Genomic DNA, 144,179 nt, shown 5'->3' on the forward strand with positions numbered 1-144,179 from the left:
TCTAATTAAGTCTCAGAAATGAAAGAGACAGACATATATCATAACCATGCAATTTGACCATCACACTTCTAAAGTTTCAAATCATCAAGAATCAAGATATACGCATGAGAATTGCATCATCTACAAAATCATTCTGTTTATGTGTCTATGTTAGCTTGATTTTTAACGAAAAGTGATCTATGGCAGCATAAACAAGATAATTATGCAAAAAGAAAGATAATTATAGAACTTACGAGATACTGGAAAACAATTTACTCCATAAGCCGGACAACCAAAAGAGAGACAGAACCAAAGCACATAAGGATAATGATGGTAAAATTCCCTAGCCTGATAAGAGTAATTACTACAAGCCACAAGATTGAGTCACTGAAAATAATTCACATATCTCAGAATGTGAACACAAACTACAAATTTTTAAAACCAACAAGGCAAAGACACGGGGATTACTCTAATGACCCACTAACACTCAAACCCAGGTAATTGGATTGGAATATTTATATCAAAAAAATTCTAAAAAGAAAAGAACTAAAAGAAGCATCAGGTTAAAAGCAGAGGAAAAACATATATTTTATCATGAAATTTGTTTATCCGTTCTAGCACTCCTTTTCCTTCTCGTACCGTTTACTCAGAATCAGTTCTCAGTTAGTAGCTCCACGAGATCTCCCTTCTTCATTTTGGAGAACCCTTTCATGCCACGAGACTTTGCAAGTGCCCTTAATTCAGACATCTTCAGTGCATTCAAATCCTCATTTTGAACCACTACATGCTCATCCACACCCTCATTATTATAGGTTTGTTCAGAGTCATCAGAATCATCATCTGAAAATTCAGGGACGGACGTCTCATCCTTTGTATCAAGATCAATGTCAGACTCAAATTTAGGTTCTGGCTCGTCATCAAGTTTCGAATCTAATTGATCATGAATGTTCTCATTATCTTCAGTACCTATTGGTACTGCATTAGTATCAGCCACGTTATTAGAGACAGGCTGGTACCTAACACGTGGAACAGGAGACTTTCTTTGGAAAACTGACCGAGGCCGAGCCGAAGAAGCAACGTCGGCTTCTCGAGACTCGCCCTTTGGAGCACCTGAATCAGAAAATTTAGAGTTTTGTCTTCCATTGTATTGGTTACTTTCTTGCGATTGGTCAGAGTTAAGGTCTTTTCCATTGTCCTCTCCATTACTTCTCTTTCCTTGCTCAACAGAGTGTTTCTTCAATAGGTTGAGGAGGGAATCTACAGCACTTTGCTCTTTAACATGCCCTCGGCGTGTTTCAACTTTGTTTTCTTCTTTAACAGCGGCCCTCTCACGCAACCGAGCTTGAACTTTCCTAAATAATTCAACAATCTCCTTCTCTCTGGGGCCAGGGGATGAAGTGGCCTGGAATTTCCCTGAATTATACGATACTAATGGTCCATTTTTTGAAGATAACATATCTTCTTCTTCAAAATTCTCAAAGATATCTCTCCCATCATCGTTCCTATTTCTGCCTCTTGACGACCCATGCCTATTGTTTTGCCTTGAGAAATCTGAGTTCCTCCTTGCTTCACATACAAAAGATGCAGCCGTTGAACCATACTTTAGTCCTCCAATTTTGGCATGAGAATGAATTCTACGACGACCTAGAGAAGTGCATGAATATGCAACAGTTGTTCTTCCAAAACCACGTGAACACGGGAAACACTTGTCTTCTGGCATTCCACAACCTGAAATATATCAAACCAACTCAACAACCAGAGATAATCGTGTAAGGACGAAAAAAGTAAAGGAAGACATCAAATTATACAAAACATGGTGCCCTATGGTAGCAAACTATCAACCTGTAGGTTTAGTTATGATAAACATCAAGATAGTTTATAGGGAGCAAACTGAATCTACAAGCAGCTTATAGATTAACATGCTAATTTAAATTGGTTCAATCATCCAAGAAAAAAAAATCCAGCTTGGTAAGGTTCCCTCTAAGGGTCATAAAAAACATATGCAGTATCCATACAAAAAACATATTTTAAATTTACATGCTGAACTTTGAGTATCTACTTTTTACTGTTAAAATGTGTTACAAAAAGAAGGCTCAATCTAAAATGCACTCCATCGTAAAGGGCACACCGGTTATCCTCTTTTATCACCATTGATTTATTATTTAAAATAAATGAATGGTAGAGACTTATTTAACTAAAAAGGGTAAACCACCATTTTGGTCCTAGAATATGTGATGCACTATTAGTTTGTTTGGGAGTTTGGAGGGGAGGGGAAGGCTTCGGAAGGTTCGAAATATACGGAAAAATGGTAAAATCTTTTACATTTTTTGAAAGAATAATTTTTTAGAGAATGATAAATTAATACTTATGATTAATATATTTTTAATTTTAAGAATATCATAACTATATAGATTAAATTTGAAGAATTCATGTAAACCCTCCAAAACCCTCCAGCAATACAATTTTTGAGTTCCCCCACATGAGGAAGATTTTGTATTATGAAGAAATTTTTTTCTCAATGTCGTCTATTTCTTCTACTTGTTCCTTTCTTTTTTTTCCAAACCCCTCCTCTCCCTTACCCTCCAAACAAAGCCTAAATGTCCTGTAATTACAAACAATCTCTGATGCCTCTTTTGTAAGTAAGTTTAGGGACTAAAATGAACAATGAAAAATATATTTGAGAACTAAATTGGCTACCCAGAAACATGCAACAATAAAAGAGACGTTTGTGGATGTGTTTGCAATTTCGATAGATTCATAGACTATACTATAGTGACAAAGCCTCACACATTCAGGGACCCAAGTGTTGGTTTACCCAAATTTTAATCATAATCATCCACAATGTTCTGACTTTTAACATGTAACATATAAGAATTCCATGCTTCAGAAAACTTAAAACAACATAGTCAAAACTCAAAACAAAGTGAAAAACCTAAACTAGAGAAAAGGGCATTTCTAATAACAAGTAATGTTGCACCTACATCTTAAAATTCTACACCAAGGATACAATTGGTCATTGATATGTCAAATATTGGTCACAGAAAAAAAAAAAAAAACTTCAACCCACTAAGATAACATGATTTACCCAGAAAATAATAGCCAATAAAGTTTGAAGCTTTTCTATGAGAAAGCCACAGCTAATTGAAAAAACAAAGAAAATAAACCCAATTGAACATACGGTTTTTAAAACCCTAGTGTGAAATTTGTATTTCAAACCAATCAAATAAAAGGGGTTTTAGAATTTGAAGGGGTTTTTCCAAAACTAATATGAGAACAGTTTTGATCAAAGAGGAGAAGAGAGATACTAACCAACGTTGTTGGCGACGACGAGATGAACGGTTTGCGACATTGTTTTGTTTTGTTTTGTTGTGTTGGGAGACGGATACACAGAACACTCTCACAGTTTCTCTTCTTTTCTTGTAGGTTTTAGTTCGCTTGATAAGGGGTGTTCTCGGTAATATGTTCTTATGTTAGGGGCAAAACTGTCATCATCTTATTTTTAATTTTTTTTTTTTTTTTTACAAAAACAAAAATAATATGTATTCATTCAAATTGATAAAGTACATCAAATATAATATCGTATTTTACTTCATTTATAAACATAAAAAATGCATACAAATAATATGATACAAATCTATAGAAGGACTTATAAACATACGAAAAAACATCGTATTATTTGTATTATTTTTTATGTTTATAAATGAAGTATATCATCTAATTTGAAATGAATGATGAGTCTATCACCTAATTTCTAAGTTGGTGTTATATGGTCAATACAACATCGTATTATACTTTATTTTATAAACAAGATTTTTCCATACAAATTTATAGAGCAACTTATAATTTGAGGACAAAACATTTTTTTTTAAATGATCTTATAATTAGGGATGATATAAAATAATACACTTCCCTTCAAACTAAATTTGGTAGAATTCAAGCTTTAATTTATTTTTATTTTTTTACAAGAAGCTTTAATTTATATGACTATATGTACCTTGTGATTGTAATATTATAAGATAACATTAGCTTGGGCTCTAGGAAATGGCAGGGAAAGGAAAATGGTAGCTATCATTCTGCATTCACCCCCACTACCCTACAGAATCAAGAACAACTTTCACAGGTACAGAGAGAATGGTTTATTTAAGGTATCTATCAAATTACAAGTGTTCAACATGTTGATAAGATCGTATTAGTAGAATGCTGCCTATTGTTATTTTTTTATACTTGTTTTGGAGTGTTGAATCTTGAGAAAATGTTATGTTGCTTAAGACTTTGAAAGACCTTTCTCTTGAAGGAAATAAGACACATGAGCTTGGATCCTTGTGGAAATGGATCCTCTCAATTTTGTCTGTCTCATGTTTTCTCTATTTTCACATCTCAACTCTTATGGGGCTTGATAAGTGAGGAAAAGGGCTATGATGCGGCCTTTCGACAGATGGGACTGTGCACGTTGCTGACGAAATTGTTTTCAGATGATTTTATTGTCAGTTTACACTGCACTAAGCTGCAGTCAGACAGTTAATTGGTAGGGCATCATCCTTTGTTGACAGAAAAGAGAGATTATAACACAGTAGCAAAATATGCACTGATTTCCATGAAAGAATGAACTGCCTTGCCCCTAGATAAGAACAAATAAGAGGAAAAACTCTTGCACAATGTTATTGTTGTAATCTGTGTTTGCAAATAGTATGTTTCTTTAGTACTAGGTTTCATTAGTACTCTCTGCTATTGTTGTGATCTAAGTTTCATTAGTGCTCTCTAATTCTTTCATGATTTTAAATGGTTTGTTTTTATCGAGCTTACGTTGCAGGAGGAGTTGCCGACATTAATGGCTTATTGGAGGGAATTAATTTTTTCTCGGGAGTGGTTTAGCAATGTTAGCCATTTGTACTCTAGTTGTCAATGTAATCAGTAGCAACAATTTTCTGACACAATGTTGAACTCAAGAATAATTACAAAGCCACAATTTAAAAATCATATGTTTATTCTTCATTCTTGCTTCAGGTAAAATACATAAAAAGAAATAGAGGGACAGGTAAACTCAAGAAGTTGGTGCTTCTCAGAACTGAATTTCAGAGGCTTTGTGACTTTTTGCCATCTCATCAACATCATGTTCCATTTCCAACACTGGCGAATCAAAGAACATGCTCTCCTTACTGGCAAGAGTAAAATATATCAATAATCAAAAGAACCAGTTCCATTTGTGCACAATGTATTAATCTCAGAAATGTGGTTACCTGTTCAGTACACGGTTGTGGTCTACAGCACTTCGCATGCAGTATAGGACTCTGCCAACGATTTTGTTCATGTGAATTGGACCAAATGTTCGACTATCAATTGCTTCCTGCCATTTGAATTGGGAGCACTGAATGTTAGAAGAAATTAAGGAGTCGAGAAACATAACCAATATACGACGGAAGATCATAATATCTCTTGTGGAAACTTTCACTTAATGCTGTGATAAAGTTTGGTTACAATATTTCGAAGCTGTAAAAACTAAAAATACATCGAAGGACAAAAAAAAAAAATAGCATGATGAGAATTAACCAAACTTTTGCAGCTTAAGAGCTTGCCGCTAAAATCATTAACCTAAGTTCGGGTTACTATTCCATTAAAGAATTCCTTTCGGAAAAAATTAGAGCTCTCATCATGTTTGAATTTTGCAGGACATCCTTTCTCGATCTTTTTAATTTCCTATTTATATATAGATTCCAACAAACCATAACTAACTTAGCAATAAATATGAATAATTACCATACAAATACGATCAAAGCGAATAAATACACAAAATGTTATAGAACTTTTAATGTAAAATTGAAAAGAGGGGAAAGGAAGGTTGCTTCTACATTGAGGTGTATCGGTACTCTCGCTCTATAAATTTATAAATTAAAGATCATTTTATGAAATAAAAAGTTATTAGTCAATATTTATATTTTAGAAAACATCATTTCATATAAAAAAAAATCATTTTATTATTTATAAGAATCATATTGAATTTTTAACATTTTTTTCATAAAAAATTATCAATATTCTTTATTATAAGTAATAAAAATTCAAAAAAAAAAAAAATTATTTCGTCGAAGCTTTTGTTAAATAAGATTTAATTATTATAATTGTTAATAATAAAAAATAATTCTTTTTCTTAAAAACAACAACTCATTTGATCATTAATTATCGATTTGGTGTACCGGTACATTCAAATTTTTGGGTGTACCATAGAATTTGCCGGAAAGGAAAAGAAAAGAGAGAAAGAGAGAGAGAGAGCTTAACGGTGAGATCGAGGGTGTAACAAGCTTTGGCCATAAGGTACCGAATCTGCGTCCGCCTCGAAACCATTGTTGGAACAAAACTCTTTTCTTATTCCTTTTTATTTACTCGCTCAGCATGTGAATGCATTGTGTTTATGAAATGAGAAATGATATTTGTACGATCAATTTATGATAATTTTTATACAACTTTCTCTCTCATACTCATGGTCTTATCCTCTCTCTTCCGTTTTCTCTCTCCGTTGTTTTTTACTAACAAGAAGAAAGAAAAACAAGGTTGTGACTAAAGTTATCATGGAATGAATGTTCAAATATGATTGCTCTTATGAAATGTAGATGTGTAATAACCGATTGAAATATCAATCCTCAATTTATTCACTTTATCTAATTCAAGTAGTGGCCGGGAGGAGAAAATGAGAGAGAAATAAGGCAAATTCTCCTGAACACCAACCCTTCAATTTTATAGGTAAATGAGTTGTTTTTTTGAAGAAAAATATTAATTTTTATCATTTATAATTATAATGATTAAATCTTATTCATCAAAATTAGTGTAAACGAAATAATTTTTTTAAATTTTTATCGTTCATAATAGAGAACTTTGATTATTTTATACGATAATATGTAAAAAAAAAATACTATGATTCTTATAAACAATGAATGATGCGTTTTTCTTCTGAAATCATATTTTCTAAAATATAAATGTCGACAAATAACTATTTATTTCATAAAATTGATCGTTAGTTTATAGATTTATGAAGCAAGAGTACCTGTACACCTCAATTTACGAGTGTACCGTAGAAGTTCTCGAGAAATAAAGCAAAATAGCAAAAGAGTTAATTTTTTGTGTTCGATTAAGCTATAATGTTTTTTTTGGTAGTGGCGGGTTTGAACCCGAACCTTGCATATATTATGCATTGTCCTTACCAACTAAGTTAAGCTCATGAAGACTGATTAAACTATAATTTACTTAAAACTAATTGGTGACTAATAGAAAAAAAATCATAAATCATAAGAATTATGAGCTTAATTTTTTTTTTAACAAGCAAAGATAATTATATTAAGGTTTAAACATTATAAATAAATAATCATTTTTTAAAATTGACAAACTTTTCAATTTCCAATACACTGATTACACTAACTTTCATAAAAGTTTACCATTTAAGGTCTTAACTAGTGCTCACGCGGGCACTAGTTAACATTTCCCTTATAGTAACAACACACCCACAAAGTATTAGGAATGCTTTCAGGGACAAAAGAATACAAGCAAATATTATAATTTTGGCTTAATACATGCTTTGGTCCCTTAACTTATTTTTGGATTTCATTTTCGTCCCCTAATTAAAAAACGTCTCAAATTGGACCTTTATGAAGTAGATAAAATAGTCACAAGGAATGGGGGGTTTGAATTGTGACCCTTTAAAATTTATCCTGAAACTTAAGAGTGATTCTCAAGTAGATTACTTGGAATAGTTAGTTAACTTTCTGACTTCAGAACGTTATGAAGTTCAGACACAAGAAACAGTTTAATAAATTAAATGTGCAGGTGTGTGTTGTGTATACTATAATTAAAGAGTATAGGGAAGAAGGAAAGAACACACAGAGAATTATAGTGGTTCACCCAACGTGGGCTAGTCCACTCCTCACAATCTTGTAAGAGTTTCCACTATGGTGCTTGAGATAACCTCTCAAGTCCTGCACATTACAATCTTTGTTCACCTGAACAATTACAACTCTGTATTCTCTAAGCCTCGGCAGGCTTGCACCTTGTTGCTAAGTTAACCACTTAGACTTTTACAACCTTTGCTCAAACTAACACTTTAGTACCCCTAAAGCTAGATGAGACTTTGTTTCAATTTGTATGGAGGTTGGATGTTTGTGAATCAAACAGAAGAGAAGAGAAGAAAGAAGTTATCTTTCAGATAACAGAGAGTATTAATTTGCACTAAGTAAACGAAAGCCTTAGTAATTGATCAATTTCAGTTTTGCAAGAGCTTCAAACAATCTTTGTTGTTTTCTTGTATGCTTTGCAATTGTGCAAGTTTTGCTAAGGCCTTGATCTCTATTTATAGAGTCTTTGGGCTCATATAGCCGTTGTAGGATGTCCAATGGTGTTATGCCATGTGTCCTAGGTCCCACAAGCTTTAACTTGAAATTTTGGGCAAACATTCTGATCTCTGATGAACATCAGAATGTTGTTGTGTTCATGATGATCTTCATCTGGGTTCATCATGTATGAATGAACACATGAATTTCTGGGCGTGCCATATGCTTTTCATATGAATTTCTGGGCAACAATCAAGGTATGAGCTTTTCCACATACATCAGAATGTTCCTTCCCCATATTTGCCTTGGGACCGGTGTAGGAAAGATCTAGTGGGATTCTGCATCTTCATGCCCATGCTTTGAGGGATTGTGTGGTCTATGTACTGTACCAACTCCCATACGTGTCTATCTTTTGTTGATCAAGACAGATTTGCTTTGCTTTTTCTTTTTGCTTTCCACCTACTGTACTGTTCATAAAGTAAGCATGTGCAGAGCTTGAACATTCTGATCATCAGAATGTTCCATCTGTTTCACTTAAGATGATTTGTAAGACTACCATTTGATGTAATCAAATCCTAATAGTGAAACAATAATGAAGAGCAGTGATTTTAACATCTAGCATGATATTCCCTTGTGGAATATTCCTAGTACATCAATGTTCATAGTCTTAAATGAACATTGAATACCTTCTTTGACATAATCCTTGTATATGCCTTTATTGCTTGATTGATCCATGCAAATGTACTTTCCTGGACATATTCCCATGTCACATGTGCCTTGCATGATCTTGATCTAAGTTCTTGAGACTCTTGGCTTGTATAAGAACAACCTTCTGATCTCTGCTTGAACATTCTGATCTTCGAGCAACATTCTGATCTAACTTTCTGACCTCAGTGTTAGATCATGAATTCAAATGTCCTTTGATTTCTTGATTCTTGGCATGATTTAAACATTGTTCCTGTCTTAGTAAAACACTCAAGAGCACAAGTTAAATACCAAGGAATTAATCAAAGTCCATTAATTCTTTAATCATATTTGTTTATTATCTTTAAAATTAATTAAGGGATTTTGCCTCAACACTTTATGTATTCTATCGTTATCTATTTTGGTCCTCGCAGTTAGTTTTTTTATTCTTAATATTTGTAATATGATTATAACCGTTCAATTGCAGATCCATAGTATGTTATAGTGGACCACCTGTATCCAATTTGTTCTTCCTATTCTTCTTCTCCTTCCAAGTTCTTCCTCTGGTTATCAAACTTCAAACCCATTTCAATTTCTTCCTCCTTACAACAACCAACAACACACAAATAATACAAATAAATCACCATAAACACCTAATTTTTCTTCATCTTCTTCCCCCTTCTTCAACATCATTCTCAAGAACAAAAATCCAACACCCCATAAACTGAACACAAACGAAAGCATATACAACCTAATCATAAATCCAAGATAAATCAGACCTGAAAATCGAAATCGAAAACTGAACAGAAGCAGAAAATCGAAGACGAAACTTGTATCAACGTCCATTCTGCTGTTAACCGTGTGGTTGTTCACACTTCAAAAAATTGGACTTCCATCAGATATTGATGTATCCTCTAAAGAGAAACTCTCAACCTGATATTTATGTTTTGGTCTAAGCATATCTAACTGAAAACCCTGTGATTTTCTTTTCTTGCTCCATTCAATAATGTCGATGTCATGCATTTCATCCACATGAAATTTGGAAACAGTTTTCGAAAATTTTTAGTTGAAAAGAAGAAAAAAGAAAATCATGACAATAATATAACAAATAATGGAATGAACCTCACACACAGAAAAATGAGGAACTTAAAAAGGGTTGAAATTCATTATTTTTTTTTTTTAAATTCATGATGTGTTGATGATGATGAGAATTTGAAGATTTTATTTTTAATTCATGATAAGGAATTTAAAAAGGGGTTGAATCTGGATTCTTGAAGAATGAATGAATAAGAATGAGAATTAAGATGATTATTTTAGGTTGTTGTTGTTGGTGTTGAGGAACAAACAATGAGTTTTGATGATGAAGAATGAATGAATAAGAACAAAGATGATGATGATTTTGGGTGTCCAAGTTTATTTCTTTCTTTCTTTTTGGATTAATGGAAGATTGATGAAGATGAGAGGAGAAGAGGAAGAAAAATCTGAAAAATATTAGGTGTTAGTGGTTCACACTAAAATACAATAGACCCTACATGATCCAACAATCCTCTTTTAAAGAAAAAATCAAAAGGTTAAAATTAAAAAATTTACTAAGGTCCATGGTGCACCACCTTTTAATATGGTTCACTTTAGACATTTGATGCTAAAAACTAACGGAGATGACCAAAAGAGGTAACGATAGAAAACATAAGGGACCAAATTGAAATGTTTTTTAGTTAAGGGACCATTTTGAAAAAAAGAATTAAATTAAGGGACTAAATGATGTATTAAGCCTATAATTTTTGAGGAATTTAATAGCAAAACTACATGCCTTAACACAACAAGCACAAAAATCTTGAGCGAATTCCGATGTAATGCTTTCACGTACACGGAGTTCGAGAAATGGTCCCACCATTTTTATACAGGAGACAGTTTTCAGGATTTAAACCCGTGATATTTCAATCATGTGACAACAACTTTACATATGCGCCAAGACTTCCCTTTCAACTTTAGCGAAACAAAGGATAAATAATTACAAACCGAAATTTGCTACTTATAGTGTGTTCAGAAAAGAGTTTGGAAGCCCAATATCACTTCCCAATGCACTTTCACCGTGAAAATTCTAAAGTTAATATACTAAGCTTCTGCCCTGCCGTGATTCTCAACCCTTATTTTGGATTAATTGACTCCATTCCAAACACACACTTAGTCAAACACCAAACCACACGAGTTCGGATATGCTCCATTTAGGGTCTTAGATGCATGACATGTGGCAAAATAACATTCAAGGGTCAAAATCTAAAATTAAAATCACAGACCATGCCCTCTTCCAATTTACACCCGTCTTCCTTTCATCCAGATTCACGTTCTCTTCTCTCTTCTGTTGGCACGTTTCTCTTCTCTCTTCTGTTGGCACGTTTCTCTTCTCTGTTGGCAATTAATTGATGTCGATCAAGAAGATGTTCATGGCATAATTATATATTGATAGATAAATTCCCCAAATTAATTGTATTGAATTTATTGTTTAATAATATGAAATCATGAATATTGAATTGAATTGCATCGGTGATGGATATTGAATATTGAATGTTGCAGGTTTTTTTTCTTCTTTCAAAATAAACAAATCACATGTGAGGAAGAGTGATGATTGTGAGCAGAGGAAGATGAGATGTGAGGAAGGAAGCGTGCTGTGTGCAGAGGAAGACGAGATGTGAGGGAGATGAGATGATACAAGATTTAGTTTTTTTTTTTAATAAACAATTAGTTTTTTTTTTTTAAATCTTAACCCTTGAATATTCTTTTGCCACGTGTCCTGCATCCATAACTTAAATGGACTAAATGGAGCATTATGTAAATGAAACATACCTGAACTCAAACAACACCTATACCAGAATTAAAACCATTCCCAAATAAAACATAATCACCGAAACAATTGGATGATATTTACACACCTATGCTCACAATTTGAATCAGGCACTCCAATGCATCTGTAAAAATAATCTAATAATTGAATCAAATACTCACAAGAAATTGCTATAAGAAAGTGTTTACTGCAAGTCTACTATACCACTATGAACCTTGCCATGCACCAAAGTTTGAGATAAAAAACAGATGCTTCATTGAAAAACAGGCCAAAAACGTCAGATGAGCCACCAAAATACAGTTCAACCAATACCTGGTCCACTTTGATATACATTACAATCAACCTAACTCCTTGATGCATAGACTGCACTCCACAGGGAACAATATCAAAATTCTCTTCACCTTTGATGACATAAATGCACACTGAGAACTACCAAAACCAAAATATGAAAAATAAACAGCAAATAATCAGACACCAATCCATATGATAACAACCCACTAAACCCACATCTTCCAATCAAAGCGCAAGACACGGACTAGTCCACACAACCAAGACATGCTCCAGCCATTGCACAATGTCGCGATCCCTGCTATTAGATTTGAGCTTCAGCTGGTTCCAAGAAAACATTTTTACCACTTCAATCATTTGATCAACACTAATATCCTTGTTTTTAAACAACTTATCATTTCTTGATTTTCAAATGCTTCATGTACCGGCAAACCAAATCACAATAACGTGAGCCAAGTGTCACTAGGACTTCACACCTTTTCGTCATTGGGCAGAGAACAGAGGGAAAATAAGCTGCGACCATCGGTTTCTCAGTGTAGCTTTTTATCATCATTAGCCATCAACAAAGACTAAAAATTGATCAACCAAGTTTAAAGCCAAATGAGTTATAGAGCATGTGGCAAAGGAGTCATTTGCCAGAACTTCGACTTACAACAATGTTGAACTCAATCTTAAACACATGCCACATCAAATTTTCTGGTTGGGAAATGATTTAATAAGTTGTTTAACATGCAAACATTTTTTTTTAATAAGCAAAGTAATTTATTAGAAGAAAACCCAATCGCAAGGTGTGAGAACGTAACAGATCAACAACAGAGCAGTCTCTAATACACATATCACCAATACATTCTCAAATCCTAACCCCATAATCCGACAAAAATCAAGCTATGTTACAAACGCCTCATCCAAAACCAAACAAATAGAAAAGATAAATAAGTTAACTTGAATCTATTATGCCTATCCAAATCCCCCTCTAAACCAAAAAAATGTCACCAAGATTACAAAGAAATTCCCAATGAAATCCATTCATGACCAGAAAAACTAAAATATTGCAGAACATATCCTTCACATTTAAAAATCATACATTTATTCTTCATCCTTACTTCAAGTAAAATCCATAAGAAGAAATAGAGGAACAGGTAAACTCAAGAAATTGGTGCTTCTCGGAACTAAAGTTCAGGCTTTGTGACTTTTTGCCATCTCATCAACATTAAGTTCCATTTCCAACACTGGTGAATCGTAGTGCATGCTGACAAAACTGGCAAGGGAGTAAAATATATCAAAAATCTAAAGAACCAGTTCAATTTGTGCACAGTGTATTTAATTCAGAGATTTGGTTACCTGTTCTGTACACGGTTGTGGTCCCCAGCACTTCGCAGGCAGTATAGGACTCTGCCTACGATGTTGGTAATGTGAATTGGACCAAATGTTCGACTGTCAATTGCTTCCTGCCATTTGGGTTGGGAGCATTGAATATCGTATCATAATCATTCATTGTTTACAAGAAATAAAGGAGTCGAGAAACATAACCAATATACCGCGGAAGATCATACTATCCCTTGCGGAAATTTTCAATTAATGCTTAGATATAGTTTGGTTACAACATCAAAGGACTAAAAAATTCATGTTCAGATAATTATATACTCAGTTTTCACTTAACATGGGGACACAATACATAAAAAACTTAAGAGCTGGCCACTAATCATTAACCTAAGTTCAGGTTACTATTGCAGATATATTACTTAGGAAGAAGCTAATTTGGTTAAAACGGGAATTAAGCATTTTCACTTGACGAATTCGGCCAAAATTAAGTTCAGCTTACTATTTTAGCTACTATTTAGGAAGAAGCTATTTTGGTTCAGACAGGAATTACACATTTTCACTTAAGGAACCCAGGTCACAGGCATACATAACCTCGAACCTTATCAAAGTCATAAGCAAAATTCCAAACGCTGCTTAAGTGAATTGGCTAGGGAAACTGTGGTATATTTCATCTGTTGAGGAAAGGGGGTTTCACTGGCAATGACAACTGAAGTCCAGAATCCAGATACTGTCAACAATGCCAGCATCTGTTGACAGGTGTAAAAATTGGTTTACATAACTAAAAAAATAAATAAAAAATTAACCAATCAAACCAAAAATAAATGGTGGGACCCCTTCACGGACCCTGCGTATGCGAGAGCTTTAGTGCACCGGGCTGACCTTTTTTTAAACCATTAGTTAAACATAGTTATCATGTTATAAAATTAACACTCAATTTCAGAACATTCAAAGAAGAAGTATGTATCACCTTAAATTCAATTAATAACTAATAATAGGTTGATTAAATTTAAATGATATTTTAATCTAAAATATCATTTAAATAGCGTTTCAGATTGTAACATGGGTCCATACTACTAATAGTATAAAAGTAATGATAAATTGTCAATTTAAATATAGGCTATAGCTAAGCCATTTATACCTTGGCTTTCAATTTTTCATTTTCAGCCACTACCCAACATTGATCCTTCTCAAGAACAAACGACTCATCCTTTTCATCAGTAGAAGCCATTTCATAACCTTCAGTCGCCGCTAATCTTCTGACTAGGTAGTCATCTGGCTTTTCGGGGTTCTTCAAGACCACAACATCTCCTATATACAGTCGTCTGTCAAAGAAAAATGTCTGTCATTTACAAATAATGGAGATGATAATATACATAACAAGCTCCAGATGAAAATGACCATAGTCAGTTAATCTCTTAACTAACTTTTTTCGAACTCAAGAATAACATGAATGAAGTGCATTTAAGACCAGTTTCCGCATTTTAAAATTGACGCATTAAAATGGCTTCAAAACAAATATTCTTTGCACCGCAAAGAAAAATCTACATATAACCACTGTCCACTGCCTGGGAAGATCATGAACTCAGTCAAACCACTGGAACCAGCTAATTTATAACTTCAAAAAAAAAAAAAAAAATTAAAAATCCAAAACAAACATGTATCTGGAAAGGTTGTTTCCACAACTACCACCTGACCAATGGTAACAAGAACACAACCTTATCATTGCAGCAAGGCTCACCCTTGAGCACCTTATTGAATAAAAGAATAACAACAACCGAAGTATTTGCCTACTAGGTGGAATCGGTGAATCAAATGAAGCCATAATGTCCTATCCTATCATAAAATGTGTCTAATGCAGTAATGCTCCAATATTCACATCCAAATCTTTAGCAATGGTTTAACCTATAGTCCTTGATCTATATCTACATCTAACTATTGGACGACCAATCAGATCTACCCTCCTTAATGATGCTTCTAAGGGTCTTCTCCACCTTACCCAGACCCAGACTATCAAAAATGAAAACTCTGCCATCTTTTCCAAAATGCAAACTACCACAACTTTCCTTCTAATAATTTATTCATGACCTTATATTGTTTTGTGAACTACTGATCTTCTCATCCATCTTAGCATTTTTGTCTCGCAACACAAACTGAACACAAAACATAAATAGAAAAATAATAATGATAATGGAAAACAGTCCAGACCAAGTTAATGATACATTACCACATAACAGAGAAAGGAGCTAAAGAAGAATATCAACAAATTTTGCACAAGCAAGGACAAAACATAAAACGAAATCTTTTATGGTGCATCCAAATTCCAAACTGAGTTGCTATATAATATGAAAAACTTGAGCAGATGAACTAGCAAGGTATTACTTCAAACATAACTAAAGTCGTTACAAATTCGTGTGTCTATGAAATAAAATGAAGCATTGAATGGAAACAAGCATGCAACAAATTCAAAGGAGAAACAACGCACGAAACACACATATAAGCATCTTTGTTGTATTATCTCAAGCAATAAAAACATCTTGCAATAGCAGTCAATAGAATTGCACAAAAGGACAGCGTATGATATATTATGAGTATGATTACCTTAGGTCTGGAATCGGTAATCTCCGAACAAGAAGAATTGCTCCTTTTCCAGCAATAGCAGGGGCCATCTCCTCTCCTTTATTCCGGTGCAAGAAAGTCATCCTTCCATGACAGAAGTGTTTGAAAATAAAAGTTGCTACCTCATTTTCTTTGACATGACCTCCTATACGGTTCTGTCCAATTTCAACATTGTATCAGTCAGAAGACACTTCTAAGGAGGACTTTGAAGTGCTTAAAATGTGACACAGCTGTGGGACTCAAACTACAAGGAAACATGTTACTGTAAATGCCATTGCTCTGTTGATAACTTCACCATTGTTCCAAATGTTTTACATTATGGTTCTTTATTATGTAGCGTACACAGAGATAGGCCTTAAGAAGCCACCTCACCTTCAAAATCTAAGTTCAAATAAACTATGTGTAAGTTTGGTCCCACTTCTACAAGGACTAGAATTGATTCTGGAGGTGTAGAATTGATTCTGACATGTTTGGTTACTGCCGAGTAGAAATGATTCTGATTCTAGTTGAAGCTAGGATTTGTAGTTTTTGATTCTAGAATTGATTTTCACACAAATTTATAGTTCAACTCACTTTTATATGAATGTATCCAAACACAAATCACTTCTAGTCAGAGTCACTTTTAACCAAAATCAATTCTACAGAATCAATTCTATCAAAATCAATTCTCCTCACCGCACAACTAAACACACGCTAAGTTCTTTGCGAAGTTAAACTTCAAACGTCCCCTCAAAATTCTCCACAGATTGTGTTTAGCAGTCATAATGCGGCCAATTGAGACGAGAATAATGGATTTTAGGGACAAACAGATAACCAAATATGCTGAAAATGGGTTAGTTACGAGAAGAAGAAAGAGACCTTTAAGGCAAGAGAGGAGGCGTATTGAGCTTTGCTTGCAAGGTACCGTAACTGCGTCCGCCAGGAAACCATTCTTGTGGATTTGCGCTGCAGCACTACGTATTGTGGTACACACTGTTTGTTTTACAATTTCATTCATTCATTGTAGTGACAAGACTAAACCACCAAATTTGTTTTTATGTTTTTAAGTCACTCTATTCATATTTTAGCTAATTTTTGATTAAAAGTTTTCAATTAAATCCCTTATTATGTGACAAAGTTCATGATCTAATTGGTAAACTTTTGATAAAAATAGGCGATTAATTTGAAATAATAAAATTATGAATTAATCGATGACTAATTTAAAATAATAATATTATGGACTAATTTAAAAATGACTTACACAGATCGAGATTAATTTGATTGTTTACTCCATGTTGATAAATCATTAAAATAAACAAATTATATTAGTACAATTATTTTATGACAATATTTTAAAGAACTCTTTTATACTCCATTCATTTTTGCTTTCTTTTTATTGTTTTCTTTCTTGTGACAATATCTTTTTTTTTTTTTTTGTTACATATCTACCTTCATTTGTGTGTAAGTTATTTTGTGTCAATATCTACTTTTTATTTCTTTTTATTTTTTTTACATTAATTCATTTAAATTATTAGAATACATCATTCAACATAGCTAAAAACGTAAAGGAGAAATCTACAAACAAATCCACAACATCCAAGTTAATATCATACAAACGATGAAATGTCTAAAAATAATATGATATAATTAAAGTGACCAAAATATTTATTTCAACCTGAACCAATGAACACTGCAACAAGACGAAAAGCCAAAACAATGTCGCGCAAGACGGAAAAACAACAATGTCGCACTCAGATGATGAAATCATAAAGAAAAAACCTAGATCTGTGTGAAATCACTTTTTTAGATTGAAATAGAAAGAAAAATATGAAGAGGAGTTATTTTGGGTAAAAAAAATGGACCAAAAACCACCCTCTTAGTGGCGGGCCAGAAATTTTATAGAGTTTGCGCAAGATTTTGACTGTAAATTCACATGTGACATAATATATAAATAGTCATAAATCAAAATAAAAGAGGCTCATCATTTTGTCAATAAAAGTACAATTTGAAATAAGAGAGATGAAACATAATCTACCAATAGTGTGCTAAATAAAATTAGGAGGTAAATATCATTTATGAGATCTATTTACGGTGAATGTTCGAATAATATCAGCATCATCAAGTGACTTGAATATCTCTCGCTCGGTGTAACATATCATCAAGTCATAGAACCACACATCGTTGATCTTGTTGATAACAATTCTTTCTCGCGAGCTTATAAGAATATTTTACTAGCTTATTGACAAAGCTTGACAACCGGTGGACTTTCAACTTTTGTTGATGTTGGTAATAGCTTTGGTGCACCCGCTATTGTTGAAGATCCACAAATTATAAGTTAAAATCTGATTTATTATGCCCTGTTGTAGAAGTGATTGTAAGTTTTTTAGGTAAGAAGTGATTGTAGAAATGATTGTAAGTTGTAACTTGATAGTATGTCATTTTGTCTAATAAGCCATTATGAATAGTGATTCGAATTTTGTTACCATAAATTAAATGAGCAATGGAGTATATATATTTTGATTGTTGTGAGTATTGAGTATTGGTTTGGGTGAATTGTATAATAATTCATAGATAGGGAATTATTCTAGTTAACTCAATTCAAGAATTCATTCTAAAAAATTTATTATAGTAATCGATTCCAAATTCCAACGATATTGATTGTAATATTTTCTTGTATTGATTAAACTAATTTTGGTGGTAATGTTATGAATTATTAATTTTTAGAGTTTATAGTAGAATAGAAAATAAAATAAAATAATGATAAATTTTAGTGACAGTTGAAACTGTAGGTAGAGGTCCATAATGTTTTTAAAATGGTCTCCTTAGAATTACCTATGGTTTTGTCGATAGGTAAAGGTGGAAAACATGCAATGACAGCCATTTGACAATGATATACGGATTTAGCTACGAAAATTTGCCCTATAATGATACAAAGAAAGTATGGGTTGAGCTCGGGCATGTGCCCAGGCTCGCCAGGTGGTAAAACCGCCCCTGCACCCCCTCAATGATGAAAATGAAAGAGAAAATTTAGTGAGAGAAAACTAAGACAGACTTGTTTATATATATTTGTTGTCATAAATTATCCAAACAATGATTGTTCAAATAACATATCCCATTAAACCAACACAAACTATATCTATATTATCATATAAAAAAGGGGCAAATACCTCTTGCAGTCCTTTAAATTAAATATTTATAACAAATGAATCTTTTGAGTTTGTTTTGTTACCAATTGGTCCTTTAAAAAAATAAATTATTGAATAAAACATAACCAAATACATTTCCTAAAAATACAAATGAACCCTGAAAAATATGATAAGTGTATAACAATTAACTCCACATTTTCTACCTCTTAATATTTTCATTCTAAAAATGGATCAAATTAAAAAATTATAATTAAAGATTAACGAAAATTTTCCTTTGTCTCTCAAATATGAAAAATTCAAAGTATAGGGTTTAGATATGACTCGCCATTTATTTAAGATCTCAGCATCTTCATATGTTACATGATCCCTAAACACCACTTTGTTGATTCCATATGACGGTCAAAAATTTATTAATCAACCAAGAAAAAATAATTAATTTTTCAAATACAAATCAACTCTATAAAGTAAATTATAAATTTTTCAGATGGAAATTAACCTAGAAAAAAATCTTAAATTTTTGAATTACCTAGTGTGAACGAGCGACAGGAGAAGGAGGAGCCGGAGAATCAACATGTTGATTTTCAGACCAAACAAGTAGATCGGTGGTCGATGTGTGTGGAAAAATCATCACATAACATCACATTGAAAATTGAAACTAAACAAATTAGGAATCAATCAATTGAATTAAATTCATAATCAATGAGAATAGACCTAATAATCCGAACAAGATAGTCTTTTCGAGAACTGAGTCTCATAGCCTCATTCATGTTTTTAAATTGTTGACAAAGGGCTGTTTTTATTGGTATGCTCGTCACCAATAAGATCTCTTCCACCACTTAAATTATAAAAGAAAACCACTGAATCACCATGATCTTCGCCATCAATGTAACCATCAGAAAGAGCAACTGATTGTTTCTCTCTTTGGTGATTACATTCACGATGAAGATCATGGTGAATCGGTGGTTCCTTATACTGTAAGTGATGGAAAGGATTTTATTGGTAACAAATGTACCAACAAAAATCATACATTTAACTAGCAATTTAAAAATATGAACTAGGTTATGAGACTTGTTGTTAAAAAGGCCAAACAAAGCCGATCTTGATGGAGGTTGTGGAAGAAAAGTTGGCGGCTGCAATTGAGGGAGAGGAGGAAATATTTTCATTTTTTAAGGTTTAATAAGAATGAGAAATGAGAGTGAAGGGAGAGAGATCGGGTTTGACGAGGGACATTGGGCTTGACCCAATTATGCTTAGTGCAAGGGGTTTGTGCCTAAAATGGTTGTGTAAATAGAAGTATGTTGAAATTTAAATTTTTATTAAATTGAATAACGCAATTTTCTAAGTGAGTGTGTATTAGATGGTAGAATTTAGAAACAAATAAAAATTCAAACCTAGAATTCATATCATTTAATTTTAAAAATACCTGCACCTTGAAATATATATCACAAAATTATTCAAATTATTTTCTAATTCAAAATAATAAATATATTTGAATAGTAGCTTTTTTATAAAAAAAAATATGAACACTATTTATTATTGTTGAACTTGAATTTGTTTTTAAATGTTTAACTTAATCCTACCTTGTCTCCATGAGTTTAGCTAAGTTGGTAAGAACAATGCATAATATATGCAAGGTCTAAGGTTCGAACCCTGAATATAAAAAAAAAAAAAAAAAAACTTAATCCTATCTTATTTCGTTTGATATTGGAGACAAACTTAAACCTACTTTATCTCCCCAATTATATAATATGCTAAAATTGAAATGTAAAATTTAATGTTAATTTTTTGGGTCAGGCTAACTTATGCCCTAAGAGCCTAAATTAAGAGACTTAAAATAAAATTAAAAAATAAAATTTATATTAAAAAGATAACTTTTGAAATTTTAAGACATTGAATGCTAATCTCAAAGAAAAAACTTTTTCATTTAGTTGGACACACGTTAGCATTTTCCTAATTTTTTTCATCAATTTTTTTGAGAGTTATAAAGCATTAGGGGTGGAAATAGGCTAGGCCGGACTAGGCTTTGCAAGACCTGAGCCTGACCTGCTGCATGTCATAGGCTTACTTTTTAGGCCTGCGTCTGGCCTTCTGAAAGTCTGATACAACCTGCTAGCCTGTTTAAAAGCCTATTTCATATGAACATCTTTAAATAATCAATGTGATCTAAGTTTAAATAGACTAGCAAACTAATATATCAATTATATTAAACTATCTTTTGATAATCAAGATGAGTTTTTAGGGAATTTGATTATATATTGTATCATATTTCAATTCTAATTTATAATAATACATTTAAATATGCAAAAAATTAATGTATACTAATAAACTTAAATTACTGAAAAAGTAAAAAAAATATATATTTTAATTCAAAGGACAAAATATAACATAATAATAATAAATAATATTATTCATATTTACTTAAATAGCTCCGCCTAATAGGCCTAAGAGACTTTTTGAATGATTTGCGGCCTGACCTTTTAAACTAAATAGACTTCTAAAAAAGCCTAGACCTTCTCTGTTTAAGAAAAAGTCTGATTTGCCCTGACCTATCGTAGGCTAGTCGTAGGCCCCTATAGGCCGGTCTGGCCTATTCCCATCCCTATAAAACATCACTTTAGCTTTAGTTGTGTATATACAATGTTATATTTTAGGCAAAATAACACAATTAGTCCCTTAACTTTATTTTAGGTAACACTTTCGTCCTTTATCTTTTTTTGTCACGATTTGGTTCTTTATGTTATAAAATGACAATATCTTATCATTTTTTATGAGATTTTTTTCAAAGAAATTTGATTTTCTAGGCTTGTATGATGAAGATTTACGTTTGCCTATGAGTTTGATGATTTTTTTTTGGAGTTTTTGATTATTTTTTTCATAAAAAAGGATAACTATGTTGTTATTTTATAACATAAAGGACTAAATCGTGACAAAAAAAAAGATAAAGAACGAAAGTGTTACCTAAAATAAAGTTAAGGGACTAATCGTGTAATTTTGCCTATATTTTATTGCAGCATTATCAACAATGTAATTTTATTAATATGGCTTACTATTTATTTTACTTGTGTAGCCCTCCAATGTAATGGATAATTATAGACCTATTTGTTTTAAGTTGTTCTATCATTGCCTTTATAAATTCTTGATTTTCGTAGGCAAAATCTATATCTATAATGATTATATCTACCTTAAGATCAAATATTTAGACTCTTATACCAAACTGAATGGTGTTAACAAGCCTAAAATATTGTTTAAAAATTAGCAAGACACTTTACGAAAATTTAAACTACAATATTGTATATGTAAAATATAATTTAAATTAGATACAAATAACTTAAAATATAACTGTATATTCAAGGGCCTACATGACAACTCTATCGATTTATGGGGAGAGCTTTGCAATGAATTTACCTCTCACTTCACCGCGAGACGAAAGCGGTTGAAGACCATGGCGGCCTTGGATGATGTCGTCCAGGACAAGAAAGAAACTATGAGGGAGTACGTTGAACGTTTCACTTGAGCGGGCGTGGAGGTACATGGCACCCATGACGGTTTGAAATGTTTTATATTCGAGAGCAACCTTCGCGACGATTGCAAATTCAAAGAAGAGTCGGGGCTTCGGGCGGCCAAAGACATGAACGACCTACTAACGCGCGCCCAACCATACATTAACTACGAAGAGAATAAATTAGTGGAGGAAGCACTCAGAAACAAACAATAGAAAAAGGCCGACGACGACAGACGCCGCCACGACAATGAAAAAGCTAGAGGCTCACGCCTCCAGTTCACAGACTACACCCCATTAAACGCATCCCGAGAAGCAATCATGGAGGAATGCTTCAACACAGAATTCAAGGAGGCAGGCATCAGACAACCTCAGTCATTGAAAAAGTCCGCTAAAACAGATTAAACTAGATTCTGCCGTTTCATCGATGCCATGGCCATGACACCAATGACTGCTACCAACTCAGGGACGCGATCGTAGAGCTAATAAAAAGGGGGAAGCTGAACCAGCTAACGTGAGATGCAGGCCGAAAGGACGAAAAACGGAAGAGGAACTCACCACAAAAAAGCCCCTGAAGCAGCGAGTTCCACAAAAAGAGTCGCTCCCTGGGGCGAGAGGAATGCCATAGATGGGGGGGAAGAAAGGCCTAAACAACACTAGTGAAACCAAGGAGAAGCGCGTATTTCTGGGCGCCATCATGGGAGGGTTCGCTGCCCCACGAAACGCCGCTAATGGGACGGCTAGGAGGAAAATTGCCCAGCTCATGGCGGTACACGCCGCCATGACGGTTCCGAAGACTGGAAGAAACCGACCCATCCTTGGTTTCTCAGACGAAGAAAAAGTGAATGGAGGCTCCAACGAGATATTCCCGCTCGTCATCATCGTGGAGATCCATGAGCATGACGTTAGTAGATGCTTAATTGACGAGGGTGGCTCTGTGGATATCCTGTATCAGGATGCATTCGAAAAGTTAGGACTATGGAAGACAAATTCGAATCCATATGAGGGAACGGAGCTGCAAGGGTTTAACATGACGCGCACTCGCCCGTGGGGATACATCAACTTGGATGTTACCTTCGGCGAACGGACAATAGAAACAACCTTCTTGGTGGTTCCTGTAATTTCCGTCTACAACTGCATACTACGGCGCACCCTAACGGCCTTGGATGTCATCACCTCGACCGTCCACCTGAAGATGAAGTATAATGGAGATAACGGAAAGGTAGTCACCATCCACACAAACTTAAGAAGTGCTAACAGATGCTAAAAAGCCTTCTAGAAATTCGAATCCGCCTCCTTGCAAAGGTCGAGCCCTGGGGGAAAGAAAGCCAAAGGGCGGACTCACACCGTCGAGAACTGGAACCATCCAGATCGGGCGTCGTCGTGGGGAGACACGATGCAAACCAGACACACCAATATAGCTAAGTGAAAATAAATGACTTGATTGTGAATCCATTACTACGACAAAATCATTGTAAATCCATCCACAATAATATCATTGTAAATATACTCCCGCGTATTAATACAATGAGCAACTTCCGCTCGCAATTCTGTTTGTTTGTTGATTAACCGACAGGACCATAGACGGACAATCAATGAACGAGGAAAATCCAGTAGCAGTGATCATGCGGTTGTGGTGACATCCTCCTTTGAGCGGAGCAAAGCCTAAGCAAACCACGACAGACCCACCTCGAGGGCTAGCCACCCTCCAGGACGAGTGTCTCGCTCCATACGCCCAAAGGGGGAACTATAACCTTGGTCAGACATGTTCCCCCGGGATCCAATGGACAACACAAAATTTGTGTGAAACAAAAATGCATAAGGAAAAGACAAAGACGCGCGGATGACGCAACTCTTGCATGAAGCAAAATACATAAAGAAGGGAATCTCCTCCGAATCCGGCATGAATTAAAAATACGAAAACGCGAAGAAGGGGGATGAAGAGGGCGCTCGATCGAAGGAATCTCCTCCAAACGTTACATGAATTAAAAATGAAAAAACGTGAAGAGGGGAGAAGATGGCGCGCGATCGAAGGAATCTCCTCCAAACGCGACATGAATTAAAAATGTGAAAACACGAAGAGGGGAGAAGAGGGCGCGCGATCGAAGGAATCTCCTCCGAACCCGACATGAATTAAAAATGTGAAAACAGGAAGAGGGGTGAAGAGGCGCGTGATCGAAGGAATCTCCTCCAAACACGACATAAATTAAAAATGCAAAAACACGAAGAAGGGGGAGAAAAGGGCGCGCGATCATGCCAGAACTTAAACTTACAACAATGTTGAACTCAATCTTAAACACAAGCCACATCAAATTTTCTGGTTGGGAAAAGATTCAATAAGCTGTCTAAATATGCAAACATTTTTTTTAATAAGCAAAGCAATTTATTAGAAGAAAACCCAATCACAAGGTGTGAGAAGGTAACATATCAACGACAGAGCAGTCTCGAATACACATATCACCAATACATTCTCAAATCCTAACCCCATAATCCAAAAAAAAATCAAGCTACTTTACAAATGCCTCATCCAAAACCAAACAAATAGACAAGATAAATAAATTAACTTGAATCTGTTATGCCTATCCAAATCCCCCTCTAAACCAACAAAATGTCATCGACATTACAAAGGATTCTCATAAATCTATTATGCAGACTTATGTAACCATCCCATAACAATAATTTAAAAATCATACATTTATTCTTCATCCTTACTTCAATTAAAATCCATAAGAAGAAATAGAGGAACAAGTAAACTCAAGAAGTTGTTGCTTCTCGGAACTAAAGTTTAGGCTTTGTGACTTTTTGCCATCTCATCAACATTAAGTTCCACTTCCAACACTGGTGAATCGTAGTGCATGCTGACAAAACTGGCAAGGGAGTAAAATATATCAAAAATCAAAAGAACTAGTCCCATTTGTGCAGTGTATTAATCTCAGAAATTTGGTTACCTGTTCCGTACACGATTGTGGTCTCCAGCACTTCGCATGCAGTATAGGACTCTGCCTACGATGTTGGTAATGTGAATTGGACCAAATGTTCGACTGTCAATTGCTTCCTGCCATTTGGGTTGGGAGCATTGAATAAAATATCATAATCAATCATTGTTTACAAAAAATAAAGGAGTCGAGAATATACCATGGAAGATCATACTATCCCTTGCGGAAACTTTCACTTAATGCCGAGATATAGTTTAGTTATAAAATTTCAAAGCTGTAAAAACTAAAAAGACATCAAAGGACTAAAAAATTCATGTTCAAATAATTATTTTCTCAGTTTTCACTAAACATGGGGATATATTACTTAAGAGCTATAAAAAACTTAAGAGCTAGCCACTAATCATTAACCTAAGTTCAGGTTACTAGTGCGGATATATTACTTAGGAAGAAGCTAATTTGGTTAAAACGAGTATAGCTAATACCTTGGCTTTCAATTTTCCATTTCCAGCCACTACCCAACATTGATCCTTCTCAAGAACAAACGATTCATCCTTTTCAACAATAGAAGCCATTTCATATTCAGTCGCAGCTAATCTTCTGACGAGATAGTCATCTGGCTTTTCAGGGTTCTTCAAGACCAAAACATCTCCTACATACAATCTTCTGTCAAAGAAAAATGTTTTATATTGACAAATAATGGAGATGATAATATACATAACAAGCTCCAGATGAAAATGACCATAGTCAGTTAATCTCTTAACTAACTTTTGTCGAACTCAAGAATAACAAGAACAAACTGCATTTAAGACCAGTTTCCATATTTTGAAATTGACACAGTAAGATGGCTTCAAGAGAAATATTCTTTGCACAGTTAATGATGCATTACCACATAACAGAGAAAGGAACTAAGGAAGAATATCAACAAATTATGCGCAACCAAGGCCAAAACATAAAACGAAATCTTTTATGGTGCATCTAAACTAAGCTGCTATATAATATGAAAAACTTGAGCAGATGAACTAGCAAGGTATTACTTCCAAGCATAACTAAAGTCGTTACAAATTCGTATGTCATTCATGACCTATAAAATGAAGCATTGAATGGAAACAAGAATGCAACAAATTCAAAGGAGAAACAACACATGAAACACACAGATAAGTTGTACAATATGTGTGCAAAGATGAAATAAAATGTTGTAGGAAATGGAATTAGTACAATGCCAAAAACGAATTTAGTCCCTACAAATATGGTGAATTTTGTTTTTAACCCCTGTACGGCTGTACTCACTTTGTAGTGCCTGCAAATACAAAACTACATGTTTTAGTACCTAAAATAGGGGCTAAAAGTATATTGTTTGTATTTTTTAGGGACTAAAAAGTGGGTACAGGGGACTAAAAACAAAATTCGATATATTTTTAGCGATCAAAAACTTATTTAACCCTTAAAAAATGCTTAGAATATTAAAACAGGTCCAATCTTTGTATGTGTATTTATACTCAAAGTTTGAATGACAATGTTGAAGCCGAAAACTAATTTTTAAATTAGACATGTTTCGTCATTGTATCATTCAGGATACAAATCAGACACAAACATGACACCAAAACTGCACGGTGTAAATACAATTTAACAAAATTTTATACAGGGAAAATGGTTTTCACCATAACACGCAGTTCCATTTAAGTGTTAACTTTGGCAAATATGTGAAGGGCTGGTAACATAAAATGGAAATCTATTTAAATACACATTTAAAAAGAATAATTAAAAGATTTTTTGAGCAATGCTCGCATGCTAATCAATATTGGTTGATGATACAAGTACGGCACACCAAGAGTCCAAAACTTTTGCATAAAAGCATCTTTGTTGTATTATCTCAAGCAATAAAAACATCTTGCAATGGCAGTAAATAGAATTGCACAAAAGGACAGTGTATGATATATTAGATGAGTATGATTACCTTGGGTCTGGAATCGGTAATCTCCGAACAAGAAGAATTACTCATTTTCCAGCAATAGCAGGCGCCATCGCCTTACAGAAGAAAGTCATCCTTCCATAACATAAGTGCTTGAAAATAAAAGCCGGTACCTCATTTTCTTTGATACGACCTCCTATACGGTTCTGTCCGATTTCAACATTGTATCAGTCAGGAGACACTTCTAAAGAGGACTTTGAAGCAATAAAAAATTTCCTCCACTTGTGTTACCAATTGAGATGGTAATAATGAATTTTAGGGACGAACAGATAAAATCCACGGATAACTCAAAAACATTCTAAATGGTTTCACTACAGTAACCGCATCAACGTAGACATACTAACAAACTTAAAAATGTACAATGTCAAGGATAATAATATCACAAAACTGAAAAATGGGTTGATTACAAGAAGAAAGAGACCTTTAAGGCAAGAGAGGAGGCATATTGAGCTTTGCTTGCAAGGTACCGTAATTGCGTCCACCAGGAAACCATTGTTGTGGAATTTGGCTACAGCACTATTGTGTTACACTCTTTGTTTGACACTTTCATTCATTCATTCATTGTAGTAACAAGACTAAACCACTGTTTGTTTTACACTTGTCTTTCATTCATTCATTCATTCATTGTAGTAACAAGACTAAACCACTGTTTGTTTTACACTTGTCTTTGTAAGTCGGTTTTTTAGGCAAAATGAACATTATATTAAAATAAAAAGAAAGATACAAAGACCGGGGTTATGAGACCTGACCAAGGTGCAATTTATATGAAAATACATCATGTGATAAACCATACCAAGTGGACATGTCCAAATCTATTCTAACAAAAATTCACTAGTCACAGGCGTAACTCAGCGAACCCACGTACGAACACGAAACCACGCTACAAAAAAGATGAAGAATGAACTTCTGCGCAAACAGTTAGGATTTGAAAATGGCGAATGGATCGACGGTCAACACGGTCCTTGAACAAGCTCTTTCGAGCACGAAGTACCAAAGTATAGGCAGCCCTGACTCCTTGAAACCTACAGAACTCAACAAATTTGGAAACATCAGATAATCGAAGGAAGACCATCAAATACAACGGTTTCCAAGAGACACGTAATAACTCATATGGAGGGATGAGTCAAATACGTTAAAAGACAGACTCTTTCGGGTTAATCAAACCAACAGCCCATTACGGGTATACGACGAAACCAACCATAGCAAGAAACAAGCCAATAATCTGAAACCTCATCCAATATATGATTTGAACGAAAACAGAGTCATTCAAATTAGTCTCAAATTCTATTCATATTTTAAACGAATTATTTGGTTAAAAGTTTTTCAATTAAGTCTCGTCACAATACAATCACATAAAAATAAAGATCTAATTGATAAATTTTTAAAAAAATGACTTATTTAAAATAATAGAGTTATGAACTAATTTAAGAGTGAGATAAAGACCAGCTGATAGTTTACCCCATGTTGATAGATCAATTAAAATAAACAAATATTATTAGTACAATTACAATTTTTTAAAGAACTCTTTAATACTCATTTCATTTCCGCTTTCTTTTCATTGTTTTTAGTTTTCGTGGCAATATCTACTTTTAAATAAGACTCGACTCTATTCATATTTTAAATTAATTCTTTTGTCAAAAGTTTCTCAATTAAGTCATTCGTTATATGACAAAAACATAAAGACAGCGATCTAATTGATAAACTTTTGACAAAAATATGACTAATTTAAAATAATAGAGTTATACAGTAATTTGAGAGTGACTTATAAATATATATAAACAAATTCAGTGGTTTAGTCCACGTTGATAGATCAATTCAAATAAACAAATGATATTAGTACAATTTTGTCATAATTTTTTAAAGAACTCTTTTATACTCATTTCATTTTTGCTTTCTTTTCATCGTTTTAGTTTTCGTGTTAATATATACTTTTTTTTTTGTACATAGCTACCTTTATCGGCGTGTAAGTCATTTTGTGTCAAAATATATAAGAAATGATAGTTGAACAACCACTTTTTGATAAATTTTGTGACAATTTTATCTCATACTCACATTATGTTTTTACTTTCTCTCTATTGTTTTGATTTTTGTGCTAATATCTCGATTTCTTTGTAAAATTTTGATTGTTTCAAAAATTATCATATAAATGAATGTTCAAATAACACAACTTTAAAAACATAAACTTTCGTAACCCAATATCAAGTAATATGTAAGTTTATGCATAATATGCCAACTAGCATGCTTAGCGAATTCTTCAAATTTTGTGATTATTTTGTTTTCTTAGTTTTTTATTTTCTTTTTGCTTTGATTTTATAAAGCGCTTGGCTACTAATTGTTGGGATTTGTTTATGCGAGGTAAAGTATCCAAAATTCAGTTGTTTTACGATGCCGAGATCGAAAGGATCGAATGAAAAAACCGACACAAATCTAAAAACAAAAGTCATCACAACAAACCACAATAATTATAAGGTAAATTCTATGGTACACCTAATATATTTGAGTGTACCGTTACATCCACTCTTTAAATTAATAATTAAAAAAGTTGTTTTTTTGAAGAAAAATACTATTTTTTTTATCATTTATAATTATAACAACTAAATCTTATTCATCAAAAGTGTCAACGAAATAAAATTAATTTTTTTAAATTTTTATCACTCATAATTGAGAACATTGATTATTTGTTATGATAATATGTAAAAATAATTACTATAATTCTTATAAACAATGAAATGATGTTTTTTCTAATAAAATGATGTTCTATAAAATATAAATATTGACAAATAGCTATTTATTACATAAAAAATTATCATCAATTTATAAAATTATGAAGCAAGAGTACCGGTACACCTTGAAGGAGAGGAAAAACACAAGAAGGGGGCGGGGAGGGGGTTAAATTGTGTTGGCATTTTCTTCTTTTTCTCCTAACTGAAAATACAGATCAGAAGCAGGTAGAGTTCTACTTCTGAAGAGATGTTCAGAATAAATGCAGCGGATAAAACACACACAGAGAGAGAGAGGAAAGACACAAGTAATTTATACAGATTCCTTCCACAAACCGGAAGTCAGTCCTGTCCCCCTTGTACTTTCAAGGAGAGTCACTATGTAATATCTGATTACAAATGTTCACTACTAAATTTAGTAAGAGACTTCAAATGCTTAAGCACAACTGCAAGAGACTTCCTATGCTCCTGAACACAATCAAGAGACTTCTATTGCTCAACACAACTGCAAGAGACTTCTCAATTCAAACAGAATTACAAAGAAGATTGTTTGAAGTTGAACACTTGATATACAATCAGTGGTGTTTACAATACAAATCAGATACAAATTCTAAAGGCTTTAGAATTTCTAAGATATGAGCTTTGATAAGAAATTCTAAGTGAACTTTGAAGTGGAGAACAATTTCAACAGAGTTTTGGCTTAGCTAATGCTTAGTATTGTTCTTATGAAACTCTGAGTCTTCACTCATTTATATAGAGGTGTGAAAGAGACATTGAATTGCCATCACATTCAAAATAGAGTCGTTTGAAGCTTTTGATAAATCACCAATGATCCTTTGCCTGATATGGTTATTGTCCTATGAAGGATCAATTTCAAATGCGTTCCCAATGTGAAGGAACATTGTTGCAGGCAGAGCTGTTTTTCTTGTCTTGTAGCAGACACAAAAACAGAGTAGTGGAGATAGTGGTTGTACACTTCGTACAATCGTACTATGTCAACGCTCTTCTAAGAATAAACATCCAATGCTTTTCAATCCTTTCAAAATAGCCGTTGCTATACTTTTCCAGTCTTCTGCAATCTCAGACGAGTTTGAATCCTTGAAACAGCTATTGAAGCTTTAAGTTGTATCTCCTGATGAACTGCAACTTCTGGTGATTCACAACTTCTGATGACGTCATCACTTCAGGAGCACTTTAAACTTCAGGAGCAGTTTTCTTCAGACGCTTTAAACTTCCCTTTTTGTTGATGTATTTGCTCTTTATTTATTCTTCCAAGACCATTTTAAGATGTCAAATTTTTGTCTATAGTCTTGGACACTTGAACAAATATTAGCATATTCAATTGACAATTTTTAATACTTTATTATCATCAAAACTCTTAAGGATTATTATTGCTAAACACATTTTGTTCCAACACACCTCATTTTGTGAATGTACCGTAGAAGTTCTCTAATTATAATGGTTAGCACAACTGATGTTAAAGATGTTGGATTTACATCATCAAAGTTCATTCTAAAGTCACCCAAACATCATACCAATACTTCCATGAAAGCAAGACTTGTTTAAATGATGTAATCCAATCTATTCCTAAGATTGGATAGTGAGGGTCCTTATGCACAAATGTCAAGGTTTTACGAATTGGCTAGAACCATTGGGGTCCCAGAAGAAGAAAAAGAAGAGGCATCATGTTTGCTAAATTATTGCCACATTCGCTGATAGAGAAGGCAAAGGAATGGTATCTGGATCAACAACTGCATGTCAAGCAAAAAAAGTATCTCTTGGAAGAAATATCTCTTCAAAGATTTTTCTCTCAAGATAGATTTATGAAGGCAAGAATGATGATCTCAACATTCACTCAAGCTCAGAGTGAATCTCACCTTGCGAAGCATGGGAGCTGTATAAAGCCTTACTACTACACAACTGTCCCAACCATTAGTTTGATGAAGTTACTCAAATCCACACATTCAGAAGTGGGTTGGAACAACAAAAAAAATTCCTTCTAGATGCAATAACCATAATCGAAAGAATGGCTCTACTAACATTTATTATTATTTTTCAATCATCTAATTATAATTAATAGAGGTATTTCAATCATCTAATCATATTTTACCATTTAAAAGGAAGTATGAACATAATCATGGAAAGATCGTCTCAATAAAAGATTGAATGGAGAAGATAAAAAGTTAATCGAAATAATATATACCTATATATAGTTTATGTTCGGTGTCACGGTGAGTATGTCGCAATCACGGTGATCCATCGTAATTTTTCAAATGCTACACTATGTATAACATAGACACATACATTAATACGTGATTTTTGAGAAACTTTTTCACTTTTAACTTTATCATTAGTTTAAACTATTATATTTACAATTTTATCCCTTGTACTTTATTATTTAAATTATGAATTAAAAATGTTACTTTAAAAAAAATAAGAACAGTTAATTATAAAAAAAGATTGTTAAAACCGTTTGAAATAGAAACAACAATACATGAGCAATATTTGACCATCAAAAGAGCCTATTTTAATTTTATTTGCAAAAAAATATATTCGATCGCACTATATGTCAATATCAACATCTTTTTCTATACATGATTCAGGCCAGTAGAAAAACCACGTTTTTCTGCTAGTAATAATAAAATAAATAAACTCAATTTAGGTGGACTAATTTAACTTAAAAAAAAATGAATTAAAAAAAAAAAGTGGCACTAGGACTTTACACCTTCCTGTCATTAAGCAGATAAGAAAGGAAAATAAGCTGGAAACATGTTTTCTCACAATGTAGAATTTTATCATCATCAACCATAAAAAATGACTAAAAATTGGTCAACAAAATTTAGAACCAAATGACATACAAACAGAAAAGGAAACAGAGGAGTCATTTGCCAGAACCTCAGCTTACAACACAATGTTGAACTAAATCTGTAACACAGGCCGCTTCAGATTTTCTGGTTGGGAAAAGATTCAATAAATTGTCTAATATGCAGAGTTATGTAACCATCCCATAGCAACAATTTAAAAATCATATATTTATTCTTCATCCTTGCTTCAAGTAAAATCCACAAGAAGAAACAAAAGGATTGATAAATTCAAGAAGTTAGTGCTTCTCTGAACTAAAGTTTAGGCTTTGTGACTTTTTACCATCTCATCAACATCAAGTTCCATTTCCAACACTGGTGAATCCTTTTGCATGCTGAAAGGACTGACAATGGAGTAAAATATATCAGTAATCAAAAGAACCATCACCATTTGTGCACAATGTATTAATCTCAGAAATTTCATTACCTGTTCTGAACACGGCCGTGGTCTACAGCATTACGCAGACAGTATAGGACTCTGCCTACGATGTTGGTCATGTGAATTGGACCAAATGTTCGACTGTCAATTGCTTCCTGCCATTTGTGTTGGGAGCATTGAATTAAGTATCATAATCATTCTTTGTTTATAAGAAATTAAGGAGTCAAAAAACATAACCAATATACAATATAAGATTATACTATTCCTTGTGAAAACTTTTCTATTAATACTTAGATATGGTTTAGTTACAAAATTTTAAAGCTGTAAAAACTAAAAAGACATAAAGGACCAAAAATTTCAGGTTCAAATAATTATGTTATCGGTTTTCACTAAACAGAGACACGAAGCTACATAGAAAAACTTAAGAGCCAACAACTGAAATCATTAACTTGAGTTCAGGTTACTATTAAAGCTATTATTTAGGAAGAAGCTGTTTTGGTTAAAACAGGAAGTAAGCATTTTCACTTTACGAACTCAGGTCACAATTAAGTTCAGCTTACTATTGCAGCTATTATCAGGAAAAAGCTATTTTGGTTAAAACAGGAGTATTTTCACTTGAGGAACCCAGGTTACCATTGCAGCTACTATTATTTAGGAAGAACCTAGTTTGGTTAAAACAGGAATTAAGAATTTTCACTTGAGGAACCCAGATCACAAGTATACACACACGGCCTTGAACCTTATCAAAGTCATACAGAGAATTCCAAAAGCTGCTTAAGTTAATAGACGTGCAAAACTGTGGTTTATTTTATTTGTTAAAAAAGGGGGTTTAACTGCCGATGGCAACTGATGTCCAGAATCTAGATCCTGCCAATAATGTCAACATCTATTGACAAATGTAAAAATTTGTATACACAATCTGATAACTCCAAAAATCAAACCATTAGTTAAACCTAGGTATCATGTTAATATCACACACTGAATTTCAGAACATTCAAACAAGAAGATTGTACCACCTTAAATACATGCATATCAATGATATGTAACTAATAATAGTTAGCAAATTGATATCTCAACATGAATGAATATACAATAATAATAATGATTCAGATTGTAACAGCCTAACAATGACCCACCTATTGATAGCATAAAAGTAATAGTATATTGTCAATGTAAATATAGACTATATCTAAAAGCCATTTATACCTTGGCTTTCAATTTCTCATTTTCAGCCACTACCCAACACTGATCCTTTTCAAGAACAAACGATTCGTCCTTTTCATCAGTAGAAGCCATTTCATAACCTTCAGTCGCAGCTAATCTTCTGACTAGATAGTCATCGGGCTTTTCAGGGTTCTTCAAGACCACAACATCTCCTACATAAACACGTCTGTCAAAGAAAAATGTCTATCACTAGCAAATAATGGAGAATATACATAACGGGCTGCATATGAAAAAGTCCATTGTCAGATAATCTCTTAACTAACTTTTGTGGAACTTAGGAATAACAAGAACAAAATGGAGTCAGACCAATTTCAAATTTTGAAATTGACACAGTAAGTTGGTAATCTTTTTACGATGGAGGGTGATGATCATGACTTAGACCATCCATTAGCTTCAAAATAATATTAGTTGCACCACAAAAAAAAAAAAAAAAAAAAAAACACATAACCACCACCTGGGATGAGCATGAAATTAGTGAAACCACTAGAACCAGCTAATTTATAACTTCATAAATAACAATGTCCAAAACAAACGTGTCACTGGGAAGGTTGTTTCCACAACCTTATCGTTGCAGCAAGGCTCGCCCTTGAGCACGCTACTGAATAGAAGAATAACACCAACCATAGTATTTTCTTACTATGTGAAATCGACGAATCAAATGAAGCCATAATGTCCTATCCTATAATAAATCATATCTAATGCTCCAATATTTAAATCCAAATCTTAAGCAATAGTTTGATCTATAATTTTCCTTGATCTCCCTCTAAATGTAACTATTGGACAGTCCTCTATCAGATCTACCCTCCTTACTGGTGCGTCAAAGGGTCTTCTCCTATTGGGTAATGAGGGGAGCCCGGAGGATCAACCACACCACATTGGGCTCAGAGCAACAACACAAGTGAGAGAGACATTACATTTTTACCCAAAACATTAAGACATTATGTCTATGGGTCCTCTCACTCATAAAGTGTTCAACCTCTACTTTTGGGTCGACCACTAAACTAACTTAAACTTGCTACACAACATCTCTGCACATACCCAGACTGAAAACTCTGCCATCTTTTCCAAAATGCAAACTTTTGCTCTAATAATTGATTCCTAAGCTTATATTGTTTGGTGAGCCACTAATCTACTCGAATTTGTCTCAGCAAATGAAGCACTGACACAGACACTAGACACCGCACACGACAAAATGAAAGGACAAACAATACAAAATATATGAGTATGATTAATTACTTTTGGTCCGGAATCGGTAATCTGCGAACAAGAAGAGTAGCTCCTTTGGCATCAATAGTAGGGGCCATCTCCTCTCCTTTAGTCCAATGCAAAAAGGTCATCTTTCCATTAGTGAAATGCTTGAAAATAAAATCCATTAGCTCATTATCTTTCACATGACCACCTTTATGATTCTGTCAATCAAATTTCAGCATTCAAAACAGCTTAACAATAAAATTCGTAACGAAGGCACAATTATTGAAGAAACACACTCGCTTGAAATGAAACCCTAAAAGAGAAATGAAAAAAGAAATTAAAATGAAGAGATACCTTGTAGCCGAGATCGATGGTGTATTGAGCTTTGGATTGAAGGTAGCGACACCACGTTGTGAAGGAAACCATTGTTGGAGAACAAAAACAACACCTCTACACTCTCTACGTTAAACCCCCCAAAAAATGTAGAACTTGTGATTTCTCGGAGTATAACGTGGCAGATATTAAAAAAAATGAATTTTAATATTTATTTTCTTTTTTTCTCAAAAAAAAAAAACATATTTATTTTCTTTTTTAGGCAAAAATAATGTTACTTTATGTAGTAAAAAAAATTACTTTCTGCGGATGAAAAAAAACAGATAATAATTAAAAGAGTCTTCCTTCAATAAAACAAAAAGAGTCTTGATAACAAAATATATTTGTCAATTAACCATGGGGTGAGTGAGAAGTTAATCAGCTTGGATTAGGGTGTGTTAAGTTCACTTGAAGAAAAGTGAAGGGAAATCTTATTAATGGAGGAGACGAAAGCGACTGAGAATAAATATATGTCTGATTCTTCGAGAAGTTAGGTAGCTCAATCGATTTAAGTTAAAAATTAAAATAGTTTGGGATCGTAGATGCAAACCTAAACGAATAAGTTAAAATGCTAGTTCAATTAATTTGAGTTAACAGTTAATTATCAACATTTTGTTATTAAAAAAATATATGCACGGTGAAAACCCCCTATCACCTCATAAGTAACACATTATACTATACAACAAAGGGATGAATAATTAAAGAGTAAGAGTTCAAATTCTATAATCGAAAGTGAGTATTTTTGCAATAAAAACTGTGAATTGCTAGAGAGATTGAAAAGAGAAAATGTAAAATGCACTTTAAACTACAAATAAAAATTCAAACAATGGTTAAATAAAATTGTCAAATTAGAGTGCAGGTAAGAAGTGTGTCGGGTGGGAAAAGAAATTCTCAAAAGAATTTGACAAGCAGTAAGATTGAAAGTTGAGCCCATTAACAGAAAGCATATAAAAAAAAAAGCCCAATAAAAAGCAATATTAGGGTTCTTCTTATTCCTCCTTTCTTCTTTCGAGCGGCAGCAGCAACACCAGAAACCCTAGAAGAAGGAAACATGCCTGCAGGTCATGGTTTACGATCCCGCACCAGAGATTCATTCTCTCGTCCCTTCCGCAAGAAGGGAACAATAGCCTTAGCCACCTACCTCAGGACCTATCATATCGGCGACTATGTCGATATTAGAGTTAACGGAGCTGTGCACAAAGGTATGCCGCACAAATTCTACCACGGTCGTACCGGTCGTGTCTGGAATGTGACTAAGCGTGCCATTGGTGTTGAAGTCAATAAGCAAGTATGTCAAAGCTTCTTATAGTCATCACTTCGTTATCATTTTTGTTTTTTCACTGATTCGTACTGGTTAATGATTGATTTTACTGTTATATCTGCAAATATATGTCATGTGGTAGTTGTGATGATTTGTTCAATTGATATTTTTTTGTTTCATTTCGAGCTTTCTATTCAGGATCCAGTTTAAGTTCATGTTACAAATGAATTGTTGATTGTGTTTTGTTTTATATTAGGTCATTGCTTTGTTCCTTGATTCATTTTGTTGTTTGAGTTTTGTTTGGATGGATTAGCTTCTGAGTTTTGTTTTTGTTGTTACAAATGAATTGCTGATCGAGTTATGTTTGTTTTTGAAACCTTTTTATAACATTCTTCAGAAGCCTTTTGATCTTATTTTTACAAGTTCTCTAAGATAGCTTACTGCTTATAGCATATACAGAAACAATTCAATTTTATTTTATCATTTGGAGCAAAAAAAAAAAAAGCTCTTATCATAATAAGCACCAGTGCTATAGGCTGTCTATCCAAACATGCCCTAAGTTTTTGTTTTCCCCAACTTATTTAAGAGACTTTAAGTTTAGTCCCTACAAATAATTTCGTTTATGTCAAGGCTCCAATTTCTCACTTGGAACAAATATTATTTAAAGTTTTCATCATAATCACCAATTCATTGACAAACCTTAGATGAGGTTTTTGAAGAGACTAAATTGGACATGATGTTTTATATGGACTCAAACCATATTTAACACAAGATTCTTGTAAGTTTTTAGGTTGTAAGTTAAATGAGATTGAGACGAACATTTTTAATTTCCAGAGAATCTCTTGGATAGAATGTATGATTGTTTCATAATTACCTCAATTTTTTATGTTCTCTGCAAGTGCTCCGTTGCTTGTAAAGATATTGTTTACTCAATTTTAAAATGTTGCTATTTGTGTTTCAGGTTAGGAACAAGATATTGAGGAAGAGGATCCATGTCCGAGTGGAGCATGTTATGCCATCAAGGTGCACTGAGGAGTTCAGATTGAGGAAGATCAAGAATGATCAATTGAAGGCTGAGGCTAAGGCCAAGGGAGAGGTGATAAGCACCAAGCGCAAGCCAGAGGGCCCCAAACCTGGTTTCATGGTCGAAGGTGCTACATTGGAGACTGTTACTCCAATTCCGTATGATGTCGTTAATGATCTCAAAGGAGGATACTAGGATTTTATTTGCACTTTCTACTTCTCTGTTAGACTGCATATTGTTGTGCTTGGTTTTGTTTTGTTTTTTGTCATCTATCTTTCTTCATCTGAACACCCTTCAAATTTATGAAATACCAGACTCAAATTTTGTTTTGTTCGATTATTAATCCACCTATATTTTATATGATTCTCGTTATTATTCTATTCTTCTCAATAATGTGATTTATGAATATGCTTGGGGATACACATGTCTTAAGCAGAAGATGTGCATTGGGGTATACCTTCAATCTATGTACTTCAAAACTAAACTTGTACCAACCTATGCACAAAATCTTTATCTTTAACTACTAATTTCTTTCTATAAAGTAGGGCAATAGTAATATCACCAACAACTTAATCAGCTCAAGCGGTTGGAGGTTGGTCGATTTGATGACAATAATAATTGCACCTTTTCAAATTTCAATCACTTGATGAATCCCATTTTTTCATACGTTCTTTTTTGTTTCTATGTTTGAAGAAGTATTCACTACCCCCGCTCCTGTTTGTTTTTATTTCTGTTGTAAAAAGAACAATGTAACCATGTAACCATTCTTTGGCTTTAGTTTCTTCCTTACCCTGTTCTTTACGACCACCTGTATAAGCAAAATTAAGCTGGGAAATGGGTTGAAGGTTAGAGTATCTTTTTAAAATGTGAAGGTTAAGAGTTCTTTGAAGATAAAGGTGGAGAGGAAAATCTAATGTGGCTACACATTAGATCGATTTTTTTTGGAAGAGGTTTTACTCCCCTACATATTTTGCTGTAGTTGGGTGAACTTGTTCATCGTATGGATTCAAGAACATTTGGTTCTATATTTTAAGGCTCAAAGGGCTTATTTGTTGGTGATTTATCCTAAATATGCCGAGAACAAGATGATAGTAACACATTGCAATTAAACAAATACAAATCAACCCTCTATATCTAATCTATATATCTACACATACGTTACCCTCACTAAATATTATTCAAATTACACACAATTACCTTAACCCACTATCTATACCAGTGCAATAGTGTTTTTCTTTTTTAATAAATAGACCCCTTTGATATTCATCCTTACCACAAGATTGAAGAGTGAATGTTGCAATTTTGAAAATGATATTATATTAATGGACATAATCAATTTGTTGTGTCCTAGAATCACTTCAAGTGATGTTAATCCAGTAACTTCCTAAGCAAGTGATGTTAAATGTTAATGTTAATACTTCCTAAGCACACTCGTCACTAAATTTAGTAACGCATCGTCATGCTACAAAAAAGCCGATAATAATAACCGTACCAAATCAAAATTCCACAATCACTGAAATTCACAATCCCGCCAATTCATTTTCACTTCCAAACCCTAACCCCTCTTTCTCCCCCCAAATTCCCTCTCCGCTAGTGTTTCTCTTCCACCACCGCAACCATGCCATCTCTGCACTCGCCAGGCAAAATCCTCCGCCTGGAACTCTCCAACTTCAAATCCTACAAAGGATTCCAGCAAATCGGCCCTTTCTACGATTTCACCGCCATCATCGGCCCCAACGGCGCCGGAAAATCCAACCTCATGGATGCTATCAGCTTCGTCCTCGGCGTTCGCACCAACCAACTCCGTGGCGCTCAGTTGAAAGATCTCATCTACACTTTCGATGATCGTGAGAAAGAACACAAAGGTCGAAGAGCCTTTGTGAGATTGGTTTATCAGCTTGCGAATGAATCCGAAATCAAATTCACTAGAACTATTACTTCTGCTGGTGCTAGTGAGTATCGGATTGATGATAGTGTTGTTAATTGGGATGTCTACAATGCTAGACTCAAATCCTTGGGGATTCTCGTCAAAGCACGCAATTTCTTGGTTTTTCAGGTTTTTTTCCCTCAATTTCTTTGTAATTTCTTGTTGATAGTGTTTAACTATGGACTTGTTTGGATAAACAGTTTATTTGCAGCTTATAGAACAAGTACTTTTCATGATAAGCAGTTATACATAAGCTATTTTTATAGAAAACGATGAAATAAAGTTAAATTGTTTTTTTATATGCTATAAGTTTTTTTATAAGCCATATTTGGGAGCTTATGAAAATAAGTTGAAAACAGCTTATTTGTTTTTTATTTTAATTTCTTGTTGGTGGTATTTACGAGCACAGACACCAGACACTTTGAAACTACGTTGACACCGGTAATAATTTGAAATAATTGCAAACATGGCTTCTATTGGAAGTGTCGGCGCTACAATATAGCTTATAAAAACAGCTTGTAGCATATACAAAAACAAGTTAACTTTATTTTATCTTTTTCTATAAAAATACCTTATGTAAGCTTTATGCATAAACACTTATTTTTGGCTATAAGCTGTTTATCCAAGCTCTCCAATATGGCCGAAAAAGCTTGTCCAAACAGCTTTTAAGACAAATTGAAGTTGCACTAAGCTTTTTTTTTTTTTTTTTTTTTTTTTCCGGCTATAAGCTGATTTTATAAGCTATAAACTATTTTTATTAGCTATATTCGAAAGCTTATCTTTGTTTTACACTGGAATGGTTGTTGAGTATGGTGAAATTATTTATTGTAGGGTGATGTGGAGTCGATTGCGTCGAAGAATCCGAAGGAGCTCACTGGGCTTATTGAGCAGATATCTGGATCTGATGAGCTTAAGAGAGATTATGAGCAATTTGAAGAAGAGAAAGCTTCTGCTGAAGAGAAATCGGCACTTGTTTATCAGAAGAAGAAGACGATGGTGATGGAGAGGAAGCAGAAGAAAGAACAGAAGGAAGAGGCGGAGAAACATATTCGCTTGCAGGATCAATTGGTAACTTTATCTGCTTTTGATTTATGTTTGTTTGTGTATAGTATACTTCATAGGCACTTTATTGATATGGAGGACAGGTGAATAAAAAAGGAAAATTTTTTGGTATGCTGGACAGCTTATCTGTATTCGTTTGCTGTTTCAGTTGTTCTTGTATATAGGATTTCCCTTCAGAGTTCATCTTCTATACAAATCAGTCTTATTTCAGTTTAATATTTTCTGTTGGATCTATTAATTTCTTTGCTTGACAGCATTTTCCATTTCATATATGTACTAGGAATTATGATTGCTACTATCATTATATCATACATTTTTTATTTTCTCTTCAGTTTTTCTCTTGATCTTTATCCGACTGCTTATGGTGAAAATGAAATTCTCAAATATGTTTTTTTTTTTTCCCTTGCAGAAATCTATGAAGAAGGAACATTTTTTGTGGCAGTTGTTCAATATAGAAAATGATGTTGTTAAAACAACCGAGGAACTTGAAGCTGATAAAAGAAGCCGTGAAGGTGTTATTAAAGAATTAGAAAATTTTGAACATGAAGCCGGCAAAAAGAAAAAAGAGCAAGCCAAGTATCTGAAAGAAGTTATGCTACGCGAGAAGAAAATAGCTGAGAAAAGCAATAGACTTGACAAGACTGTGAGTGTTTTTTCTTCTTCTATTTGGGGTGGGTTTTGGGAATTAGCCACTTAATTTTCTACTCTAGCTATTGAACTTTTCACACAGGTTGATCCTATGCTATGCATCTTAAACATTGCTCGTTTTTAATAGGCTATAGTGTGACTTGTACATAAGGACTACAGTTTGAATCCTCCCTTTTGAGCTGTTTCCTACTCCTTCGGAAACAAAAATGAAATATATATCTTGGACTATGTGAAAATCATCTTTCTAAGTTTTTTAGTTTTGTTTCTTCTGTTGATTTTATTTGTTATGCGCCTTGTCGTTTATGGGATTTTTCTGGTTTCTGTCCTCCTTGCAGCAACCTGAGCTTCTGAAGTTAAAGGAGGAAATGTCTCGTATCAGTACAAAAATTAAAAAAGGGAAGAAAGAGCTTGGCAAAAAAAGGGAAGAGCAAAAGGGGCACGCCAAAGATATAGCAGACCTACAGAGTGGTATTGAGGATCTTACAGGGAAAATGAAAGACCTAAATGAAAAGGGTCGAAATGTTGGCGATCAGATTCAGTTAGATGATAATGAGTTGCAAGAATATTTTAGAATGTGAGTGTTTATCCGCTGCATCACCATTCTATATTTTGTTCTTTTTCGTTTAGAACAGGATAATTGCTTAGTGCTCGGAGTGAGCTAAAATCTTATGTTTTTAAACAACAAAGAAATAAATACATAGAAAGGAATACAATGGATATTCCAACCCTTGTACAGTTAGAGCCAGAGCACAAAGAGACACTGATAGAACTGGAACCCAGAAACTGGGAAATCGTATTGTGTTTTGGGTTGCACCAACTATCTTATTTGCCTTTTACCCACTATATACTAATTCCTCTAGTCTTGATTCTAAGCAAAAATACCTCAAATCATGCTAAATAAGAATTTAAGTTGAGTACAATTAATTTTCTTAATTTGAAAAAGTAATTGTATTTTTCACTTCATGAGAACTTGTTCCACGAGAATGAAATGGTTATTGAAAAATAAAATCTATATTAATTGAAGGGTATTTTAGAAAATGTTTTATTTTTGCTTATAATCAAGACCGGAAAGAGCATGTTATTTGATCATGCTGGTGGGGTAAAAAATGTGTTGACTTTTAGGTATAGTAGGTAAAACTATTTTAGTATCATGTCATTTTTTTATCTCTTTGTTGAAGAAAGTCTTTATTCCTCATTGGTTTAAATTGCACATTTAATGTCAAAATGAAACGGATACAAGAAACAAACATCACTGGCCTGAAGTTTGAACATGTATAGATTAGTAATATTTTGCCTAATATCACGCGGAGGTTTGCAGATGGTGTTAGCTGCATATGATATTTCTTTTATTCAGTGGTCGATTTCTTGTTATTTGCCGTTGGCCATGTGTTTCCAGTACTTGGTAGTTAGTATTCTTTTCAACTTTTAATTTGTTATTGATGTTTCATCTTTCTGCTTTGGAACTTGTGATGATAATGCTGTTATTACAGAAAAGAGGAAGCTGGGATGAAAACCGCAAAGCTTAGAGAGGAAAAAGAACTTCTAGATAGGCAGCAACATGCTGATAGTGAAGCTCAAAATAATTTGGAAGAAAATCTTCAACAATTAAAAAACCGGGAGGCTGAGCTGGATTCACAGGAAAAGCAGATGCGAGAAAGGCTTGAAAAAATTCTTGATAGTTCTGCAAAGAATAAGGATGTAGTTGAAGACTTGAATAGACAATTGCGTAAGATGAAAGAAGATCATAGTGCATCCAAGTAAATCAACTTGTTATTCTTTTTTATTTTATTTTTCATTTTAATTTAAGGTATCCTACTGCATTACAGACTTCATTGTGGACATTTGTGAAATGATATGTGCTACTTTTGTTCTGCAGGAGAAGGTATGATAACTTGAAGATAAAAATTGGCGAAATAGAAAATAAACTACGTGATCTGAAGGCGGATCGCTATGAAAACGAGAGAGATGCTAAATTGTCTCAGGCTGTGGCAACTCTGAAACGCTTGTTTCAAGGAGTCCATGGTCGCATGACTGATCTTTGTAGGCCTACACAGAAGAAGTATAACCTAGCCGTTACAGTTGCTATGGGTAAATTAATGGATGCAGTTGTTGTGGAGGATGAAAAGACCGGGAAGGAATGCATCAAGGTCAGTGAGATTTCCCAATATCCTAGTTTGTCCCTTTTTATTTTTCAAAACTTTATGATTATTGATTGCTAAGAAGTTAGACTCTGTTCCTGTTTGCTGTTGATGGCTATTTTTTTTTTTGCTTTAGATTTTAATACATTTTTCTTATAGTTGATACACAGTGAATAAATTCAGAAAAAAGGAAACAAGGTAGAGAACCATTAATAAGTATGGTGGCATCAGCGTATTCTAACATGGACCACCTAGATGGTGGTTCTTGATGTGCCACTAGTTCTGGTCATTAAATTCTTCTGGTCTTGCATCCCACACCCTACCAAATTACCCCTTCCTCAATCCATCTTGTAGCGGCCTCACCCTAAATCGTCGGAGCCCATTCCCAACCCTTGCTGGGCACCCATCTTCTCCCCTCTCCTCCAAAAAAACCCTCGCCTCCTAGTCTACGACAGTAGGAGCAAAAATAAAAAAGAGATGGAAGAAAAAGAAGCCATAAAATCGAAAACCAAGGGGTTAGAAGGTTGCAACTTCGACATCCTTCCTTGGAATCAAACCCAGCTAGGTAGTACTCTTGGAGGAAGTGAGATGGGAGATCCGTGGTGTGGTGCCAGTTATGACAGAGGCACTTCTGTTTGAGTTTGCATGATGCGTGTGATTGCTGTGAAAGGGCATTAAGGTTAGGAAGAGAGGATAATCCGGTATATAGGGTCTACCCTATTACGGTGATGACCAAATTAATCAATGTTGCTTAATGATGGTCCACTGTGGTCCATGTTATAATAGGCCTAGTAATGTATCTATATAGGAACACAAATTTTGCTTGCATTGATATTCATGGACTTCAAAATAAGGTAGAAAGTCATGTGAAACATAAACCTTGTGAACTGAAAGCCCAAACATGAAACTAGCTTCGGGATTTCAAGCTGGTGGACCTACATATTGTTGCCTTTTCATCTATGAGGACCTAAATAATTACATTTAGCCTTCTGCCATTCCGGCGGATTTTGTTTGACCCATCTCTTTAGTTGGAATGACAAGATTGCTGTTATGCAGTAGAGTTTTTGTGTTACAATACAAGATGTAGGACTATTGCTTCCATTTCGTCACTTCCTATTTCTTTGTTTTTTAATAAGATTGTTATATTATTTTTTTCTAAGGCTGTTATATAATTGTTACTGTTGAAAGGCATGCTTTTCTATCTAATTCTTTGAGGAACCTATGTAACTGCTGAAAAGCTATATCTTTGGTGTAAATATATGCAATTCTTCCTGTTTGAACTTTGAAGTTCTGTATATTCATTGAAATTTTTATTATTTTTTTGCTTCTCTACAGTATTTAAAAGAGCAGAGGCTTCCTCCCCAGACATTTATTCCTCTACAATCTATTCGGGTGAAGCAAATAATGGAAAGATTACGCTCATTAGGGGGTACAGCAAAACTGGTTTTCGATGTGATCCAATATCCTTATTTAACTAGTGGCTACTTTGAGGAACCTGGTTGTGAGGGTACAAAGGGTCAAGATCCTCTCCATTTTTTTTTCCACCCTCCATTTTTTTCCATTACCAAAGTTTTGGAAATATAAATGGAATGATGTGCATTTGGTGGGTCTGATTATTTTTTGTACACTTCAAAACCCTTCAAAACTATAGTAATGGAGAGGGAAAATGGAGAGACAAAATGGAAAGGATCCTAACCCGTCTACAAAAGCTTCAAATTTTGCTGTTTGAATTTGTTCTAACACCTCGTTTATAGATCTATTTTGAAATTTACCTTTTAAGCTAGTTTGCCCATCAAGACTTCATTGTTTGATGGATTTAAAAAATAAACAATATATGATTTGATGTCAGTCACAGTACTTGAAAATTTCTCAATTTTGAAAAAGCACAAAATGGTGATAGGTAACCATCCATCGGTTCACTCTTTACCTTTTTATTTACTGCAATTGTTTGTCCAGTGGTTTTCTCCCTACAAATTATTTTTGATTTACATGCTTCCTGCTAAATTTAGATAGTATTTCAAAATTTTACAGGAATTTGTTTAAACAAATTAAAAAACGAAAAACATACAAATGTCTGTTTTTGTTGGTGTTACCTTGTCAGTCACGGTGATAGAGCTGCAGTCGATAGTCATCTTTGCATTATCAAAAAATTGTCAGTCTCAATTCTTTTGTTAATCTGCAACATTTTACCATTAGTATATTGTTCTCACTAATCTAGTGTTGTACTGATCTATGTTTTATCTTCTGTTTATGCATGCTGTTTCCCATAGTTCACTAAAATCAAATCTTCTCGCTAATTAGACGCAGTTTTTGAAGACAATATTTTGTTCAGTGATTTCCTTTCATCAAAATGCTATTGTATGGTCTATCAATTTAATGTATTCCTATAAAGATATTCCACTTATAGATTTTAACTACAGTCTGTAAACATTGAACATAACCCGTTCTTGTATTCTTTCCCCTTTATATGAATACTTCATGAAGTTTTTACTTGTATTGATAAATTTTGTTTTAACTAATCTATATGCCTATAGTGAACTTAAAAGTGTTTAAAGCTTTTTAACTTAACTAGTGCAAGTTTGATCCCTCCTTGGAGAAGGCAATTCTTTTTGCTGTTGGGAATACTCTTGTTTGTGAAGACCTCGAGGAAGCCAAAATTTTAAGCTGGAGCGGGGAGAGGTTTAAAGGTAACAATGCCTTCTTGATATTATCTGTTAGAGTATATAATATTCACAGTCTAATTATACTAGATATGCTTAGAGAGAACTAGTGTTAGCTTGCTGTGTAAGATTTAGTGAGCTGTTAACAGCTGTTGGTTATGACAGCTGTCTCATAAGCCTAGGGATTATAAATATCTGTAATCAATCTCTCATTCATCAGCAGTAATAGAATAACAGAATTCAGTTACACTTTTCTCTCTCTCTCTGAGCTTCAAGCTCTTCACACATTCATCAATGGTGATTCCAGTTTTTAACACATATCATTATTACTTAAACGGGATACATGGATATCCCTTCCTGTTTTTCTGTGGGTTTTTCCCTCTGGCTTCTTGTTATGCTTTCTGTTTGTCCAGTCAAATTTCGAACTTTTTCTCAACTCTATGATCTTCACACCTTGAATTTTTTTGATGTGTTGTTGCTGTCTTAAGTTCTAACAACCCTTTTGCATTTTGAGAATTCTACCATGTATGTGTTAAATTCCTGGTGCCTTGAAGCTTGGCCGAATACAAACAAATTATTGAACATTTCCATATGTAATTTGATCAGTTGTAACCGTGGATGGAATTTTGCTGACAAAATCCGGCACAATGACTGGTGGCACTAGTGGTGGAATGGAAGCAAGGTCAAAACAGTGGGATGACAAGATACTTGAAGGTTTGAATTAAATTCTTTATATATATATATATATATATATATATATATATATATATATATATATATATGCATTCTGTTTTGCTCTTGAACTATGCATTCTGTTTTTCAGGATTTGTCAAAAAGAAAGAGGAGTATGAGTCGGAGTTGGAAGGGATAGGATCAATAAGAGATATGCACGTTAAAGAGTCTGAAACAGAAGGGAAAAAAAGTGGACTTGAGAAGAAAATTCAATATGCTGAGATTGAAAAGGTAACTTCATGATTTTCACCTTTTTTTTCATAAAAATAAAATAATAATTGTTCTGGCATTCAAGCTGCGCCATCCTTTGAAGGTTTTTTGTGTGATACAATTAAGCATGAAAAGCTTGTTTCATTTGTTGTGTGGATACATTTATCTTTTTCTATGTGCTTGCTATGTATGTGTTTCACAATCAGATGGGAGTGTGGTTTTTTTGAGAATAATGGAATTCTTTTTGGCAAAATCGTGGGATAGAAGATGGAAAGGCGCTATAGTGGACCTGTTTTGAGATCTGGGTCAAGTTTTCATAAGATGATTGGTTTTAAAAAAGAAAACCCTGATCATGCTGTCTTCGTTCTTTCGATCATTCCACTCGCTTAACCATTAGTCCATTTTGCCGTCTGAATCTCTCCCTTGCTCTGCGCCTGCGACGGCACCTCCTCTTTGCACCGCTGCTGCATGTGACTCTCCCTCCTTCTCTGCTCTGTTCCTGACTCTCCCTCTGTACCCTCTCTTATGCAGCCCAACAGCGCTTAGGTTTAGAATCATCCGAAGGAAATATTTTAGGTTTAAAGCGAGAATTGGGCCATATGGGCCCTACTTCTAGTGTTATTTTGAGTATGTCCCCCTCTTTTGTTTTGATTTGCCGGAGTCTCAATTAGGCTGCTCTTTTCTTTGTTTTTATTTATTTATTTATTAAAGCATAATAACAATACAATAAACCAAATCTATATTGTGAATCCCAGATAGTGGCCACGTCAGACCGTAAACCTGCGGAAGCGTTTAGCAGGGTAGCTGCTAGAGGTAGGGCCACACTTATGATATAATGAAATGGTCAAAAACTCTAAAATGAAGAAGCTTAACGGATTTAAGAATGGGTAAATTAGATATATCAAACAATTGGTCGAGTTACGGCACAACAACGTTATTCGGGTGTGTTTTGGCTGTGGTTTGCAGCCGTGAACACTGTACCTGCAGGAGATGGGTAGCCTGTAGAACATGTTGCAGTGGACTACGAGTCTGCTCTGTGATTGACTACAGAGAACTGAATTCTAACAATAAATATATTAAATATAAATTGCTAATGATGTGGGTGGAGTAATTATTCTTCCCTGTTTATTTTATCTTACTTCTAACTTAACTTATCATTAATTGATATACATAAATGGAAAAGTTAGTCTTAGATTAGCTGTTCTTAACAGTCTGTGAAGTGCCACATATGCACTGTTTGTTGTAACTGTTAATAGAGTCTGTTACAGAGTGTGTAGGTTAGCATCTAAGTTAGTGAAGATTAGTAGTTAAGAAAACAGAATAGAGAGTGTTCAGAAATATCAATTTCCCTTCTCCAAGTTTTCGTTCTATTGCATATCCGACCACCATCTAGAAATCTTCCCAGATTGGCCTGATTTCCCCATATTTAGATCTTAATACTTCATAGGGAGTTTTTTCTTTCTTTCTACATTCATCCTCCATATCTAATTACATAGGAGAGCTTGCAGTATTGGATTATGACTTCATTGTTGGTATTGTGATACTATTCAGTGCTTGGATTTTTAGTTTCTTTTTGTTTTTGCATCTGTGGCTGGATAAATGCTAGTTTTGGCTGGGTATGGATTGGAAAACCTTTCTTCATTAGTGATTTCTCTGTCTTCTGTTCCTCTTGGAATATTTGAATTTATTTTGGTTTCACCTTTTACCAGAAAAGCATTGAAGATAAACTTTCAAATTTTAGTCGTGAAAAGGGGACCATCAAAGAAGAAATTAAACGTATTAGTCCAGAACTGAAGAAGGTGACATTGACAATTCCTTTGTTTATTCATAGCAGTATTCTTGTATACCGAACTTGTTACTTATTGTTTATCTACTGCAGTTAAGAGATGCTGTTGAAAAGAGGAATAAAGAATTACATACTCTTGAGAAGAGGATAAATGAAATCACTGATCGGATCTACAAAGAATTCAGCAAGTCAGTTGGGGTTGCAAACATTCGCGAGTATGAAGAAAATCGACTCAAGGATGCTCAAAGTCTAGCAGAGGAGAGGCTGAAACTGAGTAGCCAACTTTCAAAATTAAAATATCAGTGTGTTCCTTCTTCCCTTTTTTTCTTTAATTTATTTATTTTGATACTAATGAAATTGAAAACACTAAATGAGGTACAAGCGTTTCATTTTACAGCGATGATATTTTATAGCATGCTATTAATAATCTTAGTTTTATACATATATATATATAAAATCAGTTACATGTTTGACTTTTGTACTTGCCAACTAGTTATTTATTCTTGAATTGTTTTATGCATACATTTATTAATATTCCTTATTGAAATTATTCTGCAGGTTGGAGTATGAACAAAATCGGGACATGAGTTCACGGATTCAAGAATTGGAATCTTTCGTAAGTGCTTTGGAGATTGATTTAAAAGGAGTACATACCAAAGAGGCTGAAGCGAAGTTAGCAGCAGAGAAAGTTACTGAAGAGATCAATCAGTTAAAAGATGAAGTTAAAGGTATAAAAACCACGCCTCATCATTGTATTTTGTTGCATTCTCTCTCTCTCTCCCCCCCCCCCCCCCACCCCATTCCCTTTTTCTGGGGTTGGGGATGCTATTATTGTGATAGATCGGTTCTCTGTTTAGTACTTCGCTGTTTACCATTTGAAATAAACAGGAACACACTTTGTTGATCTTGACTGAAGCAGACCCATCATCATTTCAATTTGCTGTTTATTGTTTCTGTCGTTGGAGTTTTATGGTTTCTATGTTTTTCTGCCCTTGTAGAGTGGAAATCAGAGGCAGAGGATCGTGAAAAGGAAATCCAGGAATGGAAGAAGAAGGCTTCTGCAGCCACAACAAGCTTAGCCAAACTTAATCGTTTGATTAGCTCAAAGGTTAGATGGGTGAAATTTCTATGCCCGTGTACTTTCATGCATAATGCATAGATAGCCAACATCTTTAGTGTCGTTACAGGAGGCACAGATTGAGCAGTTGATTGGGCAAAAGCAGGAAATCGTAGAAAAGTGTGAACTAGAGCAAATTAGCCTTCCAATCATACCAGATCCCATGGATACTGATACTTCAACACCGGGTCCAGTTTTTGACTTTGATAAGCTCAGTAGAACACTAAAAGATAGGAGACAATCTGACAGGGATAAAATAGAGGTAGACTTTAAGCAAAAAATGGATGCATTGATATCTGAGATCGAAAGAACAGCACCAAATTTGAAGGCATTGGACCAGTATGAGGCTCTGCTTGGAAAAGAAAGAGCTGTAACTGAAGAGTTTGAAGCTGTCAGGAAAGAAGAGAAGGAAAAAGCCGATAGATTCAATGAAGTAAAGCAGAAGAGGTGCAATATATTTTTTCCTTTCACATTGTCATTATTTGTCTTATTTATAATATTAGTACTTAGCCAATAGTTTGGGCATGCATGGTTTTGGGTTCAACTTCATAGCTTCTTTGTCCACTCCGACCGCTATTGTGGTGAAAATCGCCGCTATAATCTCTACCTTGGCAAGCCCACACCATAAGGTGTAACCCAATCAAGGTGGATTGCGGTGCCGGACTTTTTAATGATTGTCATGGATTGTCATGGCCAGTTCGGGAAGGATTGTGTTGCCATGGCGTGTTTTGCCAGCTTTCTATGGCGGACTTTTAGCTTCCCATCATGGTCCACCATAAGGCATTGATAAATGAAACTTTTTCTGTGTTCATTTCCTCTAGGGGTGAGAATTGGTTGGGACGAGCAAGACTTTGCTTAGATAGTCCTTGCCTGTCAAAAGAATCTAAGGCCTAACTGTCGTAGGTTTTATTTTAAGCATGATTTGACCTGTTCAGAATGAACAAACTGAGCTTCATAGTCCAAGTTAATTTTTTTTTATTTTTTATTTTTTATGATGTAAACATTTTTTAAGGTGTAACCCAATCTTCTAAGAAGTTTAATTGAGTGATAGTCTATTTTGTAACAAGGCATTTATAATTCTCTCATAATGTGTCCCTGAACAAGCTTATATGTTGAAATTGAACTATCTTAATTAAATTATTGATAAGGTCAATGAACATATGGTTTTAATCACAACTCTACTGCAATCATAATATCAAAGTTATTTTTTTTGTTCACTTAAATAGGCTGACCTGTTACGCCTGAAATGTGTTTCAGATGACATTACGCTCAACCTTTTTAGTTAAATAAATAGACTTAAAATAGCTTTGACCTGGCTTGGGCCTAAAATAAGTCTAGCTTGATATGGGTCTGATGTAGGCTAAGTCATAGGCCCCCGTCGCTGGACTGGTCTATTCCCACTCCCTAATTTCATGTTTTTAGTTTTAATTATAAAAATATCACATTGTTTTCATTTTGTTTCTTATATTTAAAGCCTTGCAGAAAAAAAACTACAAAAACAATATAAAGCTGTTTTTACTATGATGGAACAATTCTTGGCCAGACTATACTTACCTCATGACCGAACTCCGGATTACCATGTCCCCTTTCCCTTGGGAACAGAGGGTTAACAAAAAAAAAAAAAAAAGGAAAACAAGGAACTAAAAAGAAAAGATGTATAATTTTTATAATTGACTATATTTATATGCCATTGTTTGTCATCTGCCTTTTTGTGAGTCCAGTGTTTATTTATATGTTGAATACAGATATGATTTGTTCATGGATGCTTTCAACCATATCGCTGGTAATATAGATAAAATTTACAAACAACTTACAAAGAGCAACACACATCCTCTGGGTGGAACAGCATACTTAAATTTGGAAAATGAAGACGATCCATTTCTGCACGGCATGAAGTACACTGCTATGCCACCAACAAAGCGGTTCCGCGACATGGAGCAACTATCTGGTGGCGAAAAGACTGTTGCTGCACTTGCATTGCTGTTCTCCATCCACAGGTAGAGTTTTTTGTACTTGTAAAATTTAAGATATCTTTCTAGTTGAGCATATTTGGTTTGAGAAAATATTTTTTGTTTTTTTATCTTAATCATAAAGGGTGCCCCTAATATGGTCCCATTTAAGAAGGTCCACCGGTGAACCCATTGTATTGAACCTGCTATAGCTGGTTATAAGTTAACTTCTTTTTTTAATCTTATCTTTGTCCAATTATATTCCCTTTTTTCTGCTACAATCTTCTACCCATGTGCAACAAACCCAAATGTTCTTATAAAATTCCAGCCATTCGGTGTTGCTATGGGAATTGGGGGTTGTATTACATCCGTGTTTGTGTAACTCGAGCGGAGACATGTGAAAAATCCAATTTCTTTAGACACTCGTACGGAGGCGTCATGCTCCTAAATTCTTCTACCTCAACCAATGGCGTCTGCTTCTTTGTATTGCCTCGCCAGCTAATAAGAACTTTCTTCGCCACTGAATGGTAGAATTACTCGACGTTGGCCACCACGACAAAGTTCTCTCTGTGACGGGCACTAGACGACAAGAATAGGTGGCGATGTGGAAAGGAAGATGATTTAGAGGAAACTGAAGAGATCGGAGGATCGTGGAGAAAGTGAGAATTTTCCACGGCTTCGGAAGATTCTCTATAACTAGTAGGACTCATAGAAGAATATACATGGTTATAGTTAAGGAGTACATTTTTAATACATATTTGTGGTTTAGGGATGAAGAATTGGTTATTACAGGAGGAATAAATAGAAATTATGTTTACTGATAGCTTAACTGGTTACTTGTTGTGTTGCATGTGAAGTTTAAGAAGAAAGAAGAGTCAACAAGTAAAATCTGGGTCATAACAAGTAAAAGTTTTCTGGATCATTCGAAATTGCATGGATTGCTTAAAAAATCTTCTAGCAGGTTGATTCAATACATAATCATGATCTAAGCATGACAACATTTCACTGAGAATAGTCAATCATATAAATCCAAATAAATAGATTTAATCGATGTTATTAACAAACATCTCACAATAAACATAGTCACTGACATTGGTGGTGGTTGTATTAATGCGGCGACAGGGGCAATTGGGTGTTGGTGATGGGAATAGAAGAGGAAGAAGAGGGGTGCATCCGTATAAAGTAATAATTTTTTTTTCCCTAAATGTGCCAACCGGTAATATCCGGTGTTTTTCAGTGGTCCACCCATGAACCTTACTCTAACGTGTGCATATTAGGGGCTCCCAATCATAAATCCATCCTTTGTTTTCTGTTTTCAAAGATTTGTATATGCAATCATGAAGACAAAATATATAAAACAATAATATTTTAGATGGTTCTTGTTTAAATTTTGGTAAGAGTTCATTCAAGTAATAGACCGACACATCTTTGCCTAAAATAGTTTAATGGATATTTGTTCCACATGTCTATTAACATGGTTCCCACTTCCTTATAATTTCAGTTATAGGCCTTCACCATTTTTCATACTGGATGAAGTTGATGCTGCATTGGACAACTTGAATGTTGCAAAGGTTGCTGGCTTTATTCGTTCAAGATCTTGTGAAGGAGCAAGGACTAATCAGGATGCTGATGCCGGATCTGGTTTTCAGAGTATTGTAATATCTCTGAAAGACAGCTTCTATGACAAAGCTGAAGCGTTAGTTGGGGTTTACAGGGACTCTGAGAGAGGGTAAACTTCTTCACATCATGAAATGATATAAAAGTAGTACTTTTTTCCTTTACTATAAGTTGATTGATGGCATAAATATATTCTATTTACCTAGTTTCTTCAAGATATGCTGGATTGTATACTGATTTTGCGTTTTTGCAGCTGTTCGAGTACTCTCTCATTTGATCTACTCAAATATCGGGAGTCCTAAAATTCATCCATTGGATACATAATATACATTGCTTTTGATGTACAGAGCTCGTGTTGCAGTTTTATTTCTTGTTTAATGGTTTTCGAACTGATATACTCTCGTCCTCTCTTATCAAACTTGTGTTTAAATTACCAGTTGCCTCTATTGTGTAAATAGGAATTCCTGACCTCATAGTAGATGATTAAATGCCTTTTCCTTCACTAGAAGTGCTGTGTAGCTAGACTAGGTGGCCGAATATCTGTTGGTAAATGTATTGAATTAATTGAACTTTCTTCTCTGCCACGACTTGGTATTCGTAATATTATCTGCCATATATGCATTCCTCCCATAAGTCGAACGGTCATGAAAACTGAAGCGCATTGTTTATTATGAGAACTATATAAAATAAGACGTGAACTATGTAAAGTAGCACACTCTGCATGTTCAAATTAATACTCCCTCTATCCCAGATTAATTGAGCCAAAAACTCATGTCGTAATATTTATTTTAGAAAAAGGTGATAAAATAATACTTTCACCATTATTATAAATGTAAACCGAAAGATATTGAATTGAAATGATTAAATTAATATTAATTAGAGATTATAATTGAAAAAGTAATTATATTCAATTGAAAATTGAATGAATCATTCTTTTTGAGATTTTTTTTACAGAGTCACTTATTGTGGGAGAGAGTACTTAATATTCTCTCCTTGTCACTTTGTTTTAATTGAAGAGATTAAATAGTCGATCTGTTTTCTTTCAAAATACTATTCTGTAGAAATTATCATAATTTTAACGAGTGCTGCAGAGATATTTTTTAAGACCTTTTAATAATAATTTTTTATAAAAATATGTGTAATCAATGCATTTGAAATTGAAATTTTTTACTTTTGTATAAGATCCTTTCTTTAAATATTTCTATATTTATTTTATTTTTTTTATATTTGTGATATTGTGGTTGACCAATGTCACATATGTGCTACACCATTTTACAAAAAATTGTTTCTTATTATATGAGAAATGATATATGTACAACCATTTTGGTACAACTTTCTCTTTCTCATACTCATATTATGTTTTTAGTCTCCCTCTTCCTTTTTCTCATTCTATAGTTTTTGACCAATGAAAAGAAAGAACAATAAAGTTGTCTCAAAGGTTGTACCAAAATAGCTGTTCAAATATCAGTGCTTTTATCATATTGTTCAAATCAAACCTTTTTTTTAAGATTAAAAAACAGATAAAGCAACGACGTTATTATGCAACTTGATTTTGATGTGATATGATTTGATTTTTATATATATATATATATATATTATAATGCATGTAAGATGTAAAACCATAATAAATAAATTATAATGCATGGTAGACAGTTGTTGGCCTATAAGACATGAATTGCCAATGAAAATGAAACCAATTAAATTAGCTATACTCTCTATATTTGGCGCCACTCAACTAACGGTTGAGAATTATCAAATTCAACAAACTGATCCATCATCACATAAAAATTATCTGGTTGCCACAAATCATAACAAATTTCTTCTAACACCATCATTCCTGATCCCTCCCCATCCTCTCCACCCTCTTCCATGCTCCAGTTTTCTGGCAAATTCTCGTTGCCGGAAAATCCGATCAGGGAAGAGGCCATGAGTGATACCGATGAATACAATGATGATAATGGGAACAACAAAAATTATATCCATTTAGATTTCAATGAAAATCAAATAAGCCTTATCAATGAGGACGAATATGATCATGATCTTGTTAGTGATCATGATCTTGTTAGTGATGTGGAACGAGAATTGGTTGATGATGAGGAGGTAGGGACACCAAGTCCTGCAGAGATTAGGCTCAAGAGAAAGAAATCATTGTTGGAATTTCGTTGCAAAATTCAAGAAGCAATTATTGGAAAATATTTGTTAGGTGAAGGAGAAAAAGGAGAAAAAATTTCATTGCCAAAGGAAAATCTTAGAGATATTACATTATGGGGTGTTCCTTTATTACCAAGTAGGGCACATGAAGGTACTGATATTGTATTGAGGAAATTCTTAAAGGCTAAAGATTACAAAGTCAATGATGCATTTGACATGTTACAGAAGACATTGGTTTGGAGAATTAAGAATAATGTTGATAAAATTCTTGATGAAGATTTGGGTTCTGATTTTGAAAAAGTTGGATATTTGGATAGTAGAGATAAGGAAGGTCGACCGGTTTGTTACTATGTTTACGAGGTTTTCAAAGACAAGAGTTTGTACAAGAAGACATTTGGAACACAAAAGAAATGTGACTTGTTTTTGAGATGGAGGATTCAATTGATGGAATTTGCTATTAAGAAGTTGAGTTTTAGAGGCGGTGTTGATGGAATTATTCAGGTTTATGATTTGAAGAGTGCACCAATTCAAGGAATGAAAGAGCTTAACTCAGTCAGCAAAAAGGCTCTTATGTTGTTTCAATGCTATTATCCTGAGATAGTTTATAAAAATGTTAGTATCGTTTGGATTGACTTATTTGAACTTATCTATTGGTATAAATATTCGTAAGCTGTTCTCAGCTTATGACAATAGCTTATAGTTCATATGAAAATTGTTTGCAGATTGTAGTAAATGCACCATTTTGGTTCTACACTTCACAAGTATTATTCTCAAGGTTTATGAACCAGAGAAACAAAAAGAAGTTCATCCTTGCAAGACCACAAAGGGTCACACCAATTCTTCTCAGGTGAGTGTTCTTAAGTATGACATAAAATTCAAGTTACTTATAAATTTTATTTTATTCAACTATCGTTAACATTATGAAATGTCACAGGTACATAGGCCCAGAGCATCTTCCAGCAGGATATGGTGGTCTAAGGAGGAATAATGACCATGATTTTTCTCCTGATGATAAAGTTTTAGAGCATAGAATCAGAGCAAATTCTGTTTCAACAGTTGAATTTCCTGTCAATGAGGTGCTCAACATTATTAATTTTTTTTTATATTATTTGCTATTTGTTTCAAATTGAATACATTATGTTTCATAAAGTCTTTTTTATTTATTTTGTTTAAATATCAAATTCGGTCCTTGAAGTTTTAGGGTTGTATCAACCTAGCCCCTCATGTTATCAATATTCCAAAATGACTCATGGAATTGCAAAATGTTAATCAAGTTCGTCCCTCTATCTGAATGTGTTATCCAATGCATCATTCACGATATTACGAACTTATGTCCCTACATATATCATTTTGGAAGATCGATATTGTGAGAGACTAGATTGATAATGTCCTATAATTTCAAAGACCAATTTAGAAATTTACTCTATTTATGAACCATGTTGGACTTTCCTTTGTTCTAATTTATTTCTTTGATGTGTCTAGACTGGAGTGACAATAATGTGGGACATAACTGTTGTTGGATGGGAGGTGATTTACAAGGAAGAGTTCATTCCAAATGATGAATGTTCATACAATGTATTACTACAAAACCAAAGTGTTGTTGGTGACAGCATTAGAAACTCTTTTTACATAAATGAACCAGGGAAGATAGTAATAACAGTTGAAAATGGGAATTTCAAGAAGAAGAGAATGTACTATAGAACAAAAACTAGAGTCACTGTTCCAATGTTCATTTTGCTATCATAAATAAAAAATAGTAGTTTTCTCCTCTTCATTTGAAGATATTGTATTTTTTTTTTTTTGTATTCAGTAGGCCAGAAGCTACCAACATGAAATTGATGGCAGAATAGATCCATTTTACTTGCTGCTAAAAATTCATAAGGTAGTTCATGATGGCTACAATTGATTGTATATGTATCCACATGTTTTTGATGTTTTTTTTAACATGTGAACCTCAATGCCATGAATTAATGGAATAGGTAATTTTATGTAATAACTATAATTGTTGATGGTGTGCTTCGTGTGAGTTAGAAGTTGCACATTGAATGAAAAAAATGGATGTTGAGCAATATACCTAATGGTTTAAGGTTTTGAGTGAAAATCTGCTGTCTAAACCACTTGTGTAGTTGCTCTTAGCACCTAATGTGATCTTCGAGGCACCCCTCGTGACCGAATAGTTGTCTAGTTTAAATGTTCAACTGCAATCCTCGACTACAGGTAGCATGGTTCTAAATTATAGTCCGCAATTGCGGCTGCCATATCAAAGTTTTAGTGGTCTTTGTAGCAAAAGCAAATTATTCACGGTATAACGGCAACTGCAATTTAGAACCATGACAATTGACATGTAGTTTTCCATTAGTTGGAGACATGCAAAATACACATCATTGGTTGCATTATCAAAATCATAATAAAAAGTAAATGCTCAAATTTGTAAAAATTAAGAATGCTTGCTTATGTAGCTCTAATATTTCATCCCTACAACATAACCAATAAGTCCAAATTTGCTAATATGTCATAGGAAAACAAAAGACTCACATTGTTGTAACACTAATGAGTGGTCTTCATTCAATTTAATCATTGTTACATTATTTATCCTTGTAAGCTTTAAGGAAACTGCATTTGACACTTAAATTAAACCGTACACTCAAGCTGAGGGATTGAAATTTTCCCTTCTTTTAACTTAATTTTCAGCTAGGATTTGCGGTCCTTCACTGTATTACTTGCCCTCCCATTGATCACTGAAATGGTGTTTCCACACTTTATAACATCTCTAATCTTTATCTTTATTTTATTTTCACTTGTATCTTTTCTTCTCAATGGTGTATACTCAGGGGTATCAAATAATCATTAAAAAAGTTCAAATTGAATTCATACCGAAGCAGGAGAGGATTAGTTAAAGAACGATAGAAAGAGAGGGGATGGAGAGAAAGTGTGTATCTAAAAAGAATATATATATATAAAATTTCAAAGTGGTAAATGATATAAGAATAGTTATTTGATAGACAATATATATATGCCACTATTTCAAAGTTGTTGATGTTCATAAAATAATATAATGTTACAAGATATATGCCACTATTTGTATATAAAAAGAGTTATTTGATAGACAATATATATAATACATAAATGTAATAGGGTTAATCTTTTAAAAAATAAATTTAATAGTGTTAAATTTTACAATCACTTTGTACTTGTAACATATTCAATAATTGTTTTCACATGACATGTATGACTCAAGTGTTTATATTTAATACATGAATAATAAAGGAGATATGTATTCTTTGCATGATATATTGCTAATTCATGCATGTAGTTGGAGCTGATGTTTGTGATCAAAGTTCACGACTTCAAGAGTAACGTATAATTGATGAAAATCAGAGAATATAAAGTGTGTAATTCGTCTAATATTAAAAATTGAATTTTTAATTTAAAATTGATAATATAATAATTGTGTTTTAATATCATTTTTTAATTTATAAAATCATGCATTCACCAAAGTTTGATAAGTTTCTAAAATAGTTTTCTTTGTTAATCGATTCAAGCAAGTTGTGAATCAATTCACAATAATTTTAAATATTTGTTATGACTAATTTCTTAATAGGATTTTAGACAGTTTAATTTTTTAGGTCGTTCATATTAACTGAAAAAATAAATCTAGTTGTTTATTAAGATTGATGTTTGATCAGTTTAAAGAAAAGTTATCTTATGTTGTTTGTTGTGATGTTTCTTATATTTATTTGTATGCTCCATAATGAAGATGTAACCATACTAATGCTATTATGGACCCGTTTCTTTATATATTTACTAGTAATGAATTTGTCTCTTTATTTTTTGTTATTTTTGTTTTTGTAAATTTATGAATTAAATTTTTTTATCTTCAATTTGTCATTTTCAAGATTTTTGTTCAAACCCTAGTGCTGTGCACAACAGAAAAATTATAATAATGTGATGTGATGTGATTAAGAGAGGCACATTATTTTAGTTGTCCTAAGGTGACAAAAATCTCTAGACCGATGCTAAATTAACGAGTCTTGCTATTTCTTACGAAAATGTGGTATAAGAAAAGCAAGAATCAACACGTATCCCTTTTAAAACAAATCAACAACTTTTCAGTTTCAGTGGTACACAATACAAGGAGGTGGTGGGTGAATTAATTACAATGCTATAAAACAACCGTTCTTGCATTTCGTCGTTTACATTTTCGTAAAAAATAGTATTATCCTAAACTAATACTTGACTACTATATGTTCATATACACGGAGTTTATAGAATCACATTGTTATTTTTTCAGGTAATAATGATTTTTTTTATTAAAAGATTTAGAAATTTTATCACATTTTTTTTTTAATTCAAATGTTGGAATTTAATATTATCTTTTTCCAACTTTTTTTGTTGTTTAAAATTCATTGAGTTCTTTGAAATCTTAAAGATCTGTGTAATAAATTCATTTAAAATTATTATATTGCATTTGTACACTGTAATTTAGAACTATTGTCGACACACCTCGTTGATTTCCTTATGTGTCATGCAAATATCAATTTTTTTTATCTTATACTTTGAAGGAATAAAGTTTAAATTTTATCCGAAATAGTTGTAAAGCGACCATTAATTATATCATATTAATAAATACTACTTTTAATGTAACCAAAAAAAAAAAATACTACTTTTAATTTTTGTTTTTGTTTTGAAAAGGCAATACTTTTAAAATATTAATAAAAAGAGAAAGATAATTTTATCTATTTTAAATTGAGGCGTGCTTTTGTTGAAGTTGGTTTTGAAGTTGTTTGTAGTTTGTTATTTGTTTCACATTACTCAAGTTTCCGGGCTGTTACGTGTATGCTTGAGTACCTTGATCCATTGAACTAATTTTTGAGATAAGATCCAAACCTATTTAACATGATATTAGAGTCAGGTTAAGGATTGCAATTTGGAAATTGGATCCAGGCCCACGCTAGGAGTGAGGGTGAGTTTTGAAGTTGTTTGTAGTCTTTTGTTAGTCCCACATATCGCTCAGGTTTCTAGCTGTTGAGTGAATAAATATGTTTAAGTACTCTCATCATTTGATCTAACTTCTAGGATGAGATCAAAGTCTATTTAAAATCTTTAACCTCACTCATACATTTTTTTAAACTTCTTAAAATCAAACACATTTAACCACGAGATTCTGATGTTATTATCGACCGAAAAGAAGATAATTCTAAGGTGGTAGATTTTTTCAATTCCCACACTGTTGATATTGCATAATTATGATCTATTAGCCTGTATGGTTTTAGCGTTTTCAACATCATTCTTGCATCCCAATGCAATTCCAACATAACTTTTAAGAAGTTGAAAATCCTGGCATCAGCCTGGGGTGGCTTTTCAACGCAATTCCAAACACATCATATCTCTACTTGTAGTTGTAGGACTTACATGCCTTCCATTTGCAAAAACTCTCATGTGTGAAGTTTTTTAAGATATAGGCCCAATATGTTTGCTTATAAACTAGCAAAGACGCTATATCTCATGGTTAATCAAATGGGGTTCTTGAGGGTATAATCATGTCATGTGTAAGAACTTAAGACTTTGATTTTGAGGCATTTTTGCCTAGATTTATATTACCTTTCGTTGTGGGGTTTGTTTAGAGGTTTTTCGGTTGAACCTTATTATTAATTTTTCCAAGGATTCAAGATTTGAGGATGTTGCATACTTAAAACGTTTGTTATTTTTTTTTTTTGAGTGAATTAAAATGTTTGTTATTGTGATCAAACAAAAAGTCATTGTATATTTATCCCTCTAGGTCTCTCTAGACACTCTTTGACGATAACATGATCATTTCCTCCACAGCTTAAAAAAGATCATAAATAAATAATCGATTCTCGCAAGTTATGTAAAACAAAATATGATAGACAACTGATAGACAAGAAACACCTACTTCACACAACAAGAACCTTTCCTTCGTTGATCTTTCCATTCTTTTTTGTTGTAAATTTATTGATCTTTCGAATTCTACATTGGGAAAATAAAGTGGAGAATAGAAAATGAAAAATTGTAATCTTGAGTTTTTTTTAAAGTATAAAATTTCTTTTTAAAAAATAAAGTATAAAATTTTATTTTAAAATAAAAATTGTTACCGGAACAAAAAAAATTAAAAACAAATCGTCTATATGGACCAAAGCATTGAAAACGTAATATATATTTTATATTTAAATAACACAACTATTCTATTTAAATCAATAGTGAAAACTAAATTTAACATAGAACCGTACATTCAATATGGAGGATTGAAATTTTCCACTCTTTCAACTTAATTTTTCGGTTAGGATTAGCAGTCCTCAACTGCGTTACGTACCCTCACATTCATCACTAAAATGAAATATAATGGATTTTAAAATTCTCTGCAATTGTTGTTAAGAGTTCTACATTGTTTCAGGAGATATGGCCTGAATACCTTCACATATGTGCCTCCCTTATTATGTGGAGAAGTGGGATGTTCGTGGTTCGAACCCCGACCCCTGCATATATCATGCATAACATTGTCCCTATCAACTGAGTTAAGCTTAAGGGGACCAAACGTTTTATCGTCTAACTTCAAGAAACAAAGTTTAAATTTTATCCGAAATAATTGTAACATGACTATTAGTATCACATTAATAAATAATACTTTTAAAAATATTAATAAAAGAAAAAGAAAGACAACTCTATCTACTTTAAGTATTGCCGCGTGTTCCGACTTCACACATACATTTTTTGAAACTTTTTAGAAAGTCACCCATCCTAAAAAGAAAATAACGAATCATGATCTATAGAAAAGAAAATAACTCTAAGAGCACCCACATCCGAGGACACAGCTAAGAGACTTCAATCTCCACGTGACCAAAGGAGTCAAATCTATAACGAATATCAAGACCTAACTCATCCATACAAAACCGGCTTGTAAGATAAGGAGTGTCTCCTCTTTATAAACTATTCTCAAGATTCCTATCTATCCGATGTGGGACTAAATCCCACCCGAGAGTTGACCGCTAACACACCCCCTCACGCTTCAGCCCGGTCCAATGGGCCTGAAGTGTGGAGATGCAGGAAGCCCAATGATGGACCAGATAGGCTCTGATACCATGACGAGAGAGAGAGGGGAAGGCACATGAACATAGAAGAAGAAGAAGAACAAAGTCGTGAGAGTGGAGGGTGGTCTCAGAATTATCAGCCCGGACTGGCAAGTCATAGAGAAGAAGAAGAAGATGAACAAAGACCAGGATGTAGTCCTAGCCACAGGAGGGAAGAGGATGAGGGCAAAGAAGAACGAAAACAAAGACCAGGTAGACATAGCGAGGATCAAGGACCAAGACGTCCAAGACCTAGCAAAGAAAAGGAAGAAAGCTACGAGGGAAGGGGAAAGGGAAGGAAGAATGGTTTGGAAGAAACTATCTGCAGTGCGAAGATTCGCGAGAACATAGCTCACCCTGCACGTGCAGACCTCTACAACCCACGTGCCGGACGAATCAGCACCGTCAACAGTTTAACCCTCCCAATCCTCCGCAATTTACGTCTTGGTGCCGAATACGTAGTCCTCTACAGGGTACAGTATATTTCTATATTCCATGCATGATTCTCCCTTTCCCTGGTCATAAGTATAAGAGACGGTCGAATCATTAAATGTTCATATATTTGGTCTAAAATTTAGATTAAATACATGAACTTTTGTTGATGTCTTTTATATTTAGAACTAGAGGGAGTATTATATATGTAACATTTAACATTTATGTATATAAATGCAGAATGGTATATATGCTCCACACTGGACCGTGAACGCCAACAGCCTAATGTACGCCCTAACAGGAGAAGGAAGAGTTAGGATAGTGAACTGTGAAGGAAACGCCGTGTTCGACGACTGGGTGAGAAAGGGACAGATGGTGGTGGTACCACAGAACTTTGTGGTGGTGCAGCAAGCTGGAGAGGAAGAAGCATTTGAGTACATAGTGTTCAAGACAAATGACGGAGCTTCTGTTAACAATGTAAAGTAGGTGTTCAGGGCCACTCCTGCAGAGGTTCTTGCAAATGTTTTTGGCCTTCCTCAACGCGAAGTATCTGAATTAAAGCAAGGTGGAAACCGTGGCCCTTTGGTTCACCCTCAATCTCAATCTCAGTGAGATCATGCTATCCTATGCAATGATGAGGTGCCCATCTTGTCATCATGAAATGATAATAAAATAAATTTTGGATGTAATGTAGTTAAGAATTTCATTTCCGGTAATAAAATAATTAAGTATGGTTTTGTAACCCTGGTCCTTGATCTAAAGTTGTATGCATGTATAAGTGGCGAATAACACTATAGGGAGCAATAATGCCACTAGTTTTGTACATCTTCCAATTGCCATAATAAAATGCAGACAATTTTGAAAGGAAAAAAAAAATCCTTCATTGAGACTAATGATGAATTTTGTCTTAACATAATGTAAATTGTTTGGTTACAGCAACATTTGTTTCCCAACAATCTACATGTTCTTACTCAACAACAAAAATCTATATGTTGACATATTTTCAGGTAAAATGATCCAGGATGCACATACTTATCTTCTACCTGTTTATTGCCATGAACCCAAATTTTTTCCCATATCCTTCTGTCAACAATCAATCATCATAGCTTATATTTATGTAACAATGACCTCTTTGTTTAATAACTCTTAATCATATGCAGATTTTTAATATCTTTTGAGTTGTTTATTTATCTTATTTATTGTATGTTTTGACTGATTTTAGGAGTCATTTGAATAAATTAGTGCTTTTTAGTTCTTTACTCAATTAGGTGTTTATGAATTTGAAGTTTTTTGTGTCTTCAATGATGTTATTTTGTGTAATGCACCATACATATATGTCTCACCTAGGACAAAAGAAAAACACAATGAAGCAAAAGACTTGTCTCAAATTTCTCTCATTTTGCATATGTAAATTCCATAGAAGATACAAAAAAACTAATATACCGATATCAGTATTATAAACCAAAAACTATAGGATACTAATAACTTTCAGCAGAGCTGTACAAAAGAATAAAACAGAACAGAGGCGCAGATTTGTATGCCCCCTTCGGAGCTTAAACACGATATATTTGTTTGTAGAAATTACGTTTGACACTTGTTTTGAACGGATGATGGCACAAAACAGTGTCTAGTTACAAAAGTATCGTGTGAGCAACGTTACGGACCTTCAACAGTCTCCTTATAGGTAATATTCATTTGCGGCCTCAGAAGCCTTAGTACCAGCAGCACCTGTACAATAGCTATTATGTATTGTCTGCTTGCAGCACCTGTAGCCCCATTGGTGATCCTTCCACAATGAGCTCCAAATAGTTCTGTTGTTGTTTATGAAAACATCTTCTTCATACTTGCTCCTTGGAAGTGCAGCCTCCTGATGAAAAGCAACATACAGATGATTATAACTAAATCTATCATCTTAAATAACGGTATTTATTAGCGTAATAGTGCAGTTTCTGCTGTAGTATATTTTCTGAACTTTGCCTCATCAACCCTTAGATCATCTTTGTCATCAGTTGCCACATCCTCATCAGTTTGGTTGTTCTTCTCCAATTTCTTAAGCTGACTTTCCTATAAGAATTTCTTTCAAGCTTCATCTATATCTTTAATTTTAAAAAACTGTGGTAACCATCTTTGTCATCAATTACCACAGTTTTTAAAAATAAAAGATAAGAAATATTGCCACAAACAATCTTTTTTTTTTTTTTTTTTTTTTTTTTTTTATTTTTTATAAGGGAATGATCAACTAAGCTAGGCAAGATTTCTTTGAAGCTTGGTTTTATTAAAAATTATGATCAGGCCACATTTTTAATTAAGAATGATATTTTTCCTCAATGAAAATCGAAAATATTTTCTAAAACTCCATCTTTTTGCAGAAATATTTGTAAACAACAGATATAATCATAGCTCAATAGTGCTTAGAAGAGTTGTTAAGTCTCTTCCAACTTAATAAGTAATATTGAGTTTGAATTCAACCCTAAATACAATAATATACAACTCTTGAAGAACAAGTACTACTAAGCACCATCCAAGCTTTTCAGCGTCCCAAACATCGAATCAAGTAAAAAAATGCAGTAAGTACCTTGTTCCGGATAACAAAAATTAAATCAATGCAGTCTCAATATCTAATCATTTTCACATGTGGTTACTAACAAATAAAGAACATTTTCACTTTAAATGTTTTTTTCTTTCCAAGGTAGTGGTACTCTGGATTCCCACCAAAAACCGCAAATGGTAAACATCAACTTCTACAAGTTGGTGATCAAACTTGGTTCTGTACAGGTTTACAATAACAAATCATAACAAAGCTAATGAAACAATCATCTAGTCTTCCAATTTTTTTTGTTGCATAAAGCATAAAATTCACCTAAGTAGAAAATCCACCTACTAGGAGCCAATATATACATAGAATGAGGAATTGCAGAGAACCAATGGCCTATCTAATGCAGGTTTTTCCAGGCTCTTATATTCCAAAAAGTTTAACAGAAAGTTGTATTTGCTCCAACATGTTCAATCACAATGTCATGTCAGGATCATCTTCATAATCAAAATCTTGTTCACTTGAAGCCCTTGCTCTCTTCGCATCTCTTGGCGCACCTCTTCCTTTCTTCGGTTTACCCCTATAGTAACATGATGATTTTTTAGCTTATGCAGCAAACATTCTTTACATATTTGACATGATTTATGGAGAAAAATTTCTATAAACAAAAGCATTTATCCAATTCAAAAACAATAAAGCGAAGATATATTAGTTGAGTGCTTACTGTCCATTTGCATAAATCGTTCCACCTTTTGATCGACCAGGTCCAAAATCTGATCTCCCATCTGAGATAAATGGAAATATATAATATAATTAATACACAAAAAAAAAAAAAAAAAACATGCAAAAGAAGTCATTGAAATGTTGTTTATAGGATCTCACCGTCTCGTCCAGCCGCAAGCTCTTCTGCCTACAATAAAAAGACGAAGATCATCTCAGAATTCAGAAATAACCCTGTTGAGATAAGATGCCTACACTTGATATATGGACCATGATTAAACAGAATTGACAATAAAAGGTTTAAAAGGAGGGATCATTTTATGGGATGGGAGAGGTGTTATATGTTTTATCCACATGAAACTTGGATGCATCCTGTTGGTCATAATTATTTCTAATAATGACTAAATTTTGATGCTCTTGAGTTTGAAAATTACAGACATGTACTCCTCTAATTTAGTAGCAAATATAACACCTGGCAAAGTTGAAATAAATGACAGGACCTTCCACTCATGTAAAGCATTTAATTTTCAGTTCTACCAAGGCCTAGTCCTAGGCTTCTGGAACAAAAAATTACCAGGGTTTCTAGTACTTTTTGTATCAAAGATCAGACATAGAACAATCATATGATATAATTGAGTCTAGGAGGAAATTATTAACTATGGTTATTGTTTTATATTTGGAAAAAATCCTCTGAAATGCTTCCTGTTTCAAATGGATTAAATTGGTGCCATAAGATCAGTTTTCCATGCTAAACTCTTAACTTATGACTCCAACCTGTTTTAATCACTTTTATCACCCTAGAAGAAGATTAACGTGCTAGACTATTACAAAAACCAAAGACACTGAAAAGTACTACGACCACTTTCATGATAAGGATGTAAAAAGTGAATAAGCAATGAAAACGATGAAGTTAGCTTCAGTTATACCAAGACCTAGTCACACTCTTATTACTTGATGCTCACTAGTGGACATTATATCTTTTTTTATCTAATTCTGTTAGGAAGCCAATCACTGAAAATCAGAAACACACCGCTGGCGAGGTCACTGAAGATAATGAAAAGAGCCTATCTTCGGGCTGAAACTTTCTAGACCGCTTCAAGCTGCCAAGAAAAAAAAAAAAATTCAACAATGTCATATAAACCATGAATAACAAAACAGCATGCATGTAGCTAAGATGAACAGAGGCATACAATCCATAAATTACTATTTATTTTTTACATGGAACTCAGATGTATTCAAAGACAACATTTGACCCAATTTCATTTTGCTTTCAGCAGCACTCTTTGAACTGCCTTTTCTTCTCAGTAATTCAAATGATTAAATTTTCCATCTAAAATCTTAGTAAGATTCAATTGGTAGTGCATCTAGACAAGACCCAGTACAGTATCACAGTGAGTAGCATTTTAGCAATCAATGTAAGCAATAAAACCCATGAATTTGCTTTTCCAGACCATAAATGAATACAAATTACAGATGACCCGACCAGATGCCTAATAAATATGATTTGTGATTATGAAGTATAACAGATCATACAAACATGACATTACCAATCCTATCTTCCTTAGGATAATCAAAACTACAGATTCGGACAGAAAATTTCGATGGTACTTCTTCTAGGGAGAAACTAAATATACTTCATAACTACCAAGTACTGAAAGAACAGGTAGTATGAACATGAGAATTCTCGTAAAGAAGAAAATTATCAGAATTTCAATCAAAAAGAAAGAAAGCTAAAGAAATTCATACAATGCAGTGTTCTTTGTTGACGATAGGAACCCTTCAAATCCCTTTAATACATTGCCACACTGTCCAGGATCCTGTAAATAACTTGTTTCCATATCATAAACCTGTGTCGACAACAAAAGACACACGATAAATTATATTGTTAGAGCAAGTAAATGGCCCAATTTAAGGTTAAATTGTATTTTTCACAATTATCCTATTGCATTGAAAATTTAATCAAACAATCAAACAAAATGCACCTCTGTAGCGCCGACACTTCTGATAAAAAGTGTGTCGGTCAAACATTGACACCAACACATTTACATTCAATTAAGTCATTTTTTTTTTTCAAATAATTATTAGTGTAGACTTGTCAGTGTCGCATTGTTGTGTATGTGCTTCATAGAAATGCACATTAATTTTATAGAATAAAATAAAAAATGAATAAAAGGTCTATATTATAAGCTCTCAAAAGAAAATTCAAAAAAATTCAATTAAAAAAAAAAAAAACTTTAATCCAGTATAGTGAAAGAACAGAACCCAGATGCTAAAATTTACCTGCTTTTCAATATTACGAAGCTCTTCATGAAGTTTGGCTCTTCTACTAAGCAAAGAAGCCAACATTGCTGAAGGGTTCACCGCACTTTTTTGCCCTAAAAAATGATATAATAAAAAATTACGAATTGAAATACCAAATTGAAATTACAATAGAATTCAATCGAAAAGTAACAAGAATTAAGGGTTATTACCTTCGGATTCCATTTTCAAGGAACGATTTAATTGAGGATTCGTGCAGAAGAAAACCCTAAATCCCCCAAATTTTATTCTGTTTCAGACGCGCGCGTTCTTCTGCATTCGATTTTCAGCAACACGATAAGAAGTAACCAATCATTTTATGCCATGTCAGCAACTAAATTTGAGATTAAAATAATTAAAGGAAAATGGTAAACGAGGTCGTATGAATGTGTTTAGAGAGTGAAATAATATTTGTTCATGTGATATTTTAATTTAATATTCATTCATACAAATATATATTGTTTTTGTAAATTATGGTTGTCTCAAAAATTGTCAACTGTTCAAATAACATTTCTTAAAAATTTAAGTCTCTAAAGTCAATCAAACGATTGTTCAAATAACACTTTTTAAAAAATAGGTTAAATTGCATTTTTGGTCCCTTAACTATTTAGATATTATCACTTTGATCCCTTAATTAAAATTCGATTTATTTTAGTCCCTTAACTTCTCTCTGTTACATAATTTGGTCATTTCTATTAGTTTTAATTAAAAAACGTTAGGTTTTCTTCATCTTCTTCTCCTCTTTTTCATCTTCATATCATCTCCATCAACATTCAACAACAAGAATCCCAAAAAAAATCCGGAAGAAAATGAAGAAAACCTAACGTTTTTGAATTAAAACTAACGAAAATGACCAAAATGTGTAACAAAGAAAAGATAAGGGACCAAAAATAAATCGAATTTTAATTTAGGGACCAAAGCGATACAACCTAAATAGTTAAGGGATCAAAAATACAATTTAGCTTAAATAATAAGTGAGTTGAGTTTTAAAAAGGTTCTTAGGAGTTTAGTCCTTGACAACAAAAGTTATATTTACGACTTTGTACGCGAATCAACTTCTCCTCTAAAGTTTTGTTGACATATGCTCAATATTCGATCTTTAAACGTATGTATTTTTTATCTTTTCAAATGAAGTCTTAATTAGAATTAACCGCCATGCTATTTAGTACGGTGGAAAAGCAACGAAAATTGACGACAAAGAGAGAAACTACGGTTACAGTTTTTTAAGGTAAATTACACCAGCAGTCCTTTAAATTTGAGGTTTGGTAACATGTTGGTTTTTAAGTTATTTTAGTCACACATAAATCCTTTAAATTTGATGTTTTAACAAAGACTAAAACTGCATGTCGAATTTTTGTACGGGGATGCAAACATATCACTTAGTTTTATGAGGACAAAATTTGAAATTCGGCAATATTATAAGTAGAAAAAATATTTAACACTCTTTTAATTATAAATAGAGTGAAGACAAAAAATATTCTCTAATAAAACAACTCAAATTGAACTTGCAATGAAAAAAAATACTCATTTTAGTTTTTTACAAAAAATAAATGGGCATTTAAGTCAATGGTGGGATTAATTATTTGACATCCTCATATATGTTTTCAACACATTTTTCCTTTTGAAGTCCTTGCTAAAATGATAAAGTTTATTGTGGAGTTTCATCCTCGATTTGGCTTATGATCAACAATCCTATAACACGCTCAAAACAACAAACCTTTCCCAACTTGTGGAAGTAAGTGATAAAACAAAGGTTTTCCAGATTGAAAAGTAGCGTTGAGATGTGGCCCCTTCCTTAAAAAAAAAACATGAAGGTAGGAGATAAACCTACAATTGAGTGCATTGAACAATCTTAGAATTTGTAAGGCACTTTTAGATGCTAATCAATTTGGTTTTCAACCAAAGTTGAGACCTTGGGGTTTTTGAAACAATCTACATTCTTGCCCACATCATTACACCTTTATGAACTTCGGCTCTTCTAATGTGACAATGTGGTGTGTCCAAGTGTTTTTAACAAAAGAATACTTATTGTAAGGTTTTTTAAGGAGTTTCTTTTGTCTTTTAATTTCATGGTAGACTTCATTTCACCTTTAGAGACTTATTATAGCTTAAGAGTTAGGGATTTAATTTTCTTATGTATGCTAGTACACGTTTCACAACTCGCAAAATCCATCCAATTTGAATCACACTTGGGAGGATTTTGTTTAGGTGACTCAAGACAAGGCAATGAGTTACAAGTATTTCATTAGGAAGAGATGCATGTTCTTCTTTTAAACATTCAAAATCATTTTTAAGTTGTGAAAACTCTTTTTCCAATTTTAAAATAGTTTTCTTTTGAGCTATTAATTTCTCAAAAGCATACAAAGTCTTTTACACTTTGTTTGGTTGTCAAGAGAAGTTGTGAAGAGAGAAATAGGTGAGAGAGAATATGAAAAGAGAGAAAGATGTGAGAAATGTGATGGATTTGAGGTATTGTTTGATTTAAGAGAGATAGAAGAGAAATAGAGAAGAGAGAAGTATGATAACTTTTTTAATTGACAAATAAGCCCCTTGCCAAAATATATCTAATTTTAAGTATACTTCTACTTATAAATATATTTTTTTGACAAATTTAATTTTTTTTTTTTTGTAAATCTATTATTTTTTTAATAAAAGTAGTTTTTTTAAAAGATATAAAAGTAAATATATTGTTATCGCTCGTTAATAACAATTGCGAACGTCTTGCCATAAAAGAAAGAAAACTATGTTGGCGTCTTAACACTTTAACTAAATACAATATTAAAATGCTTATCAAAATAACATAACATAGTAAAAAAAAAAAAATGAGAGGCCCTCGTGACTATACAACAAATAAACAATGAAAGCATGGACAATATTATAATTGCAGCAACTAGTCAGCCTTTTTCTTCGCAGTGCAGGGAAGAACGTAAAAAGTTGCAATTTGATCTCTTCAACTTCTCTCTCGCCAACTTCTCCCCTCAACCAAAAAAAAGAAAGTCACTATCTCTTCTCAACTTCTCTCTTCCCTATTTCTCTCTTCTATATTTCTCTTCAAACAAACAAAGACTTGAGGAACCACTATCTAAAAATAGTTTTTTTTTTGTGCCTTATTTGGAATTTTTTTTCCCGCCCGATCTTGCATGTCATACGGTTACCACATATGTCATGTAGCAATAGTTTAAAGAGACACTTTAGTCCTTTACAAAACTTTGCTAATGACATTCCAGTCTCTATTTGATTCTTAGAATTTTTTTTCTCGAGAATACTATCTCAATATTCTTTCATGGGTATGCAAAGAAGACAACAAATAAGAAAACAGCCTAAACAGAAGATTGTATCACAAATATGTTTCATTATGATTAGAGCATAGTTGTGTCTTAAGTGAAGATAGTAGTATAACATTGCTAGTGGATGGATCTCCATGATAATTTATCTCTGATATTTAATCTTTCTCCCATTGCCTTTGAATATTTTCATGTGTCTATTGATTCAAATAACATTATTAGCTCAATAAAGGTGAAAACTAAAGTGAAATTCATTGATCTTCAACTAATAACCGTATATTTTTACTGTCAAAGCCAGTATTTAATTTGCTAAGTGTAATAAGGATCATGTATCACTCTATTCAAATCTTCCTTACTTTCATAAAACTACATAGAAAAAAAAAAAAAAAAAAACTAGTGATCTAATCAAAGAGACAAGGAAGAAATACACATTGCTAATCCGAAAAAGAAAAGAAAACCTACAATATACACATTCAAACAGCAATATTTCCCAATATTCTTAGAATAGAAAGAGAATATCTCATATGTCCATATTACAAATTGACGTATTAAAAAAAAAAAGGAAACTGCTAACTAGTGCTCCTGGAGTACTAGATAAGGAAACAAAATATAGTTAACGTTTTAAAAGTGTAAAAGATATGTTTTCAATGCAAAAATTATTTTTTTTGTTTCCTTAACTAGTGCCTCATGGACACTAGTTAGCAAGACCCTTAAAAAAAACGTCAAACGGGACTAGAAATCTTTGTTGAAAGCACTCCCCTTTTATTCTAGTAAAATGAGGATGACAATGGTAATGATCAAACCTAAGGATATGACATCATTCTGTTACTACTGCTGCTATGACTAATAGTATCATCAACAATATCATCAATGTCCTCACCAGACATTTCCTCAAGAGATCTTCCCTTTGCCTCAGGCACCAAGAAAGTAAAACAGAATCCCAAAATGGTAACAGCACCTAAACAAAACAATGAGTTTCTCACACCAATACCAGCAGGGTACCCTGCATCAGTTTTCTTGGGATCTTGATTCTGTACTAAAAATAAAAACCCGAACGCGCCAACCATCGCTCCAAGCTTCCCTGCTGCAGACGACATTCCATGACAAGTTGATCTAAACCTAGCCGGGAAAATCTCGGCAGGCACAACAAATGTGGTAGTATTAGGCCCGAAATTTGCGAAGAAGAAGGTTAAGGCATAAAGCACAGCAAACCCAATTTTGTTCTCTGTTATTGTCCAGTGATCAAAAGGAATAGCAATTGCAAACATAAAAACTGTCATAAAGAAGAATCCCATTAACTGAATAGTGAACCTTCCCATTCTATCAATGAGTGCCACTGTGAACCAGTAACCAGGAACTGTACTACATAAAGCAATAAGTGTTTGCGCCTTCGCAATTATATAAACCTCTTCCATTGCATTCATTGTCTTCGGATACCGAATCCAACCAACGGTACAAAAGACATCTTTTTGGAAAAGATTCATACTATGAAATACAACATCAAGGAAAAACCATGTGGACATTGTTCCAAGCAAATGTACACCATGACGCGACATAAATTCCTTTGAAAAAAGTCCAAATTGTTTATTTTCTTCAACATCATCATCTTTTAGAGGTTCAGCTTTAATATCCATCTTCAAAACCTTAGACATATCTGCCACAGCTTTATCCATATCCTTCGCAACAAGTGCGGTGTAACGCGCGGTTTCAGGCATTGTAGATCTTGAATAATAAGTCAATGCAGCTGGAATTGCTCCAAACATTAAGATTATCCTCCAAACATAATCGGCTTCCGGAACAGTTGAACCCGTAGGATCAACCACGTAAGGCGGTGCATCGAATTTCGATTTAAATGCAACTGATACTATGATAGCAAATACACCACCTGCTACAATTCCAAAACCCTGCATAGCAAAAACTGCAGCTACAAACGCCCCACGTGTTTTTTTGTTTGAGTATTCAGACATAATTGTAGCAGAAAGTGGATAATCACCACCAATACCAAAACCAAGCCAGAATCTGAAGAAGCAAAGAGTTCCCAACACCATTTTTGGTTCATGTCCAAATGAAAGACCAGAACCTAGGGAACAAATAATCATAATGTTTAGAGTGATTCCATAGACTGTTCTACGGCCTAGTTTGTCACCGAGCCAGCCGAAGAAGAGTTGTCCGGTAAATGTTCCAACTAAAGCGAGGCCGTTAACTGTTGCTGCAACGTTTGGTGGCAATGTTCCAGGCTCTTCAGCTCCGTCGACATAGTAATATATACGACCGAGTAGCCTTGTAACAAGCGATATGCAAAATAGATCATATGCATTGGTGAAGAAGCCCAGTCCAGTAATGGCAATTGCTGTAAAATGGTAACATTGTGTTCTTGCTACATCTAGTGCACTTAGCACCCTGAGATTCTCCCTTGCCATGCCTCAATGTTTTTCCTTCCCCGTCTCGCTATATTAAAATGTTTCTACTTCTCTGCAAAAATTGGGAAAATGCAAAATGTTTTTGTTATGTTATGCTAACTTGTCCATACTTTTTTAAGAGTCATCCTAACCATTTTAACTGCTAGACTCAATCTGGTCTCTGAAAAATTCAAAATCAACTTTTAGTCCCGGGACAAAAGAAGCAGGAAAACTTAGCCCCTAAGAATTAACGAGGATACATCGAAAAACGAGTTCTCAAGTACTAAGTTGTCCCGATTATTTTCCCGGTGACTAATTATTTTCTCATGTACCGAGTCTCAGATACTAAGTTGGCCAGTTTGTTTTTAAGGGATGGAAAATTGGGATCTTGGGACTAAAAGTTACTTTTAATTTACTTTTTATTAACCAAATTTGGGTATCATCACAACTTTTTCAAGGGTACTAAATGTTGGAAGACATTCATTTAGTTTCAAAACCAAATCCACAAAATTTTGATTCTAGCAGTCATGTCATTTATCTAAATTTTGATTCCTAGGTGTACCTCTAAATAATGACATTCCCCTCTTAAAAAACTATAATAATGTCATTTTCATAAAAGATCATTGAATCCATGCTAATATGTGCAATGTGCATATCAATTCAGAAATTTTGATGTAAAACAAATGGTATATGATGCGATATTGTAAGTAATGAATGACATACACAAATCTAAATTAACATAAAACTATTAATAATAATACAATTAGGATATAATGATGGATGATCATTTAAGTAATAGTCAAATTATGCATGCCATGCATGGGATGAAACATGTAGAAAGTGACAATGCAAGATTGTTAATTACCTGCATGTAACAGAGAAGTAATAAAGAATTGCGAGAGGAGAAGAAAAGACAATGAATGATGAATAAAAGGATGTGTCTCTCCCCCAAAAAAAAAAATGAACAGAGTAGACGATGATTTATAGGCAACAGAACAGAACATATTGCAGAGAAAAACAACTAGCATATGTTCCTGCATTTTCGCACATTCTATGCTCCAGTTAATCTCTTAATTATATGTGCTGTAATATCGAATTTATCTTAATTTTGTTTTATCCCAATTCATTAATTTTTTTGGCCGGAGTTCGAACCCCGTACCTTGCATATATTGTCCATACCAACTGAGCGGAGCTCACGAGGTCTATCCCAATTCATTAAATGGACATATATCATATATTTCCTTGAGACTTTGTTGAATTAAAAAATAATTAAAATAAAATATGGCATTTAATTTACTATAGTTATTTTCCAAAAATAATATAGTTAATGTTTAAAAAATTATGTCACATTAACAAATTTATTTAAATCGTTAACAAGCAATTCATTTCTTCATTATCAATTTTTATTAATATATTTGAAAAGTGACGGAAAGAAGTATAAACATCGAAGGAGATGGTACTAAATTGTCTCTTGTGTATTGATCTAGAAGGAGGGATTCTAGTAATTCGAAATTCGATCAGAAAGTGCAAGTAAAAGTCTTAAAAAATATTGTTCATGCATCAGGATTCAAACTCGAGATGTGGCCGAACGTTTCATACTTAACTAAAGTTTATTAACCATTTGACCTCAACAAATTGATTAACGTATATTTTTTTCTTCATTAAAAATTGAACTCAGGTTACAACAATCTAACTTAATTAACGCGTATAATTTAAAGATGCTTAAATATGTGCATGTTTTCACGGTGATGATGCAATCGCAAACATATGTTTCTCATGAAGCTACACTTTATAACTTCTTGTTAACTCTGGAAATGGATGTGAACATACGTTTTCCTTTATTGGATGTGGATCTTATTATGAGTGAAGAGAAATTTAATAAAAGAGTGAGAATTTGTTAATTGAGCAGTTCCATATGCTAACTACTATGTCTATGTGAAACAAGCACCAGAAACTAACTTCTAACTAACAAGACAGATTATTTGCTATGCAAGTAATTGTTATTAACTAACTAATTCTATCAGTTTTCCCCTCACAAGTTGGAGGTTGGTAAATGTCAACCATCCCCAACTTGGATAGTAGAAGATTTAAGGGTATGAGACTTGGTGAAAAAGTCTGCAACTTGATCTTTGGAGGAGACTGGAGGGAGCTTCAAGAACTTGGCTTGCAATTTTTCTCTCACAATGCGACAATCAATTTCTAGGTTCTTGGTACATTCGTGAAACAAATGATTGACAACAATGTGAAGAGCACTTTGATTATCACAGTATATGACAGACAATTTTAAAGAAGAAACCTGTAAATCTTTACTCTGACAAAGAAATTCCAGATTTTGAATGTGCCAATTCAAGCCCAGGGAAGTATTTAAGTTATTCTAAATCCTTAATCTTGAAATATTTATGTAAGATGCTTATGGTAGAAGTGAACTCAGATAAAGAGTTACTAGCAAGGATCACATCATCAACATAGACCAAAAGTAAGGTAAGTCAGAAGCTGAGTTTTTAAGGAAAAGAGAATGATCAGAGGTTGCTTGTCTATAACCATGATGAAGGAGTAAAGAAGTGAGTTTCGCATACCACTTCAAAGTTCAAACTAGCCTGTTTAAGACCATAGAGAGATTTGATGAATTTACATGCTTGATTTGGCTTTGAATAAGTAATGTCTAAGGGAGAAGCATGTAAACATATTCTTGCAATTCACCATGAAGAAAAACATTGTTCTAGTCATTTGAGCTAAGAGTTGAAAATATTGTTGTCAAAATCCCGACTTAAATCCTAAAATCCAGGATTTTGCGATTTTCTTCACCTTCAACGACTCAAATCCTTCGATTTGATTGCGATTTTACAATTTTTCATATCGATTCTACAAAAGTAGTTGAGTAAAATCCTTCGATTTTTGTTGCGATTTACGATTGTCGATTTTGCTCTTCTCTTTCGACCTGAAGAAAATCCCGATTTTGACAACCTTGGTTGAAAGAGTAGGAAGAATTAGAGAACCTGAATTCAAACATGGCGAAAGAAAGAAAATACTAATCTAATAAGCAATTACTAACATTTGTGTATCCAAAAAATATACAACATTTGAAAATTAATGTCTTGAAGTGAACAATTGTCTTAAATTTAAGGAAACAGTAAAAATGCCAATTGCTATTTTTATTATTTTCTAAAGTGCATCATCCCCAACTACACTTTAAAAGTCTATTCTGTAACTACAACAATTTCATCAATGTCCTCACCAGACATTTCCTCAAGAGATTTTCCCTTTGTCTCAGGCACCAAGAAAGTAAAACAGAATCCCAAAATGTTAACAACACCTAACAAAATCAATGAGTTTCTCACACCAATACCAGCAGGGTACCCTGCATCAGCTTTCTTGGGATCTTGATTCTGTGCCAAATATAAAAACCCGAACGCGCCGACCATCGCTCCAAGTTTCCCCGTCGCGGAGGATATTCCGTGACAAGTTGATCTAAACCTAGCCGGGAAAATCTCGGCAGGCACAACGAAAGTGGTTGCATTAGGTCCGAAATTCGCGAAGAAGAAAGTTAAGGAATAAAGTACAACAAATCCGATTCTGTTCTCTTTATGTGTCCAGTGATCATAAGGAATAGCAAGTGCAAACATAAAAACTGTCATAAAGAAAAATCCCATTAACTGAATAGTGAACCTTCCAATTCTATCAATGAATGCAACTGTGAACCAGTAACCAGGAACTGTACTGCATAATGCAATAAGTGTTTGCGCCCTCGCAATTTTATAAACCTCTTCAAGTGCATTCATCGTCTTTGCAGACGGAATCCAACCAATTGCACTGAAGATATCCTTTTGGAAAAGATTCTGACTGTAAAATGCAATATCAAGCAAAAACCATGTGGATGCTGTTCCAAGCAGATGCAAACCGTGACGCGACATAAACTCTTTCGAAAAAAGCCCAAATTGTTTCTTCTCTTCAGCCGCAACATTTTTAGTTTCAGCTTGAATATCCATGTTCATAACCTTAGACATATCTGCTGCAGCTTGTTCCATATTCTTTGCAACAAGTGCGGTGTAACGCGCAGTTTCAGGCATCTTAGATCTTGAATAATAAGTCATTGCAGCTGGAATTGCTCCAAACATTAAGATTATCCTCCAAACATAATCGGCTTGCGGAACAGTTGAACCCAAAGGATCAATCATGTAAGCCGGTGCATCGAATTTCGATTTAAATGCAATTGAAACAATGATAGCAAATACACCACCTGCTAAAATTCCAAAACCCTGCATAGCAAAAACTGCAGCTATAAACGCACCACGTGTCTTTTTGTTCGAGTATTCAGACATAATTGTTGCAGAAAGTGGATAATCTCCACCAATACCGAAACCAAGCCAGAATCTGAAGAAGCAAAGAGTTCCCAACACTGTTTTTGGTTCATGTCCAAATGAAAGACCAGAACCTATGGAACAAACAACCATAACAGCTAGAGTCATGCCATAGACTTTTTTACGGCCTAGTTTGTCACCGAGCCAGCCGAAGAAGAGTTGTCCAGAAAGTGTCCCAACAAAAGCAACGCCATTAACTGCTGCTGCAACGTTTGGTGGCAACGATCCTGGCTTTTCAGCTCCATCGACATGGTAGTAAATGCGACCGAGTAGCTTTGTGACAAGGGATATGCAGAATAGATCGTATGCATCGGTGAAGAAGCCCATTCCAGCTATGACAATTGCTGTGAAATGGTACCATTGTGTTTTCGCTACATCTAGTGCATTTAGCACCTGGAGATTCTCCTTAGCCATGCCTCAATGTTTTCCTAGTGCCTGTAAATAATGATATTCCCCGCTTAAAAAACAAATTACGTACCTTATTTTTATAAACAAAAGATCATTAAATCCATGCTAACATGTGCAATGTGCATATCAATCAAACGGTGTATGCAATATTTTAATTAATGAATGTAATACATATACATTATGATAATTAAACTGACATGAAACAGAAATGTAGTGCAAATTAATATTAAATGTAATACATGTTGATGTTGAGATGGAGAATTATACAACATATATATAATGCATTTGGAGGGACGTAATGGTCACATGATGTAATATGGTACCAAGAAAGAGAGAGAGAGAGAGACGTAGATAGTGAGAATGCAAGATTGTTACCTGAAGATAATTAACACAGAAGTTGGAACTACAAGAGAGAGAAAGAAAAAGATGAATAAAAGAAATTGGCTTTAGTGAAAAAAAAATGAAAGGCAGTGGAAAATGATATATAGGAAAAAGAAAAAATTTCATTGGCAAAGGAAAATTACAGTTACTGAAAGTGCAAATATTCGAGAAGAATATGCTTCTGCCTCCCTAATTATTCTCCTATTTTTTTTTACTGGTCTGGCATCAAATCTCAACACCGACTCTAACTTTCGAAAAAGGAATTATTCTCTTATTTGTACGTGTTGTACTCTAGCATACGTGGCTGAGATTAATTAGCTTATTTAGCTTACTATCACTAATTGCTTAAAAGTGTTCATTTGAAATTTTTTATTATGGAGCTTATTGAACACCTTCTTACTACACCAAAAACATATTTCAATGAATTAAATTAAAAATCAATGCAATTAAATTCAATTGATTCTTTTTCTATTTGAAAAGTAAATATAGAAGGTCATCTTTAAATAGGCACAAACGCATCCATCACTAACCATAACATGTCCTGGTACACTTGCATGGGCAAAAGACAATTATTTCATAACCCATTGATTCCTCATTTTTATTCAAATTTTAATCAATTACAATTACAATTCTTATACTATATTTTTCTATATATACTAATATATTTTTAAGCATTTCTTCACTAAAGCATTTCTTTATTCATGTCATGATAACTGGAACACTATTCTTGCGAGGATCAGAAACAAGTAGGAGGATGGTGATGGGTTAGTCATACTAATCGGAGTCATGTCATTATCATTTTTATTTTTAACTCGAATTCATTAAAAATATCAGTTTCAATTTTTTTTCTTTCTGCTGATTCAAATTTAAAGTTACATTGTTAAATCTGTATATTGAAGAATTGAGTGCATTTGTTGTTGTTAAAAGAGACTTAAAACATTGTAGTCTTTGTGCTTTTAGCCAAAGTTAAAATCTTGCAATGTATTTTGTTGATATACATTTTGTTAGATCCATTATTTTAGGATTCAATTGATCCACATTTCCAACACATATTTCTGTTTTTAGGATTCAATTTTTCAGATACATTTACTAATTGTATATTTAGATCAATTTTTTATTCATACGTAGTTTCAATTGAATAATTCTATTTTTAGATCAATTTTATTATATACATAAAAATTCTTATTTTTATAAGAAAATTTAGGTGAGCTAGGTTTTATGAAGATTTTTTTAATCAGTATTTTAATTTATGTTATTCATGTCAAAAAATAAGTTCCAACAACATCATTTCGAAGGAGGTTTAAGAGTTCTTTCAGAGGAGATGCATGGTGCAAAAGTGCAATATCCGACAATGCCCCAAGCTTAGCTACGAAGTCCGCACATTGATTCCCTTTGCGCAGCGTGTAGGAAACTTAATAATTCTTTGATTTTTTTTTTTTAACTCCTTTATGTCTTCAATTAGAACAACATAAACATGGAACTTTGTACTATTTTATGAGTTGATTTGAAAATTTTTGGACCATAGATTTATTTCAATCGTGATATTTTTATTGTTTTTCATAGTTAAAGTATAGGTAATGGGTGCGGGTATGGACACTTAGCTACTCATAGGGTATGGGGAAGGGAACTAAAGTTGTTGCCCACGAGAGTAGAGACTCGGATATGGTATTTTTTACGTACGCATGTATGGGGAAGTAAGGATTGATTGATACCCTACCCTACCCATAGGGTACGCAGTGTCATCCCTAGATCCACTCTAGCCTTTTTGGTTCAGCCATCTCTCCTTTTTTAATTCAATAGTTGATTGATACATGAAAGTAAGGATGGTAATAATAAAGAAGGGAGAGAAAAAAGTTAGTGAATGCTTGAGATTAAGGCAAGATGAACACCATGAGAGAATCCAAATTGTTTCTTAGAAGCAAAATTTATACAACCGGATACTTTCATATCTTTTCTACATTGATTGCAATACAATGGAAGGAAACCAACAAATGGAGTGAAAAGGAAAGAATCACGATCAATGCTAACAATTTTAGAAGTCATGAAAGAATTAATTAACATGAATAAAAAGGTAATTAATGAACAAAAAAACCTCAACAAACAAAGAAACTAACAAATGACTTGATAAGTACTCAAACTAAGAAGTTGGTCCAAATATTCAGAACCTAAATCTTCCAACACCAACACATTTTGTGAAACAATATTATTATTATTCTCCATTTCCCTTTCTACCCTTTTGGTCTTTTTGCAATTACTTGCTTTAGACTTTCTTTTCAAAGTGTGTTTCCTCTTGAGTGCCAAAACAGGAGAAGAACCATCTTTTTCCCAAGACTTGTTATTCTCCATATCTTTCAATGATTCCCTCACAACATGTTCAGGAAAATTCAACACTGCCATTGATCCTCTTGTTGATAAAGCTGCTTGATCATAAGCTAAAGCAGCAGCTTCAGCTGTATCAAATGTACCAATCCAAACTCTAACACCTTTTCTTGTTGAGTCTCTTATTTCCGCTGCGAATTTTCCCCATGGTCTTCTTCTAACTCCTTTGTATGACTTCTTAGGTGATGATGATTGTACTAGTTGTGTTGAATTGGATGAAACTTCTTGTGATTCATTGCTGATTTGAGAATTTGAAGTGCTGGAATTGGAATAAGAGGTTGATGATTCTTTGAATATTTGTGCACTTTGGTTCAAGGGAAGAGTTTTGTTGTTGTCTTCATTGAAGCTAAAGAAATCTTCCCATGAAAAGGATTCTAAAAAAGAAGAGGTATTTGAAAATGAAGTGTCAAGGTTTTGGTATTGGATTTGGAAGAATGAAGAATCAAAATCCATGTCTTGTGTGAATCTAAAAAAATTAGACACCAAATTAAAGTGTTTTGTATTGTTTATTTTCTTAACTACTTTCTTTCTTTCTGTGTTTGGCTCCTTTATGTACCAATTGTGAAAAAAGTGAAACATAACGACCAAACATTAGCATATAAATCAAACGATTTAGAAATAAAATAAAATAAAGTGATGTTGAATGATTTTGGTCAAATGGGGTGTCTTCGGATATCTATTTTTTATTAGTGTTGAATCACACTTTTGAAGGTTGAATTGAACATAACCAAAATGCAGGAGACATTCATAAATATTTTTTATTTTTTTACAGTTCATTCATGAATACTTAAGTTGCATATTCATCAGTCTTTAATATAATTTCTATTTGAAAATAATGGGGTGCTACAAATAACTATTGAAATATGGGATCCGAACCTAGTTGAGATGTCAATTTTCTTCATGATATGCCTCCACACTTCAAAAAGAAATTTAATCAAGATTGAAACTTGTATTCTCTCAAATAATTTTTTATTAAATAAAATTTATTAACCATTTAAATACAATAAATTAGTACATTCATCGTTAATCACAACTTCACATGAATGGCAATTTTTTAGTAAATATTGTCTTATAAAGCAACTTTATATCATTTATCTTTCTTGGTGTGTGTAACAAAATAGAGTAGTTTTGTTTTACATTACACTTTTTTAAATGATAATATTCAAATATGGGTTGTGATTTCTATCTGGTCGCATATTCGTGTTGAACTCAATTTTGATAGCAATTACAACGGTCATATCCAACTTATTGATTCGTGGTGGTCTGCCAGACTTAGCTAGTCAGCACTTTCACTGCTCTGCTCATTATGCGTAGTTTATAAAACACTGCTTTCTTTTTTAAGAATTTAAGAATAAATACTTATATTTGTATTGGCTTGGGACCTGAGAACTCCTCATCGAAATATTTGGTGCGATTATTTGTGGTGTCAATTTAGCTTATTGAAAAAAATACTAGTATTTATAAGGCGCATAATATTATCATTTTAGCAAAAAAAGAAAAGAAAAAAGAGTTCAATATACTTTTCTTGTAATAATACCCTATCTATTTTTTTTCTCAACAAAATATAAATTATTCTTTTTGTGTAAAATTCAAATATGATATCAGAAATTTACGAATTTGTAACCAAATATAATTCTAGAAGGCACATAAAAGGTATCTTTTGCAGGGCTTGATAAATAGGGGTTGAGAATGTCAAAATTGGGGTTGAGAATTGAGATAACAAAGTCATAAGTTTTTTAATTTAAGGAACAAAGTCATAAGGTTTGAAAGCAAGTTTGTTTATAAAAGAAAATATAAGCAAATTTGATGGTTGGACTTTTTTTAATCAAAAGTTGACGGCTAGATTGATAATGATGATATATATTAACTCATTTCACTCCGTTGTGTGTGAAAACGGTTATATAAATCCAGTACTTTAAATAGTTATTTTACCGCTCACTAAATTGTTTTTAACAAGTTAAAATGAAATATATTGCGAACAACGGAGTATCCTTAATAGCATAAGGTTTGTCAATAAGGAACTCACAAGTATACAAACGATCAAGTTACAAAGAAGCAAAAATACAACAAATTAGCCGATGCATAGACAAACAAATTGGCTCAACCACCACATATGAAAATTTATAAGAATATTAATATCAGTAGGTTTCATCTACCAAAAGGAATGTAGCTTCTCTTTATGTAGCTACCGATGGATATGACTTTCGATGTTCTTAAATATATGGTTGTTCCTTTCATTCTAACAAACCCAAATACAACAAAGCCAAACAAGCTGCAAAAAGGAACGACATACTCTCAAATCACCTGAAGAATAAGTAAACTGAATAGCATGCTCCTAAACATGAGACAGATCAGCTGTAGAAATGTCAAGCCAAGACCGTGCAAGGCCCCACAGAGAAGCGAAGCAAGGACAAGACGAAAACTAATGTTGAGCAGTCTCTAATCCTCCACACACAATCACATATAACTGATTATTGTGAGAAATAATGTTGCACGCCATTAGATTATCCTTTGTCGGTACCCTGTTACGAATGAGTCTCCAGGCCAAAATCGAAACTTTCAAGGGAACCTGTTTATGCAAAATTAAATTTATAGTAACGTCAGAGTTTGGGGCCTCTTGACTAGTGAGCATCCTGTACACACCCCTGATTGATTAACCGTCAATAGGATCAAGCCGCCATTGCCACTGATCTGTAGAATTTTATTGCAAAGAAATATCGTGAAGTAAAATCCAACACACCCCTAACAAATCATACTCCCATGCCCATAACCAATGGTGACACTGCTAAGCCTCTTCGCCTTTCTCCCAGCCTAAATCACACATTGCCGCCACCAAAATCGACTTATTCACAACTAAGTCGAAAAGACGATTATACCGCACACATAAGGGAGAATCTCCCAACCACGAATTCATCCATATATATTGACAAATAGGACTATATATATATATATATATATATATATATATATATATATATATTTAAGGAATATATATATATTATTCTATGATTCTGGTTAAAAAAAACCAAATGAAATATCTTTAGTTAAAAATTTAACCAAAGACTAATATCACAGTAAAATACTAGAAATTTTGCCTCTAAAAAACTATACTAAAATTTTATGTCATGTAATTTTTGCTTTCATAAACTAAAATCTGCTAACATGTCATACGAGCATCCACAATGGTAGTTCTCTAACAATGACTCCTTAAATGGATCCCACGTGATACATCACTTATTTATAATTTTTTAATAAAAGTACCTATTAAGGACTTAATGACTCCAATGACAATACATTAATAAAGACTCAAATGAAAAATACTTAAATATGTCCCACTATCTTTACATCATTAAACAAAAATAATTTACCTATTACTCATTTTTACAAGTGGGACCAAGTAGTACACATTTTATTATTCCTTTATGCAAGTGGGACCAAGTAGTACACATTTTATTACTTTTTAAATGTGGGACCCGTTAGTTATCCAGGAAAGAGAAGGTCCTTATATAGTTGTTTGTTCCTTAACGATGCGATGACTCATTTTTTCTTTCTCCAATGGAGGGTCCTTAACGGGGAGTGGTCCTTGTTAAGTAAGGACCCCCATTGGAGATGCTCTAAGCCTTTACGTTGGTGGGATCACACGTGACGTGGGGCACACTGGCGGGTGGCGGCTGATGTAATAGGTACTGCCTCTCTATACCATGAGGTAGTTTTGAATACAAATATATGTTTTGTTAACCAGTGCCCTTGAGACACTGATTAAGGAATCTATAAATAGAATTTATGTCTTGGAAATATAACCTGTCACTTTTTATAAAGTAATGATTACATTACTTTTTAATTAAAAATTTACTTCTCTTGGTGCTTAACCAATGCACCTGGGCACCGGTTAACATTCTTCTACAAGTATAAATAAAATATGTTTGGTACTCTCACGTAAATGAAACAAAATAAATAAGAAAGAATTTAGTCTAATTATTTAATCAATTTTTATTTTATTTTATTTATATGTATGTTGAACCACTTTTTATTTATGGTTATGATTGTGTAAGCATTTATCCTATAATATTAGGAAACACTTTTCTAACCGATCAATTTTTTATGTTGAAGTTCGACAATTTTGTGAAGAAAAAAAAAAGTTCGACAACGCAAATAGAAAAGATGTGCAGGGAGAACAAGAGAAATATTTACATGATTCATTTGGGGGAGCAATATTTATATAATTTTACAACACATAAAATCCTACGATATAAAATAATGTGATCATAGTCATGGTAAATTTAGTTCAATTGATAGAGATATTGCATGATATATGTAGGAGTTGAGATTCGAACACCAAACATCACATTTATTCACTTTAAAAAGTTGAATTTATAATCACTAGACTATTTTACAAAAATAATATAATACATTAAAATTTCATTCAACAAATGAATCAATCAATTTTCGGGAGCTTAGCTCAGTTAACATAAACATTGTATAACGTATGCAGGGGTCGGGGTTCAAACTCAGAACATCTCACTTATTCACCTTAAAAATATGAATTTTTAACAAATAGACTACTGACCGAAAACAACACGAGTCAATCAATCGATCAAATCCCAGATAAATACGTTCTCAGGGACAAACCTAACTTAAAAAATTTGAGCATGCTCACACAATTTTATTTTTTTTATAAAGAGAAAATGGTATAATAATGTTGAATGATATGACTGTTTTGTCATTGTTTTGTGTTTGTCCAAATAATTTTATTTATGATTGTGTCTATGTACGACTAACTCTTAATCATCTGTTTGTTCTTCGATGGAATGTCATTCAACTAAGACTATTCAAATAAAAGTAGAAAAATGTTTGTGTTGTTAAACACCCAAGATATGTATGTATAGACGAGTCTTGCTTGTACATTTCACTCAACTTAAAAACTTAAATTCCCAATAAACACCTCATACCTCTAACTTAGAACATTTGTAAATTTATTAAATGAAGAGCACAAATGAGTCAAGATTCTTACGTTTTATCAATTATTAAATAATTATTTGGCATATCATGAGTTAACACATCCCATTTATACCACTCATATAGTAGAAGAAAGTGAGGGTGAATACCTTTGTTTTGGGGACAAAAAACGATATATATGAAAGATTATATTAATTGAAACCTTTCAACAATAATTGTTTGTGAAATGTTTCTTAGAAGCAAAATTTATACAATTGGAAACTCTCCTATATCTTCTCTCTCTATTGATTACAATCCAATGGAAGGAAACCAACAAAGGGAATGAAAGGGAAAGAATCATGAACGAATTAATTAACATGAACAAAAATAGTAATGAACAAAACTCAACAAAATAGGAAACTAGAAAAAGTCTTGAGAAGAAGAAGTCAAGCTAAGAAGTTGGTCCAAATATTCAGAACCCAAATCTTCCAACACCAACACATTTTGTGAAACAATGTTATTATTATTCTCCATTTCCCTTTCTACCCTTTTGGTCTTTTTGCAATTACTTGCTTTAGACTTTCTTTTCAAAGTGTGTTTCCTCTTGAGTGCCAAAACAGGAGAAGAACCATCTTTTTCCCAAGACTTGTTATTCTCCATATCTTTCAATGATTCCCTCACAACATGTTCAGGAAAATTCAACACTGCCATTGATCCTCTTGTTGATAAAGCTGCTTGATCATAAGCTAAAGCTGCTGCTTCAGCTGTATCAAATGTACCAATCCAAACTCTAACACCATTTCTAGTTGAGTCTCTTATTTCCGCTGCGAATTTTCCCCATGGTCTTCTCCTAACTCCTCTATATGGCCTCTTAGGTGATGATGATTGTACCAATTGAGTTGAATTGGATGATACTTCTTGTGACTCCGTGCTGACTTGAGAGTTTGAAGTGTTCGAGTTGGAATCGGAGGTTGATGACTCTTTGAATATTTGTGTGTTTTGGTCAGTGAAATTCATGGGAAAGGTGTTATTGTTAATGTTGTTGTCTTCATTGAAGAAAAAGAAATCGTCCAATGAAAAGGATTCTAAAAAAGAAGAGGAATTTTCAAATGAAGTGTCAAGGTTTTGGTATTGGAATTGGAAGAATGAAGATTCAAAATCCATGTCTTGTGGGACTAAAAAAGTGGACACAATATTTTAAGCGTTATGTTTTTCTTTTCTTAACTACTTTATGATTTGGGGTGTTTGGCTCCTTTATATACTCATTGAAAAAAGGAAACATATAACGACCAAATAGATAAAGAAAAAATGATTAAATTAGTTATAATAAAGTGATGTTGAAAGATTCTGGTCAAGGGGGGATGTGTTTGGATATCCATTTTTTCATCAGTCGTGAATTACAAAGGGTTGGCACGTGAGTCAAAGAAACATTATAGAAACGTGGGCAACTCATCTATTAGAAGGTTCGAAATCAAAGGGTTGGCCATTACTCCAATGCTACTTACTCCATTCAACCTTGAGAAATGATAATTTGGAATTTAATTTAATTTTTTTTTTGAGGAATTTGAAATTTAATTTTTGATGTCAAATGCAATGTTCTTTGATATTTTGTGTATGTTTAAGAGATATTGTATATATACGCAGATAAATCATTATGCGACGCCCTTTTTTAATGATGATTCTTAAACAGAAAACATTAAGGTAATAAGTTTACGAGTCCTCTTACTTATAAGTTGTTTTCTCCGCAAACGAACTGACACAGCCGTTGCAACGAACTGACTGTCTCGGTTGTATCTTCGTCGAACCGGGACTCTGATACCACTGTTGGGGCACTAAGTGGAGTCTGGGGGACTGCTCACATCGAGGCCAGAACAACCACATAAGTGATAGGGACGCCCCACTCTTACCCAAAACTTTAAGGCAATGTGTTTATGGGTTCTCTTACTTATAAAGTGTCAAACCTTTAATTTTTTATCCGATGTGAGACATATAAATCACACTTGCACATAACACTCCCTCTCAAGTGTGAGTCCATCAATTCATCATGCTCCCCCTTCAAGAGGAAGCACTTACTTGCTTGTATCGTTGTTACTACTTTCTCCGCAAACGGACCAACACAATCCTCTTACTTATAAGGTGTTCAGCCTTTAATTTTTTTATCCGATGTAAGACATATAACTCGCATTCGCACACAATAAAACATGTAAATTTTTCTTCCGAAAGATAAGTCATTATTAATTCTAAATATGTTTTACACCACTAATACATAAAAGTTAATGTCATTTTTAAAAGAAAAATGTTATTTTGTGTCCAAGAGCATAAATTAAGAGATTAAATATGGAAGTATTTTTTTTTTTTATCAAATAATGTATTCAATATCCTAAAAATCTATTTTAAAACTTGTACCCTTAGCATTATCGTCAAATTAAACAACCATTATATTTGAGTTATTCATATTTTCCTTTATATTAATATGTATATACGAATTAACATATATGTCATAATTGAATTAATTAATGTTATTTGACATTCTTATCTTAATGGTACAGAAGTAGAGTAGAGATGTACACCAATCCGAAACAATTCCCTAAACTAAATCGCATAATCAAGACACTATTGTGTCTGCGTGTGTCACTATCAAAAAGTCACTCACAAGTTTTGTCTTGCTCGTTCTCTCTTAACACTAGAGTGAGTGAGTGTTGGCTAGTGATTTGGCACTTTCAACCACTTGATAAACCCAATAACATTGTGTTATTTATTTAGTTTCTGTCAAAAAAAAAAAAACAAAATAGTGTTATTTAGTTCATGAATAACTTGCAAAGTATTTGATTTCAACCCATTGTTACAATAATTTTTAATCAAACTTTAAATTATCAGAATATCATTTTGATCTTAAGATCGGAGAGTTCAAACAAAATATACTTATAAAAGTATAAACTATAGAGTAGTGATATTTGAACAACCATTTTAGACAACTTTTGGTACAACTTCTTTTTTCTCACTTTTCATTGGTCAAAAACAATGGAGAGAGAAAAAGGAAGAGAGAGAAAAAACATAATATGAGTATGAGAGAGAAAGTTGTCAAAAAGTTATCACAAAAATAGATGTACAAGTATCATTTCTCTAAACTATATGCCAACATGATTTGCAGAGATAAATTTTCCCGTTACCCGTTACCTGTTACATCAGCCGCCGGTGTGCCCCACCAACTTAAAGTGAATTATGAATGACATGATAACAGATTTTGCTTACAAAAGCAAAAACCACACTATAAAAAAATGACATGATATTATTATAGAAATATAAAATCATTTTTATATCATTAAATTGTGATATTAGTCTTTAATTATAAATAATTAATATAGTTTAATCATTGTTGAATTTGTCCCCGTAAACTTAATTCAGATGGTAAGAATAAGACATATTATATGTAAGCTCCGAGGTTTAAACCTTACATAAAAAAAAAAAAAAATTATTGAATTTCATTTTTATTTTGACTTCAAGAAATTAAAAGTTGTCACTACATAACAATTTAGTGAGTTAATCAATATATATATATATATATTTTTTGCCAGGTAGTCTGGTGGTTAGAATTCACCTTATAAGATGAATAAGTGTGGTGTTCGGGATTTGAACCTCGGCCCCTGCATATAACAATGCATTGTCCCTGTCAACTGAGCTATGATCACGGGGATGAGTTAATCAATACTTAATAACTATTTAAAGTACTCAATCTTCTAACCATCAAATTTCCATATATTTTCTTACATATATGCATACCATTCTTGTCTAAACTATATTTAAATAATTATTTTTAACGAAAAGCACACAATTGCTGTGAATAATTTAAGGTACGACACTCAACTTGCAATAAAGCATCCTCCACTTGTATGATAGTATAATATTAAAAATGTCTGCAACTTGTTATTAAAAGATTAAGATACATGCATCTCCATATTCACGACAAACTTATATCCAACCACAAACATATTGACATTTGCTTTTGTGTGATAAGTTGTAAAAATTGTTCATTTATTAGCTTAAGACAAAAATGATCAGGTTGGTCCATCGAGATATCTATATTCATTTTCAAAGTTCAAAGTCAAGGGGAATAACTTATAGGAGCCTTTGTTGAAAGAGTATAGTAAATCTCTTCCGTTAGTTTCAGAAAGAGAGATGAGGAGAAACAAAAATGACGTATGTAATGAGCTTCTAGATTCTACCTTCCTAAGTTCCTATCATTTATTAATTAAGGTTAAATATGTTTTTGTTTCCTATAAATATATCAACTTTTCGTTTTAGTCCCTCTATAATTTTCCTTCAACTTTTAGTTCCTATAAAGTTTTCAATCTTCACTTTTGGTCCCTCTTTTAAAGTAAACTCATATGTAGAATTCATATTATTTAATAAAAAATTTCAAAAAAATTCAAAATATTATAAGAATGACTCCAAAAAAATTAAGAAATTTTTAACAAAACATAAATTTAATATGAATTTTTATATTGTTTATGGTTAAAAATTCATATTTAATTTGTGTTTTGTTAAAAAAATCTAATTTTTTTTAGAAATTGTTTTTAGAATATTTGACACATTTCTGCACAATTTCATTAAAAAATACAAAAATTAAATTAAAAATAGGGACCAAAAGTAGTGATTGAAAATTTTATAGGGACTAAAAGTTGAAGGAAAATTTTAGAGGGACTAAAACGAAAAGTTGACATATTTATAGGGACCAAAAACATATTTAACCCTATTAATTATCCCTTAAAAAAATGAGTTTCTAAATTCTCCCTTCCTATCATTATAAATCAGATGCTACATGATACCATGAGTATAATTCGGTTGACAATGACAATACATTATTATACGTGAAGGGCAAGTTCGAACTCTAAACATCTCATATATTCACTTAAAAGATAAATTCTAGACGTTAAACTACTTGACAAAAACTAACACTAACTTTTCCTTAGAAAAAAAAAAAAAAGAGACACTAATTTTAAAAAATTAATTGTAAAATATTTTTCATTGTTTTTTTTTTTTTCACAAAATATTTTTCGCGAAAGATTTTGGTATCGAATATACTCCCTTTGTCCTAATTATAGATACATTTTTTAATTATTATTACCAATTAGTTTGTCATGAAATATAAAAAGTAAATATTAAATACAACTATACACAAAGGTAGTGCTCCATTTGTCACATAATACATGTGCATTTGCAACAATATATGTTCAAAAAATAATGTTACTTTCAAATTTTCAAATTTTAATGTAGTTTTCCTCTCAAAAAAAAAATGTAGTTTTAATTGATTTTTATCAATTATACCCACTAATTAACATTATTTAAATATTTCTTTTTAAAAAAAGTATTAGTTAAGGGTGTTCGCGAATTGGATTTGTTCAATTTTGGGAGAAAAAATCATCTAGTCCAATCTCTTAAGTTTTGTTATTTGTTCATCCCTTTTTTTTTAAAGCAAAGAAAAATACATTAAATAAAAGAAAGGTACAAAAAGTTGGAGGACTCCCTTGAAATTGTAAGTTTCGTCAATTACCCTCTGAAATTAACAAAACTTCAATTACCCCCCTAAAATTTCACAACGTTAATCAATTTACCCACTCCGTCAAATTTTTCTGTTAATGAACATGACGTTTTGTAAATACCCCCTGAAGTTTTGCACTTATGTGCAAAATGCTCCCGAACTTAAAAATTTATATTATTTTTTTCTTAAAGACAAACAATTAACGGTTAAATATTAAAGCTAACTATTAATTTTGAAGTTTGGGAAAACTAAATGCATGTATACATCAAAATAGGCTTGTACCTGTTTGCTTTTCCCATAGTTTTTTTAAAAAATAAAAATTAAAAATTGGGGAAGGGAAAAATGTGTATTGTTTAAAGTGCCAGTAATGGTTATTTTTACAATGGTCATGAGAGAATTCACACTCATTACTTTGAGTTTACCAGGCTTAAGCTTAGCATGAGTAGCATTAAGGAGAAACAAAGTTACAATTAAGGAGTGTGCACCACCTTCACAAGACAAGAACAAGATTAATACATAATTAGATGTGAACTAATTTTTCTTTATAAAACATGACACAAAGTCTTTTTTCATTTTGATACTAAAACAAGCCAAGAACCTTGGAGCATAACTCCCACTTCATACAATAATATAAAGGCTTTCCATTTTTCAAACAGTTCACATAGTCTAAGATTTAAGGTCCATGCATTTTCCTCTAACATGACTTGCAATGTGAAAAGAAAAGACCAAACCTCAAATTAGTTCCTATTTAAGGTCCATGTATTATCACTAGTATTTTACATGAACCTAATTATAAATGAAGATGTTTTTTCTCCCACTCACTCATCACTATCCTTCAAAATACACTCTAGTAATACCAAACTTTGAATTTGAACTCAACATATATTGATGGTTTACTACATTGTACGTAACACACCCGATGATCTAGTTAATGATCTCACAAATTTTGCATCGACAACTTTAAATTTCTGTTCAAGACTATAATTGGGTTTTATCACTTGTCCATCTTTAATTTCTATAAATGATGCTCCATTTTCAAAAGCATCCCCAACCGAATAAAATTTCCAAGTGTCTCTAACTCCATTACTAGTTTTCCTCCATGTCACCTATACACATTATATAATTTAATTAATCAATTAATATAACATATTGCATCCATTTTATAAATGACACATTCATAAAAGTTTTGTATATGGATGAATAAAATAATTACCTCCTTCTTCCCTGTTGTTGGTGCTATGAAGAGGTTTGATTGACTCTTAAGGCTTGGTTTCATATTTCCACCTATTGCATATTGCACCCATCCCATGTACAGGTTATTTGCAACATGTGCATATCCGTGACGAATTCTGTAGAAATTTTAATTAATAATAAAAAAAATTAATAAATTTTTTTCAAATATATATTTTTACTACTAATTTAATTTATTCTAAAAGAACTACTAATTTTGTAATAATTAATTACCTAGGCATGCGTTGGTGGCAATTAGGTCCAAAATAGTTGTACACGACAGTCACTTTCATGTTTTTGTCTCTCAAAAATCCATCATCGTGTCCAAGAAGCATAACCTTATTTTGTTCTCTAAACCAATTGTTGGAGATTGTTACATCGGTGGAACCACGTGTAACGTCTAGAAGACCATCTTGACAATCATAAAGTGTGTAGTGATCAATCCAAATCTTTGAAGCTGAAACCAATCTAATTGCATCTCCATCCACTTGACCCAATGGCATTATGTTTCCTTTGGGACCCATCACCATTCCAGAAGCTTGAGGTCGACAATGATGAACCCTTATTCCATGAATGATTATGTTGGTTGCCTAATAACAATGTCATTTTATGTTATGAAGTGATAGATATGTGCTTGAAATATAATAAGAAGACATTTTAAAACTATAACAAAATGATTCTACAAACTTCAAAGAAAAATAATTTAATAATAAAGCTAGAGAAAAAAAGATAAAATTTGTCTTTTGTTTTAACGTATATAAGTGTTAGAGGCAATAAAATGAAGACAAACTGTATTTGTTTCAAAAGTTGGATTACCTCCCATGATATTATGGTGTAGCAGTTGATTTTTTAAATATGACAACATATGTAGCACTTTTTTACTACATTTTTTGAGAATCTAATTATTCATTCATTTCATCTATATTTTTCATCATAACTTGAATTTTTATTTTATTTTAATGTTAAGTTGATTATGAATTTTTACCTTATATATCATCAAGCATGCATTATCAACAATATGGACATCAACGCCGCGACCGTCAATTGTGATGAAACTACTAATGAGAAGGGGTTTCACAAGATTAATGTTCATGTCTCTTTGGAATGTGACCCAAACTTTACCTTAAACTTTAGAAGCTCCGTATCTTAAGGTGCCTGGTCTTGGATTTAAAGGGTGGTCACTAGGATCAATAACTTTATAATGGATTAGGCCTTTGCCAATGTTGTTTGTCATTTTTCCTGCATAGCCCACTGAGCAAGTTGCAAGTTGTTGTCGATGTTTCCTCCATTCAAGATTAAATCTCCAACAATGATCAATTGCATTCATTTCAATGCCTTCTATTTTTGATTGTTTGGTAGAACTAACCTCTATAGTGAATAATGTGACCATAACAACAAGTAAAATAAAGCGCCAAAAGACATAGTTGATTTCTTGATGAAAAACCATGGTTCAATATACTAGATTTTTATTTAATTATAATTTGTAATAAATTATTGAGAAGAAAGGGATAGTAAGGAGGATGAGGTTTACACGGTTTTTATATAGAAGAACTTGAAGAAGTTAAAATATAGGTTCAAGTTGTTAGTGATTGCTCGTGGTTTAGAAGTTTGTTCAAGTTGTTGTTTCAAAATTTGGGTAAGGGACTCACTCGTTTAACAAGGAAACTAAGAATAGAGAGAACATAAGCTGAGTTAGTTTTAAATCCTTATCATAGATTGTAAAAATTTAACAATAAGCTAAATTTGGACAATAACTAGAAAAATGAATAAACGGAAAGCGACAAATATAAAAAATCAGTTTAAGCAAACAAACATTGTCTATCAATCCTATTGTTATTGCATTTCTTAATAAATGTATGTTAAATTTGTTTAGGATGGTTGACAGAGATGATTTTTTGCAGTTTAAAACTTATTGATTTTCAATATGTTACATAATATGTTACCGGATCTTGTAATTTTTTTAACATTAGTTTATTAATTAAATATGTATATTTCTACTATATCTTATTTTAATTTTTTTAAAAGTTTAATTGTAATTTCAACGTCTCTGAGTTTAATTTTTATATTTTAACTAGGAAGGGGTTCAAGTCCAAAAGAAAACTAAAAAAAAAGAAGCTAAACAGGAAATGAAAACTTCCTAAACATTACAATGGTATAACCAAAAGAGCAGGATGCTTGATAAGTGGATTTGAGCTATCTTCGTGCAATAGTAAGTATGTCGGTTTTACAAAAAATAAGTCATAGTTTTACAAAAAATAAATACCGAATTAACATAATGAAAGAAGATTATATATAATCATCCGGAATGATGGATGAGTTAGCAAGTGCATCAAAACGTAATAACTTATAAAGTGATAAGTTATCGTCTTCACATGGATTGTCGTTCAACAAAACAATTTACTAAACTTGTTTGAATTAAAACAATAATAGGGTTTATAGGTTTGCAAGTTTGAATTCATTGCACATTAAGAATAGTTATGGACAGCAAAAAATAAAAAAGGTTGATTCAGTTATTTAGTGGCGATTAAGATTCTTTGTATCTCCTCTATCTTCTTTGTTGGATTATGCCTAAGGATCTTTAAAAAATTAAAGATTCTTACTCATAGGTAATTATTCAGGTAAATTTGAGGTTGTTAATCTCTTAACCTAAGATTAGTTCAATAGACTAGGTTTTTCAGTCCCAGGATTGAAAAACATTATACCGTCGAAAATATAGAAATTGCATTAAGGTACTTGAACGCCTTCTTTACAACTTTACAAGGGTCCATAATTGGACAACTTTCCTAAGATTCCAACAACAAATGCAACTTTCGGCCTTATACATGATTGAGCATACATATGATTTCCAACAACATAAGCATATGTAATGTTCTTTATTTTTTCCCGATCCAAATAATTTTTAGGAAATTTGTTCAAATTAAACCTATCACACTTCAATATGGGAGAAACACTTGGTCAACAATTTTTCTTGTGATACACCTAAAATTCCTGGAAGTTTATCTCGATGGATCTTAATGAGAATCACATAAGATGTCTCACACATATCCTTTGTATCAAAGTTATTAGAGAGGAATTATTTCGCCTCATGTAGAAAACCCTTGTCATTGGTTGCCAGTAGTATATCATTCACATACAAAATAAGAAAACAAATTTTACTCCGACTAACTTTATAGTATATGCATTGATCCATGGGATTTTCAACAAACCCAAATGAAGAAATTGTTTCATGAAATTTAAGATATAATTGATGAGATGCTCGTTTTAAACAATATATGAATTTCTTAAGCTTGAAAACCAAGTGTTCATCATCATTAGAGACGATAACTTCAAGCAAGTGTATTCAACTGTCGTCAAGTAGAAAAACTAATATAGTTTGTATCCACATAAATTGTGAAATTCCTACTTACTTACTACAATTATGATCAGGATGTGTACTTGGGAGGTTGCACTTGGCAATGATTGGTTCACACTGGCGAAGTAAAATATGATTAAAATAATATTAGGCCATGTTTGATTTCCTTCTCTTTCACTACTTGATAACTGGGTCCAGAGTCTACAATTGATTTACTTAGTTTCATGATGTTTTAACATAAACTGTGAAACCCAATGTCTTGGTACTTAAGCCACTTCTTTGGTCACAACCCCCAAGTGTCTTAGGTGAGTCCATAACCATCAAAGGTTTGGGTGCATATTAAAACTATTGTCACAAAGGCGGTAATAGAATATGTCTAAAGCTATTACATAACGAAAGGATAAAATTAGGTCAAACCCCAAAGCTAGGGTTAGTAGTCATTAAGATCTAGATTAATATATGAATATTCGTAAGGATATTAAAACATTAATAACAATTATTAACCGAATGAAATTAAGCTGATCAATTAATCCAGGACAGAGGGAGTACTTGCAAAATAAAACTTGTCGGTAAAATAACAAATCTCATTAAATGATTAAAATACCTAATGTATTTTACCTCATCCGACAATGGAACCACCGGCATCTGTGGCATTCTTTTGCTCAAAAGACTATGGTTCTTTAGATTTTGATCCAGTAGGTCCAAAAGAATTACCACATAGATGCTAGCTAAAACACAACCTTACTCTACCTAATTATTCTACTTACTCAATTAAACAGGATGATAACTCGGTCGACATGCACGTGCCACTTAACCATAGAAGTTAATACTTAATACTACTCAATTAAGCACGGATGTCACTCGGTCGACTTGCACATGACATTTAACCATACAACTTGAAGACATTCAAAACACAAATTAAAGTTAATATAAAATAGACACTTTTTGAGAAACTTTATTGGCATAAAATTCTTGGCATATAGGTATTGGCATAAAATTCTTGGTGGATGCTTGCGTTTGATCTACAAGCATTTGTTAACCGAATAATTAAAAGCCTTCTTGGGGTTAATATTTATCTTAAAAATATTGTCTTTGTAACCTTCTTCATGTAATAATAATAAAAAAAATCTCCTGATCATACTTCAAACAATTTATTTAGATCATAATATTTCATCAGTAAACCATACTAGCAATAAGTTACATGTTCACAATTCCAATCATGCGTACTCATAATCATCCTTTGCAAGAGTGGTATTTTCTACCTATTTTACCGTGGAAGATGTTAACTGGTATTCTCGGAGCACTAGATAAGGAGACTAATATAGAAATTTTGCATTGAGAAATAATGAAAAGTGTAATGTTTCACTTTATGAAAATCAAAAAATTATTATTTTTAATAATTTTTTTATATTTTTAACTTTCTTAACTAATGTCGCGGGGCACAAGTTAACCCTTTTACTAACCTATGTGGATTTCTCCAACTAACAACTGAACATTCAATCAAAATTACTCACTAAGGTGCAAGACATATAGTGAGTAACATGCTTTCAAACATTCACAAACAAGTTCGAAATTTCTTACTCACTCAACTGAGTAGTATTTCCTAGAGCACACCACCATATATATAAGAAACAGATAGCAATTTAGTTAGTTAACATCAACATATATGCACATATAATCACAACTGACTCTAGGGTAACTCACACATGGCCCACACAACCAAATTAGAACCGGTTAATACATTTGACCTATTTTTATCATTTTTGTTTATATTTCATTATCGATGTAATACAAAGTAGCAATAGTAATTGCAACGTATAATAAACAACAAACGTATTGATTTTTATTTTATTTCTTTTTTGCGTAAAAAGAAAACAAATATAAAAAATAAATTGAAGTTAACCCATTTGAATTGATCATATATATTGAATTGGGATTGTGAAGTTAACCAATTTTGATGAGATAATTTAACTTAAAAAAAAAAAGAATGAAGTTAGTAATTTCACATATTTCTTAAAATTATTTTTTAACAAATTTTTAAATAATTGTGTTTAGGAGACTCGGTTTTGTCATAAAAAAGATTTAGCAACGTAAATTATTGTTCGCTTACCTTTTACTTGCGTGTAATTATACATACATATATATATATATATAATTTACTATGATAGACGCACTAGTTTTGTTGAAGGTGCATTTTAACGACATGTACTTTAGAGTGTGTTCGGCCATTTTTTAGTTATCAACGTTTGTTATTCCTTCATTTGGAACATTCTTTATTTATTATACTATTTTACGAGTTCAACTAGTGACCTAATAATCGTTGCAAACATGATGTGTGGCATACATGCAAATTTTGATGAATCCACGTGCGGGGGCCAGCAACAAGACAAGTGCGAATGAGCCTTGTTTTTAGTCCATTCCACGATTCTCTTTGAGGTCAAGTCAACTTCAACATGCAATAATTTAATATAATATACTACTACTCCTACTACTAAAGTTTATACAACTTATCCAATTTGAAATTATTCAAACCGTCACATACGACCCATGATTGGTCAAAAGACCTACCAGAAGTGCACTCATAAATTTAGTTTATATATCATTTGCCCAACTTCAACAATTTCCACTACCTACTAGATACCTAATCCTTCATACTAAAGAAAACATAGACTTATAACAAAAATATTATTATTTACTTCGTATATTTTTGTGTTTCAAATTAATGGAGGGAGATCATAAATTAGTTTCAAATTCAACAAATGGAAATGGAAATGGAAATGGAAATTCAGATCAAATAAAGTATAGAGGAATTCGTAGAAGACCATGGGGAAAATTTGCAGCAGAAATTCGTGACCCAACAAGGAAAGGGACAAGAATATGGCTTGGAACATTTGATACTGCTGAACAAGCTGCAAGAGCTTATGATGCTGCTGCTTTTCATTTTCGTGGTCATAGAGCTATTCTCAATTTCCCTAATGAATATCAAGCTCCTAATTCATCTTCTTCATTACCTATGCCTCTTACTATGCCTCCACCACCTTCTTCTAATCCACCTCCTTCTTCTTCTTCTTCTTCCTCTTTTTCTTCTTACACCGTTGATGATGGTTTTGATGAGCTTGAATTCTTGGATAATAAGTTGCTTCAAGAACTTCTTCAAGATGGAACACAATAGTTAACTATTGAAGATCAAGTGGCATGAAATGTATTGTTGTTCATTTAATTTTCTCTTCATTAATTTATTTTGTTTTGTTTATGTATCTCATTTTTATGATTAAATGAGAATGGGGTATTAGAGACATTATTAATAATTGTAAGAATTTTATTGAGAGATCAATAAGAGAGATGGATATGAATATGATATTTATTAAATGGGCTTCCTTTTGCTTGGCATTAATTTGGATATGATACTTGATTTGTTATGAACACGCCCGTGTAATTTCTCACGTTTTTACACCGTCAACTCTAATGCAGCTTGGTGAAGTGAAAGATTTTTTTTTACTTCCACGTATTAGTTTTTACCCTAGAGTAAGTTCATGTAATTTGAAATATTGTCGCTACTAAATATGAACACTTATCACAATTTTGAATTTTGGCTTATCACATTATGAAAAACAAGCACTTGTAGACCCAACTCTATACCACCCTTTGAAATGTTAGTTTCTCTTTGTTTTTGATCGGTGTTAATCAAGTTTGTTTAGGTTAGCACTTTATTAGGGAGTTTGTTACAAGTTAGCTAGAGAACTAGATTGAGTTGGTTATGTTTGTTTAGATAGTTTACTATGCAAGCAAGGTAAATAAGCCTCTTATATAAGGCATGCTGTAATCACTTTTCACTACTAATGAATTCCACAAGATTACAAAAATAATCTACTTCTTCTTCTCTCATTATTCTGTCAATTCCAAACCCTAAATTCATAACCATAAACCATTGCTTGCACTTGAAGCAAGCACTGCTTCAGATTGATATGAAAGTTGTTGAGATGAAGTGCTTATATGCTACTGTGAATAAAGAAGATAGCTGGCTATGGACCTATAGGTTTGGTCACCTAAATTTTAGAAGCCTTAATCATTTAGTTGACAAAGAAATGATTTTAGGGGTGCCTAACTTGGATACACCATATAATATAAGGTTTGTGATACTTGCTTGATAGGGAAGCAACCTAGAGATGCATTTAAATCCAATACTGCTCATAGATCAAAAGAGATTCTGAATGTAGTGTATTATGATGTATGTGGTCCATTAGAGGTTCCTTCATTGGGAGGAAATAAGTATTACATCAGCTTTGTAGATGCATTTTGCATGAAGATTTGGTTATATCTAATCAATGCAAACAGTGTTGCTTTTGACATAGAAATTCAAAGTCTTAGTAGAAAAGAAAAGTGGTAAATCTATTAAGGTTTTGAGAACCGATGAGAGTGGGGAGTATACTTCAAAATTTTTTGAGAAGTTTTGTGAAGACAATGACATAATTCATGAAGTAATTGTTCCATATACTGCACAACACAATGGATTAGCTGAAAGAAGAAATAGAACATTGCTTGACATGACCAGAAGTATGTTGAAGCTGAAGAATATGCCAAATACCTTCTAGGGAGAAGTTGTGAAGACTGCAACATGCATTTTGAATAGGTGTCCAACTAAGAAACTTGATAAGTTCCTGACGAAATAAGGATGGGAAGGAAGCAGTCTGCTAAACATGTGCAAGTTTTTGGTTCCTTGAGCAACAAGCACATTTGTAACACCCTGTTTTCCCAATATAAAAATTTCAAACATATAATCAGAGTAAACAACAATTAACGGGATATCACATTCTTAAAATCTTCAAAACATAGATAAATAATAATTTATCCTTCATCAACCAAATAGCAGCGGAAATAAATTCTAATCATCAGCGACCTAGACGACACAGTGAGGCAAGGCCACTCACGACAGCAATCTGCACACTAAGCTCGATCACCTGCAAGTTACTCATACGAAGAGCAACATTTTCAAGCAGAAGGGGTGAGATTTCATAACACAATAATATTAATCAATATAATTCGAAATCATAATTAACATCATAAACAGTCTTAATCATCATTGCATCTTTGATAACAAATCATCAATAACATAACATCTTTAGACTCGACAAATGCGACAATGCGACTTAGACCTCTTATATGCATGTGGTACCAATCGTCATCAAAGTATTAATATACTTATAGCATCGTGGGGAGGACAAAGCTCCAATCGTGGTGATGACAAAGCTCAAATCGTGGTGAGGACAAAGCTCAATGTATGCTAATGCATGGACTCTATCAACAAAACATCTTAATCATCAAATCTCTTATACATCCAATAATTTGGAGTTCACCACCAATTTAATTATCTTATTCTGACTCATGCAACTTAGTTAATTAACAATAGCAGCATAATTCAGATCACATCAACAGCTTAATATCAATTCATCTTCAACAATTTCTTGATCATTCAATAATAAATCAAGTAATGCAATCAATCAATAAATCACATTATAATCACTTAGCATTTCATAATAGCTTCACAGTTCTCAGTTAATATCTTAAATAGGTCTCATTAGTACCTAAAGTTCCTTTCCTAATCAATCCAAGCAACTCAGGTCTCAAAATCCTCAAATGCACTCAGTTCTGGAAGTGCTCGCGAGGCGAGAGCATCTGCTCGCCATGGCGAGTACAAGCCAGATTCCCAACTAAGGTTGTTCCAGGTTCAATCTTGTTCTAAATCATCCTCTAATCTTTAGTAGACACCTAAAGGTACTCAAAGGCATCTAAGGTTCAACTCAAAAGTCAAAAACTCAGAATTCGACATGCTCTCTGGTCATGCTCGCTATGGCGAGTAGGGTTGCTCGCTGTGGCGAGCTACGACATGTAACTCGCGAGGCGAGGGGTTTTGGCTCGCGTGGCGAGCGATGAACTTCATCACTCGCGAGGCGAGGATCATCGTTCGCCAGGGCGAGCGATGAATGTTGGCTCGGGCAGAATGCAGTTTTCTACGAAAAAAATCATCTAATCACATGGTTCTAAGCCTAATTACAATTCTAGAATTCATCCTAAACATATTCTAAGGTCAAGGGACAGTTTCTACATCAATCTAATCAATTTTCACCGTTTGATCATCAATTTTAGGGATTTGACCTAGTTTTCGTTTCCTCCAATTCAATCCTAATTCTTGCTAATTAATCATCAGAACTATACTAATCAACATTACTGAATTATTAGTCTCACCCTTACCTTGTATGAAGAAATTGCAGCTCTCTATGGTGATTCTCCCTTCTATTGGCTTTTTCCTCCTTTTTCCAAAGTTTGATCGTACGTGCAATTGTTTTCTAAAAACTAGGTTTTCTCTTTTTATATCTCCACCTAAAATCTTATCTTATTTCACTTTCTCCCCCAAAACTCTCTAAAATCTCAAAACAGCCCTCAACTAAATATTTTATTTTATTTTCAAATCTTATCTTATTTAACAATAAAATAAGTCTCATAATCTCATCAAATCATCAAAACACACACATATATTATATAAATATAATATAATCGTCTAAACTCGATTAAATAATTAACTAAACGAAAGTGGGCGTTACAACATTCCTGATGCTAAGAGAAAGGAGCTAGGGGACAAGAGTGAACCTATGATATTGGTTGGGTATCATGAAGCAGGTGCTTATAGACTCTATCATCCTATGAATCACTCAATTATGATAAGCAGAGATGTCATAGTGTGTGAATCAAAAAGTTAGGATTGGAACAAGAAGGAAAAGAGTTCTAATTCAATTGTTCTTGCAATATTTGCTGAAGAACAAGTCTAACAAGAAGTTGATACCCAAGGGGAGCCTCCCATAACAACAAATCAAATCATCAGAGTCTGATAAAGACAAAGGTTTGTATCTTCAAGATTAGTTGATCATGATGTCATTCTTGATAATGAAGTAAATGAAGAATGAGATTTTGTGCATTTTGCTTTGCTAGCTGACTCTGAGCTTATCAACTATGAGATAGCATTGACTGAAAAGGTATGGAAAGATGTTATGATAGAGGAGCTAGATGGAATTAACAAAAATCATACTTGGGAACTCACAAAGTTACCAACAAATAAAAAAGCTATTGATGTGAAATGGGTATTTAAACTGAAACGGAAGCCAGATGGTGAGATAGCTAAGCATAAGACAAGGTTAGTAGCAAGAGGCTTTATGCATAAAGCTGGAATTGACTATTTTGAAGTATATGAACCTATAGCATGACTTGAGGCTATCAGGTTAATAGTAGTTATTGCTTGTGGGAAGAAATGACCATTATACCATTTAGATGCATGTGAAGTCAACATTTCTAAATGGTTCATTGGATGAAGTTGTTTATGTTACACAACCTCCAGGCTTCAAAATCAAAGGGAAGGAAGATATGGTGTACAAATTACACAAGGCTACTGGATTGAAGCAAGCTTTAAGAGCCTGAAAAAAGAGAATTGACAGCTTTCTTGTGCAACAAGAATTTATAAAATGCAAAGCTGAATATTGTGTATATGTGAAGAAAGGAAATGCCAGTAATATGATACCCATATGCTTATATGTTGATTATCTGATAGTAACTGGTAGCAACTTGACTGAGATAGAAGCTTTCAAGGTTTAGATGATGAAAGAGTTTGATATGACTGACCTTGGAAAGCTAGCGTACTTCCTTGGCATGTAATTCACTGAAACCTCTGAAGTTTTGGTTATGCATCAAAAGAAGTATGCTTTTGATATTCTTAAAAGGTTTAATATGCTAAGCTGCAATCCTACATCTACACCAACTGATGTAAGTTTGAAACTAGTGAATAATGAAGATGAGGAACTAGTTGATCCTACTTTGTTCAAGAAAATTGTGGGTTCATTAAGGTATTTGTGTAATAGCAGACCATACATTAGTTATGCAATTGGCATATCAGTAGATTTATGAGTGAACCAAGAGCTTCTCACCTAATTGCAGCTAAAAGGGTGATAAGATACATCAAGGGAACTATGGAGTATGGCATATTTTTCCCTAAATGTATAAATGAAGCAACTATGGAATTGATGGCATACTCATATGCTGATTGGTGTGGAGATAGGCAAGATAGAAAGAGTACTTGAGGCTACTTGTTTAAATTTCTAAATGCTCAAATATCATGGTGTGCTAAGAAGCAACCGGTGGTAGCCTTATCAACTTGTGAGTTTGAGTGTATTGCATGGTGCTTAGCAACTTATCAAGTAGTTTGGCTTTAAACAATTCTGAAGGAAATGGAGATTAAGGTATGCAAGCCTATTGCTTTGTTTATAGACAACAAGTTAACTATAAACTTATCCAAAAACCCAGTTTTGCATGGAAGGAGCAAACACATTGAAGCAAAGTTCCATTTTCTTAGGGAACAGTTAACCAAAGGAGCTCTAAAGGTTGTCCATTGTTCCACTGATTTGCAGCTTGCGAATATGTTCACTAAGGCTATGAAGATTGTCAGGTTTAACAAGCTTAGAAGCTTGATTGGCATGGTAGAATTGGAAACTTGATTTAAGGGAGGATGTTAGTTTCTAATTCAAGTTTCTCTTTGTTTTTCATTAGTGTTAATCGAGTGTTTGTTTAGGTTAACACATTATTAGGGAGTTTGTTACAAGTTAGTTAGTTAGAGAGCTAGCTTGAGTTGGTTATGTTTGTTTAGATAGCTTACTAACCAAGCATGTAAATAAGCCTCTTATATAAGGCATGTTGTAATCACTTTTCACTACTAATGAATTCCACAAGATTACGACAATAACCTACTTCTTCTTCTCTCATTATTCTCTCAATTCCAAACCATAAATTCATAACCAAAAACCATTGCTTGCACTTGAAGCAAGCACTGTTGCGCTATCATAAAAGAGGGTGTTCCAAATGTTTTTCTTTCAACTTTTTCTAGTATTTAGCTGGTATTTGCAAGACTTCTAATGAAGAAGTCTGATCAACGTTTATTTTAAGCATCAAAATGAATATTTATTTATTAAAGAAGTAAGTAATTACAAATGAAAAAAAGAAAATGCGAAACAAAACAAAACAATGAAATTCGTGTTAAACAAATTTACGACCTCCCGTCCCAAAATTAACTTGAGAGTCGTATCATGAATGACATTAGGATTTGAATTTTTAGCAGCAGAAGAAATTGAATTCTCAATCTTGGTTGCACAGTTACGTTACCAACAATAAGTTTTTAAGATTAAATTGTAACAAGCTTAAAGCTTAGCAACCTTTATCTTAAGGACAATGTTAATATATTAGATGTTTTGGGTTTATGTTATTTAATTTATTATTTAGTAAATTATTCGTTTTTTATTGACAAACTCATGATACTTTGTGATAATTCATAGTGAGTTTACGAGGATAAATAAGAACATGTTGCTTGTCTTATTATAATTAGCTCAAGAGTAGTATAGAGTGTTTTTTCCTTAAAAAAAAGTAGTATGGAGTTTTTATGTTTTGTTTTGCTCTATATATTTTGTTTGCAACCATTATTTTTATAAGTTATGCTATTCACATTAATGAAACCCCAAACATTATTCTTATAACTTGTTATTTTTTAAGTTATGCTAACCACTTTATATTCCTTAACATATGCCTTAAGTTACAAATTAACATTTTTTATTTTTTATAACTAAAATGACCTCTAAGTGAGATACCAATATTTTTTTAATTATATGATTTTTCAAAATTGACCATGCAATTAAATGTAAGGTTGAATATGTTTTTAATTTAGACTTTATAAATATACAAATTTTTCGTTTTAGTTCCCATAAATTTTTTGTTAGACTTTTTATCCCTTAAAATATTTTCATCACTATTTTTTAGTAAACTCATGTCTAACCTTCATATTTTTTAGTGAAATTTTCCATAAATTTGTAGAATATTACGACAATCTCTCAAAAAAAAATTGATTTTTTTTTTACAAAACATGAATCATATATGAATTTTTAAGCGCAAAAAACATAAAATTTATGGTAAAAAATAGTGACATAATTGATATTAATTGAATAAGAATTACATATTTATTTTTTCGTTGATTTAATGGAATTGGTGTAATTAAAATTATTATCCCGGTCGTCGAAATGAGATTGGACCATTAAACTTTAATACTGAGGAACAATGTCGCATTAGTCATCATTGAAATTTTAATCATTTTTTAAAAATCGATTATGAAAGTGGTCCGAAATAAAGTTGAACTATGTTAGAGATGTTCAATCATTTTTTAAATCACTTCAAAGCTCCTAATGAAGTGTCCCGTGAGCAAAGCTCAGTTGATAGGACAACGCATTATTATATGCAGGAGTTGGGGTTCGAACCCCAGACACCCCACTTATTCACCTTATAACGTGAATTCTAGCCACAATGCTACCTGACCCAAAAAAAAAAAACTCCTAATGAAGTGCGCCCCACTACATTGAACTTGAATTTTCGCGCACTTTATCTATTAGGGAGGGGGCAGATATTACTAAACCATTCAACATGGAGGAACTCAAAACTGCGGTGTTGGATTGTGACAGTTATAAGTGTCCCGGTCCGGATGAAGTTAACTTTGGTTTCATTAAATATTTCTAGGGTGATATGAAAGATGATCTTTTGTGTTTTGTGTCTGATTTCCACCGTAATGGAAAGCTCCTGAAAGGTATTAACAGTACGTTCATCTCTCTAATATCGAAAAAAGATAGTCCGCAGACTTTGAATGATTTTCGTCCCATCTCTTTGGTTGGAAGTTTGTACAAGGTGTTGGTAAAATTATTGGCAAATAGGTTGAAAAATGTGATTGGACTGTCATTTCGGATACTCAATCTGCGTTTGTGAAAGGGAGGCAGATTCTAGATGGTATCTTGGTTGCGAATGAAGTTGTTGAGGAGGCCAAAAAATTGAAAAAAGATTTACTGCTGTTCAAGGTTGATTTCGAAAAGGCATATGACTCGGTGAATTGGCATTACTTCAATGATGTTATGGGGAAAATGTCATTTCCAACTTTGTGGAGGAAATGGATGCGAGAATGTGTCCTACGGCCTCAGTGGCAGTTTTGGTTAATGGTAACCCAATAGAAGAATTCTCTTTGGCTCGCGGTCTTTGCCAAGGGGATCCCCTTTCTCCATTTTTGTTTCTTTTGGCGGCAGAGGGGTTTCACATTATGATGGATTCCTTGGGCTAATGTTCGGGCCATGAGAGTCGTTCACCTCTTTGCAGCTATGTCGGGGTTAAAAGTTAATTTTAATAAAAGTGAGCTTGTTGATGTGAATGTTCCCTAGTCTTGGTTACTTGAAGCGCATCAGTTTTGAGGTGTAGAGTGGGTACCTTGCTAATTTTATATCTGGGCCTTCCTGTTGGTGGCGACCCTCGCCGGCTTAATTTTTGGGACCTTGTTGTTAACCGTATTAAATCCTGTCTGTCCGGTTGGAAAAGCAGACATCTTTCTTTTGGTGGTCGTCTTGTTCTCTTAAAGTCGGTGCTGACCTCGCTCCCTGTCTATGCGCTTTCCTTCTTCAAAGCTCCCTTAGGTATCATCGCCTCGCTCCCTTAGGAAAATTACTTGAATCGATTGGGAGTCTGTGTGTTTGGACAGAGAGGTTGGCGGTTTGGAGGTAAGGAGAATTAGAGAGTTTAACTTGTCATTATTAGGAAAATGGTGTTGGTGAATAGGGAGGGCCTTTGTTTTAGAGTCTTGGCCGCTAGATATGGCCTTGTGGGGGGCGGCTGCAGTGTGGTGATAGGAATGGGTCAGTGTGGTGGAGGGAGATTGCTAGCATTCGGGATGGTGGTGCTTCTGTGTTGGGTAGCTGGTTTTCGGATAACTTACACATAAATGTAGGTAACAGTGCTAATACCTTATTTTGGGTGGATAAGTGGGTTGGCGATGTTCCTTTTTGTGACAGGTTTAGTCGTTTATATGATTTGTCTGAAAATAAAATGGCTAATGTTGCATGTAGACGCTGATGATGCCTGGACTTGGATTCCTGATCCTGTTGAGGGGTATACGGTTAGTGGGGCCTATCGTATGATCACTGATAGGACGCCTACCACTAATAATGTACCTGCGGCTCTTTTATGGAGAAAGGATGTCTCATTGAAGGTGTCAGTGTTTGCTTGACGTCTTTTTCGGCATAGATTGCCTACTAAGATAAACCTGTTTCTTTGTGGCATAATTCATTCCGAGGCTTAGCTTTGTGTTAGTGGGTGCGGTCAACAGGAGTCGGAGACTCATTTGTTTTTATCTTGTACTTTTTTTTATCAGATTTGGCAGTTTATTCGAAATTAGCTCAGTGTTTATTCCGCTGATCCCGGTAACATTGTAGATCATTTTTACCAGTTTGGCTCTTCGTCGAGTTATGGAAAATCAACTTATGCATTTGATTTGATTTGCTACTCTGTGGGTGTTATGGAAAGAAAGGAATGACATGATTTTCCACGGTCAAGAATGTTCTCATTTTCCGCGGTCAAGACGTACACCTCGTGCCGTGAAGATAAATTGTTTGTTTCGTAATATAATTCATTTTGTTTTCTTAAAAAAAAAAAAAAAAACTATGTTAGAGATGCTCTCTAACAGTTCTATATTTTTAAAATCCACAACATCTTCTTTCCTTTCACCAAAAAATTCACAACATTTTTATGTGGCGGCTAACGGTATTTATTCGGAGTTTTTAAGGTTAGACTAAATTAAAACGGTGAGTGGAATCTTAGTTTTTCTCACATCATTATCGTCAATTGTTTAATTTAATACATGTTGCTGCTTCTGCGAATTGAATTGCAAAAACCTTTAAAACAACATGTGTACAATGAACGTGTCCAAACAAAAAAGAGAAAATATCAACTTAACCAGGTGCTGAGTATTAATTGTGTCAATGTCGCAAACTTGTTCGTTTGTGTCGTTTTTTTTAATTATAATAGTAATTGAAAATGAAAAAAAAAATACAGCCTGAGGATCTAGTGAAATTGGTCTTGTCTTGATGTCTTCTAGTTGGTCCTCTCTTTAGTATAGTATTAATTAATATTATCTTATCGAACTTTTATCGTTAATTGTTCATGAATCTTGCCACAATATATATATCTAACAAAATTCATGGAAGGAATGTACACGTGAGCATTGGAATAATTTTGAGCAGTGAAATGCATCAACTTGCAGTTGAATAAATAAATGCACCACTTGTTTAGGCTATCTCATTCTACATCATTTTATTAAGGCTTACTTCCCCATTCGCCGTCATATGGTTCAATGGATGCATGAATATCAAAAGTGAAGAAATGGAAGAAGATACATTCATTAACTTATTGAAGATTGATATCATTTGTCACATTGTGCTTAATTTTGGCGCTTCAGGTTTGATTTCAAGTAGTGTTTTAATAACTTAGGATGAATTTTTTTTCTTAAGAAAGGATGATTTTTTTTAAGGAAACAAATCAATTCATTTCAATAGATAAAATATGTCAAATACATGACGGTACATCATCATAAATACAGGGGCTAGACTCGGATGGGGTTGCCTTAACTAATTCATGAGCGATCCGGTTTGCTTGCCTCCTATCCTTGAACAACTGTCTACATGCATTAATAATACAACCAAACTCACTATGATCATCTACGCCTGTATGAAAAGAATCTACAACCTGTTGTGAATCTAATACAAAATCAACAATATCAAATTGTAGATCATATACCCATTGAAGTGTCGTATGTAATCCAATTATCTCACCTATAACAACATCACAAAGGGGTGAAAACCAATCGGTTCTTCCAAGTACATACTCCCCGACATCATCCCAGATACACATACTAATACCCACATGATTAAGTGAACAAGAAAAGGAAACATCTATGTTACATTTGTATCGACCTTTTGCTGGCTTTTCCTATCGAACAACCTCTTGGCGTATTGGTTTCTGCTGATTCACAGTTCTAGGTGCGCCACCCTCTCTTCTAATGCCTTGTGTAGGCTTCCACTCATTGAGGAGGGTCGTTGCTCGAGTTAAAACCTGACCATTGTTTTATGTTTTCTGTTGCCATAACTTAAGTTCCTACGCTTCCAAATACTCCACAAGATTGTGGCAAAGAGAGAACTTTAAGACATATTAAGTTGAGACAAAAGGCTAAAAATCACCGCATCCATGTTATAGTTTTGCCTTAATACCCTGTCAATCTTATCCCATAAATTAACCTCTCGCCAAATATGCATATCACATGACACTATAAAAGACTACGAATATTATCTTCATAATTACTTCCACAAAGCACACAATCAACGAAACAATGCATGCCATTGAGATCTAGTGGGAAAGCACCCTCTACAAACATGCCATACAAGATTATTGATCTTGGGGGGACTTTAAGTTTCCAAATCAAATGCAACTACCTGCTAAATGTAAATGCGAATTATCTGTTAACACAAAGTCTATATGCATTGTGCACCGAATACATGTCGTTCTTTTCAGTTTTGAAAATCAATTTATCTTCATCAACCAACAGATGCAACAATGTATTTAAAATCAATTGAGCCGTGTTTAGATCAAACATATTATATATTAAAGGAGCATTACATACCTTATCAAATTGGTTGATGATATCCTTCACCTTGACATGAGCTAAAGGCACAAATATGGGATTATAATATGCAAGGAACATTCCATTTGCAAGCCAAGGCGCACCAAACAACAGAATATTGGTACATGTACATATCTTGCACCTTTTTTCACAACTTTTTTTGCGGTGAAAATGCTTTTCCAAACATAGGTCTAGTTAATTCCCAATCTTAGAACCTATAAAATCATTGTTAGGATAATAATGAGCTTTAAAAAATCTAATAACAAGGCTATTGGTGTTTGTTTAAAACTTCCAACCCTGTTTACCAAGCATCGCCACATTAAAGTTAGTAAGATCCTCGAATCCCATACCTCCAAAATTTTGGGAACAAACAATCTTTCCCAAGACAACCAGTGCATACCTTTTCTCGTGTTACACCATGACACCACCAAAAAGCATTTATAATTTTTTCTATGCCATCAATCAATTTATTAGGGAGGAGATGTATGCTCATAATGTAAGAAGGGATAGATTGAAGTACCGATTTTGTCATAACCTCTCTCCCTGCTTTAGATAAACATTTTCTGAACCAACTATTAATCTTGTGCCATATGTGATCCTTGATAAAGCCAAAAGTTGCTTCCTTACTGCACCCCACCATCGAAGGGAGACCAAGATATTTTCCTGTTCCCATAACAGTACGGACACCTAAAGTATTGGTTATGGAGTCTCTTTGCGATGCTTCCACACGATTGCTACTTCAAACTTGGGTAAGCTAATAGCCTACGCAAAAGTAGCTTCATATGTGGCTAATATATTTTTCATCACTTGAGCTTCTCGATCTTCCGCCCTGAGAAAAAGGAAACAATCATTTGCAAATAATAGGTGAGATATAACAGGCGCATCAGTGCATATTCGTATGTCATGCAAGTCTCCCCTTCTTTCAGCTTGTCTGATGAGCGCATATAAGCCTTCTGCACATAAAATGAAGAGATAATGGAACAAGGGATTGCCTTGCCGCCACCCCAGCCAAGTATGATCAGACCCACCATATTAATATATTCAACGATGGAGTAGTCAATCGTCTCCACACATATCAAAATCCATTGAATCAATTGTTCGCAAATCCCATTTTTACCATGACATCCTTCAAGTATAGCCAATAAATTCGATCATAAGGACGGCGACCATCCTTATACCATATATACTCTGTCCCATAATTATAATATTAATAATGTTATAGTATTATTCACTGTGGGGTTTGCAACTGCCATTTGTTGTGCTCGTCGTTATTGTTTTTGCGACCTATGTTTGATTTCTTAACGTTTCTCTGCCGCTCTTTCTAAGGTTACCATTGCTTTGTGGTTTGCTGGTTCGTGGGTTCCAGTCCAAGTTCAGATCTGCGTGTTTAGATGCTCGCTTCGGCCGCTAGCTTCTGCTTCGGTAAAGCTCATGCACGGTTTAAGTGGGTTCATAGAAAGTCCTCAAAACCATAGTCGGCATCGCCGCGGTGGTCGGTTGTTGTTTTGGTCCTTTGCAAACATTGTTGTTGTTGTTGTTGCGTTTGTAGCTGTTTGGTTGTGCTGGAATGGCACCGCCGTGGTTTCACGTCTCCGACAATGCTCAGGGGCTGTTGTTGGTGGTAGTGTTTTGTAAAAGGGATGGGAAGAGGAACAGAGGTGTTAATATACGTTTTTTTGGATCTTTTTTGGTGGATGGTCTTGGGAGACCTATGGGTGTTGATGTGGTGTTTTGTATGGTGTTTTGGGGTTGTTACGGTGGCTTGAAAGAGTGGTGGTGAAGTGTTATAGGTGTTTGCTTGGGCGTGGTAGTGGTGGTTGCATCTTTTGGGTGGTATTAGCTCTTAAGGGGTTTTAAAGGTGGAGTTTTTGCTGAGTTATGGGTGTTGATCATATAGGTTGAGGGTGTTGAGGAAAGGGAGGCATAATCGTACATCAATTGGTGTTATTGTTATTTTGTTGGGTGTTGGTTGATTGTGATTAGAATCTCGCGTTTGTTTGGTTAGTAACTGAAGTTGTTGTGACCGTGGATATGGATCCTTCTTTGTCGCTGCTTGCTCGTGTTTGTTTGGGGTCCTTGTTGTGTTGGTTCGTGGCTTGATTTTGATAGTTCTTTTTTGGGTTGGTTTCGAGCTAGTTTTGTTTGCACTACTGTTCCACCTGCTGACTACCTTGAGATTTATCTTCTGGAGTCTAGTGGGCCGATCGCTTTTGATTCGAGATCGGGAGTCAGTTTCTTGACCCCAAGTGTTTTTGGCTTGTTTTCTCCAGCAGCCTGAGGATTGATTGGTGGTGGAATCTTAATTAGTTTGAGTATTTTGCTCAGCTGTGGTGATGAGAAGGTGATGTGCGGTTTGTGGTGATGAGAAGATGAGGTGTTGTTGTCAGGGGTTTCCACGGATGTGATGGTTATTCAGATTTACTTTGGTGCGAGTAGCAAGCGATAGGTGTATGGATTTTGTTTCCATGGCCATTCCCAATGGACGGTGAGGTTTTGGCTCAACTTCTGACTATGTTGATTTGTAGGGGTTTAGCTTGGTTTCGGTGTTGATTTGGTTATGGATGTTTGTTTTCCATTGGTATTTAAGATGTACGGTTATGCATTTTCTTTTGGGTGTTCTGCCTATATACGGTGCCTTTGGCTTTGTAGTTTCTGTTTTACCAGTCCCTGTTCGTCTTGTGCAAGAACTTGGTTATTAATAAATTATGCTGTTTCAAAAAAAAAAAAACCATGAGAAGCATGCATATATATATATATATATATATATTTCTTAGAGAGTTCATGCCTGCCATATTAGAAAATGAACCTCAGCAGGATGAAAGACAATATTTTTTAATTTGTAGCAAGATCAATGAATTCGCAACAACCTGCTAATGATACTCGAGTACTGAATAGAGGAAAACACTGCATCTAGAACTTGAAGAAGCACATGGTTCAATGGAATGCCCTAGCTAAATAATTGTTTACAAAAATTACAAAAAACAAAAGATACGAATAACTTCAGTAGAAGTTGCTTGTAGTTTGATTATCAGATATGGTTAGAAGTTGCTCAAGATATTCAACTCCCAAATCCTCTAACACCAAAACACTTGATCCTTCTGATTCATCTTGTCTCCCTGCTTTATTATTCTTTACACCTTTTGATAACAACTTTCTTTGTTCATAGTGCCTCTCTTTTAGTGCAAGTGCAGGTGAAGATCCTTTTCTGCAATCATATTGAATCTCTTGCAAAGATTCTTTGACCCTTTGAACAGAAAAATTGAGCACAGCATTATTACCTCTCATTGAAAATGCAGCTTGATCATAAGCTAAAGCAGCATCTTCAGCACTATCAAATGTTCCTAACCAAACCCTTTTGCCACCCCTTGTTGTGTCCCTTATTTCTGCAGCATATTTCCCCCAAGGTCTTTTCCTCACACCTATATATGGCTTCTGATCCATCCTATTATGTTCTTGTTTTGCTTCAGCCGATGACTTCAACATTGATTTACTTTTTGTTGGTTCATTTGAACTATATGAGAAATCAACCATATCGAAGGAAAGAGAATCAGGAATTGGATAATCATGAATGCCAAATGAGTCGAACGAAATTTCTGAAGGGTCTTGCAGCATTTCCGTATTTGGGTTCTGGAAAAAAGAGTGATTCATAGTGTTTTCGATTGCTTCTTGTGTTGTCTTTACCTTTTGGCTATAGTTCTCAATTTATATTTGCCTCAAATTAATGGTCAAACCCTGCACAGGTTGTTATTCAATTATGGATTATGGATTTAGATTATTCTAATGTACTAGCTTGAAGTATAATAACCATTTATTAGCTAAGAGAATCTAGATCTAATAAAGCTTATGTTATTACTATTTTCAAAAAAATTAGATATGTATGTACTAAACTTAATTGAACTCAAGTGATTAATGAGTTTTAGCAATGACAAATTGTTCCGGAGAACGTCCGATTTTTGAATATAACATTTTTTTATCAAATTTTATTTGTCTCTTGGATGAACTACGTATTAGTAGGGTAGGTTAAAAAAAAAATAAAAATATGCAGTCATGATTTGGATCCTTAACTGGTGTATATGAAGAGAAAAGGTAAATCCCCTTCCTTACTTTAAAGGATTAATCTCAATTATTTTTTAATTGAAGAATACATTGAAAAAAAAAATTTGAAATTAAAGCTAAAATCAAGGTTTAAGAAATAAAGCTAAAATTGATTTATAATAATAATAAAAGGGAAATGCTAACCGGTGCTCCCGGGGCACTAGTTAAGCATATGAAAAAAGAAATTATATAGTAGTTAATGCATTGAAATTATGTAATTAATTTATAATAAAGTCAAAAACAGTTTATGATAATAATTCCCTTTTATGGTATGCTTAACCAGTACCCCGGAGGCACCGATTAGCAGGACCCATAATAAAATAATGCTTTAGGGAATAATAATAATAATGCTTCCCTCAAAATAATAATGATGATAATAATTCTTCTTCTTATTATTATTATTTAGTTTAAATATTTTTTTATAGAATTTGAGTTAAACAATAATCGTTATCTTTGTCAAAAAGAAAATTAATCGTTATCTTTTTTTTTTTTTTTTAAGAAAAAATTAATCGTTATTTATATCCCCTAAAAAAAATTATACATATATACTCTACGTAAAGAGAATATATAATTTTGTGGGCCTTTTCACTTTCAATTATGCTATTCAAACAAATTTTTCCATAATGTTATATTGTTGCTGTCATTCGAAAATATAAGAATTTATATTGTATTTTTTTTTCTTCTAGTATTTGGGGTTTGATCCCAGATCTTACATATACTATGTATTGTCCTTACCAACTGAAATAAATTTACGGGGACATAATTTATATTGTATTTACCATATTGTTGGTGTCATTGAAAAAATGAAATACAATTTGTTACGATATAAAAGTACTAAATATCTATATATAACTATAATTTTAATCAAAATAATTTTAGTAAATTTTTTATAAACAATTATTGTTTGTAGTTAATACACATTGCCTCGATAAAAAGAACTGACAGATGTATGAAATGTCCATCTTAATGCTAGTGTATATAAAGAAGATATACTACTTTGATATAACTTTTTATCATCTAATTATACCATTCAATTGAACTAATCTAGTTACACGAGTATCTTATTAATCTAACGGGACAGGCGCGGATATCAAGCCTTTCCCTATTTGTAATGTTGTTTTGCAATAATATAATATACAGCATGACCACCTAGCTTGACCTAATTAAACCAAACATAATCACATGGTTCTACACCTGTGTGTCTCATTTGTCGTATCTAACATATGATTTTAAACAAACATAATGATTTATTTTGTCCTCTCTTAGAGTTATTTGAACAACCTTTAATTGATAATTTACGGGGACAACCAAAATTTGCAAAGAAAAAATAGGTATTGCACGAAAATCAAAGCAATAGAGAGATAAAGGAAAAAATGATGTGAGTATGAAAGAAAAAGTTGTAACAAAAGTTGTCACAAAATGGATGTTCAAATATCATTTCTATTTTGTTTATGCAAAAATCTACGTTGGTTTGTCTCACTGTCTCAGATGAACTGTACGTCCGCACGCACAGATTGAAGTATTGCAAGAAATAATTGACTCAGATGGGAATTGACTCGATTATAGTTTAGATTTAGAAAACAAATCCACTACTTTTATGGAAGGACATCTAAGTTCAATTTCCATCATTTATGCTGTTGTAGTATTTTCTTTTCTCACGCTTTAACCAATCTCAGATGTTAATTTAAAATTAGACTTTTGAGATTTTAAATTAGATTTTACGTCTTGTCAAAAAAAATGATATCGGGCTATCGATTTGAGATCGGAAGAACCAAATCTTTTACAATGTCTTGCTATAACAAAAGGACATCCAAGTTAAACATTCCTCATAATATATATCACGGTAAAAAAACAAAAATTAGTGAGGAAAATTTAGGGGGGGAAATCAAAACAAAACAAAAAATACAAAGGGGTAAATCAAAAAAATAATTTTACAGGAGGGAAACCCAGAAATGACATATATTACAGGGGGTAAAGACCTATTAACCCGAAAATGTATCAAAACTCATTATGGGTAAATCAAAACAAAACAAAAAATACAAAGGGGTAAATCAAAAAAATAATTTTACATGAGAGAAACCCGGAAATGACATATATTACAGGGGTAAAGACCTATTAACCCGAAAACGTATGAAAACTCATTATAGGACACCATTCCATTTCTCAAACACTTCACCATTTTAAGCCTCCTGATTAGGGGAGGGAGAGTGGGGTGGGGGGGAGGGGGACCGTCACTAAAGCCCACTAACCCATATGGGTACCATGGCCCATATCCAAGTATTTTGTATCCTAATATGTTTTGTGTATTTCTTGGATCAACGTTTAGCATACATGATGTATTTATTTACTGTATATCAAAAGTAAGTATTTTTATATCATTTTCAGAGGGACTAGTACGATATTATAAACCGTTCAACATTGATTATCATCTTAAGTTAGGGTTTGGTTGATTGTTTATTGAAAAACTATTTGAACTAGAATGCGGTAAATAAACAGAGATTTGATAAGGCGTAAAACTGTTAGGATTAGAGTTCGTCGACCAAGCTTCACATATATTCTTATGACCACATATACGGATTCTAGCCTTTAATCAATAGTATCATGTATCACCCAACAACACCATTCATGTCTAAATGATATTGTGATTTGTATCGTATCTTTTAATCAACGATTTCTTAATCTATTAAACGATCTGATATCATTAAGCTTCGATACTTAAGGTGATTATCAAAACACTAATCCTATGTGTAGAATTCTTGTTTTGGTTGATGATTATTCTAACCCTAGATTCAAAAGTATTTTTCAATAACATTCTAAATAAACATAAACATGATTTGCAAGAATAATCTCAATATCAAATAAAGAGCTAGAATCATATATTAAAGGATCAAAAGATTACACAATAGGCTTGATCAAGTATCTTTAATCCCAACAAAGGAGATTTAGCTACTCATTCTCATGATATATTTACAACAATGGAAGAAATGATGAAGATTCATACTAAGATCTTGAATTTTCAAATATTCTTGATGAATCAACACTCTATCACTCTTGGTCTATGAAGCTCTCTCAATTTTGCCTTATCTCTCTCGAAAAAGTAATAACATAATGAATATGAAATGTCTGAGATGACTTTTATACTTTTGCAGAAATTTAAGAACTCACCAAGCAAGATATGCCCAACATGGCGAGCTGATCTTGCTTCACCAGTGGGTTTATGCCACATCATCTTTGACTAGTCTAACCCGCCTTATTTCGCCATGCGAGGCTATTGCTCGCCATGGCGAGCTCTGATTTTCTGAAATCCTAAGCTTCTAGAACTTGCTTGCCTTTGTGCTCGCCTTCCCTTCGTTATGGTGAGTTGGCTCGCCATGTGGCTCGTTGTGGCGTGCTTCAAAGCTTGTGAAAAGGGGACTTTCTGAAACTCACTCGTTGCAGGCTTGCCTTTCGCTCGTTGTGGCAAGCTTGGACTTGTGATTTTTGGGTGGTTTCTGACTTCAACTCGCCATGGGCTCGCTGTGGCGAGTGAACCTTGCAATTCTTGAAGTTTCTTTCTTTAATTCTTGTCTTGTTCATCATTTTCCTGCACAATAGGATTAAATAGGATGTAAAAAGCATAATAGGAAATTTTGTCATATTTTCATGGCTTTTCCATGGATAACTTGTAAAGGAGTAACCAAAAATGCTTAATATATATATATATATAAAAGAAGGAATCCATTGACTCCAAAAGTAAAGTCTTTAGACTTGCTCCAAATCAAGGGCCTTCATTTTAATAATAATTAATGACTATGATTAATTGTAATAATTGTTACGGTGAGGTTCTTTCATCTCTAAACATGTGTATTTCCAATTCTTCTATTCTCTCTGTATTATCTCATCTGTCTCTCAACTTTTTTGATTTTTCAATTTTTTAAAGTCAATTTTTCATGTTTACAACCTTCTGACAAAGCTTCTTGTTAGGGTTTAATTGGTGCCCAATTTTTTTATTTTATTTTTCTACGGATTGAATTGATTTGTGTTGTAAGACCTCGTTTCGTAATCTTCGATTCACAAAATAACATAATTACCACACCACCTTCAATTTCATTAGCCAATTCAATCGTTAGTGGCATGTGGTTCCCTTCACATCTAATTATCTTAATCTATACAATTACTTCTTTCATGAAAGGATTTTGTCAAAAAAAAAAAAAAACAAAAAATTGAAAGGGGATCACATACACATCAGGTTTATTAATCTCCATGTGCTAAATTCTGAGCCGAAGTTGATTTGTATCAATGGCGTCCCACTGTAGACTTCAAGAAGAAGGAGTAAAAAGGCCTCACACTAACAATTATTATAATTAATCATAGCCATTAATTATTATTAAAATGAAGGATCATGATTTGGACTAAGTCTAAAGACTTACTCTTAGAGTCAACGGATCTCTTCTCTCTCTCTCTCTCTATATATATATATATATAAGTGTGTGTATATCTACTACTTTCTAGCACTTATTAATATACACATGCTGGATACCAAGCCGCACTTCGTAAAACATCACCAAGATTAGGTTCAGAGCATCACTCGACCCCTAACACATATGGATTCTTAGGCGCATGTATGAGTATCTAACTCCACGACCAGAGTATCTAAGCCCATGACATGTTCTTTCTGGGCTCGTCCCTAAGTCTCAACATACACCCTCGGTCGTACAACTCATATCCAAATCATTATTGATTCATCAAGAGCAATAAGGTTCAAGATTCCTTATTTAGAGATGTGTGCGACTATCCGAACAAGAGGATCAGTCCCATCAAACTAAACTAATGTGGAGTTAAGCTGACTAATATATAGACTTATAGGAGGATACTCTCGCATATGACCTAATCTCCATCCGCGTCACTAAACCCAACACTGACTAAACAATCCCCCGCAATTCTAGCATGAAGAATGCTTAACTATAGGCCTTGGTACCCATAAGGGGAGCGAGACGGACCAAAATATTTACCAATACAATATTTATTCGTTTATTACATGAAGCTACAATTAAGTACACTTGTTAAAATTATATCAGCTTAGGTGATACATGATAATTTATCCATTTTATTAAATAAATTGGTGTTTTTATTTATATTTTTAGGAGTATTTCGTTATTTTTTCTTTGTTTTTCCAATAGATAGGAAAAATCAAGAGAAATGGAGAAAATGAAAAAGAATTATTATTAATGATTGTTCCAAAGAAAAGCATAATATAAATAAAAAAAACTAAAGCATGTTGTATTTTTTTTATTGCAAGAGTTAGATTTAGATGCTCCCAAACCTAGTAATTGTGACCTTTTAACTCAAGAAGTTTCCATGTTTTTAAATTACAAATTATTCTTACGAGATTAGATTACAAATCTATGGAAGTCCCCGACATCTTTTATTTTCTCCATTTGACTACATCTTTTATGTGGCGGGCTGGCGACTAACGGTATGATTAGGAGTTTTTTTAAGGATAGACTAAATTAAAGCAGTGTAGAATCATATTATTCTCACATTATTATTAATTGTTTAATACAAGTTGCTGATGGTACCACAAATACCAACTGAATTGCAAAAAAAATTAAAGAAACATGTGTACAATGAACGTGTCCAAAAACAGAGCAAAGATCAATTGAACTAGGTGCTGGTACTAATTGAATTTGTGTCAGTGTCAAGTTGGTAACACATTCGTGCGTTTGCGACAAAAATGTGTGCCCTTTAGCACATTTCATAAAATATAGTCTGAGAGAGAATCTAGTGAAATTGGTCTTGTCTTCTAGTTGGTCCTCTTCTTTTGAATTACTAGTACTGAACTTTTAGCGTCATCATTACCTTAATTTTTGTTTTTATTGAGGAATGATATATATAAAAAGAGTCAGGATCCGTTGACACCAGGTATCAACGGATTCGTTGACACCAAATCTCAACCGTTCACTACTCTTAATCTAAAGGCTAGAATTTATTCAATGAAATCATAATATAGACATTCATTATTCCATATCTTACTTTTAAGTCTATTTATTATATTCTCTCTCAACAATCTCATTCACATTCTTCTCTAAAGCATCTTGTTTCCAGCCACACTTTTTTTTCTTCTTCCTGGTTAATCCGTTTAACACCATGTTTCTATCATTTGACATTTTAATCTCATTAACCACATGAATTTTTAGTTTAAAAAAAAAATACCATTAAAATAGATTGGATGTTGAATTGTGGCACACGATGTGTTAAGTTCATATTCAAAAGGTTTATGTATGAAAAAAAAAATTACATGCTAGCTAATATTTGATTCAAGTGAAGGATAAACATAAAAAAAATTACCATGAAATAATTATTTCGTATGATAACATAGTGCAGGACATCTCATTAAGAAGAAGATGGGTCTCTTTTAGGAAACAAGATGATTTTTAGGAAAGGAAAATATTGAATGTTGAATATCCACATTATGATTTTATTGAATAAATTCTAGCCTTTGGATTAAGAGTAGTGAACGGTTGAGATTTGGTGTCAACGAATCCGTTGACACCAGGTGTCAACGGATCCTGACTCATATAAAAATATTTACGCCAATATTCTTTTTCAATTTTTTTATTGATAAAAACAATATAAAGAGAAAAAAGAAGAAAGAAAATAAAAACATAATGTAAGTATTAGAGATATATAAAAAAGTTGTCACAAACAAATGAGTCATGCTAACCGGTGCCCACGGGGCACTGGTTAAGCATACAAAAAAAAGAAATTCTTACCATAAAAGGAAGTTTTGTTGACTTATTTATAGATTAATTAAACAATTTTCAATGCAATAATTAACATATAATTTTCTTTTTTATTATCCTTAACCAATGCCCCGGAGGCACGGTTAGCATTTCCCAAACTTTAATCATCTATATAAAAGATCCAATATTTTGATAGGAAAAAATTAGGGTGTGTTATAAAGAATTAAAATTTACTTCCCTCAAAATTATTATTAGCAAAACTCAAACCTATAAACAACCAAGGTCTTTCCTTTCGTGACACATCGACCAAACCTTTGGAATAATTGATTATCCAATGTTACACGTAAGAACTGATCAAATAATTTTGAGCAGTTAAATGCATCATCAACTTGCAGTTGAATAAATAAATGCACCACTTGTTTAGGCTATTTCAGTCTACAGGCATTTCATTAATCCTACTTTCCCATCTGCTTGTGCATTTTGAATTAAGCCATCATATAGTTCAATGGATGCATTAAGATTATTAGATACATGAATATCAAAGGAAGGGAAGCATATACATTAATTAATTACTTATTGGAGATTGATCATTAATTGTTATATTAAAAGGAAGCACTCATCTGTCTTTTGTTACTTGACATATGTATGACATATGAATGTACTCAAACATATTTTTTTGAATAAAATTAATGAATCCTAGTAGTCCAACAAATAAGAATCCTAGTATAGTATTTCCTCAAAAAAGAATCCTAGTATTTTTCAAAGAATGCATCCTAGTACTTAATTACTACAACTATAGATTAATAACACCCCAATATGCAATATTTAAATACTCCGCCACTTTTCATATTATTCTAAGAAAACTAACGGTATAACTAATGTGTATATAATAAATAAGCTAAATTACATTAGATATCTATCTTTAAGTTATTTAATTTGACTCTTTAAATATTTTTTGTACCGTTTAGATACTTTAAGTATTATGTAGCTAGGAATATATATTTTTTTTCTTTAAAGAAAGTAGTAAATATAATTTTTCTTCTTAGAAAAAAGTAGTAAATAACAAGTATATTTGCACTCGGTATTTCACACGTTTCATATAATTAGAACTATACCCTGGTCAAAAAGTATACATATTATTAGTAGTAGTATTTTAGAATTGGAATGAAGTAGTGGACGTTTTATTTATTTATTTTATCTATTACATTCTATAGTTCCGTAAAACAAACTAGTATTGTCTATAGTATGAACCCTTCATGTGGCTTTTATTCTATTTGTTTGTCTTTTGTTAGATGAAATTAGAAAAGCAAATTGAATTGTTCATGGATTCAACTTTCATGCTTAAATACATGAACCACACGAGTCAAATATATACATACATACATAGATTTATTATTTGTAATAAAAAACACAGCTGCAGGGCAGCCTGTCATCATATTCAATGTTCATGAATTTTTATACCACTTGTTTTCAAATTATGATTCAAGTGTTGTGTATATATTGCCAATTACAAGTATGATCTGATTTTGATTAACAACTTGAACTAAGCAATTGAGAGATAGTACTTTGAATTTCATTTCCTTCTATATACTAAAAAAGGGTATGTTATCACATTACAAATATATTCATTAATGCCTCTATCTTCTTCTTTACTTGTATAATAATTACATAATTCATAATTTTGCAGGCTGTGTGTCAAGAACACAAGGAACTGATGCAGACTTGATGCACTCGTTGGCTGGGTTAAGCAATACATACATGTAATGTAAGTACTAATTAATTAACTATAGTTTGATTTGTTTCAGAACTTTACTAGTTCTGTTATCATTTGAATTTTCCGCAAGTTAAAATCTTATAATCCCATATACATTTGAGTAAGAACGTGTTTGTACCCGTAACTTTTTAAAAAAAGGAAAATGCTAACGGCCTCTAGAGCACTGATTGAGAAATAAATATAGTAAAGTTAGCTTAAATTCGTGTTGTGAAACTCTTAAAAGTTTACAAAATGTTTTTTCAATATAAATTTTACCCTTGTGAAATTAATAGTACTTTATGACAATATCGGTTTTTAAGAAAATTTGAGGGGTGAAAAAAGCAACTCTCTATGTTTGCAGCTATTATATATTAGGCCCATAAAGGTCCAACAAGTGAAGGAAAAATGTATAAATTAACATGAATCCTAATAAATTAGTAAATGCGTATGTATGATTCAACAATAATTAATAATCTAGAAAAATGTTATTGAGGGAACAGATCACTGATATTAATTATCTTAATTTATATTCAGAAGAAGTGTTGGCAAAAGCAATTAATATTCTAATACAAATATTAATTAAATTATATCAAAATATTGAATTATTTTTCAAAAGAAAAGTGTTGCTTATTGATATTAACAATCACTGTGATATTTGTTATCCCAAGCAAAAAAATTAGTTATCCAAAATGTTATTTTGGATAGTTCTGGTCCTCTTTAAGGAAGCTGTTTTAGTCATCTTGTGGCATTTTAGTCATTATATATATATCATAGCTTTAGAATATTTCCCATTTATATTTAGAAAATAAATAAATAAATAAAAAAGAGTATGTCCCATTTTGGGAATCATTGGACTCAGCACAAGCCGGCCCTGGCCACTATTTAACCTATCTTACACTTAACTGCCTTTGCTATGTTCATACACATTTTCATTAAACCTCTTTCATATATATCTGCAGAGGAAAATAATTTTATTTCATGGAAAGATCCATGGTGGAGCATCAATACATTAGATAAAGAGAGGTAATATTTATGTAATTTCATTTAAACTAATTTTAATTTCATGAAAATTTCATTTATTGTAGTTAGTTCTTAGACATATATTTGGAATAAAAAATAATACTTGTCTATTATTTCTGGGTTGTGAGATAGTTATATTCAACATGGAATTTTAGTCCTTCAAATAAACATGGAATATTAGTATCATATACCGTATCCTTAAATATTCATTTTACGGAATTTCCATAAAAAATAAATTCTTTCTAATTTGATGATATAGTTCCTTCATACCCTTGCTTAATTTCTCCCTTTTATCTTATGCTGTATTCTTTAAAGTTTCTTTGTTTTTTATTTTCTTGCAATTTATAAGTGTTGGACACTAGTTTTTTTTTAAATAAAAAGACTGGTTTCTATAAAAAAAAATATTGGTTATACTAAGTAACACACACAATCATGATATAATTTTCATAATTATGAAATATCCGTATTGAGCTATATGTTAATTAGTTTGATTAAGATTTTTGAGGTTAATTAGTTTGATTAATATTGTTTAGAGGAATTAGTTTGATTAATTTTGTTGATGGGTAGTTTGAATAATTATTTATTCACTAAACGCACATACCTTCTAAGCGAATGTTCTTAGTTTTTCATTTTATTGTTTTTTTTTTTTTTTTTGAGAGGATTTTATTGTTTTTTGTTAACTTCTGAATTAATCAGCTAAAAATATGCATGTCTTGTTGTTCCTAGGAGTATATCCCCTCTTTGACATAAAAAATTTAGCCATCCTAAATGTTGATTGTGAAAATATTAATTTGTAAACTCAAGTAAGAGTGGTTAGTCTCATATCGTTTAAGAATAAATTATTTAAAATATATACAAGAATGTGACTCATACATCCAATATTTACGATTTTTTATGAAGATATCTATTGCGATTTTGATCATCGGCATACTGTCGATCTTGTACTTCCCCGGATTTCCCCAACACTTACCTAATTACATCAACTTCCAAATGACCTATTGACGACATTACCTAGCCACCTTTTCAGAATATATGTGTGTAAAATGGTAAATCTAGATGTGAGATGTAAAACAATTGTAACAAATTGTAAAATATTTAACATACCTAGTATTGTCCGGAAAAACCACACACACCAACAATTAATCCACAAATTCTAAGATCTCAACTGAATTATTCATAAACACTCCAGAAATACAGTAACAGTATACAAAGGTATATGTGATTCGACACCTTTTACCTATACATTTATCCATCATCTGAAATAAGATTATAACCTAATCCAATTAATATGCGTATCAAAACTCATCTAATCATACTTAACAGGCTCCAGAAATATAAGGAATAATAACACTCATGTCTCGCATATTAATTAAATGATTATCCACAACTTATCTTTCTAATGGTTGAGGATGACTTAACTCTCTATGATTAACCAGGATCTAGAATGCTTCACCTCTTTACAAGTCTCTATTTATTGGAGAAATAGTCTTTCATTTATGTTGGTGAAAATTAATCAGCTAATCTTTTCAAGTAGAGAATTCACTTCATTTTTTCAAGAATATTCTAGATACATCATTTCAAACGAATAACTTGAATTTTCACTATTTGCAATAATACTTGAAAATTATAATTGATTGCCTATCACTTATCTTGATTTGATCCCTTAATTGTATTTGTGAAGTGTATATTTTAATCATACAGCATGTTAGATATAAAAGTAATCTTGAACTTAATATCATAAAAAAGGTTTACACAAAATATATAGTCTGGCACAATTCGTAGAATTTGGTTTAGACATTACTAAACTCTTTGAAACCGGTATGTAAGGTGTTAATTGCCTCTGCTTATAAATTTATGTTCATGTTTTATCTCGTCCAAATTAGAATTTAGGTTAGACATTACTCAAATCTTCGAAACCGATTTGTAAGGTGTTAATTGCATCCACTTATAAATTTATGTTAATGTTTTATCTCTTCTAAAGTGAGAATCTTAACACACATTCTTCATGCTTATGACTATACATCTGAAGCATGACAAAAGTGGTTTGATAGTGATAACCTGATAGCAAGCAGTTCAATGAATCTTAGATAGACTCATATACCATCTTAGAGTATGAGTTCATTAGACCTAACTAAATCCTACTTGTAAGTTGAGGATTGCTCTCACTTTATAAATGAGACTCTTAACACACACTGTTGATTGTGACTTAAAATCTCACCATGAATCAAAAGATGCATGGATGAAAAACAATTATGAAAGCTGATTTTCAGTTGGCCTCTGCTGCATACGTGAGGAACATTGGGCATTCGCTAGGTGCTTGGGTTTTGTGCTTCTGGTTGTTTTTGCTTATGCTCGCGAGGCCTGTATGTGAAATGCATGGCCTGTGTGCGAGGCGTGTTAGGCAACATCCAATTTTATGCTAGGCACGTCGAGGTACACGCTTGGCGTGTGTCTCGGGTTGTACCTCTATTTAAACTTTTTCTTTATGTTTCTTGTGTAATGTCATGAAACTAAATGGGTGAACTTTTAGGATTCTTAGAGGCTAAGGGTTGAGGATCTTTAGTAGATATTTTTTGGGTTGAAAATTGTTCTAGATTGGTCCAAGACCCAAACTGACTAAGCTCGGGTCCGACCCTAGTCCACCAAAGCAGACAATATCATACGATGGACATGCATTAAAACCCACTGGATCATGGTACAAGTCGAGAGTTCCTCACCTAACCTCCCAGGAGTTATGCTACGACTACCCTAATGGCCATTCACGCATGTACCTTCAGGCATAGCTAGTCGGTGATAGATTGACATCCAAGCCCTACTTATCCACTATATATACTCAGGATTAGCCTTGGGTTAGGTATGACACTTCTTACCGATACTATAGCCGCATTATCTCTTGAACCTGCTACCAACTTGGACGTCTGAGCATTTGTAGGTACACTACCCCATCGGTAGAGAAGGACCCGCGATGGACGGAGCAACAGAGCAAAGCTTACGGCGGACAGAGCAAAGCTCGATCCCCCTAACACAAAGGATCTCATCTAACCAACCATCTTCTTAGATCCAATCAGATCAGAAACATTGTAAACACCTTCGGTGAGTATCAATCTAAGTCTCTTGTTCATGGAAGGAGATTTCGAAATATGTAGAAATTAGGTTGTTTTTGGAGAATTTGTTGAAGCTAATTTTTTGTATCGTCTTTTGTATCTCTTTGTAAGAAAGTCATTGATACTGGATTAAAGAGCTCTCTTCCTTTCATACTTAGGTCATTATTGAGATGAACTAGGTAAACAAATCATGGTATAATTTTTCCTCCACTCTCTTTATCTTGTTGTCTTGCTATAATTGTGGTTTTGCTTTACACTTGGTTTGCTAGATTAAACCTATATCTGTTTTTGTTGCTTGAGGTGGTTTTGATTATTGGTTGTTATTGATACTTGTTCCACACCTGTAAGCTTATTTGTTTGATTTGAATCCAAATTCACAATAAACACATATAAACATGATCAGAATGTCTATATATAGTTAGTTCATAGAGAATTCCTGCTAAAAACCAAAGAAACTAATTTGTATGTTCAGGCATGTAGATAGAAAATAATGTAAACTTATATGTTTCCTTTTTGAACATGCATTTCTTGTGAATATTTCTCCTAAATATAATTTTAAAAGGATTGTTAAATTTTTATCTGAAAGTGACACAGCTAAATATAAAATGAACCTGATCTGCAGGATGAAGAACAACAATATTTGAATTAATGGATAATTAATTGTCAAAGAGAACAGTTTATCTTAAGCGAATCAAAAGGAAAAGACTGCAGCTAGCTAGAACTTAAAAGAAGCAAGCACATATTTTTCTATGCAATGCCCTAGCTGAATAGTAAATATTGTTGTAAAAATTGCAATAACAAGTGCATCATTTTTTTCTTTCTTGTGATTCAAATATTATTAGGGTTTTCATCAGTGTGTGGATCAAAGAAGAAAACAAAGTGAAGCAGATAATGGTGTCCAAAAGAGGGAAGATTGATCTCTGTCCATGAATTTAAGTGGTAGATCAAAGTAGTGAGTTTGACACCATTAAACCTTTAATTCAGGTTAGGACCAACAAATATTAATTACTTAATCTGTTATTAACTAATGATGGACTTCATAGCTTACACTTGTACTTCACATAAAAAACCTGCCTGAATATTGTATTGCATATGTTTGAATTTCTCTTGATTTGGTTTCATTGGTTATGGAACAAGAATTTGGATACCTAACTAGGTAGATTTTTCAGTGGCATATTTAAGGGTGTGTGATATACTATATATATTTGGCACATTGAATGTCCTAAATGCTATGTCTTTGTCTTAATACTGTCTATTCCTATTAATATAGGTATTTGTAATGCTCTATGGTTCTATATCTTGTATACTCTTTGAACTCAAAATATGAATAAATTTTGTTTCTTCTGAAAAGTAATAAGAAGAGAATGCAAAACCTAAAGACTAATTTCTGAAGGAAAAATATCCAAAATCAAGAAGGAAAAAAGTCAAAAATGGAAAGAAAATTACTGAAATTAACAAGTTTTCTCAGAAGTAGCTGGTGCTTGTACTTTGATGATCTGACATAGTTAAAAGTTGCTCAAGATATTCAACTCCCAAATCCTCTAACACCAAAACACTTGATCCCTCTGATTGATCTTGTTTCCCTGCTTTATTATTCTTTGTAGCTTTTGATAACATTTTTCTTTGTTCACAGTGTCTCTCCTTGAGTGCAAGTGCAGGTGAAGACCCTTCTCTGCAATCATATTGAATCTCTTGCAAAGATTCTTTGACCCTTTGAACAGAAAAATTGAGCACGGCATTATTACCTCTCATTGAAAATGCAGCTTGATCATAAGCTAAAGCAGCATCTTCAGCACTGTCAAATGTTCCAAGCCAAACCCTTTTACCACCCCTTGTTGTGTCTCTTATTTCTGCAGCATATTTCCCCCAAGGTCTTTTTCTTACACCTATTAATGATGACTTTTGATTCATCTTATTATTATTCTGCAACACTTCTTTTGCTTCAGATGATGATGACTTCAACATCAATTGTTTTGGCTCGTTTTCGGTAACTGGTGTCTGCGAACTCGATGAGAAATCAACCATATCAAAGGAAAGAAAATCATGATTAATACCAAATGATTCAAAGGAAATTTCAGAAGGGCTTTGCAGCATTTCCATATCTGGGTTGTGGAACAAAGAGGAACTCATCCTATAAGGCATGGTTTCTGTTAATGCTTCTTGCTGTCTTGCCCTTCTTCTCGGTGTAATTTATATTTATATTTGCCTCAAAATAATGGTCAAACCCCACTGCAGGTTGGATTTGGATTATTCTAATGTAGCCAGAAAAATAATAACATTATTTATTATTAGTTAAGAGAATCTAGTGCTAATAAAACACACTGTTTTTGTCCCAAAACAGTTAAGAGAATCTAGATCTAACAAGCTTATGTTATTACCATATATGCTTATTTAAGTAAATGGTACTTGTAAATTTTTAGTTTTGTAAATTTTGGATTATTCTTCTTAGTTTTGTAAATTTTTCGTCAGCATTTTTAATCTCATAAAATTTTAATAACATTTTTTGTCTCTGTAAAGACTAAAAGGTGTGATTTTTTTATGTACTAAATTATGGATATTTATAGCGTTGCTTAATTTGCTCAATATGTATAATATATCATATTGAAGTTATTGTTATTACTATATTATATATATGTGTATCTCCCTAGTATGTTATTTGTCATGAACCCCTTTACCTTTTCATCTTCTTCAATCCACCTTCTTCAATTAGTTTACCTTTTTCTGGTTTCTCTACATCAATTCCTTACTTCTCCGTTGTGTGTACTCGTTATGTTTCTTTTCTTTTTTTGGTTGATAATCTCCCAATATATATATATATATATATATATATATATATATAACAAATTAGAAAGCAAGTTAATTAGAAACACCAATTAGTTCGCTATCTCTGATTCAAGACTTTAGTTTTCTGTCTCGAGGTTCATGATATCTAATTTGAAGGTTCAAGATATTTTTTTTTTGAACAATTGAAGGTTCAAGATATTGTCTCTCAACTTTTTCACCATGCATGTTTTTTTTTTTATACTTGTAACGAAGTGGAAATCTGAAACTCAGACAACTTTAAGGTCCTAAATTTAAATTCAAGTGACGATGTTCAACCTAATAATATCAACATTGAATGTTAAACTAAACTATTTAGTTAAATTTGTCATCACAACTAATGAATTGCTCGATATACATAAGGAGTTCATCAAAATCAAAGATTTATGGAGGCTGTTGAAAATATTTTGGCCAAATACATCTTCTGATCCTTTAAGTTTGACAAAAATATAAAGTTAGTCTTTTAAATTCCAAATAATTTTAAATAGGTTATTTAACAACTTAAATGATTTATTTGAAACTTAAGAAACTTAAAGAACTAACTCAGTATTTTTGTCAAACTTAAAAGAGAAAAAGATGTACACTACTCAAAAACAAATTAATAAAGAAAATTTAGTGAGGGAAAACATGAAATCCCTCTCTAATTCTATTACTAAATTTTATGAGCAAAAAATTTGTGAAGGATTTTATTTCCTCCTTCACTAATTTTCCTCCAATTTTGCTTTTCCTTGCAGTGGTATTTGACCAAATATCTTCAATGTTGTTAGTATATAGCATGACCACATTGAAGCTTGATCTAATTAAGTTGACAAAATTAGAATTTCGATCCAAACAAATGATCACATGTCCCTGCACCTGTGTGTGTCTCGTATGTAGTAACATATTTATTATTTTATTTTAAAAAAAAAATGAAAATTTCATTGTTAGAAAATAAGCAGCACATCCGTACGCAGAAATTGAACTAGGTATGACAACCGAGCATGTTTGGTCCGGATTTTACCTCCTGCACCCCTGCCATATACACTCCTCGGAAATACTTGTACACCACCGTCGAGGTTTCAATTGTTGGGTATCAAAGTAATAGGATATAATTTCGCAGTTAAAAAAAGAGATGAAAATAGAGGAATTGAATATTTTTACGTGAAAACCTCTCAATAAATAAGGAAAAAAACCACGGGGTAAGAATAGATGACTTTTCATTAAGGCTTTGTTTGGCTGACCAAAGAAAGTTTAAGAAAAGAATGTAAGAGGAAAGATCGTAAAAGGAAAGATTGAAAGTGGAAAGTGAGAGGATTGTTTTAGTAGTTTGGTATGAGGGATAGTAGAAGGAAAGAAAGATAAAATTTCATAAAAAATGAGTGATAATAGAAATGTGTGTTTTTAAAAGGACAAAAATATCCTTATACACAAATTTAATGTGATAAAAAGAATAGAAAAAAATAGACACTATAATTTAATCCATAAAATAATAAATCGTGTAAATAAATAAAAAAATTAAAAAAATAAATAAAAGTTGGGTTGCATTTCATTTCTTGTGCATTGGTGATAGCAATAATAGCTAGAAGATGAATGATATAGCACAACAAAGTAGCATAGCCTTTCACGATAGGTTAAATTGAGATTTTCAAATTAAGATAAGGGTACATTTGTACTTTCAAAGAGTCTTGATGCTTTCCTCAAACTTTCTTCTCAATCTGGCGAGGAAAGTTTTTTCCTGTGGGACCCAACAAAAAGTAATCCGTCTTTCCACTTTCTGACATAACCAAACTATGGAAGGGAAGTAATCCGTCTTTCCACTTTCTGACATAACCAAACTATGGAAGGGATCTTGGTTTGTGAGCTTTCTTTTCCTACCATCAATCCTCAAACTTTCTTTTGAACCAAATACACTCTAAGTGGAAGAAATTATACAACCTCTCACTAAAAATAAGGAGAGAACAATTACATTCTCTCTTGTAATAGGAGAATACTTAACACTAAGAGAAAACTTTACACGGAAAAATAATTTTTCTTTTAATTTTTTCTCTCACTCTCAACAAACTCTAACTATTGTTGTTGTGTTACTTTGAGTTTGTGATGATCAGATCAAATGGTACAAATGAGGTCCAATTTATACTAGTGGATTTGCACTATTTCCACATGTATCATTTATTGTACCAAATGCATATGCATTTGGAGTCAACAAATTGCAATGAGACTAAACAACATTGAAGTATCAACATTTGACTAGCCACAAAATTGCTTTACACATGCTTAAATCAATTGCCACATGCACCGTCCATAATCTCCCACTTAAAGGTTTTTTCTTGAGCTTTCAAAATTCTCTATACCTTGCACATTTCTATAAGTTTGTTCCAATTGCATAGAAGTGGTAAGTTAGTTAAGTTTGATGGTGGGAAGAATGACAATCTGAGCAAAATCTTCAAACAGGTATGTCCTATTCTTTTCAAATTCATGTAAATTTTAACTTCTTGCTATAGTTTTGCTTGAGGACAAGCAACTGTTTAAGTTCGGTGTTGTGATGACAGAGCATCATATGACATTTTTTGCTATGTTTTTAGAACTTTTCTTTTTCATTTGTAGACAAATAAGATGAAAATTAGAGGAGTTGTCAATGGTTTGAGGAACATATTGTATTGTTTTCACTCGAGTCGTTGTAATACACTTTTGTCCTATATCATGCAACTCCATAGGTGTTTTGAGTGTTTTATAGTGAGAAATCATGTAAATCGGCAATTTAAGACATCATGTGAAGGATCAAGAATGTGAAGATTGAAATCAATGGTTCTTAGAAGGTTTTTGAAGATAATACAAAGTGAAGAAAATTCATTTCAAGTTCCTAGGAGTTTTAAAGCGCAAGATTTCGCACCACATGGGCTGCCAAATGCGCCCCTGTATGTGCAACCTGCGCACAGTTGCAGGCTATAAAACGTCTGTAGCTTTTTTTCAAGTAGAAAAGGTGTAAAAAAAAAACCCAGTTTTATTCTCTTAAACCCTAAGTAATCATATGCTATAAATAGAGACCATTGCACTCATTATATTTCATTCAGAGAGCTAGAGATTCAAGACAAGAGTCGGGCATCAGAGTTTCAAGGCAGGATCTCCATCCTCCTCTTAGTCTCTCTAGGGTATGTTTTTCTATTGTTTTGTTATGATGTTTGTTGCCATGAGCAACTTAACTTCTTGATTAAGGTTCGAAGATGAACCCCTTCTTATTTGTTGGATTCAATTAATAAAGTTTTCATTCAGTTATGCTTTTCTTGTGATCCCCCCTTTATGCGCTCCTCGGAGGGGGGGTCCGATTTAAATTATTTATTGTCTGTTCGTAATGCCTTTTCAAAAGAGATCTGAATATCGTAATCTTGAAAATTGATCCGTAAATGAAAATTAGGATTTCTAATTACTTATTTCATAATTATGTTAATGAAATTCAAGTTTGAAACCTAACGTTTTCTACTATCTTCTTCGGGTTACAGTTTAACTAGGTTAACTCGGAACATATGTTGTCATAAGATATTTTAATGGAGTTTTTAAACCTTACTTACAGTAAATCACAAGTAGACGCCAGATAACTGATTGTTTTCTACATTAATTTCAACAAAGACAAAGGGAGGATTCAACGATTCCCTAATCTCCGTTAATAATCTGAATCACAAACCTAATCTCGCATTGGACTGAGCAATTAAACCCTGCAACTCTATTTATTACTATTTTAATTTCACTCTTTGAAATAAGTTTTGCTAATTGCTAAGTTGAACGACAATCCTATGCAGAACGATAAATTTACTACTTTATTACTTGTTACGATTTGGTGAACTTGTCAAGTTCGTCCATTATCTATTCGTTGCAATAGTTTGAGAAAGTATTTTTTTCCAACCTTTCTTGTGTGAAAGCAAAGAATTATATAAGTATGTTGAGATTGATAATACAGAGTGTAACAGACTGATCTTGTGTGATCAAGAACATATAGTGCTATTCATAAGTTTCTTATAGCTGAATATTGTAATGGATAATCTCACACGAAGTGTGGGGACTGAAAGTAGTCTGCTTTGTGTGAACCATGATAAATCTTGTGTGTTATCTTCTTACCCTCACTCTTTTATTATTTGCTTTAAACACTATTCACACACTATCACAGTCATAATCTCTTTAACATCTCCAAAATATTATGGTCCTAATTTAATATTATTGCTCAATATTTATCTAGAGTACTTTGATCCATAGTTAATCATTAATATTGTTTTAATCATTCTAAATTAACAATATAATTGTTAAACCCATTTGGGGTTGACCTAGTGGTTGGTTTGGGATCTAGGAGTTTGCTCCTCCAAAGGTCTCAGGTTTGATTCCCTCTGGTGCCAATTTCGGTGGGCTAAGTCCATACAGAGCTTGCTTTGGCTTTAAATGGGACCCCCGCAAGTGGGCGGTGGGATTGGTCCCCTCAGATTAGTCGGTTCTTGGACCGGATATCGAGTTTTCAAAAACAAAAAAAACAATATAATTGTTATCCCTAATATTATGGTCCTTGATAATACTATTGTTTAAATTTCACACTTAATTGTTTTAATCATTCTGTGTATAATTTAATCATTCTCTGGAATATTATGGTCCTTATTTAAACTACTTAAATATTTGACTTTACTTTATCCAGAACATTCTGGTCCTTCATAAAACAATTATTTAACATCTAAGACATTCTAATCTTATTTATCTAACCTCTATCAAGAATTTCTTAAGTAAATAAAATTTGTAAGTTGCAGGAGTAAATTTAAAAATGGTCACAATTCAACCCCCCACCCCCTCTCTCTCTTCTCAAAATCGACTTTAAAAAGTAACAACTCTTTTTTCAGACGACATGCATCATCCACCATCTCATTTGCAATTAAAATACCATAAAAAATTTGTCTACTATGAACAAAAGCTAACTGAGACTTTAAAATAACCTTTCTGATATCACAACGCAGTCTATTAGATAACACCTTAGCCAACATTTTATTAAAACTCTCCACCAAAGAAATTGGCATGGAGTCTGACATGCATTGGAGCCTTTTAACTTTAGAAATAAGAGTTATAAAAGTATTGATTCTTCTTTTATATAACTTTCCATTCCGATAAAATTCTGAGATGAAGCGGATAAAATCATCTTTAAGTTCACCCCAAAAATTCTTAATGAAACCAAAATTAATTCCATCAGGTCCTAGAGTCTTCAAACTATCATAGTTCCACAGAGCTTGTTTCAGCTCTTCAACAATTATTTTTTGTTAATTAAATCACCATTCTGCTCCTCAGTAATAGTTTTGAAAGTTAGATCCAACACATTAAGCCTATCCACCGCATTAAGCCTACCCACGTTAGCATTGGGGAAGTGATCAGCAAAATGGTTGAAGACTGCAGTCTTGATATCAACCACTCCTTCAATTTTCACATATTTTCAGTTTTCTTTCGTTTGTTTTGTGATTTCGTCATCTTAACACAACTTTCTTTGTTTTAATTTCCCATTTTTGTACAATATGTTGTTGATTTACCATCTTAGTGTGATGTTTATTAAATTTAGGTTGAAAGATTAGTTTTGATCAAATGTAGATCCAATCAATGATTTTGGCGTCGTCAACACTGCAAATCCGAAGACATGATTATTCCGAATATTTGAACATATTCATATTTACAAGCATACACACACTATCTTTTTATGCTATTAACATGAATGTCTTGAGTTTATTTGCTGATTCAACCTTTTGTTTTTAACAACTTTGAATTTGTATTGTATCGATATATTCTATCAATTTGATGGAATGAATATCGTTTATTTTTGTAAAAAAAAAAACACTTTAATATATAAAGGGTCACGCTAATTTGTGTTCTAAAGGCACATGTTAAAGTTTCTATAAAGAGTAAGTATTTTTTTTTGTGGTGGCCGAAGTTTGAACCATGAACCTTACATATATTATGCATTGTCCCTACCAACTGAGTTAAGCTCACGAGGACATAAAGAGCAAGTATTTATTGAGAAGAGGAATGCTAGCAACACTCTTTTTTGAGCACTCTCTCTAACACTCACTCTCTTATTGGCTTAAATCATTGTGAGTCTACACTTTGAAAATTGAACCCACACAAAGTGGTGGGACATACATTGATTTTATCCATTGAAAGAGTGAGGGCTCAAAAGTGAGTGTTGCTAGCATTCCTCTTATTGAGAAATAATAAATTTCAATCTTGTGAAAAATAAATTGGTACAATTTACAATGTATAATTTCTATCTTTGGAACCTTAACTTATGCCTTAAAAAAAGGCAACAAATCGATGGTTTTAACTTTTAACTCATCGTCTAAAATCTTTATCAAAATACTCGTCATTTTAATCAATCTCATTCAAAACTTTACTCCCTCCGTCCCAAAATGTATGTCACTTTAGAAAAAATATTTGTCTCAAATTGTATGTTGTTTTACAATACCAATGAAAAATTAATGTTACTTTTCTTATTATATCCTTAACTATTTATTACTCTCTCTTCTTTCAATTCCTTCATTTATTTTTCCCATATCATTTATTGAGGACAGTTTTGTAAAACAACTCATAATATCTCTTTCCCACACAATATTAATTACATTTCTTAATATGTGTGAAATGCCCAAAACCTCATACAATTTGAGACGGAAGAAGTATTATGTTTAGGATGAGCGATTTTTTTTTTATGGGATAATATAACAGTGGAGAATTTTTATAAAATATTTTGTTAAAACGAAATTTTGAAATATCTTCAAAATACTAAAAAATCTAAAGTTTGAAATATATTCAAAATACTAAAAACTTCAAATTTCTTCCATAATATATAATTTTTTCAAATTATGAAGATTGATTCTTATATTTTTCTAATTCCTATTGATCTTTTATTTTCTAGACCGGTCCTTTTTCCCAAAACTGCATATTGGTCCCTACATTTTGCAAATTTTGTAGATTGGTATTTACGCATTTCTTATTTTACAAATTGGTTCCTTAATTTTTCTAAAATTTCAACTTCAGCCCAATTTTTTTTAATTAACATTAGAACCAAATTTATTTATATGTCTATACTTCTATCTTAAAATATTTTCAAACTTGTAAAAATTGCTCAAACTCAAAATATTAAATTTTATTTAACTACTTTACCCAACTAAAAAAAGTAAAAAAAAAAAAAAATCAATCAAAGCATTAAATTACTTAAAATTATAAATACTGTAATATTCAATTAATTTACTCAATCCAGACACATGTTTTTTTATAGATGACCTCCGCTCGAGGTAATATTAATTGTGGTGCATGAGACACTAATTGTAAATATTTCTCTAGATCCACATTTAAGGATTGATTCATCATATTGTGGAAGTCTACCATCTTCTTCTAGATTTAAACTTCTTAGGTTAAAAAAGTTAGCAATTTAGAAGGGGGTGTTTGTTTAATTTAAAAAAGACATATAAACTAGTACACTAGTGTGTAATTTTCTCAAATATAAAAGCAAATGAACCACGTGAGGTAAATGTATGTACCCGGTGGCGCAGCCTCTCCTCATAAGCAACTTGTTTCGACAATTTCAATGTTCATGAATGTATGCGTCCGTGCACCTATCTTCCCACTTGTTTTCAAATTTATCATTAATAAAAATAGAGCATATCTTTAGTATAAATTGCCAATTACCGGTATGTTCTGAATTTGATTGCCAACTTAAGCAATTGAGAGATACAGATGAAATTTTTTGAATTTCTTTTTTCAAATTTTTTTCTTCCAATTTTTACTTTGATTTGGATGACAAAGTATACTAGAGGAAAGGTACGTACTAATTAATCTTTCTTATAAATACTACGTTTGTTTTAGAGATTTAAGAAAAGGAAAAAACTGTTTATTTTTATTGTTTATGAGTACAACAATTTTTGTTTCTTAAATTTGAAGCTTACACTTAAATTAGATTTGAAAAAGCTATTAAGAATAACTTTTCAATATACACTTAAAATAATAAAAGTGATTTTTGGTTAAAAAAGTAAATTTTTTCTCATAAAAAACTTAAGAAAAAATGGGACCATTATAAGATCTTAATCACCTCTATTTTCTTCTTTGCTAGTGTAAATAAATTCATAATTTTTTTTTGACAAGATAAATTCATAATTTTAAACAAAAAAAAAAAATCATTATTTGCTGTCTTTTTTTAGGATAATTTGTTGTCGTTGTGTCAACCGTCAAGAAGACAAGGAATTGCACGACCTACACTTGAAGCATTGGCGAGCAGACACAGTAACTAGAACATATACCTGTAAGTACTAATTATATGCAACTTGATGAATTACTTCTAATTTTATTTGTTCCAGCAACTAAGCTTGTTCCTTAAGTTTTTCTTTTTGTTACACTTGTTCCTTAAGTTCATAAATACAAAATATTTACATTAGTTCCCTTTTTTGCTTACAAAATAATTACGTTTTCTGCCCATGATAGTTGTCTTAAATACGTTAATGTTTCCGATTTTAATAAAACATTACTTTTTTCAATTATACATTCCAATTAAAACTATATATATCACTCAAAGTTTTTTTTTTTTTTTTTGAGGAATATCACTCAAAGTTATTATTGTCTACTTTGTATTTACAATTACAACAATGAAAATCAACCAATATTAATTAATAGGAGCAAAGAGAAATGATTAAATTAGTTCACTTTCCCTTAGCCCCAAAGGAAAGAGGTCCTACTCATACATCGTACACATGAACTAATATATTGTATTAATATCTATATACTTTAGAGACAAATAATTTCTAGGTGCTTTGAGACAAGAAAAAAAAAAAAAAAAAGAAGCTATTTTGTCTTAATTAGCACGTATGATGACATGTGGGCTGGTCATATATAGCAGACGTTCTCAACACATTCTAAAGAGTTTAGTTAGTTTACATTCCAAATGCTAAGTTGTTTAATTATTTAATTTGGAGAACATATTTTGTCGTCTTGTTCATCATGGTCTTAAATATCCCCCATGGTTTAGACAACTTGTCATTTAATTAACCAAATAGATTAAGACGGGGAAAAAAGACTACGTTATTATGCTTTTTTTTTTTTTTAATAGCAAAAATACCAAATAGAATGTAGAGGAAATTGGTCACTTTGAGTTTCGGTGATTTTGATGATTTTAGGGTATTTTAGATTAGAGAGAATGATAGATTCTTAATTATCTTTTGATTTTAATTCTATACAATACTTTCAATCATTTATGTGCAAAAAATTTGTTTGCAACTCACTTTTCTTTAATTATTTCATCTCCTTAGGCTAAACATGATATCAATGGTAATATTCAACTCAAATTTTTGCATGTTATGCTAAAACCAATATCAAATAGAAAAGAAAATATCGTCACTGCAACTGAGTCAGCTTTCTCCGCCATGGTAGGAAAGCAATTTCTACCAATTGGGTCGCCACTTGATGGTGGCCTCTTCCATTGAGTCACTTCTCTCAACGATTAAGTCGCGGTCATTGGTTTGCCTCCAACCTGCCTCTGTGGTCTTTTCCTTTCACTCTCAAGCGCCCAACAACCTTTTACACTAGAAGAGTAATGTAGTTTGCTCGAGATGTGAAAAATTTAGGCAAGTCACTTTTTTAGTATTTTTCTTTCACTACAAGAAAAACATTAATTTTCTGCAATATTTTACTAGAGGCTTAAAGACCTTTGGTAATACGACAATTTTAACCTAAAAAATGACATTGTAAGATATCTAGTCTTTAAATACAATACTAGGAAACAATTTTTTCATTTCCGACGGTTTTGAACATCCAAAATCATTTTCGGCGGCTTTTAACACTCGAAAATGGTCAAAAGAAGGAACATTTTGGAATCACTCATGTTAGCAATGACTTAGAACCACCTTATTAACTAGAACGGTCATTTTGAACATTAGCGCTGACTTTTAGCCACCAAGAACATGATAGTTATAGCGGGTTCAAATCCTGAAAATAGCCTCTTGTGTAAAAACAAGGTAAGATTGTGTACATACAACAAATGGTGGGACCCCTTCCCGGACCGTGCGTATGCGGGAGCTTTGTGCACCAAGTTGTCCGTCAAATTATTATATACAATAACCACTTGTATTACTACCACATAAAATCCTACCTTGCACAACCGAAAAACCCCAAGAAGATAAGCCTCGATAGAAACTCACCGCCTCAATCATGCCACTAACACAAACAAACACCCGTGTGTCCCTCTTTAGGAAATTCCTCAAATTCCAACACCACTCTTAAAACAAACACGGGGCAATCTTCAATCTAGTCCAAATCTAACGCCAAGACAACACCTTAATTTCATCCACCATTTCATCAACTATCTTAATAGAATTTTTAAAAATCATATAATTTCCAGTTTTCAAAATCACGGCGTGCCAAATTAACCAAAAATCATTCGAAATCTTTCTATCCCTTACCCCCACTACAACATTCCAAATGAACAAATAAATTTTAGGGTTTGATGAATGAAACGTCGAACAACTTCAACACATGGAACCAAACGTTGGAAGTTACATGACAATGCAAGAAAAGATGAGTCAACATTTCCACATTATCACCACAAAGGGGAAAATATATTGAGATATTCAGATCCAAAACATTCCTCTTTGCATGGTTCCATATAGTAGCTATACATTCTCCTCCAACGCACTCAAATCCCCCTATAGAATTAGTAACCCCTCAGGTAACTTCTCGAGGAACACATTGTATCGTCACCATCACCCTCTAGACACCGACACCAAGTATCCTTCACTTTCATTCATATAAACCCTTGGACCATCATCATGAGATTATCAAACAACTCCACATTCCAAACAAAAAGATGTCTACTCCAAGAGAAAGACCACACTCCATCTACATCTGTCTCCCACAAATCCCCCCACATTTGCATCTTTTTTATTCACCCCACCCACCCGACACACACACACACAACAATCTTTCCAAAAACTAGTTTTCCTACCATTACCCACCTTTCTCACCACCTCCATAATGAATCAATTTGTCCCCACCGACTCATCTAAAGAAACTATGTCTTTTCACCTCCTTGACACATACATAAGTTGAACAACTATACCCCATCCACCAAGCATCTAGTATTAGGCCCATATTTTTCTATAAGCACATCCTTCAAAGCGAATATTAGCCTCCACCTCAAATTCACCACCCTTACATCTTTAAGACCAAGACCTCCTTTGTTTTTCAAATGACAAACCATGCTCCTCTTTACTCAATCAATCCTTTGCCCTCCCAGCACACCACCCCAAAGGGAATCTCTTTGAATCTTCAATCATCCTCCAAACCCTCTTAGGCAACTTCAAAAAAGAATGATAGAAAATCAAGATTAAATTCAAGAGCAAATTTAGTAGGATGTTTCTACCTTGAAGACTCACATACTTATTATCCCAATAGTTTAGCCTATTTATGAGTTGACCCAATAAAGGCTCCCAAGTAAATAACTTCCTTGGTTTTTCCCACCTCGGAAACTCAAATACTTGACGGGAACAACCCCTCCTTAACAATATAAAAAATTACACGTCATATCCATGAACTTCCTTTCAACATTCACCCATATCAAACAACTTTTATATTCGACACCATCTCAAAACCTCTTGGCAAAGTCTTCAATGTTCAAAGATTTTGCACAAATGCTTCTCCTAAAAAAAGTGTATCATCGACATATTTTAGACAGTAAATCTATTTTATTTTCAACTTTAATCTCTCGCTCAGTTAATCAATATAACAACAAGTTCTAATAATGGTTTGTGATTGTAAATCTAGTCTGATGTCTTGTAACTAGCATCTATAGATTAATTTATTCCATTTTATTTTGATAAAAAGTCTATCTATATCACATTCTAAATCAAAATATCAATTTTTGAGTTTAACATCGCAAAAACATAATAAATTCATAGATATAATGAAACAAAACTTATATATAACAAGTTAGACCAAATATATACATTAAATCAAAGATAACTACACCTAATATCAAGGCAAAGGAGAAATTTAGCTACATGATATGTAGCTTACAGCAAAGAGATCAAATGAGTTAAAATGAAGCATCAATGGCTTAATCCTCGACTACTTCAATTGTTCCAATTCTTTTATCAACTGATAATATGATGTGATACTAGAAAATGGTGACGTGCAACTCTATT

The 144,179-nt window shown here is 33.0% G+C and overlaps 14 protein-coding genes, 1 long non-coding RNA gene and 3 pseudogenes across 15 annotated transcripts; 6 read left to right on the plus strand and 12 right to left on the minus strand.

Annotated features, from left to right (window-relative positions):
* Positions 1-240: 240 nt before the first annotated feature.
* Positions 241-3,417, minus strand: LOC25484254 (rho-N domain-containing protein 1, chloroplastic). The gene is made up of 2 exons (XM_013613026.3): positions 3,289-3,417; positions 241-1,707 (listed from the first exon to the last, which is right to left on the minus strand). Exons 1-2 carry the CDS (start codon positions 3,326-3,328, stop codon positions 632-634), a joined length of 1,116 nt encoding a protein of 371 aa, XP_013468480.1. The 5' UTR covers positions 3,329-3,417; the 3' UTR covers positions 241-631.
* A 9,476-nt stretch (positions 3,418-12,893) lies between these two features.
* LOC25484257 (uncharacterized) lies at positions 12,894-17,055 on the minus strand. Its single transcript, XM_013613029.3, has 5 exons — positions 16,900-17,055; positions 16,024-16,196; positions 14,564-14,747; positions 13,444-13,550; positions 12,894-13,360 (listed from the first exon to the last, which is right to left on the minus strand). Exons 1-5 carry the CDS (start codon positions 16,969-16,971, stop codon positions 13,279-13,281), a joined length of 618 nt encoding a protein of 205 aa, XP_013468483.1. The 5' UTR covers positions 16,972-17,055; the 3' UTR covers positions 12,894-13,278.
* Positions 17,056-25,305: 8,250 nt separating this feature from the next.
* LOC25484259 (uncharacterized) lies at positions 25,306-28,063 on the minus strand (annotated as a pseudogene).
* A 4,922-nt stretch (positions 28,064-32,985) lies between these two features.
* Positions 32,986-36,463, minus strand: LOC25484260 (uncharacterized). Its single transcript, XM_013613032.3, has 5 exons — positions 36,300-36,463; positions 35,991-36,163; positions 34,737-34,920; positions 33,579-33,685; positions 32,986-33,495 (listed from the first exon to the last, which is right to left on the minus strand). The coding sequence occupies exons 1-5, from the start codon at positions 36,369-36,371 to the stop codon at positions 33,414-33,416; spliced, it is 618 nt and encodes a 205-aa protein (XP_013468486.1). The 5' UTR covers positions 36,372-36,463; the 3' UTR covers positions 32,986-33,413.
* Positions 36,464-37,301: 838 nt separating this feature from the next.
* LOC25484261 (60S ribosomal protein L21-1) lies at positions 37,302-38,965 on the plus strand. The gene is made up of 2 exons (XM_013613033.2): positions 37,302-37,605; positions 38,540-38,965. Exons 1-2 carry the CDS (start codon positions 37,369-37,371, stop codon positions 38,795-38,797), a joined length of 495 nt encoding a protein of 164 aa, XP_013468487.1. The 5' UTR covers positions 37,302-37,368; the 3' UTR covers positions 38,798-38,965.
* Positions 38,966-40,015: 1,050 nt separating this feature from the next.
* LOC25484262 (structural maintenance of chromosomes protein 1) lies at positions 40,016-55,081 on the plus strand. The gene is made up of 18 exons (XM_024779658.2): positions 40,016-40,658; positions 41,361-41,597; positions 42,001-42,234; positions 42,575-42,813; positions 43,730-43,996; positions 44,116-44,386; positions 45,713-45,837; positions 46,955-47,064; positions 47,644-47,751; positions 47,861-48,000; positions 49,689-49,778; positions 49,859-50,067; positions 50,324-50,493; positions 50,764-50,873; positions 50,953-51,329; positions 52,628-52,879; positions 54,333-54,560; positions 54,702-55,081. Exons 1-18 carry the CDS (start codon positions 40,221-40,223, stop codon positions 54,748-54,750), a joined length of 3,654 nt encoding a protein of 1,217 aa, XP_024635426.1. The 5' UTR covers positions 40,016-40,220; the 3' UTR covers positions 54,751-55,081.
* Positions 55,082-56,163: 1,082 nt separating this feature from the next.
* Positions 56,164-58,595, plus strand: LOC25484263 (patellin-4). The gene is made up of 4 exons (XM_013613035.3): positions 56,164-57,211; positions 57,322-57,446; positions 57,534-57,675; positions 58,082-58,595. The coding sequence occupies exons 1-4, from the start codon at positions 56,318-56,320 to the stop codon at positions 58,343-58,345; spliced, it is 1,425 nt and encodes a 474-aa protein (XP_013468489.1). The 5' UTR covers positions 56,164-56,317; the 3' UTR covers positions 58,346-58,595.
* Positions 58,596-63,037: 4,442 nt separating this feature from the next.
* LOC25484264 (legumin J-like) lies at positions 63,038-64,795 on the plus strand (annotated as a pseudogene).
* A 1,927-nt stretch (positions 64,796-66,722) lies between these two features.
* Positions 66,723-69,998, minus strand: LOC25484265 (chromatin modification-related protein MEAF6). The gene is made up of 7 exons (XM_013613037.3): positions 69,841-69,998; positions 69,650-69,744; positions 69,116-69,216; positions 68,400-68,469; positions 67,532-67,559; positions 67,374-67,434; positions 66,723-67,229 (listed from the first exon to the last, which is right to left on the minus strand). Exons 1-7 carry the CDS (start codon positions 69,851-69,853, stop codon positions 67,124-67,126), a joined length of 474 nt encoding a protein of 157 aa, XP_013468491.1. The 5' UTR covers positions 69,854-69,998; the 3' UTR covers positions 66,723-67,123.
* A 3,756-nt stretch (positions 69,999-73,754) lies between these two features.
* LOC25484266 (inorganic phosphate transporter 1-4) lies at positions 73,755-75,371 on the minus strand. Its single transcript, XM_013613038.1, has one exon. The coding sequence runs from the start codon at positions 75,369-75,371 to the stop codon at positions 73,755-73,757; it is 1,617 nt and encodes a 538-aa protein (XP_013468492.1).
* Positions 75,372-78,456: 3,085 nt separating this feature from the next.
* On the minus strand, positions 78,457-80,303 carry LOC25484267 (inorganic phosphate transporter 1-4). The gene has a single exon (XM_013613039.3). It carries the CDS (start codon positions 80,120-80,122, stop codon positions 78,548-78,550), a length of 1,575 nt encoding a protein of 524 aa, XP_013468493.1. The 5' UTR covers positions 80,123-80,303; the 3' UTR covers positions 78,457-78,547.
* A 2,205-nt stretch (positions 80,304-82,508) lies between these two features.
* LOC25484268 (ethylene-responsive transcription factor 1B) lies at positions 82,509-83,438 on the minus strand. Its single transcript, XM_013613040.3, has one exon. It carries the CDS (start codon positions 83,327-83,329, stop codon positions 82,607-82,609), a length of 723 nt encoding a protein of 240 aa, XP_013468494.1. The 5' UTR covers positions 83,330-83,438; the 3' UTR covers positions 82,509-82,606.
* Positions 83,439-88,007: 4,569 nt separating this feature from the next.
* Positions 88,008-89,051, minus strand: LOC25484269 (ethylene-response factor C3). The gene has a single exon (XM_013613041.3). The coding sequence runs from the start codon at positions 88,973-88,975 to the stop codon at positions 88,232-88,234; it is 744 nt and encodes a 247-aa protein (XP_013468495.1). The 5' UTR covers positions 88,976-89,051; the 3' UTR covers positions 88,008-88,231.
* Positions 89,052-94,246: 5,195 nt separating this feature from the next.
* LOC25484270 (probable pectate lyase 16) lies at positions 94,247-95,904 on the minus strand (annotated as a pseudogene).
* Positions 95,905-100,543: 4,639 nt separating this feature from the next.
* Positions 100,544-101,322, plus strand: LOC25484272 (ethylene-responsive transcription factor ERF098). The gene has a single exon (XM_013613044.3). The coding sequence runs from the start codon at positions 100,655-100,657 to the stop codon at positions 101,102-101,104; it is 450 nt and encodes a 149-aa protein (XP_013468498.1). The 5' UTR covers positions 100,544-100,654; the 3' UTR covers positions 101,105-101,322.
* A 14,114-nt stretch (positions 101,323-115,436) lies between these two features.
* On the minus strand, positions 115,437-116,143 carry LOC25484274 (ethylene-responsive transcription factor 1B). The gene has a single exon (XM_013613046.3). The coding sequence runs from the start codon at positions 116,141-116,143 to the stop codon at positions 115,496-115,498; it is 648 nt and encodes a 215-aa protein (XP_013468500.1). The 3' UTR covers positions 115,437-115,495.
* Positions 116,144-124,776: 8,633 nt separating this feature from the next.
* Positions 124,777-126,227, plus strand: LOC120577109 (uncharacterized). The gene is made up of 3 exons (XR_005643127.1): positions 124,777-124,912; positions 125,000-125,077; positions 126,025-126,227. It is a non-coding gene; the product is annotated as an uncharacterized lncRNA (long non-coding RNA).
* A 4,368-nt stretch (positions 126,228-130,595) lies between these two features.
* On the minus strand, positions 130,596-131,331 carry LOC25484276 (ethylene-responsive transcription factor 1B). The gene has a single exon (XM_013613048.3). The coding sequence runs from the start codon at positions 131,329-131,331 to the stop codon at positions 130,654-130,656; it is 678 nt and encodes a 225-aa protein (XP_013468502.1). The 3' UTR covers positions 130,596-130,653.
* Positions 131,332-144,179: the final 12,848 nt, after the last annotated feature.

The sequence above is a fragment of the Medicago truncatula genome, chromosome 1 (assembly GCF_003473485.1).
Source record: "Medicago truncatula cultivar Jemalong A17 chromosome 1, MtrunA17r5.0-ANR, whole genome shotgun sequence".
Lineage (NCBI taxonomy): Eukaryota > Viridiplantae > Streptophyta > Magnoliopsida > Fabales > Fabaceae > Medicago > Medicago truncatula.

What these genes read in the sequence shown, in the direction of transcription:
- LOC25484254 (XM_013613026.3), bottom strand. Translation starts at nt 3,328, where the DNA reads ATGTCGCAAACCGTTCATCTCGTCGTCGCCAACAACGTTG. An exon ending in CGTCGTCGCCAACAACGTTG is followed by an intron (nt 1,708 to 3,288) that starts GTTAGTATCTCT and finishes GATATATTTCAG; the next exon opens with GTTGTGGAATGCCAGAAGAC.
- LOC25484257 (XM_013613029.3), bottom strand. Translation starts at nt 16,971, where the DNA reads ATGGTTTCCTGGCGGACGCAGTTACGGTACCTTGCAAGCAAAGCTCAA. An exon ending in TTACCGATTCCAGACCTAAG is followed by an intron (nt 14,748 to 16,023) that starts GTAATCATACTC and finishes TTTCTTTGACAG; the next exon opens with ACGACTGTATATAGGAGATG. An exon ending in CACAACCGTGTACAGAACAG is followed by an intron (nt 13,361 to 13,443) that starts GTAACCAAATCT and finishes CTCCCTTGCCAG; the next exon opens with TTTTGTCAGCATGCACTACG.
- LOC25484260 (XM_013613032.3), bottom strand. Translation starts at nt 36,371, where the DNA reads ATGGTTTCCTTCACAACGTGGTGTCGCTACCTTCAATCCAAAGCTCAA. An exon ending in TTACCGATTCCGGACCAAAA is followed by an intron (nt 34,921 to 35,990) that starts GTAATTAATCAT and finishes TTTCTTTGACAG; the next exon opens with ACGTGTTTATGTAGGAGATG. An exon ending in ATGAGAAATTGAAAGCCAAG is followed by an intron (nt 33,686 to 34,736) that starts GTATAAATGGCT and finishes CACAAATGGCAG; the next exon opens with GAAGCAATTGACAGTCGAAC.
- LOC25484261 (XM_013613033.2), top strand. Translation starts at nt 37,369, where the DNA reads ATGCCTGCAGGTCATGGTTTACGATCCCGCACCAGAGATTCATTCTCT. An exon ending in GTGTTGAAGTCAATAAGCAA is followed by an intron (nt 37,606 to 38,539) that starts GTATGTCAAAGC and finishes TTTGTGTTTCAG; the next exon opens with GTTAGGAACAAGATATTGAG.
- LOC25484262 (XM_024779658.2), top strand. Translation starts at nt 40,221, where the DNA reads ATGCCATCTCTGCACTCGCCAGGCAAAATCCTCCGCCTGGAACTCTCC. An exon ending in CTTTCAAAATTAAAATATCA is followed by an intron (nt 50,068 to 50,323) that starts GTGTGTTCCTTC and finishes ATTATTCTGCAG; the next exon opens with GTTGGAGTATGAACAAAATC. An exon ending in GTTAAAAGATGAAGTTAAAG is followed by an intron (nt 50,494 to 50,763) that starts GTATAAAAACCA and finishes CTGCCCTTGTAG; the next exon opens with AGTGGAAATCAGAGGCAGAG.
- LOC25484263 (XM_013613035.3), top strand. Translation starts at nt 56,318, where the DNA reads ATGCTCCAGTTTTCTGGCAAATTCTCGTTGCCGGAAAATCCGATCAGG. An exon ending in CTGAGATAGTTTATAAAAAT is followed by an intron (nt 57,212 to 57,321) that starts GTTAGTATCGTT and finishes AATTGTTTGCAG; the next exon opens with ATTGTAGTAAATGCACCATT. An exon ending in GTCACACCAATTCTTCTCAG is followed by an intron (nt 57,447 to 57,533) that starts GTGAGTGTTCTT and finishes GAAATGTCACAG; the next exon opens with GTACATAGGCCCAGAGCATC.
- LOC25484265 (XM_013613037.3), bottom strand. An exon ending in GCTTGCGGCTGGACGAGACG is followed by an intron (nt 67,435 to 67,531) that starts GTGAGATCCTAT and finishes CATTTATCTCAG; the next exon opens with ATGGGAGATCAGATTTTGGA. An exon ending in ACGATTTATGCAAATGGACA is followed by an intron (nt 67,230 to 67,373) that starts GTAAGCACTCAA and finishes ATGTTACTATAG; the next exon opens with GGGTAAACCGAAGAAAGGAA.
- LOC25484266 (XM_013613038.1), bottom strand. Translation starts at nt 75,371, where the DNA reads ATGGCAAGGGAGAATCTCAGGGTGCTAAGTGCACTAGATGTAGCAAGA.
- LOC25484267 (XM_013613039.3), bottom strand. Translation starts at nt 80,122, where the DNA reads ATGGCTAAGGAGAATCTCCAGGTGCTAAATGCACTAGATGTAGCGAAA.
- LOC25484268 (XM_013613040.3), bottom strand. Translation starts at nt 83,329, where the DNA reads ATGGATTTTGATTCTTCATTCTTCCAAATCCAATACCAAAACCTTGAC.
- LOC25484269 (XM_013613041.3), bottom strand. Translation starts at nt 88,975, where the DNA reads ATGGATTTTGAATCTTCATTCTTCCAATTCCAATACCAAAACCTTGAC.
- LOC25484272 (XM_013613044.3), top strand. Translation starts at nt 100,655, where the DNA reads ATGGAGGGAGATCATAAATTAGTTTCAAATTCAACAAATGGAAATGGA.
- LOC25484274 (XM_013613046.3), bottom strand. Translation starts at nt 116,143, where the DNA reads ATGAATCACTCTTTTTTCCAGAACCCAAATACGGAAATGCTGCAAGAC.
- LOC25484276 (XM_013613048.3), bottom strand. Translation starts at nt 131,331, where the DNA reads ATGCCTTATAGGATGAGTTCCTCTTTGTTCCACAACCCAGATATGGAA.